This window comes from Galleria mellonella, unplaced genomic scaffold, assembly GCF_026898425.1.
Source record: "Galleria mellonella isolate WM207_F2 unplaced genomic scaffold, CSIRO_AGI_GalMel_v1 utg213, whole genome shotgun sequence".
NCBI classification, from domain to species: domain Eukaryota; kingdom Metazoa; phylum Arthropoda; class Insecta; order Lepidoptera; family Pyralidae; genus Galleria; species Galleria mellonella.
In genome coordinates, this window is record NW_026442039.1 from 2,535,893 (window position 1) to 2,654,955 (window position 119,063).

At 33.6% G+C, this 119,063-nt stretch overlaps 4 protein-coding genes across 9 annotated transcripts; 2 read left to right on the forward strand and 2 right to left on the reverse strand.

Moving 5' to 3' along the window:
- Positions 1 to 1,007: 1,007 nt before the first annotated feature.
- LOC113511978 (ubiquitin carboxyl-terminal hydrolase-like) lies at positions 1,008 to 1,799 on the reverse strand. Its single transcript, XM_026895728.3, has one exon. It carries the CDS (start codon positions 1,699 to 1,701, stop codon positions 1,021 to 1,023), a length of 681 nt encoding a protein of 226 aa, XP_026751529.1. The 5' UTR covers positions 1,702 to 1,799; the 3' UTR covers positions 1,008 to 1,020.
- Positions 1,800 to 10,313: 8,514 nt separating this feature from the next.
- On the reverse strand, positions 10,314 to 96,162 carry LOC113511893 (dedicator of cytokinesis protein 3). Of its 6 annotated transcripts, none has more exons than XM_052894567.1 (37): positions 95,954 to 96,161; positions 92,522 to 92,605; positions 91,496 to 91,689; positions 86,599 to 86,747; positions 49,079 to 49,193; positions 43,865 to 44,149; positions 42,660 to 42,872; positions 41,305 to 41,404; positions 39,151 to 39,386; positions 38,047 to 38,206; positions 37,245 to 37,368; positions 36,593 to 36,744; positions 35,845 to 36,013; positions 35,010 to 35,144; positions 34,080 to 34,326; positions 31,642 to 31,828; positions 30,537 to 30,826; positions 29,347 to 29,508; positions 28,800 to 28,928; positions 27,619 to 27,763; positions 26,520 to 26,748; positions 25,858 to 25,875; positions 25,244 to 25,400; positions 24,195 to 24,308; positions 23,867 to 23,995; positions 22,935 to 23,129; positions 21,883 to 22,024; positions 21,020 to 21,180; positions 20,524 to 20,631; positions 18,903 to 19,035; positions 17,789 to 17,969; positions 17,458 to 17,547; positions 17,142 to 17,241; positions 16,354 to 16,628; positions 15,227 to 15,324; positions 12,439 to 12,621; positions 10,314 to 11,105 (listed from the first exon to the last, which is right to left on the reverse strand). In XM_052894567.1, exons 1-37 carry the CDS (start codon positions 95,988 to 95,990, stop codon positions 10,936 to 10,938), a joined length of 5,796 nt encoding a protein of 1,931 aa, XP_052750527.1. In that variant the 5' UTR covers positions 95,991 to 96,161; the 3' UTR covers positions 10,314 to 10,935. The 6 variants fall into 6 exon arrangements, 5 of the variants coding, with proteins under 5 accessions (XP_052750527.1, XP_052750526.1, XP_052750529.1 ...); XM_052894566.1 differs by having other exon boundaries at positions 12,439 to 12,624; XM_052894569.1 differs by lacking the exon at positions 12,439 to 12,621 and having other exon boundaries at positions 95,954 to 96,162.
- On the forward strand, positions 61,738 to 84,280 carry LOC113511698 (innexin inx3). Its single transcript, XM_026895396.3, has 9 exons — positions 61,738 to 62,054; positions 66,828 to 67,012; positions 76,548 to 76,744; positions 78,581 to 78,703; positions 79,464 to 79,559; positions 79,949 to 80,059; positions 80,534 to 80,670; positions 81,653 to 81,800; positions 82,324 to 84,280. The coding sequence occupies exons 2-9, from the start codon at positions 66,850 to 66,852 to the stop codon at positions 82,507 to 82,509; spliced, it is 1,161 nt and encodes a 386-aa protein (XP_026751197.1). The 5' UTR covers positions 61,738 to 62,054; positions 66,828 to 66,849; the 3' UTR covers positions 82,510 to 84,280.
- A 2,069-nt stretch (positions 96,163 to 98,231) lies between the features above and the next one.
- On the forward strand, positions 98,232 to 101,923 carry LOC128200606 (uncharacterized). Its single transcript, XM_052894557.1, has 2 exons — positions 98,232 to 98,730; positions 101,681 to 101,923. Exons 1-2 carry the CDS (start codon positions 98,563 to 98,565, stop codon positions 101,789 to 101,791), a joined length of 279 nt encoding a protein of 92 aa, XP_052750517.1. The 5' UTR covers positions 98,232 to 98,562; the 3' UTR covers positions 101,792 to 101,923.
- Positions 101,924 to 119,063: the final 17,140 nt, after the last annotated feature.

Sequence of the window (119,063 nt, forward strand, 5' to 3'; positions counted from 1 at the left end):
ATCCCAATGTAAAATGTCAACAAAACGTCCGAACTCAACAGCATCACACTTATCAAAACAATACAAAACGCGGGATGTTATCGATAATGATCGCGGGCACGACAACCCTCTAACTCCATTTTTTGTGGGTTGACATCGCGCTAATAATACTCATGAGAAAAATGTGCGCCGGACCCCCGTCATCCTCCTTTTGTTTTTAATTTCAACCTCAGTGGCACCGATTTAATTGGGCTCAACTCGAGCGAGCGCACCTTCGTATTTCACCTCGGCTCGCTTCATTTGAATATTTAAAGCATTTCGGGTCCCCGTCGCATTATTTTCTTTATTTACACAATATTTATATATTTATTTCAGGTCCAATGTCATTTATTTGGTGACGTGACTTACCGATGTCGCGTCCTTCCCAGTATCGACATAGTTAACGCGGTGAATTCTCTCGCGTTCCATTTAAAAGTTTAGAGTTCTTTCTTTGGTTTGTCTTTTTTGTATGACCGCGTCGCTGCCGCGTGTGGCGAGCTCTGCTCTTCGTTGTTTTCTGGCCAGCTCTTATCTTGGACAAGATTCTCTCGTTTTTAAATGAAGTTATATCGCCCCGATTGAACACCCGGCTACGGAGGCGAGGCGAATTTTTAATTAGTTTCCGAAGATAGAGAATTTTAAAGGAGGAATGCAGGAGCCATGTCTCGAGTGCGCGCGGATTTCTTAATTGAGACGTAAAGGCGTGCACCGTTGCAAACAGCGCAAGGCGATTTGTTAAATGCAACGAGATTAATTATGAATTAAAGAGTTGCAGCCGTCCAGTACCTACCTACTCACACGCTAACTGAATTTTCTGATATTCGCTAACGAAGAGAGAATTAATGAACATCATTTTTCGTAGTGCTGAGGCTTGCGTGTTTTATATACTCGTACGTTCACTTTCTTCGAACCGTTGCTGATTTGTGCAGAAAATAAAACGTAATAATAAATTAATGCAAAATATTATTTTATTAAATATCCAACATAGAATGACAAATAAATTTACTGAGAAGACACGAGAGCAACAACGTTAAAGCCAAGATTATTTGGTTCTCTAGCAATGAATTCGCGACAAACTTTTGCAGCATCCTCTAGAAGAGTCTCGGAGGTCGTCGGACCATGATTTATAGGAAAAGATTTACATCCATCTAATTCGAAGAGCGTACCGTCCTTGTGGATGAAGGTCACGAAATGATTGCTCGGCATCTCATTGGAATCTTCAGTTACAGCTGATTCTGTATGAACAATTTCTTTATAAGCGTTAAGAATTGCAGTAGAATTCTCAAGCAATGCTCCTTTAGCTGCTGCATCTAGACCTTCGGCTTCACTTAGATACTTCTTCAGTAATCCATCCTTCAAATCAATACGATGTATATTGTTTGCTACGCTATGGACCAATGCAATGGTACCACATACGTTGCTTAGAACTTGTCGCAAATGGAATACATCTTTAGGGATTTCTTTGTTCACCAGGTTGCTTTCTTCTTGACGCCTTAGCTGTTCATAGGTTTCCGACAGAGGAAAAAGTAAAATAACAGCAAGCACAGGACGCGGTACCCAACCCAGTGCATCGCCTTCCAAACCAATTACATCAACCATACGCCATTGATCAGAAACACCCAACTTCAGCAAATATTTATTCATCGTGTCTGGATTGGACTCCATTGGCAATGCGAGGGCCATTATGGCGGATAAAAAGAATTTTATTAATTACAATTAATTGATATAATGCTACGGCGGCTACTGTGACAACTAATTATGTCATACACTTCTTTTTTTAACTGAATATTTACCATAGATTAAGAATAATAGGTACCTTTTACATAAAACATGGCTGGTGTTATTTTTAAATTATAAGTTATTCCTACCAACAATCCTTCTTTGTCGATACGTATTTAAAATAAATAGGTTTTTACAAGTTTATTTTCTTTTTGTTATAATCAAGTATGTATATATGTAAGTGTATTCACTGATAGAGGAGTTAAGAATTCCCGCCTAAAAAATGAACGCACAGCGAAACTTATTTGTCCTGGGGGGAGGGGGAGAAGGCTGTCATACACGTTTTAAACTATTATTAGAATTTTGAAATTAATTTATTTTAAATTTATAACTTTATTTATGCGGACTTTACCCACTAAATAAATAAAATAAACCTACTAAAGTTATAAAGCAAAACACATAGTTTAAAGTAAATATTAAAATAGTAACGTCTCAATAGTTAAACGACTAGTAGATTGCAATCATCGCACCTATTTTCGCTTTAATTATTGACACTGCGAAGTTAATTGTTATTAATTAACGGGTAGATAAGAGAGGCAGGTGACCGCAGTGCATTTTATATACTAGTAGATATGTTTCCAACGATCGTAACTTCACACGTTACGCTCCACTTAATGTTGTCCATTCATTTTTACAATTAATAAGAGGTTATTAACGCCGGATAAGTGTCCAACATGAACACAGTTGGTTTTAATGGGGTAAATGTCTTATTGATGTATGAACTCTCTTCGCATGTAGATATCTGCTTATCTGTATGTCTAAAGAATAGGCTAGATATATAACCTAGGGCAAAAATCGTTGTAATTACTAACTGGTTTATACTTTATTATATAATGAAGTATAAAGTGGTTTTAAGGTTCCATCCTATAATGGCATACCTATAAAACGACTTCTTGTAATGATGTACGGATGAAGAAATAAGAAATATACACTATGATGGACCATTGCAACGTTATTTAGGCGTTTCATTTCATCGTTATATCTCAGTCGCTATTAATGCTAAAGAAATAATTTTTTTTTGGGTGTTCGAAATTTAAAAAATTACTTACTAATGCAAGTGGCATATTTAGTATGAATATTACAGATTCTATATTTGATTTTTATTTCTTTTTACGTAATGTTATTTTTTATTTATAATAGAGAAGAGAGAGAATTTGTTTTGTTATTTTTTTTTTCAGATAAGATTTAATGCAAAAGATATTGAAATTAATTAAAAGGTCACAGTGATTCGTAAGTCCCAGAGACCTTTAACATCAGATTTCAATGTGGTCGCGGTTAACACTTACGATGATTTTCAATGAGTTTGTTGCGACACCGCTCTCGTTGCCTCAGCACGCGCTTCCCCCTCATTATGGTGTCAATTTTTGTCAAACACTCTCCGTCCATTAAGAGTACCATTGAGGCGGAGCTATTGAGAAGTTATAGGTTGTGATACACATGACATTGCGATTACAAGATATATCTCATGATTAACTGTAATATTTTTTTTCATAACAAACAGTTCAACTTTGTTATAAGTAAAGGACTAAACTAGGAGTTTACCGTTACCATTTTTATTAAGTGGGCCGTCAGCTTGTTTGCTATTCTAAATTGCATGAAAAGTTTTTTTTTAAAAAAAATGTTTGAATAATAAATGATTGAGAAAAAGTAAAGACAAACACCCACAAAACATCAATATAAATATACACAGAAAGACTTTATTTTATTTATTTTATTATCATTACATGGTATCGTATTGTATTGTCATTCTTTTTTCATACAATTGTATACATTTTGTTCTCTTACGTGATGGAAAATACGCTATAGCGCCGTGTCATGGTTATAAATTGTAAATATGGATTATAGCACTCCAAAAATACAGTCTTAGTAAATTCGCTATGATAGGCCGATTTCATCCTCCATTGGTGCACCATCAATGTACACTATTGGCATAATGAAACATTGCACTCACTTGCACAGTTCCATCTTCATGCATAAAGAAAAAAAAACATTAAAAAAAAAATTATGAGTTCTCTTAATTATTGTTAAGAAAAATCTTCGGATTCCGATATCTGCACATAGTCTGCCATGTGTAGCGTGCGTAGCTCTGGAGGCGTGGCAGTGTCCGCGCTCTCTACCTTCAATTATAGGCTAAGAGTGCTTATTATTTAGAAATTCAATCGGTAAATACAATAATCCTTCATGACGACGCGCCTCTGGTAACCGCAAGAGGCGAAGTGAACTTTCAGTTTCTCTTTTAAACGATATTAATGACTAAAGTATTGCGTACTTACAATTTTACAATATTGCTAGGCAGTGTGATTGGCCGTGTCGTTGAGTTTTCTAAAATATGGTTGACCGCAGTGGTGGCTGGCACTGTCATACTCGTGAACGGTTACAGTACCCGTTCACAAGTATGACGATGCTGTCGTGGGGACTGGTCTGTTTATTTTCCAATTATATATATATATAGAATATAATGTCAATTATAGACACAGTATCCATACAAATTGAAAATTTACTTGTACCTACATAATAATTTGAAAAGAGTAACTGTTGAGCTTCTAACGGCTGAATTTCAGCAGTTCTCCTCATCAGATAACAATATTCCGAACTCAGCAGTAGAAATATAAAAAATTTACGATTTTAAATAGGTTATAAAGAAGTTAATGAAGATTATTTCCATTCTATTTATGTGTTGCGGATTAGTATGTGTATCATATATAGCTAGTATTATGATCATCTAATATTATGCCCAACATCGTTTGGGGTGCGATTTGTAAAGCTATTTTGTATGTCAATTTTCCTACAAATTGATCGGCGATATAGAACACAGGGTAACAGCCCAGTTACAATGGATTGTTAAAATCTTTGGCAAAACGTGGGCATGCGTTCACTACAAGATAAACATGAAAAGAAATTTGTATAGGACGTCTGTCGAATAAGAAATCAAACCCCTGAAATTCTAATTAAACTGTATTCAAAATTTAGTATATAAATAATAAATAAAGTTTTAAAAAATAGTTACAAACATTTTTTAAAACTTTAATGTCTTTATTTGCTGGTGACTTTAATTTTTCTAAATTTCTAAATTAAGTAATTTATTTACTTTATTACTAGAATAAATTATCAAACCAATTGCTAAACGAACGAACGGCTGAACAAATTTAAACGGAAATTTATATATAGGTAAACTTCTAGATTACACATATGATATCTGACATATATGTATATATGACAAAGACTGAGACAAGGCTTCATTTCCTGTAACGCTGACATAACCTATTTTGATGCAACTAAAGAGCTTTTGAACAAATAAGAGAGATTGCAAAATGTGTGCATAGACTGTATCTATGGTCTACGTAATACGACCATGTCTCCGCCTATAGAACAAAATTGAAATGGCTACCAATTCGAAGGGGTCGCGATTTTTATATTATGCCATTTTTATGTAAACCGCCCTATTCGCTGACATTGATACTCCTTTCCACTTTGGGTTTGCTGGAAGAGAACTCTTTTAGAGTTATGCTCGTATTTGTACATTTGATTGGCTTTGTCATATTTTAAACAAACAAGCTGACGAAAAAAGCTGCGGAAGCCTCCTGATGGAAAGTGGAAACGCCACCTATAGACATAAACAGTACCATAGGCATAACAGAATATACTGTTTCACCCATAATGTCCCTCATGCATTGCCATTCCTGAGGACTCAAGTGTTATTCCTCTGTACCCTGTAAATTCACTGCCATATCCCACCCTTCAAACCAAATGCAAACACAACTGCTTCACGGTAGAAACACGAATGGGATAGAGGTGCCCAAGCAAATAACTTTTGTACTAAGTCTCCCTCTGGTTATTTAATACAATAAAGTATTAAATAAATAAATAACCTTCATCTAATTCATGCGGGTCAAGTTATTAATTACTACATTAAAACAACTTGCATATCCATCTAAATATTTATTTCGCCCATTTACATACAGTTAGATAAATGGCTTCACATCTCCTCTAGTTAGATTTTAGTTACATTTTACTATATCCACTACGCGTTTGTACTGAACAATTTCATTTGGCGACAGCTATCGTTCGTGTAAGGGTCATATTACATTATCAAATATATATGATCATAAATGAGTCCATTTATTTTTAACGAGTTAAGATATTGATATAATAAACCGAAAATATAAAAAAAAATCGTGTCTATATATACAATATTACTGGCTACTACAAAACAATATATATCTGTATCCTATAAATTTGGTAATGTAAAATACCCTTATACCCAGCTCAGGGGAAACAAGGTTCAGACCAATCACAAAGAGTAAAATACAAGTTGAGCCTTAATTTAATAACACTACAAACATGGACTAATTAAATGATAATAAAATTTCTATAATATTTTTTTTTATATAAAAATAGTTTACGAAATTTTTGGTACGATTAATAATGTGCCTCCTTTCCGATATTCATACAAAAATGTGGACAATACTTTTTGAAGTTTCAACATATACTTATGTATAGGTATACTCTTCAATTGAGAACTATATTTGGACATTTATGAAAAAGAGATCAACGAAAAGAGATAGAGATCATTCATATAATGAAACGTCATTATTTATATGTATTTATAATCAAAATACTTTATAAATATATAAATATTATTCTAAATACAATAATCACTGACCTATTATTAAAAAAATCGTATAACTCCAAATGTGTTATTTATTTATGTATATGTATATATAAGTACATAACAAGTAAATATTTGTGCAATATCGTAAAGGAAGCCAATTAAATATATTACATAGAGTGAAATAATCTAAAAGAAACGATATACAAAGTTAACACAAAGGATTCAGTATTATCAGACACATCAATTAACTTCGTACAATATTAACTATTACAATAACATCAGTCAAATCCATTCAAACTAGGTAACTTAATACTTGTATGGCTAGATACTCCTAAAACTAAGTCGACTGAGAACTACCATCTGCCATTTTGTATAAAAAAAAAAAAAATCATATAATAATTTTATTTAAGCATGTTTACTAAAAAAAAGTGTAAACTAATAATTCACATTTATATTAAAATTAAAATAAATAAATCACAATAAAATCCTCATTTTACTATAAATAAAAAAATAAATAAGTCATTATAATTATTTCTCTATATAATATTATGATTTTATGAATAATAAAATCCATATTCAGTGTAAAATTTATTTCATTTCTTTTGTAATAATGATAATTATAAATTATAAATATAATCTAGTAGTTCTCCGTCAACATAAATAAATATATTCCATGTTATTAATTCAACTCGAAACTATATTGTGACGTTAGATAATAATACATAGAATATAATTTTATAACATATTCCAAAAATAAATGAGCAAATAAAAAAAAAACAAAAAAAAAAAACAATTCCCTGCGTCATGACATATTCCCCTATACTCTTGTACAACTTCTATAATCAAACCTAATTTTATTTAGTTAAATATGAAAGTATAAGAATGTATAACTATTAGGGCCCGTTTCACTGGTTATTGATAAGCAGTCTGCTATTTCTACATAGCGTAGGTATAATTTTTTATTCACAAACGCCTGAAAACTAAAATCACATAATTTATTTATTAAATAGGACAGTTGTGAACAAAAAAGTAAAAAAAATCGACCCACCAGTTGACTAGCCCTATAATATTGTATATAAAATAGTGGCCAAGCTTAACCTAATAATATCAACATAACTATATGTAGTAAAATACGAACTTTAAACCGACTACATAGTAAGTATATTTCATTATATATGAGTATAGAGATAAAACAGCTGTAAAATTTCAAGACAGTGTTCGTTGGAAACCGGTCTTAGATTATTACTTAAAGCTATAGTTAAAAAAACTACTGTTTGTTTATAATAAAAAAATATCACTTGGTTATTGGTATTTGCTTGTAAAGGCTTATATAATGGACAAATGTCATTTCTATTATTGTTCCACAGTTATTTATTCCTTTTGTTATCGAGTTTATATTGTATAATATATATATTTCATTACTTATTATTGGAAATTACATAATGACGGTTAACTGTCAATATCTCCTAATCTAGCCCCTAACTAACATGGACACAATTTTACAGAAGACAAAACTTCTTAATGTTAAAGCTATTTGAAATACGATGAAATGAATAAGTAAAATATTAAATTTTAAGATAAACATTTAATAAAATGCATAAGATAAAATCATATTTACAACTACATATTTTAAAAATGTTAGGAGGTATTGCTCGTTAAACGCCAATTTTTTTTTTAAATATAATAAAAATTTAATCGAGAAGGGAATTATTATTTCATATTTTATTAATAGTAAATAGGCAATAAAAGTCTAATAATAGAAATAGCAAATTACAATTGACGACACAAGTTATATAAAATCTAAGACATTTAATATTGTAATAAGAGTATGTAAAAAAGACAAAAACACTAAAGTTAAATTAGACTAAAAAAATTGCACCTTTTAGGAAGTCCGTAAAAATATAAATAACATATCTATTATATATATATATATATATATATATATATATATATATATATATATATATATATATATATATATATATATATATATATATATATATATATATATATATATATAAAGGTAATTTCAAAAGAAAGCGAAACGTAAAACTGTGATAAAAATCAAACATGTCGTTTGAAGATAGTTTTAAAAGATATAATAAAGTTTTTAAATATATATTAATAGATACATTTAGAGTACTGTACCTTCATCAATGCACAATCGCATTGAACATAGACCATGCATTTTGTTGTAATACCTAATAATGTACATAAAAAAGTAATTTCAGCCTTAACAACATTATAAGGGGATTTAAAAATGAGCAATATAAAAATTGCTCAGTAAGTAATAAATATTTATATCAGACTTTCATTCATTTTAAAATAAAAATTCAGTGGATCTCGAATGGAAAAATTCACAATAGCTTTGTGGTACCATAATTATAATATTAAATAAATGTAATAAAGCTGTAATTGATAGGTAAAACAGAGATCTACTTGTAATAACTGCCTGAGAAGCTTGTGCTAAAAAAAGGACATTTATTATAAAAAAAAACCCTTACGTTAATTGAGCTGTATTAATGTAGATACTGATTTGTTTGCAAAAAATCGATTTTATAATATAGCTACTGATTTTTAATAGAATAGAATTATTTTTTAAATTTTAATTTTTTCTAAAATAATATTTTAAAACAAATCTCATTAAAATACCGAATGATCATAATAAACAAATTTGATAGTCTGACACCGACACACTAAGAGTAATGAGGATCATATTTTAAATTTTAATACTTTTGTTTAGGAATAATTTATTATTTAAAATGAAAACTATCACAAATCATTGTAAAGCGTACTAAATCTTCAAATAGAAACTATCTAATCACATTATGTAACTTTATTCAATTCCACCATCAAATCTTCAAATTTAAATATAATTTGGTATATATAAATCGCACTGGAAATAATTTAAAAATGCATTAATTGTACTTACAAATAAACAAAACAATCTAAATAGTCTTAGCCATTTCATATCTATTAAATGTTTAGAATTCGATTAAAAATAAATTAATACATAAACTATGGGTGTATTAGATGATTGAAAAAATAAAATAATTCCCAAAATCTATGTCTAAAACTAAAATTTTTTTAAATAATTTTGTAGGGCATGTTTTATTTTTAGCACATTGTGCTCCATTAAATTGGTTTAGTAAATATAAAAAAATACTATGTAAATGCTTATGTAGCCTAGTTTTTTTTTTTATGGAATAATTAGGAAGAACCTAGTGATAAAGCCCTCTCTCTATACATATGTATAGAGGGCTTTATATGTATGTATATATACACATACATATAAATTTCATGCTTCATCCATATTCATAAATCGGTAAGCTATGATTCAAATTTGTGTTTTCATTTTATTCATTATTAATTAGAGGAAAAAATTATAAAATAAAGACAAGCTAGGAGCAATGCTTACGGTAGTTTAATATATCAATAAATATATCGACTAGGCTAGAATGTATATGCATGCATTTACTTTTTAATACAAAATTATGATCAATTATGATGTATAATTACCACATCATGTGAGCACGTCATGTGAATTAAATATAGAATTTAGAAAAGTTGTAAATTATTATTTTATGTGGTTTTGAGATATAAATGCTTATTTTGTCCTATGTATCACTTGATTTATGGCCCCGACAATTCAAAATAAAATGTGTAAATAAAAGCCCATGGAATATAACAGAAAAAAAAGGAATACAAAACATTGATGACGATCACACAATACACGCTTAAAGTTAGTTCCATTCGCGGAATGATATGCATGCACACAAATAAATATTTTACAAATTATACATTTTGATTAATTGATTTTATAAATCACTTTAAACTGACATTTAATTAAATAAGGAAATACAAATTCTTTGGATGTTAACCTCAGCGCCTAGAAAAAAATAACAGGCAAACAATCTGAGCGAATTCAATTTAAATTTTATAGGCGCTCGTCGAAAACCGCGTATACTTCATGACTATCTCGATAATTATTTTTATTTTCCCTTTAAATCAATGAATTATATAAGAAACACATTATTTGTATAAAAAAAGCATATGTGACTACAGTCCCAAAGTTAATACAATAATTATTATTTAGAGATAAGTTTGGCATGTAATCATTATTATAACTTATATCTAACGAAGACTGCTCAATAGATACTCACAATGATGTACAAGTATGAAACGGAATAAAATGTAATTTAAATGACCACTTATTACTAACGCCATAAATTGATAGTTGACCATATTGAGACATATATAGCTGCATGTCATTGCATTATAGGCATACTCCAATACTAGTTACATCACTAGCAGATCCAAAGGCCATTTCCGCGTTGGTGGTAGCACTGCTACTCAAGTTTCAGCTTTTATATAATGTTACATGGACACAGTATAAATAGGGAAGAGATATCTAATTCAACAGCTGTAAAAATATAATTAAAAAGACACAACATATTGTAATCTGTATACAGTTATAACAATATGTCGAATGTCAAACTTCTAGATTCAAATTGTACCTTATAGTATTAACAATGCGATTCGCCGTTCTCGTGGTGTCCAGAATCGAAGCTGCTGAGGTGTCCGAGACCTTTGGGTGGGATTGGCGGTGGAGTTTCGTCTTCGTCCACTCTCAGCGGCTCCGATATCATTGAGATCATCTCCTCATAGCGTAAAGACTCTACTGCTAGATCGAGATCTGTAAGAGAAATATTTTTATATTAAGATTAATGATAATGATGAGAGATGATTATTTCTGACTATAACATAAAAGAATAGAAGGTAAGATAGGAGAGGAAGGGTGAGACCAGGGCTCACAGTTACTCCAGATAGACCAAGGAAAAAGTTGGTGTCGTATCGTATCAAGATGTAAAGAGACTTGCTGCTTCTAGTCGTGTTGTCCCGGCATAGAATAGGCCACCTTTTCTTTTCTCGTGGCTGTCATAAGAGCCGACTAAGGAAGGGCGAGGGTTGGGCAGCAGCATCACTCTTAAAACATCTCTAAAGCCTGACTGCGGTTGCTAATGCACCTGTCAAACTTGACAACTACTGGCAAGAGGGTTGTATTCAGCAGTGGAGATTTAAAGGCTGAAAAGGATGATGATAATGATGAAAGAGACTCGCTGAAAATGGCAGTGATTGGCAAAAGCTCCATCGACAAGAATGTATCTCTTAAATAGGAATGACAACAGTATAAAAATATTTTAGGGTAATACATCTAGTTATATCAATTACTATTCTATTTTTAGCACCACATTTAGTGGATCTTCCCTGCAAATCGTTCAGATCTATTTTTAGTGGACTACTGATCCTAACAATATTATAAAAGTAATTATTATTTAAAAAGTTTCAAATAAATTCAAAAAAATAAGATTAAAGTGTTGAAATTGGCTATGTAGAAAACGTACCCTAAATACATATAAAATCCTTACTAATATTGTAAATGTGAAAATGAATTTGTTAATTTGTTTATTACTTTATAACGTATTAATCGTTTAACTAATTATTTTGACATTTTGTATACACGTACTATATGTAGTGGAGATAAAAAGGTAAGCAAATATATCCTGGTCACGTAAACGAAGTCGTGAGTAAAAGCTAGTATAATATAATTATAAAATGTTTGCAATGGACTGTGTGCAAAATGATATGGTCAGAATGGGCATAAATGCGAAAATGTTTGCAAATAAAGACACATGGAATATGAAGACGTATTATGCTGATCCCAAATAAATATGTGGTATAAGGGCAGGAAGACGATGACTTTTTAATGGAGCAAATTTGTTTGTTGTTATAAAAAATGCATAATGCATTTATTTCAACAATAAGGCCTCTTTGTTGCATTTATATAGGTATTAATGTAAAATGTGTGGTGTAAATAAAGCATACACACACTTTCTCCCTCTAAATAGTAATAGAAACGAGTAATTGTGTATTTACCTAAAAAAATTGTTGCACGAACGCCTTTATTAAACCATATACTATTAAAAGTATACACAATAGAATGAACGATAAACGATAGGAGCTCTCACCGTTGTGGTGGTGTCGATGTTCGTCCGCGTTGGTGTAAGCGTGCGTGTCGACGCACACGCCCGAGTCGCGAGCGTCGTCGCTGCGGCGGTCTTCGGGCTCCGCACGTGCCGTCCGCCGCGGCACCATCGGAGGACCCGAGCCCACGCCTGCACCCGGCGACTCCATCCACGAACGCTTGTCGCCTACTGACCACCGACATATTCGATTTATTCATTACATTCATCTTTATCTAGTCATTTGGTTCGGTAGAACTACTCTTTGATATTAACACAATTTAAATATCTATTCAACATTATGATAGTTTTAAAAAGTTTCTATATCTTTCAGCCCGAGTTCACTCGGATTGGGTATAAGCTTTTTCATGATTCTGCCAATGACATGATCCTTCAACATCCGCATCCAGATCCTGCCCACCGTTCTACTTATATCATCGGCTCAGCGCATTGATTGTCTCTCCACTTTCCCTGGCTAATTCTTGGTCTCCACTCTGCAATCTTACGGCTCCAAAGTCCATCTTCACGTCTGCTCATGTGGCCTGCCCATCTTCAGTTGAAACTGGAAACTACTAGTATTTTAGGGAGTTTGTTAAAAGCTGGCTATCCGAGCTGAATCCTTCTCTCAATCACCCTCATATGTCCGTCTCCTTCGAGTGTCACATTTTGGCATAAATACATATAATCTGTAATAATTTCTATATTACAGTCGTGTTGAATATCTTTGATAATAATATTTCGACGCATAAACTTTGTCTTACTGGTGTTAATTTTTAGGCCGATGGTAAGTGATGCAGAGTTTAATTCTTCAAACATAGCAGTAATTTCTTCAGGTAATTTAAAAAGAAGATTATGTTATCAGCAAAGCGGAGGTGTTACAGCAGTTCTCCATTTATATTTGCACCAGTATTAAGTCTATAAGTTTGGGGACATTCTCCAGGGTCGCAGTGAATAATTTTGACGATATTGTATTATCTTGCCGGACACAGGTATCTGGAGAGTAACACTCCTGTAGATTTCTTAAGGGGTTTCTACATATCTGGTATCTAATGAACATCTTTGTAGTGCGTTAAATACTGCCCAGTGTTCGACTGTGTCAAATGCCTTTTCGTAATGTACTAAGGCTAAACAGAACTCCTGGCTGTATTTAATGCTTTTCTCGATTAACTGTCTCATGCAAAATATATGATCAATTGTAGAGAATCCTTTTCTAAAGCCCGCCTGTTTCACTGGTTGGATATCATCCCATCTTATAGCGACTCCGTTTGTTAATACTTTTGTAAATAGTATATAGGTGCATAAGCCTACTTTTAGCTGGTTTTGTTTTGTCACCCCTCAATATGAACTTAATTATCATATTTTTCCACATATTAGGTATCACTCCTTGTACCAGTACTTCATTAAATAGCTGTTGAAGTTCTTTTAGAGCAACTTGACCTCCATTTTTAATAAGTTCAATAGATTAATGATTTCCTTACGTTTATTTGTAGGATCGTCATAGTTTCTTTCGTCAGGATAGACTTTTTCGACTTTACTACTTTTCCCAATTCATCAGCAGCTGCCGTAATCGCTTTAGTCAAGTTATTTATATCGTTTACAGTTTCAACTGGTTATGTATTAATGAATTCATAAATGCGCTTTTGTGTCTATTTTTTTGCGATATAATAAAATTATAGTTTAATTTAAGTAGATGTTTTTGAACAAAGTTTTTATGCTCTGTCTTTTTGGACTTCTGCTCTTACGATTTTTGGTACTGCTATTTGGACTTTTCCAGGTCCATAATTTACTGTCTTTCTTATAGAAAAAGGTGTTACATGCGTATATTTTGTGTTTAGTTAAAAAATGTATAAGCAGTTATCCTTTGCCATTTCCTGAACCAAGTCCATGAGTAAGATTTAAAAGATTTGAGCCACAAAACAAATTTGATTCATTATAATAATATAATCATGAATCAAATCGTAACATATATAAATTTCACCAAAATTTATCAAATTAAAATTAGTTGTAGAGAATAACTTTTTAAATTCAACCCCAATAATAAATGATCAATGAACATAAACATCTAAATAGGTCAAAACTTTGAAATTGTATTAATTAGCATGTTGCTGCATTCTATATGTTCTGTTCTTTTAATTACCTATTGACTTTTAACAGATTTTGTAAGAAAACATATTAAATTTTATTCATTCATTAGAGATATGCATTTTGACATTGTAATAAGCAGTAACAGCATTTGTTACGTACTGTGAAAATAAGTAAAATACTTATATCCGTCCATACGTAATAAAGTAAATTGAAATGAATGAAATGACGGAATGAATGAAATGAGCGCAATAAACGAAATGAATGAAATTAACGAAATGAAATATTTGCTTTAAACAGACATTTAATATAATAAAGGCCATGTGACAGAACTTTTTGGCGTCTGTTAAATCGCCTAAAAATTGTAGCCATGCAAATTTTACGTATTAATTAAATAAGGATACAGCACTAATGTTGATGATTATTAATATACATATTATACAAAATTAATGTAAAAAAATAGATGTAATTTAACCGATAAATTTCAATAGGTAAATATAGTTAAATAACATTAATAATTACATTTTACATACCAATAATGTAAAAGAGAAAGTGTCATATCAACTCATTAATAATAAACATGATTTACAATTCATCTAGTATATGAATTTTTAGTATATGCATTCCATGAATTATTTTATATAGTTTGTACGCTATATTCCAGTAACTAATTAATATTTATCGTAATAGAGAATACAGTGACTAAACGAACCTGAAACACGAGGCGGTAAAGGCGGGGCGTCGCCTGGCTCACTCCACGACGCGCGGCTATGTCGACGTGTCTCGATTATTTCACCATCAATGGTTTCCCTGTTACAATATAAGCTAATGTTATACAAACATACATCCTTTTGTTTGACAACATATTTGTCATTTAAAATTTTATAAAAAATTAAACTTAGTTATGCAATTTAGATAGATAGATACTCTTTATTGTTTCATCCAAAAGATTACAATAGTAAACTTATTATAAATATAAACAATTACAAGAAATAATCACAATAAAAAAACTATGGGCGACCTTATCGCTAAGAGCTCTCTTCCAGGCAACCTTTGGATGGAGTAGTCTTTCACTTAGGTGGTTGAACAAAGGGTCTTGCCATGTTTCCATATGAAATCTGCACGTGTGTCCTTGATGACATCAGTGCCTTTAATATATTACTAGTTGTTGGATATAATTTTTGATGACTTATCAAACCTTTAACCTCATTCATTATTAGAAAATGGGAATTATAATCCCAAATTTTAAAATTATTTTTCTATGAAACTATGATAGATATTTAAATAAAACCAAAGCGACATGAAAGCTCCCAACTAGCATTATATTACTATATATATATATATATATATATTTTTTTTTTTAATAATTATCTAAACAATTATAAGGTCGCAAAAAATTTCGAAAATAAGGGGTGGTTTTTTCTTGAGGTACATAGATCAAAAAAATACATATATTCAGTACATATCTAACTATAATACGTAACAATTTTATAGATGCGTAATGGGTGGAACATATTTGAAAAAAAAAAATGTATGTAAGTATATTTTTAGTTATGTACTAGTACTATTCGTGAGGATGACGGCATCTGGTGTCAAGTTTTAAGATCATTTGCGTCATAATGGAAGTGTCTCAGGTTCAATAGATGACGTCTTTAGTTATTCTTCAAATCATGAAGAAAGTGACAATTATTTTTGTATGAGCCAAACATTAATGTAAGGTTTAAGTTGAGATATACGGGTAGATTATATTTTAACCTTATATACTGATTCACTTAAGCAAAGCCGCGGGAAACAACAAGTATATTATAAATAAAGATGTATAAACAGAGCATTACTGACCGATACTTGTCGAGCGAGTGCGAGTGCGAGTGCGGGTGCGGGTGCGGGTGCGGGTGCGGGTGCGGGTGCGGGTGCGGCGGCTTGGTGGGGCTGCGGGGGTCCTGCGAGGCCGACTTGGGCCGAGTGGGCAGCGGCGGCGCCGACCGCGCCATGCCGCCCTCCTCGCCGCACCAGCGCTCGCCCGCGCCTGCACCCACGCCAGCACCCGCGCCCGCGCCGCCCGACGGCGCACTGCTCGACATTATACTCTGCTGCTCGCTCTCCTCCAGCGAATACTGCCATAGAATTTTTTTCAATGGATGAAAATTGTATGGTCATATCGCCTATGCTATTAATATACACTCCTAGCGAGGGATAGGTGAGGACGAGGTCAGGCCAGTTGGCTGATCATAACGAAATTAACCAAAATAGTTTCCAGGGAACCCGTACGGAGGTGAGCTGCACTCATCCCTTAGGGTTGAAGTTAGATCAATAGATCTACGATAGGGTAATAATATTATTAGCAATGGTACACTAAATCCAGTTGTAACAATCCTCCTCCTGCCATAGTTTTATTTGTTGAATAAATGGTACTAGATTTTTATATTAAATCTGTTTGGAAAATGGATAATTTCATCTAATAGAGCAAAAAGTCATATAGTTAAGTTTAAAGCAGCAATAATTAACTATATGAAAATTCATCATTAAATTATATTTTTAATTTTGAAAATCTAAAAAACACAGTGTATAAAGAAAAAAAAAAAAACAAGAAAATAAGAATTAATTTTTAATTAATTAAAAATACTTACAATAGGCTTATTGTAGAAATGTCCATCTTCATAGTAGTTCTCACTCTGCTGTGTACTATGAGATCGCTTGTCGAGAGACGGCACTGGCGGTAGAGGTGTACTGTAAAAAATATAATTTAACAATTATATTGAATTATAATTATATTGAAAATCAAATTCATGTTGCAAAATACTAAGAACACGCGAAATTTATATTATTATAGTAAAATTCAAAGAAATAACGTCGATGGAAGGAGTAAATATGTTATATATATAATATATTATTATTAGAAAAAACTTGTTCTTTTTCAGAAAAAATAATTACATATTTACTTACTTTACTATACTTTCCGATAGTTGTCGTCGACCGCGAGCAAGACCAGGCCCCAAGTTTTGTCGCAGTTGGTTAAATCTTTCTACCAGCCGTCTGAGAAGAATATAGATCTATTAAAATTAACTGTTTTCTACTTAGACTCAATAGTACAAAAAGTAGGTAGTTATTTTTGTATATATATTTTTTTTATAATTATAATATATTTATAGACAATCATAAAATAATATTAAGAAATATTATACTAATTTTTAAACACTCAATGAGTAACAGACATTATTTCAGAAAAATAATTTGATTGGTCTGTTTTCAATCTCAGAACAGAAAAAAGACTCGCCTATGCAAGGGTTTGACTTCTTCTGGCGCCAGCCTCTCGTGCAAGGCGAGGCCTGCGTCTACAACCATCAGCTGTGAGGAGACGAGCCGCCGTAACTTGGCAGCGGCCGCCGCCTCGCGCGGACTTGCCGTCCTCGAGAATTCGGGGGTCAGGAACGCTTGCTCGTACTTCGTAATGCCACCTAAGACAAAGATTACTTAATAATTACCGCCTAATAGATAACAGTAATAAGACCAAACGGCTATATTGCTTGCAATATATTCTGTCAGATAGATCTCTATATGATCCGTCCTGTATGTGTGTTTGTGATGTGAGACGTGGACATTAACTCAGAAGGAAATGGATAAATTTGGAGCCTTTGAAATGTGGTGCTGGAGAAGGATGGAGAAAATTAGCTGGAGGAATCGAATTAGCAATGAGGAGGTCCTGCTTAGGGTTAAGGAAAAAAGACAAATTATTAGAACTATTGAGGACAGAAGGGGAAAAATGTTGGGACGCTTGATACGACACGACGAACTTATGAACATTATAATAGAAGGTAAGATAGAAGGAGGGGGAGAGGGAGACCGAGACATAGTTACATCAGGCAGTTCAAGGAAGGAGTTGGTGTCGTGTCGTATCAAGAGGTGAAGAGACTCGCTGAAAATCGTAGTGAGTGGCAAGAGCTTCACCGACAAGAGCGCAGCTCTTAAATAGGATAGATACATAGATATATACCACTATATATGTATATTAGGGGTAATACGATTAAAAAAAACTCTAGACAGAGTAATAAGATCAACTGAAACATAACATGAAATTATTAATTTAATGTAGACATTATTTAATGTGTCCAAAAGTATAAATAAATAAATAAAATTAATCTTTTTAAATGTATCAAGATTATATGTGCAGTTTTGTTTCTGTCGAAGCATTAGGCGTTTCTTTGCTTCCGCCTACCATAAAGGAAAACAAGCGTGACAAATATATATGTATGTACCGTTGTCATATAGTAACTTGGTTAAAGTCCTTTTAAATTTTATTACTGTCGAGATTTTAATAAAGTCAGGCAACAATAGTTAATTAACTATTAGCGTAAACAATTAAAAGATGAATACGAGTAACAGAGGCCTACCTTGGACGTTGGCGTCAATCGTGCCCTGCAATCGCATGGAGAACGGATTGATGTTGCGTGAGGGGTCCGCGGTGTATTGGGATATTAGGCTACGAAGCTCGCGTTCCGTTGCCTCCATCGTCTCACAGGCGAACTGAAATATTGTCGTACTTTATTATTTATTTATTCATTAGTACAAATATGTGTACATGGCGGACTTAATGCTAAAAACATTCTCTCCCAGTTAACCATAGGAAAGTTTCAGAATACTATAATATAATTTCAGAATATATAATGCGGTACTAGTAATTATTGATAAATATACATACTAAAATCACATATATAAATGAATAAATACATATAAATAACAAATATACTTACACATAGACAACATATACTATAATATACACGAAATTGATAGGTTTGTGATTTTAGTATTGCTCACTCTTTTTCTCTCCACTACACCTCATCCTTACTAATGTTATTAATTTAAAAATAAGGTTGTTTCTTATCTCTTGGTGTTTTAATGGCTCATAAGCAATCATCACGAAAATTAGTGTATGCTTACTAATTAAAATGGAGAAGGATATACTTATCCCGGGTAAGCGGACAAGTCATGAGTAAAGATTATTAGAGAGATAATTACATTACAATAGACAATTGCATATGGTATACAAAGTTACAATATTAAATGATATATAGCTAGATTATTTATGCAACTTAGAATAGCAAACAAGCAGAAGGCGAAGAACTTCGTCCGCGTAACCGGGACATGTTGGTTGACCGGGATAAATAGCAGCTTATACCCTTCTACATCCAATATAGCAAGTCTACACCTAATTCCATAGTGATTGGTTAAGCCGTTAAGGCATCAAAATGTAGCATAAAAAAAAAACTTTTATATTTAAAGGGTCACAATATTGCCACGCTGACCCACTATGCGTTTTTATTTTGGGTTTTCCCTCTCTGAACTATAGATGAATTGTTCCCTTACCTAAATCGCTTTTAAGACATCACCAGAGGGAGACTTTGTACAAAAGTGGTTTAGCACTTTTAGGAAGGTTGGTTGGGCACTTCTGTTCCATTCCTGTTTATACCGTGAAGCAGTTATGTTTACATGTCTGTGTTTCGCTTTGAAGGGTGGGATATGGTGTGAATTTACAGGGTACAGAGGAATAACTCCTGAGTCCTCAGTAACGTATGGGGAGCATCATGATCGGAACAGTACACTCTGTTATGTCCTGTTATGTCCATGGTGCTGCTCATGTCTATAGGCGACGGTTACCACTTTCCATCAGGTGGGCTGTTAGCTTGTTTGCCATTCTAAGTTGAATAAAAAAAACTCTGCTATATCCATGGTACTGCTCGTGTCTATAGGCGACGGTTACCACTTTCCATCAGGTGGGCCGTCAGCTTGTTTGCCATTCTAATTCGTATAAAAAAAAAATGGTAACGCATCACGTAAATCATAACGGGGTATCATGGGCGAAACAGTATACTATGTTATGCCCATGTTACTGCTCGTGTCTATAGGCGACGGTTACCACTTTCCATCAGGTAGGCCATCAGCGTCAGCATTCTATGTTGTAGATAAAAAAAGAAATATCATACTTTGTAGTTTAAAATAGTGCTTCGAACTAACCTCTACTGGCGGGATTTCTTCAACAGATCTTGATATGACCTCCGACCAACGTAATATACCAGGTAGAGTATTTTCAGTGACTAGTGTAGTGCGTTCAATCCACAAACTCTGAAAATGATTTTCGTAGTAGTAGTAAATCATCACAATCAAATGTTAAGAGTTAAAGATGTATATTACTGTTGAAGATTGCAACCTTTTTTATTTTAATAGCCCTATATTTTTTTTTTATTTTATCAGTCACTGTTCTTCTTTTATTTTGCTTTTGTTTTTTTCATTGCATAATTTTCTAACAAATAACGAATAATAAATTGTATTTTTCCAAGACAATTATTTATTTATTTTTCACCATAAAACTGAGAAATGTCATACTCCCCAACAATTACAGTGAAATAATTTTGTAAAAAAGAGAAAAAAAAAATACATTTAAAAAATATAACTGTATGTACATTCAAAAAATTGGGCAAATATAAACTTTTGAAATAGTTAAGATGTATACCTTGAACTCGTTATCTTTGTCGATGGGTGGTTTATGTAGTGGCCGGTCACAAAGGAACGTATCCACGTCGTTACACGCGTAGAACCTTTTTACCTGTTCTGGTGCCGACGAAGGCCACACGCGCGGTGCGGGAACAGGCTTTACATTGCAGATTTGGATATCTGAAGTTGAGAAAGAAATAGTATGATGTAAGACATATTTTCACAATTCACCACTTAAAAATAATATCAGTATTTGGAGGTACTTGTCTTTTCTAATATAGAATCATAAGATTAAGTTAACTGTAAACGTAATAAACATAGATATAATTGTACGCTTGTACGCTGACTTATAGGAGCATTTGAGATGACAAATTGTACAATATGCAGTTAATATTCTTATGCCCTTTGCAACAACGACATTAACAAGGCGATAGGAATAATGACAAATAATATAATAGTGAGTCACCTACGCTTTGTCTTTGTCTCAATATCCTCTACACAAAGGTTGTCTGGAAGAGATTGCTTAACGATAAGACCGCCTTTTGCGTCACTTCTCATACTGTACTTATTATTTTTTTTTTTACTTGGTGCAATAAAGTGTGAAATACATAAATGACGAAACGACATTCCAAAAGTCGTTTGCCTGGGTACCTCTGTCCCATTCGTGTTTCAACCGTAAAGCAGTTGTGTTTGCATGGTTGTGTTTCGGTTTGAAGGGTGGGATATGGCGTGAATTTACAGGGTACATAGGAATAAGACCTGAGTCCTCAGGAATGGCAAAGCATAGGGGGTATCATGGGCGAAACAGTATACTCTGTTATGTCCATGGTACTGCTTATGTCTATAGGTTTAATATTTAGAATAATTAAAAAAATAACATACACTGTCCATCTGCAGCAATAATGGAGTCATCAGGTGGAGTGTTGCGCATGAGTATGTGTGCGGAAACATACTCCGACTGCAATCGTTGCGTGAAGGCACCGATACGCTCGTAGTCATGTCCCCGATATACAAACTGCTTGTTCTATACAAATACAATTTTTATATTATAAAATATTAGGTATTAGCTTTTACCCGCGACTTTGTTTGCAAGACATATGTTTATTGACCGGGTTAAAAAATAGCCTATATCCTTCTCCATCCCATACAATACGCGAATACTAAATTTCATAGGGCTTGATTAAGCTGTTAAGGCGCTATAAGACGCTATAAGGTTACAAACAAACACACTTTCACATTTACAATATTAGTAAGAATTGACAACATTATTTTACTATTGAAATATCTGGAGATAAATATAAGAAAAAACAGTCAGTAGTATGATTCCTGAAGTTATCTCTTTTAACATATATCCGGCCATGTCGGCGTGGCCGGATTGTATTACAAATATGTTATCGGTTTCAAAATTGATAAAAATATCCATAAGGCATAATGGAGTAGTCCCAATGACATTAGAAGGAATGGTTATTTTGTTAATGATGAAATTTAGCAATCCCAAAATTGCTAGAAATAAAGAAATTCTGTAAATTCATCACGATGAATCAACTGACGTAAATACATCCTCCATCTATCAACCCTTACTGGTGCCTTGCCAGCGGAAAATAATAGCACAGTCGGGGTTACTATTACATTACTATCTATTAAAAATCTCAATGGCACCGCTAAAATTAACCCCTCAAGCACTTATGCATCATACGTTGTACCGAACAAAAAAGTGGTACCGCGCGCTAATACAACAGCGTCTGTTGCATAACTCCAATTTGCAGCAACGTTTTCATTAAATTTATGTAGGTCATAAATTTATGTAGGTAATAAACCCATTTATCCATAACCTCTAATAGAAATTTGGTAATTTCAAAAATCGGTTACGCAGTGGGTGTAGCGAGCTAGCCTAGAGCCGATCACTCCACGGGTTAGATCGTACAGCGACTAACCCTGACGAAGAGCGGACAGCCGTTGCCGTAGAAGCCGACGCGGAAGTACTCGGGCTCGGGTCGCAGGTCTGCGAGCACGGCGTCCAGGAAGGCGGCGTGCGTGCGCAGCGTGTGCGCCAGGCGCGTGTACTCGCACAGCCGCGTCTCGTACAGCCGCGCTAGCTCGCGCAGCAGCGGCAAGCCCTTCTCCCAGCACTGCACAATAAACAGAGCTCTTATTTACACATTATTCAATTTAAAATTTAGATACTCCATCACAAGACTGAAGGTGAATGAGGAATTGCTGGTAATGAAAGGGTTAGTCCCTATTTCTAACAATATGACCTGTCAATTTGAACTACACTAATTTCCCCCTAAAAACCGTGGTGGTTTATATTTAATTAATTAACTACGATGAGACAACTACATCCTCATCTTTTCATCCTTCATTTGAAACCAGCCTTACAATTAATATTATATATCTATCCATCAAAAAGGCACCTTTGTCCCACTCGTATTTCAGCCATAAAGTCACTCTGCATAAACGGCTGTTTGTTTCTTTTATCATCCGTTAACAGTCCACTGCTGAACTTAGCCGCCCCTATAAGGGGGGTTTTACCAGTAGTTTCCACGCTTGGCAGGCGGGTTGACAACCGCAGTTTGGCCTTTGGTGATGTTTTAAGAGGGACACTGCTACCCATCCCTCCACCATAAGCTCCTGCTTATTATGATATCCACGGGAAAGGAAGGGATGGTCATTATATGCTGGCACCTACACTGCTAAGTCACTAATACAGTTAAGTGTTTCGGCTTAAAGGGTAAAATTACAGGGTACTGAAGAATTATATCATAGCCATCAGGAATAGCAGATCATGACCAGTAGTGGGCTTCACTGTAACTGCCTGTCAGTTAATTAAATATGAACAAAATAAATATTATGGAAAACTGTTTACCTTTCCACGATCGAAGTATTGTAATACTTGGTTATAGAGAGCCTCTTTCCTTTTCCATTCTGGAGTGTCTGGATATTCGTGATCTACGCCGATTTGATCACTATCCCAGCTTAAAGTTTCTGCATACAGCTGTTAAAAAGTACAATTTTAAATTTAATTGCCTGTTATGGATACGAATTGAGTGTTATAGAATCATACTTTATGCATATTTTATGCTTCATCCATTTTCATAATTTATTTTATAATATTGAAGACTCACTTAGATATGAAATATATAACAATGAGTAAATAAATAAAAAAATAATAGGATATTACATGGTGTACTTACCAGAAGCGTGCAGCCAGCTTCTACGAAATTCTCAGATCCTATATGTAAGTCGTGTAGTTTGTATACGTAACGTAGATACATCTCTTTACGATCAATTTCGTTTTTGTAGAAATTCTGCAAAAAATTATAAAGTGATATATTGTATATTCACTCTAATGTGTATTCACTTAAATATAAGAAGGGTATTATAATAGTATTATATGAAATTGTTTTAATTCTACCAATATTATAAATGCAATATTTCTTACAGATTATTACAAGAAGGATTTATTCAAAAGGATCGTTGATGCTATATTCAATGATTTGCTACGCTAACGCACTACTCACTATCTACTTTCTTTTATATTTAGTAGCTAATCCAACAGTGTTGTTTTGACTTATATGATCATCCACAGGGTCCATTTTTTATCAATTCAGTTCTATTTTATTCAAAAAGACTTGTTTACAAACACTTTAAAATCGTTAATTGTTTTAATCTACTGCAGGTTTCGGAAGGTTGTTATCTGTTGAGAAGATGTCGCAAAAAACTCAACAGCGACTCTATAAATCTCTGTTAACATTATGTGTATTTATTTAAATGTACTATAGGTATATGTCTAAAATTACATGGTCGTTAAAAGCTCGTGCATGATCGATTAACACCATGCACATTTGTCATTCAAGTAATCGTTTAGTGTGTAAAAATATAATAACTATCCTCTATACAGTTGGAGGAAACAATACACATATACAAAATGTCATTAAAATCGATTGCACATTTTCAGAAGTAGATGGAGACATATTGCGAGGACTTCAATCGCGAAAGAGAGCCTCATCGACGATCTACTGTCATTGTGAAAACCACGACTACTTTGTCTAGAGTACGACTGAAGAAAGATATATATTCATATATTTACGTTAGTGAACGAACACTGTAACACGAGATATTTTAGCTCCAGTTCCATGTACTGTCCAGATTCGAAATAAGCAGCATACATCAGCCGTGACTAACGGACGCATCCGATAGTATGTTTCCACTTTTACACTGTATACCAGGCAGATATACGTACAAGCAGGTTGACGGTGGCTGCCATGCGCTTGTCGCGGTGCTCGGCGCCCTGCATGACGGCGCGGTAGTCGAGCAGCCGCTCCAGCAGCCGCGTCACGCAGCCCACGAACGCGGCACCCGCCTCGCGCCACCCCTCCGTCGACACGCGCTCCATCAGTCTGCCATACATAGTTATATCACGGTAACATTTAATTCTGGTGTACATGACAACAGGCCAAAGTGCAATGCATTGAATTTCCAAGCTTATCAAATACGTAAGGCATTTGAGACAACTTTTCCTAATATAGTATGTACCATATTACTAGTACAGCATTACACAGAACTTTTAAAATGTTAAATCGTTTATCCTGTAGACAAAACAATGTAACGTTTCTATAAACTTATACTAAAATTAAAATCAATATGATTTTCCATGGTCCTTCGAGCCGGATTCGAAATTAGAATTTTAAAAATACTTTGATTCTGTTCGAATGCCAATAACAGATTTCGGATAGTTCTTTTCTCTAAATATAATATATAATTTGGTAAATTATTTAACAATCATTGCTTTAAAAACATTTGAACTGATAATGTTGAAAATTGTAAACATGTACATGTATATTGTTAAATACTTACACTGAACTTAAATGCTCCCTGAAGTAATGTAGCGTGTACAATTAAATTACGGTTATTTTTTTTCTATTAATATACAAATACATTACAAATACATCATTGCTATTCAAATACCAATGCGGCTAGAAAAAAAAACAGCTGCTTCAATCATCATAAAATTAATACGGGACCAACGTAAATGTAATTAATTGTAAAAATTATTTATAAATCATAATGGTGAAAATATCACGTAATATGCACAAAGAGAAACGGGCTTCTCGTTTTGGAAATCGTTTGAAAAAATCGATGATTATTTACCCGGTAATTGTAAAACTCTTAAGTGTTAACTTAATAAGAATATTATTGCATGGTTAACACTTTCGTTCACTGGCAGAGCCCTTTTTAAGTAATCAATCAGAATCATTGAGAAACGAACACTTCTTTTTACAAAGTGGAAGATAATTACGATGTTATGGTGGCCGAGCAAGAATAAAAAGTATTACCACTCCTTATCCCCGGAAACTCATAAAGTCCCCTTTTACGATATTATGAAAACAAAACAAATTACACTAGTAAATACACAGAATACAATCCTATAACAGGTCGTTTGACAAATGTACAATAAGTTATATTGTATTTTATAGGGATACCCATGGCAAATATGAAATAGTTGTTAAGGTACTCACACAGTGTCGAAAAGCCGTCGATAGTGGTCGTCGGCCTTGTTGTCGGCGACCAGTGAGTCCAGTTTGTCAACTAGCGCGGCTTCTGTGCGGCGAGCATGCCCGGCGGAGGCACGTTCAGCCGCCATCAGCGCTACTAGTGCACCTAGCGCCTGACGCCGCAGTGAACCGATCAGGGTCACCTCTAGCAACGCACCTACTCCTACGCCTATCAAATGTAGTTGTGCTGGACCTGTATATACCAATCTCGTATTAGTTTCTCAATTGATGTTAGTAATATATATTGGTCAAAAATCTTAAATTATATAAGACACATACTTTAAAAAAAAGTTTTGTATAGGGTAAGCAGACTTTTTCAAGGGATTCTTTTCTCTAATCAGCCTTCATTACTTTGATGTTTTTATTGAAAGATATGTCATTAACATTTAAATCATAAATTATCCACTGTTGATTATAAACGTTGTTGTATATGTACTACCACACAGACTATCAAAAAGCTCCTTCCACATAATTGTATATATGATACATATTTATCTTTTGATCCAAAATTTTGTAAGTACATCAGTAAGTTACTACTCAAGATCTTTTCGAATTAAGGAAACCTTTTTTGTTCTCTTCAAAGTATGATACAGATTACAAAGATTAGCAATATGTACCAATATATATATATATATATATTTAAAGAAGTTTTTGTAAGCTATTTGTTTGTTTGTTCACTCTGCAATCTATATCAAGTCATGTCAATACTTATTTTAGTATTCTACGCGATAACCTTTTAGAAATAATATACTTCAAGACTTTTTGCAAGATTATAATGAGCAATAGGGATCCAGTATGTTTATTATAAGTTACCTTTTGCCCTCTATTGAAAGGGACGTAAATAGGAGAATGGGTGAAATAGGGAATATGAGCGTGAAATAAGCGTAAGTGGAATAGCGAGTGTCAGTGTAGAGTAAGTGTGTACATTAGTAGATGCGTGTGTATGTGTATATGTGTGTGTGTGTGTGTGTGTGTGCGTGTGTGCGTGTGTACGTGTGCGTGTGTGCGTGTGCGTGTGTGTGTGCATGTGTGCGTGCACGTGCGCGTGTGCGTGCGTGCGCACCGAGGCGGCTCCAGACGGCGAGCAGGCGGTGTCCGGCGAGGGCCCGCAGGCGCGGCCGGTCGGGCCCGCGGCCCGCCCAGCGCTCGGGCTGCAGCGCGCCCGCCGTCACCAGCGCCACGCCCAGCTCCAGGTAGCCCGACCACAGCTGCCGCCGCCGACCGAGTCATCAGTACGTTAGTTAACACTCCACACCGCCCACATATTCACCATACTGGTAAATGAATCCGCACAACTATTTACAGGTATCAACTACTAGTACTTAGATTATATAGATAGCCTTGAGCCTCAAAAACGGGTCAACTTCTTATCAGCTAATTATTAAATTAGCTGACTCGTTTTTTTATCAGTGTTCCATATACTTCCACATACAATGTATCTTAACATATTATTTAATAAATGAATTACGCATTAAACAGACGTAGTATTTACGCATTAAAAAATACAGAAATTATAAGACAAAATAAGAATAGAAATTACAAAGGAAACCACTCATAACTATTTATCACGCAATGCGTGACACGCAAAATTGTATGAAAAAGATGACTTTTTTTCAAGGTATTATGAGGACACTCTATAATCTAAGCTGTAGTATTAATGAATCTAGTATAAGATCGTTACTACGGTATATTATAACAACGCGCATATTATGTGAAATGCTTCCAAATTTCCATATAAAACCATAACATCGTGATATCATACAACTTCACGATAACAACGAAAAAATTAAAAACTTCTCATACAATTGTACATATTTCGCTATCCTATGATATTATAACGATAAAATCGTACAGTATCATACCGTCCAACAATAAACTATGTAACTAGTTCTTCAATTGCCTTTCACCTATCATGGAACATTGGTGACAGAACACAACAGCTAAATTAAATATTCCATCGATAAATTTTAGACGACTATTTTGAGAATTACTACTTTTACTTTGCAATTTATCACGTTAACCAAGCGTTCCGTATAAAAATTTAAGAGAGATACAATATATCGCCACTCATTTTCATCCCAGAATGTTATTAATGCCGACTAAGGGCCTCCTGATTTAAAAATAAGTGTCGACATATTGTTTTTACTCACCCCACAAACCCCTCGTTGGGATCACATCACTAATATATTTGATGATCAAATATTGTATTAGGAATATACCGTATTTATATAAAAAATATTGTACCTGAGTATCAAATTGTGGTGGTTCATCTCCTAAAAACCTCTCGAGTAATGGTTTCGCCAAGTCTTGTAGAGCGGACAATAGTACTTTACAGCTTTGCACTCTAAGTACCATCCAGTCTGATGGAAAGACCTGCAAATAATTATGCAAAGAATTTCACATAATGCACGTTACTTATACTGTTAATGACAAGTATGTAACTTTTGCTAATCTTATTCAAGCAGGCGCTATTAAATTTAATCGAAACTGTACAAGTATCCATATGTATACCGGTTTTCTTATTTCAAGTAGCCTGTCCTTATGGCAACGCATGGGGGGTATTATAGGCGAAATAGTATACTCTGTTATGTCCATGGTATTGCTTATGTCTATAGGCGACGGTTACCACTTTCCATCAGGTGGGCCGTCAGCTTGTTTGCCATTCTAAGTTGTATAAAAAAAAACATGACTATTGCGATTTGAAGAGCGAAGAAGTGAAATATAACTAAGCATATAATAAGATAGCAATTATATTCATACAGTTATATAATAGGTATGCATATATACTCACATCTTGCTCGATAAGATGCCTGAAGACGAGGAAGGCTCGCATCAAGAAGTCTTTCAAGGGTTTCCGATCGTGCGGATGTGGTGCTAAGTGACTCCATAATCTTTGGTAATGAGCGGGCCTGAGTAGTTCCATGGCACCCAACAAGCCGGCGACCATTGATCCCTGTAAAGAAAAAAAAAATATAAACAAGTTACACAATCACGACATTGACCGGCCTTCAAGTTGGGATATTCAGTAAAATTATTATCATATGAACTGTTATCTGTTCACTGCTGAACATAGACCTCCGTAGACTGCCATAAGAAACGCCTATGGTACCCAATGTTAAACTGCTATTCCTAATGGCAGTTCACCATTTGGGGGATTATACCAATAGTTATCACGCTTGGCAAGTGGATTGGCAAACACAGTTTGGCTTTTGGTGTCGATTTTAGAGGAATGCTGCTGCCTGTACCTTAATCATTAAGTTCTTTAAATTACCTCTTACGACACCCAAGGGAAAGGAAGGGATGACCCATTCTATGCCGGGACGATAAAGTAAACTTATGTTACATTTTTTAACGTAACATACTATAGTTCCTAAAAACACGCGATAACGAGTCCAAACTCTCAAACAATAATACTCAAATGTGTTTGCGAAGATTTATGACAAACAACCTAATGGTTTTTATTACACCAAGAAATGAAAATATTGACAATTGTTAATTTCAGTTGAATGTCCATGCAGGCCAGACTAAATTGTAGCTTCCAGAATATCCTATCTGAAAACATTTTTAAATAAAATATTACAAAAACATTTTTGTATTGTATTGCAAAATTTTTATTGTACATAATTTATATTGAACACTGATAAATGATTTAATATACAATGGCGGACTTATCCCATAACTCTCTTACAGTCAACCTTTGAGAAGCTGAAAGAAAACTGTAGAATGTACGAGTACAAGGGTAATAACCGTACAATTAAAGATAAACTAAATAATACCCAGTAAAAAATGGAATATACATGTAATACAATAAAAACAGCTCTATATACCTACATATGTAAATAATAAAAGTACATGAATAATAATATAACACTAATACATAAATAAATAAAAACATACACACATAGATACATACAAATACATAGATATATATTTGCTCTTAGTCTATTTAGGTGATGTTATGTTGATAAGACAAATACTTACCAACACAGGCGAGTTCCCTCCAATAAGATGCAATACAGTTTCGACGAGCACATCGAGCGTGTTAAGGCAGAGGACGTCTACATCGGGGTCGAGGTGGTCATGATCGTGCTCGTGGTCGTGGTGGTCGAGGTGGTCATGGTGGTCGAGTAGGTCGCGGTCGTTGTCCGATCGTTTCCACAGTAGCGTGACGAGGTCGGCGAGCATGTCGGCGCACTGCGGCAGCTCATCGCGCCGAGCAAGCTGCACGCGTAGATGTTGGCACGCTGTCATCAGCACTATGTTGCGTGCCTCTGGACCATACAAACGTTACATTAGACCAATCGCCACAGTGTAAGAAATAATCAGAACATTATGATACCTTTAGTATGTACAAATACCGAACAACTACAATAAATGCATGAGTCTGGTAGGGCAGAGTTGTTTAAATTGTTCTTTAACTTTCCTTCTTATTGCCCTTAAATATTATATATAAAGAGAACATACCCTACTATTACTAAACTTAGAAGGCGACTTTGTACAGAATTTGTGTTTGTTCTAATTTTGAAATTCCTCCTGGTATATTCACCTACATTGTCCTAATCTACTCTTGCGATATTCTGAGTATCTTCCAAAATGATGAAAAGGAGTTACAATGACATACTATTCCACAGATTAAAGTTGTGTGAACAGCAGGTTAAATTAGACATAGAATAACTCCTTATCTTCGCTGTAATAATTTTACAATTAAAAAGCATCTATTACGTAGAATTCATGTATTTTAAATATGCAGGATTTTATAAAAATTGTCGCGAACTATATTACAGGAGTTGGTTAAATTTTGATCAGTAGGACGTCTGCGTACCGTAGTAGACTAACTTATGACTTTGAATGAGTAACAGCCTGACTATGTTGAACTACCTGACTTGAACAAATTTGTCTATAAACTATACTATCTATAAATAGGTACAATTATAATTTTAATTGTTTTATTTATTATGGCCGTTAATATGGGCTTGTAGTTAATGAGAAAGAACGGTAATGATGTTCTGTGGTTTTTGTAGATTTCAAGGGGGGAAAAAGCATGGATTTCTGATGGTACAATAGCAAAAATAATATTTTTATTAACCAGGATCTTGTCCTAAAGGCCCCTTCAGTATCTCCTGTGCCGCTGCGAGGCGAGCCTTGGCTAGTGCTGCCGGTGCATTAGCAGCAGGTGCGTCTAACATAGAGGCCGTTATGCGCGCCGCCTCCACCGGTCCTAGAGCTGATGCTACTTCCTTGGCGACGCTGGCCCATGATGTCATTAGCGCCACCTGCATTGATATTATGCTGCTTAGTCAGTTCGCTCTTACATCTGTAAATTTTACTTACGTAAGTCTGTAACATAATCCATACTAATATTATAAATGCAAAATTAAGTTTTTGTAACCTCCAAGGAGTTACAAAAACTTAATTTAATGTGCTTGTGAAATTCGAGATAAAGACGTATATATATAAGATATTAAAAATATATGTATGCTGTTTCATTTCTGTAAATATTGAATATAACCATTTCTCAAACATGCTTGGAAATGTGAGCATTATTTTGACAATCTTCTTCGAGATAAATCAAAATTGCCGTACTGGTCAGATACATGCGGACAGCGGCCGGCAAAAGTTGTATAAAAATCCATATCTGTCGTGTTTTGCGGCCAGATAAATTACTATGTAAACTTATATTTGTCCTGTAATTTAAAAATGGCATGACCTTTTACTTCGAAACATGGTTACCAAGGAGGTAACTAATACAAGATTTTATTTAAATTTCGAACCGGCTTGCAAATAGAAAGCTGTTTATTGAAAACAAACAAAGGAACATTATGGCGCGTGGAAAATTATTATTATTCGTTATTCGTCAATTAACTTAAAAAGTAAAATTGTATTTTTGAATGCTGTATTCTATTGGTAAAAGTTTTGTTTGCAATCTGTTAATGTACCACGGAAATAAATAACTAAATAAGATACCTATTAGTCAAAGTGTGAGTGTATGTGCGCGTGCGTGCGTGCGTGGCGGCGGAACTGCGCGGGCGCGAGGTAATCGTGGTGTGGGTGGTGCGCGAGCGTGGCGGGAGTACCTGCGCGGGCGCGAGGTGGTCGCGGTGCGGGTGGTGCGGGTGGTGCGCGAGCGTGGCGGGAGTACCTGCGCGGGCGCGAGGTGGTCGCGGTGCGGGTGGTGCGCGAGCGTGGCGGGCGTACCTGCGCGGGCGCGAGGTGGTCGCGGTGCGGGTGGTGCGGGTGGTGCGCGAGCGTGGCGGGCGTACCTGCGCGGGCGCGAGGTGGTCGCGGTGCGGGTGGTGCGGGTGGTGCGCGAGCGTGGCGGGCGTACCTGCGCGGGCGCGAGGTGGTCGCGGTGCGGGTGGTGCGGGTGGTGCGCGAGCGTGGCGGGCGTACCTGCGCGGGCGCGAGGTGGTCGCGGTGCGGGTGGTGCGGGTGGTGCGCGAGCGTGGCGGGAGTACCTGCGCGGGCGCGAGGTGGTCGCGGTGCGGGTGGTGCGGGTGGTGCGCGAGCGTGGCGGGCGTACCTGCGCGGGCGCGAGGTGGTCGCGGTGCGGGTGGTGCGGGTGGTGTGCGAGCGTGGCGGGCGTACCTGCGCGGGCGCGAGGTGGTCGCGGTGCGGGTGGTGCGGGTGGTGCGCGAGCGTGGCGGGCGTACCTGCGCGGGCGCGAGGTGGTCGCGGTGCGGGTGGTGCGGGTGGTGTGCGAGCGTGGCGGGCGTACCTGCGCGGGCGCGAGGTGGTCGCGGTGCGGGTGGTGCGGGTGGTGCGCGAGCGTGGCGGGCGTACCTGCGCGGGCGCGAGGTGGTCGCGGTGCGGGTGGTGCGGGTGGTGCGCGAGCGTGGCGGGAGTACCTGCGCGGGCGCGAGGTGGTCGCGGTGCGGGTGGTGCGCGAGCGTGGCGGGCGTACCTGCGCGGGCGCGAGGTGGTCGCGGTGCGGGTGGTGCGGGTGGTGCGCGAGCGTGGCGGGCGTACCTGCGCGGGCGCGAGGTGGTCGCGGTGCGGGTGGTGCGGGTGGTGTGCGAGCGTGGCGGGCGTACCTGCGCGGGCGCGAGGTGGTCGCGGTGCGGGTGGTGCGGGTGGTGCGCGAGCGTGGCGGGCGTACCTGCGCGGGCGCGAGGTGGTCGCGGTGCGGGTGGTGCGGGTGGTGCGCGAGCGTGGCGGGAGTACCTGCGCGGGCGCGAGGTGGTCGCGGTGCGGGTGGTGCGCGAGCGTGGCGGGCGTACCTGCGCGGGCGCGAGGTGGTCGCGGTGCGGGTGGTGCGGGTGGTGCGCGAGCGTGGCGGGCGTACCTGCGCGGGCGCGAGGTGGTCGCGGTGCGGGTGGTGCGCGAGCGTGGCGGGCGTACCTGCGCGGGCGCGAGGTGGTCGCGGTGCGGGTGGTGCGGGTGGTGCGCGAGCGTGGCGGGAGTACCTGCGCGGGCGCGAGGTGGTCGCGGTGCGGGTGGTGCGCGAGCGTGGCGGGCGTACCTGCGCGGGCGCGAGGTGGTCGCGGTGCGGGTGGTGCGGGTGGTGCGCGAGCGTGGCGGGAGTACCTGCGCGGGCGCGAGGTGGTCGCGGTGCGGGTGGTGCGCGAGCTGGCGCAGCGCGTGCAGCGCGGCGCGCACGTCGCGGCGGAAGCTGTCCTCGTACTGGCCGCCCGTGGCGCGCGCGAACAGCCGCCGCGAGCGCACCGCCAGCCGGAACACGGCGCCCAGCGACCGCAGGCACTTGCGGATCGGCTCCTGGCCCTCCGCGCCCGCCGCCCACTCCGCGCAGTGCTGCACCGACGACAGCAGGCCCCTGCGGGGGGGGGGGGGGGATCGTCACTAAACTTACACGTCGACTACGTGCAAGTTGAAACCATCGTGTTGAATTCTAGGTGTATTAATCACGATGAACTAACTGACCTGCTTTTTCATTTACACCTATCATCCCTCACTGGTGCCCCGCCAGCGTATGCCGTTAGCGCAGGCGGAGTTACAATTACATTATCAAAAAAGCAGTAAACCTCCATGCAATCTTTCTGGAAGCCACAGTTGCTAATCCATGGTAAAATCGTCACAATAAACTAACTAACCTGATTTCATTTTTATCATTATTATTATTATCCATCACTTGTATCCCGCGCGCGTAAACTAATAATAACGCATACGGGATCAAAATTCAATTTTCATACATTAAAAAACATTCCCCTGCAAGCAATCAATTGCGCTTTTTTGTGTTTATATGTGATATAACAATTATCGACGTACATGTGTGCATGTCTATATATATATATGTTTTACATGCATGGGTGTTCATGATTAAATTTTTTTAAAAACAATATGTACTCATTAAATTATTTCTTTGTTTAATGTCTTCACGTGATCGTTTTTTACATTTTTAAGAAAAAAGATTATCAATATATATTTTCATTATACTTTGTCACCTTCACTTAAATGGTTTTTATTTTAATGAAATTAAAATTATTCTACATTACTTACTTGTATACAAGAGCGGCTGAGAAGTGTTCCTCGATGTACACATCAAGCACCGGTCGGAAATGTTGGAAACGACTCTCGTCCAATAAACTGCATATTGATACTAATACCAAGAAAACGGTACCAGAGTGTGGGGTACTGAAAAATGGAATAAAACATTATATTGTATACGAAATTATAAATATTAGTTGTACCTCGTGGCTTTGCAGCATGATTTGATGATGAAGAAAGAATCTCATAATATGTAAATTATAATATGGTCCAGATTATATAAATAAAAAAAGGTACCACACTAATAACTCAGTGCTGAAACTAGAACATACTATGTTATGAGAAGCCATCAAATAAACACCCAGGAGCACCATGCAGAATACCCAGGTCTGGGTATTCTGCATGGTGCTCCTGGGTGTTTATTTTAGCAGCCATTTTAGCAGGGAGGGAAGGGACTGTTAGATCACTAACAATCTCTTCACCCTCTCTGCTAAATTGGACCTGGACCATCAAGTCCAGATGTATTTATTACGATGAGCTAACCAAACTGGCTTTTCATTCTCACCTGTCATCCCTCACTGATGCCCCGCCAGCGTATACCGTTAGCCGAAGCTGGTAAGCATATGCCATTAGCGCGGCCAGGGTTGCCATTTTATTATCAGCCATTAAAAAAAAGTCCATTTAGCAAAGCTCGTTTCTTAATTGGACCCATACGAGAATCAAATTCGAGTTCTTAATTAAAAGATGTATATAATAAAAGTGACACTTATTGATGTAAACAAAAAGGAAGAAGTTAGTAGTAGTAAACATTTGGATGGTACACGTAACGCCATCTAGCGAGACTGACCTGTTTCCATCCTCAGTGGAAAAGAGAGCGAAGAGTGCATCGAGCACGTCACGAAGGAACTTGATGAGTTCCTCGCAGCTGAGTCCGTCACCGAGCCGCAGAACACGTAGCAATGTCTCCTGGACCTTTTCTGGGTGCGCGCGCCATTGTAGCAACGCCAAGAGGTCCTCTGCAACACAAACATGCTAAATTGAACTTTATATTTATTGGTGGTTAAGGTTTTTGTTAATCGTCAGGGCAGGCACCACTGTATTATATATATTTGCCGGTTTACAATTCCTGCTGTCATCAGATTTACCGAAAACGAATACTAGTCAATCAAATTGACCACAAATAATACGTATTTGCATTTAGATTGCGTGCTGTTAAATGAGCGAAAAAAGAAGATATAATCTCCCAGTCGCAGTCCCAATTCTTACACTACTGGAACTCTTTGAACTCAACAATCTGCCTCTGAGGTGATTATAGATTAGGAAGGTGACAACAACAGTAATAGTGTAAGTGTTTAATATATACAATTATTAATGTAATCCTATAAATACTTGTATGGAGATTGGAAGTGCTATACGCGCTAAATATGTCTAGAATTTAGGTCTAAGGAATTAAAACTTCAAAATTACGCATTAGGGATGTTATCATTATCGTAAAATATGCTATGATATCCATTTCGATTATACCATATTCATACTTGACATGAACCAACAATTTGTTAATTTTTAGTACAATTGTAATAAAAACAAAATATTACCATTTTGTGTCAACTTAGTAGAACACAACAGAGTGCTGATTGTGCAGCTCTCTTTGGCACTCCTCTGGAAAGTTGCTACAACACCGTTAGCGGTCGCCCTACCCGAGTCCGTCGCACATGACGGGAGGGACAGGTAGCTGGCTGTAGTGAGTCTAAAGAAATTAATTACTCACTTACTTCATAGAATTATAGTTTACACTCGTATCATATATGACATTAATTTGTATACTTTAAGATCTATTTATTAAATCAAATATTATGCATATGATAACGAAGCTGAAGAATTGACGTCAGCCAGGCAGCCGGTCGTAAAACTATAAGCCAATTCCTTTAGTAATATGTATAAAACCATATTACACCGACCTCAAATAATAATTGGGACAAGAGTGATGATGATGATAACGAAGCTGAAGACTTGATTCTCTTTTTAATGAATTTTTATTTCAATTTCAAATTAATCAATTTTGATAAAATATGACAGCTTTTTAATACATTAGACAGTGTAGACTTTACATTATTTACAAGATATATAACGATTGCTTCACTTCAAATTTAATCACGAAAAATAAATACTAAAGAAAATGGAATCTTGTTATTAACAATTAGAATCACTTTTCGAACAAAGTTTAAATATTTAATAAAAATTAGTTACTTGGATGGATCGTCGCATTTGTAAACATATAAGTCATGCGCGCCGTCCCCAAGCGTGGCGCCGCTGGGTTCCATTAGGCGGGCGAATGCGAACCCAAACAGTTTCCTTTCATTTTTATCTCGAGCTGAAAAGATAATATCACATAAAATATCATATTTTGAATTAAAAAAAAAAAAAGGTTAAATTGCAAGTATAAAAGTATGTACAAAAGTCTATGACACAAGGATACTTTAGTCTTCAAGTGTAAAAGGAACGCGAATATGAATTAACAGATATCATATTATATTTCGTTAGTTCATATTATAAGAGATGGACACCGTTTATTATCAAGTTAACTGTTAGCTGTGGTAAGAGTCACTTGTTGCTAGCAACAAAATGTAATTTTACAAATATATTTATTTACAACTAGTAGTGCCACCTGGTGTCATATTATAGAACTGTCATTGAGACGGTGTCCGTACACTAAACTGGCCAGTCGCTCTGTGTTCATAATTGTTGGCTAAGAGATATGTGCAAATATACCAATTTTGTATAATCTGTGTTTTAACTCTACAAATACCGTCCACGTTCTCAATACTCCTTAATTATTTACATTAGGTGTAATAATTAACATTCCCTGGTCTCAGCCTACCCTAATGGAAAACAGACGTCACAGATATGTATGTATGTAACTAAAATTATTACACTTGATATAAATATTTAACGAGCTCGTACGACGATTATTCATTTAAAAATATTTCACATCCCACAATGGATTATACAAAACAAATCGTGTTGTGATTCGTGTAAGGTGTATACTAACTAGAGCAGTGTCGGAACTCGATGCGCACGTGCGCGTGCGTAAACGTGTCTAGCGGCACGCCCAGCCGCAGGTGCTCGCCCCACGCGGGGCTGTTGTTGTGGTACAGTACCAGCGACTCGTACGAGCTGGCCGCCGCGCCGCTTGCACCGTACACGCACTCCTGACCATTACATACATTTTATTGTTGAAACTTTCAGAAATACAAATTATATTAACACTTTGCTAACCGGTGATGAGTAAACTCGTCATTGCACTAGCGTGTACATACGTCCTCCTACCACGACGGGCAACACCGTTTGAATTACAAAGAGTTCTACTATTTGTATTTAGGTTTTTATCACAATTTTAATTTAATTTCGAAGATTTCAACCATGACGGATTTCCTGGTCAGCAAAGTTTTAATAATCTAAGCGATCTCGACAAAAATTGTCACATATATTTATTACGATACATTTATTTTTATTTAGTAATTATTTTCAAAACATGATATATAATTAGAATGCTAACATGCGGAATCCGTGTCTTCTAATTGTCGTATGGCGAGTCTGCGATAGTAGCTGTAGCTGAACATTATAAGTTAGTTGCCAATAGTAGCCACGCTTTGCTGGCGGGTTGGCAACCAATGTTGTATTTTGGTGATGTTATAAGAAGGATGCTGCTTCTCATCCTTCGATTTTTGAGGTCCTTTAGTCACCTGTTCCGACATCCACGGTAAAGGAAGGGATGGCCGATTTATTACAATAAAATTAAAATGTTCAATTTTATAAGTAAGGAGAGGGAGACTTTGTACAAAAGTCGATTGCTTGGGTACCTCTGTCCCATTCGTATTTCAATAGTAAAGCAGTTGTGTTTGTATGGCTGTGTTTCGGTTTGAAGGGTGGGATATGACGTGAATTTACTGGGTACGGAGGAATAATTCCTGAGTCCTCAGGAATGGCAACACATGGGGGGTATCATGGGCGAAACAGTATATTCTGTTATGTCCATGGTACTGCTCATGTCTATAGGCGACGGTTACCACTTTCCATAAGGAGGGTCGTCAGCAGGTTTGCCATTCTAAGTTGTATAAAAAAAATTAACAAAAATATTTTACTTGTTACTCACATTTATAACTTGTCCCGTATTGTCATGAACGCTGACTGTTGCTAGAACATTCTTTGCTGTACTTTTGCCCCCGCGTTCGAACTCTGCCTTTTCTAATGTCAGATATAAGTCATTCCGCACATCGCCGGGCATGATGACGTCAGGAAAACCGCGCTTGGCGGTTACTGTGGCCCCAGAGGTTACCGCTTCATTTATGTTCCCCGAGTGGGTCAAAAGTCTAAGAGCTACCACTATACCTGAAATAAAAGTTTTCATACTAATAATAAAAGGTGTAAGCGATGTAAGTATCCGAGTGGAGATGGAGAAAATACGATGTGTTATCACTCTTCTTCTTTTTTCTTCAAATACCTCAAGAAATTTTAACTAAAATCAAACTCGATTACGCAAAAACTCCTGTACATAAATATACAAATATCATCCCTCATTGGTGCATTAAATATATTTATGAGATAAAATGACATCTATTGCATTTCACATACGTAATAGACACCTAATAGTTATTATTATTATTCGGAATTTATTGTTTTAAACCTATTATAAATTGGACCGTATAACTAAGTTTGTAATTTCTCAAAAACGGTGCTAGTTAGAATCTTTGTTTTATTTTTCCTGTAATATGCACATAAAAACTGTAATCATTTCAGATTTTTCATTTCATAACCTTTAGAGACGAGGGGAGGGGAAATATTTTCTATCTCATATTTTCAATAATAAGTAAAAAATTACGCAGCATGAAAACAAATACCCCATTTGGATTAGTAGGTCAATTTTAAAATTTTGAATACCCCTTCCCCTAGCAAAGATTTTTTTTTCAATTATTTTCATTTCAATATGTGCGGGGCCAACAATATGTAAAACTAATACGAATTTCGAATCAATAGCATTAGTTGTTGAGATATAGCACTGTGAAAGATGGACAGACGAACGGACAAAGTTACACTATTAGGGTTCCTTTGTATCTTTTGTGCGGAAGCCTAAAAAAGCGCATAAAATAGAATAGGTAAATACGCAGACTGAGATTTAAAAACATTTATTCTTAATTAATCATGTGTGTTTAAAACAAACATTAATTAATTCATGTCATCACTTGCACCAATCTGAGATTTTCCTTATGTGTAATTACTTGGTTACAGTATTAGTAACATAATTGTCCGTTTACAGATTTTCATAGTCACAATTATGAATAATGTGAAAAGAATTATTGAATCACTCGAATGAATTATTATGCATTTATCTACAACTTACAATGTAATTATGTGAAATGTAATTACCTTTTTGTTTTAAATTGTGATCTAATATTAATTACATTTTGTAATTGAAACGACTATTGTTCCTTGAAGAAAGTTGTTTAGTTTCATGAATACTGTAAATGTGAAATGTGAATAGGACTCTATTTTCCGCGCTAAGCCTCTCATTTGGGCCGTTGTGCGTATGAGTCGTGGCTAGTACAGCCAACCTAGCTCCGCCCAGAAGCGCATGAATACTGTATTTTATATTTGAATTTAAAAACAAAAGAACTTAGAACTCCGTCATTTGTTAACCGATTTGCAAAATTCTTTTTTTATCTAAAAGAATATTCTTTCAGTTTGGTTTCTCGGAAATTTTGTTAAAATTATATCAAAAGTTCAGTTTTTTAATCAAAATAATTGACCGTGACACGATTGAAATCGGTGTATTTATGTGGAACAAAATTTCCTTGTTTCGTTATATCGTGCATACGATCTACTTGTGGTAACTATTTCTGTACGCACTATGGTTTATCCTACTACCATTAAATGCGAGTGTTTATGTGGATATGTGTATGAATAGATGTTTGTTGCTCGATTATTACTCACAAAAATTACTGAGCTCATTTGAATGTTTGGTAAACGGATAGGTTATAAATCCTAACTTAGAACATAGGATACTTTATAAAATGACTCACGCACGCAAAGCCGCGGGATACAGCTAGTCCTACCCCTATTACAAATGCAACAGTTTGTAAGAATAGATATATTTTCATGCAAAAAATTAATTATTTGGTACATGTTTACGTTATAACTTAACGTAGAACAGTCCAAAGCTTATATATTGATTCAGGCAGGCAAAGTCATGGGATACAGTTAAACTTTTATTAACCATTACATCAAATTTTCGACTATATAAATGTATTACCATAATTTGGTTGTCCAGGAAGTATATTGCATTTGTTCGTTTGTTTTCGTATTAACATATCATGTAACTGATGAAAATCCTTCTCTTCAGACTGGTATACCTGAAAATTATAAAATGAATTAGCCTATAATAACAATTCAAATAATATCAAGTAACATCTACGTTTCAGAAATATTATCAAGCAAAATTTTCTAAAAATACTCTTTCATCATCATCATCATCATCATCATCTCAGCCATTATCCGTCCACTGCTAAACATAGGCCTCCCCTATAGACTGTCATAAGGAACGGTCCTGAGCCACCTGCGTCTTCTTTGATACTCTCAGAACTCTCCAAATACTCTTTAAACCCTATTAATACTATAAATATGGATGTTGTATGTTTATTACTCATTAACGTCTAAACGGCTAAACAAATTTCAATGTAAATTACACAGATGGAATATGTCCTAACTTAATATAGGATAATTTAAATACCCCCAGGTGAAGTAGCGGATAACGACTAGTAATTTAAAAAATAAGAAATGATTTCTAAGTTTCTCACTACATGTAGGCTAATAATACACGCTAAAAAAATATTCGGTCGTGCCGTCCTGTTCCTAGTTATGCATGAGATAAGGTCATTTACCCTATTTATAAATTCAGTCATTTGCCACCCGACTAGACATACTGGTTAGATAAAAACCTTGAGAAATTTATATTTGGCACATGGTGATGTACATGGAAGGACTGTAACCTTTAGCTTCTCTGAATATGTCTACTTCATTTACGACCACGATGCCAATATCTCGTAATTAACATGGACAATATTAAAAAAAAAATACTAATTCTGAATTTATTCTAAGTACGATGAAACCATAAACTAAAGTAGGTTCACTTTAACTAAAATTCTCAATGTAATGAACTTAGATTATATAGATACAGTGTCCCCATAAAAATGCTTTAAAAAAGCGGGTCTACTTTTTTATACAATTTTGCGTGATAAATCATTATAAGCGCTTCCTTAATAACTTCTATATTTACTTTGTCTTAAAATTTCTGCATCTTTTTAATGTGTAAATACTCATTTTATTTATTGAATAATACGTACAATACATTGTATGCGTAAGTATACAGAACATTTAAAAAAAAGAGTCAGCTAATTTGACAATTAGCAGACAAAAAAGAGCCGTTTTTGAGGCTCGAAGTTCTATCAATATAATCTAAGGTATAAAAGTAAGAATTATTTCTTTAACAGAAAAGGAAGATATTATGTATATTACGCAAAATTACTATAATTATTTTATAAATGTAAATTAGAAGGAATAGAAGAATCAATGTCGATTAGTAAAATTATCTATCATTACGTCAATTACCTTAAATGTATATTCTTTTTCAGTAGGTTGCTGTCCAGGTTGCCTTAGAAATTCTGATAAGGGTAATACACCAGCACCCAGGGGCCTTCTGGCTATGGGCCCCCTCCTCTCGCCCGTGCCACCGCTGATGCTGCCAGCGCCGGACCACCGGCCCACACGTATCACCCACGCTACCAACCAGAGCTCGCGAGAGAGATCTGTAGTTGAGAGGTCCTAAAAACAGCAAAGGTATCCGTTACTTGACATTTAAATGTGAAAATATTGGGTGATGATAATTCTAAAAGGAAATATATAAAGGCCGGTCCTCTAATTCACATATTAAACTCTACTAGTTACATGATATATATAAAAATATCACATAACATCTACACAATCAAAAAATCAAAGTGATTATTACGTTGAAATGAATACCCATTCCCCACCATTCTTTAAAAACAATTTAATAGCATATATCATACTGTATATATGCTATTAAAATAATATAAATATCAAAACATATTTACTTAATATAATATTACAACACACAAAAGATGTTTTAGCCAACTACCTGCTGTTGCTTTACTCTTTCGTCTAAATTTCTAACTATGTTAATTTAGTTATAATGCGTCAAGTCATTAAATAATTACCACTTTGAATGTTTACTTAATAATATCCATATATAGTCATTCAAACCGGCCTGTACGCATGAGACAAGTTATGAAAGTGGATGAAGGGACAGAGGTATGATAGGCTTGGTACTCGGTTCTCTCTACCTACTAGAATTACATTCTTGTGAACAGTATCTGGTTTTCAAACCCACCAATTTAGGCTGTGTTCTCTATCATTTGAACCAAAAGTCGTTTGTGCCTTTAAATCCGTATCCTAATAGTGCTTTTGCCGCCAAGAAGCTGTTTATGTATGGCCATTTCGATTAAAAGAGAAAATATTATACCTAACTACACTGTCATATCTCAATATGGCATGTAGCTGGATGTAACTTTTTAGTCCTAAGGAATGGCAAACCACAAAGGGTACTACGAGTGGAACAGTGCGTTTTGTCATGTCCACGGTGTTGTACAAGTCCATAGGCAATTGTTACCACTTTCCACCAGATGGACCGTCAGAAGTTACTTATGTGCCACGAAGATTCTTTGGAAAGAGTTTTTAGACATACAAACACGGGAACTTACCTTAAATAGATTAAAAACTATATAGGTTATACTTACTGCAAATAAGGTACTATTGGCGTGAAGTCTGTCCACGTAATTTGAGAAGCCATCTCTTGCTATCCTGATTCGAAACCTTTCAGATAAAGGCTGGGCTTTTCTAGCGTCATGCAGCCATAGAAGTAGCTCGGCTTCATCTCCACCCGCGGTGTGTCCAAAATCTCGCATGCTACATAGTAGATTATAAGACTGGACAGCGGTACTAGAGTTTGTGGTGCCATTTGTGAGTGTGCCTGAGTTGAAGCTGCTTCCTGAACCACCCGCGCGACGTAGTGTGCCACGCCACTGAAAACAAAATGAGTACTTTTATGAGAAAAATCTTATAGTTTTTTATCATTATTTTTTAAAAGTAGCAAGTTCGGAGATCCTAAATAAAGAACTCGTATAGTATAAGAACGTGGCTTTGAGTAACACAAGTGGTGTCCATTATTAATCCCAAAATACACAATATATCTGAATCTCTAATTATCAACAAATATCTATCATTAATAAAATAACGCAGGTTGTTTTTAAGTCCTACATTATTTTACTATGTGTTTACAACGCGACGGTACACTAACTAGTAAACTACAAATATAAACTATAGTCACTACATAAACATAACAATTCAAACAATATGGTAACTTAGATAATAGCTATATTCCTTTAACAAAGTTCAGAGATTTTTTATTTGAGAAGAAACCTGCAGCTTACAATAAATATAACGCTAACTTTAGAGTATTATAATCTTGGAGTGAGCAAGTTAACAGAGCTCGTCATATAGAAGGGTTCAAGTTTGGGAATAGATATTGAAAACCTTATAAAGATGTTTATTCTTACCCCACTTTATATTGAGAGATTACAGAATATAAAATTTTCAAGGATCGTATCACATTTAAATATGTATTTTGGTATTACGCACTTTCAAAAAAGTACATATATAAGAAAATAAACATGCCCAAGACTGTAATTTGTAATCCCTGATGCAGTAATCATCTATGAAGGAATCTGTCGACTATTACCATCGTAGTGAACGTAACAATCATGGCATGGCTACATTTCACTCAGCACATATAATTCTAACGTGGTACGTTTACCAGCAACTCATTGGTACATCATCATCATATTTAGAGGCCTTTATTCACCGCTGAACATAGGCTTCCCCCATAGACTGTCATAAGGAATGGTCCTGTTCCTTTACAGTTTACCATCGGGGGGATTATGCCAGCAGTTACCATGCTTGGCAGGCGAGTTGGCAACCGTAGTTTGGCTTTTGATGATATGTTAAAAAGGATACTGATGCCCATCTCTCGACCGTAAAGTACTCACTGTTACGATTATACCTAATTAACAAATATTCAAGTCTTATAAAGACAAGTCATACAGTAGTAGGTATATTGAATCGTTGATAAGAAATAAAATATGGACAGTGAGGACATATAAGGCAACTATGTCATACGAGCCCGAGAGAAACTTGTCACGAAGTAAGGATACGAGATGTAATGTGCGCTCACTTTGTTCACTGTAGACAATTTTATGTAGTGACTACGATGTATTTTCATTATATAATAGAATGACGTTATACGGACTATGGGATCTGATTAAAAGTATCATATTTTATATGTCACAAAAATTAATTTGAATATGCAATATAAAAAATCACCTTAACGAAAATTGATTGTTTTTTAAAGACTTTCTTTATGATTTTTAAGGTGTATTTATTAATTTCAACATTTAAAAATATTACTAACAACAACCTTATTCAACCTATAAATTAGATTACAACCTATAATTTTATATAATTAAAGAATTAGCTAATTCTGCTTTGAGATTTAGATTTTAGATTTGAGATACTGATTAACACTAAAAATACAAACAAACTGAAAACTCCTGTTTTGAAAATGGCTAAAATTGTCAAAATGTTTTTTACAGACAAAAATGATATTTACAACTATCTAAATACATATATACATATGTTTTATTATGTACTTTAATTAAATGAAGATGATATTTGTAAAGTTGATTATAAAAACGTATTATGCTATGCTAACATGAACATATTTTATTTTTTTAATTAAATGAAAGAACAAGTTCCGTAACAAGTCAGACTTGCAGGTCAAGTCCACATAAGAAAAATGGCAAAGTATTATGCAATATTATATGAATATTAAATAAAAAAAACAGTACAGCATCAAATTGACTGAGCTATGATGGAAATTTTATATTTTTATAAGTATGTGGAAAACAATCAAACGAAACGATATATAACAAAATAGAGCTGAAAAGAAGGAATATGTGAGAATCATTAGCTACAAATGAAGCTATTAACAGATAATTAAAAAAAAAAAACTTACTTATAATAGCATAAACCCTTTTTGGCCTCTTTAGCAATTCTAAAGCGATATCAAAAGGCTCTAATATTTTTTTTTTGTGTATATTATTACGAGATATATTTGCCATTTCTGAACAAATTTTATTCAACTCTTTTTGTAACCGATATGAGTACCGAGTACGCCTACTCTAATAGGAGACAGGTGTGACAGATATATATGTAAGCAACTGATACTTCAAAAAGGCCTCTAATTAAAAAAAAAAAAAACTATTATTTTTCAATTCAGTAGAAGTCTTTCCGTTTTATTTATAAAAATTATCACTTCCTTCATAAGGCCTTTACAACTAGGAAATAAGGTTATTATAAAATTTATTTATTCATAAATGCACTGTAACTCTGCAATAACTATTCAATAGCGACGTCAGATATAGATGATCTATAAATCGATCGTAAAACTGTAATACAAAAAAGATAGATATAGATAGATAGATAGATACTCTTTGTTGTTTCCTCTAAAAGATTACAATATTAAACTTATTATAGATACAAACAATTACAAGAAATTATCGCCATGAGAAAATGATGGACAACCTTATCGCTAAAAGCAATCTCTTCCAGGCAACCTTTGGATGGAGAGAAGTAGTATAAACTGTTTGATCGAAGGCATAATGAAAATTGTGTCATTTTTAAATGCATATAGAGATGTTATCGATGCAATATAAATATATACCCCTACTCATTGTTATACATACAGCCTTGGCCAAAAGTAAAAATCCTTAGAAATTTCTTATCTATTGATCTGTACTGGGTCTGTTGTCACATAGAAAGCTTAAAATGAGCCAATCAAAACAACGCACCATGTCATAAAATTATAAACACAATAGAGGTGACCAATTTCCAGGTAAGTCGAATTTCAGGAAAATTTTTAGTTTATTTGTCGAGAGTTCTTCATTATAGTATAAAGAACTCTCGACAAATTATTGTAAATTGTTTGTTGTTTTACGTATAGCAGTTTATAAATAACTAGAAAAATGCCTAAGCGCCGTAAATTAAGTAACCAGGAACAATTAAAAATCAAGTTATTGTTTGAAAAAGATAAAATTAAAGTGAAATTGCTAAGATTATGAAATGTCCTTGTAGTACCGTAAGGTATACCTTAAATCGGTACAAGATGACCACAAGACACGAAAACTTAAAACCAAGTAGAAGGAAAAGAATTACATCTGAAAGTGAAAACAGACAGTTAATGCGAACTTCCTTGAAAAATTGTAAGAAAACATCTTCTGAATTGGCTGCTGAATTAAGCGAAACGCTGGAAAAAAAGATTTCTGCTAGAAGGAGTTGGATGAATCGAATTTTGAGGTATGTCATTTAAACGATTAAATATTAATTAACGTTCAAGATATATTGAAGTTAATGGTTCAATAACAGTCATATTTTCAAAAATCTTATTGTTTTATTAAATTACAGGTATTTGGTACTGCAGGTACCACCTACGAGAGACGCTGATTTGGCGAAGAATTCATACCGGAATATGTGATAGTGACTGTAAAACACGGCGGAAGCAGTGTTATGGTCTGGGACTGCATGTCTGCCTCAAACCGAATGGACTCAAAAAATATATCGATGCGCTGAAACACTCATTGGATATGATATTCGGTGATATGAACCTAGATGACGTCTGTTTCCAACAGGACAATGCCCTGTGCCGTGAGCCTAGAACCAGTATGAGTTGGTTTGAGAAAAATAGTATAGAGCTTCTAAGTTGGCCCTCTCAGTCGCTGAATTTTAACCCTATCCTAAAGACGTGTTCAATCAACATTCTATTTGCTTAATTTGGCTCATGTCCGTTAATATTTTGATGTTTTTTTATTAATATTTTTATTCAACTTAGAATGGCAAACAAGTTGACGGCCCACCTGATGTAAAGTGGTAACCATCACCTATAAACATGGGCATAACAGAGTAAACTGTTTCGTCCATGATACCCCCATGCGTTGCCATTCCTGGGGACTCAGGTGTTATTCCTCCGTACCTTGTAAATTCTGTAATATATATATATAGCAATTATTATATTTATTTTATTATTACATATTACAAAAATATAATAGATTTTTATTAAAATCACATATAATTTTTGATAGTGACTATGGTATGTAGAACTCAACAAGTTTACAACATAAAAACATAAATCTTTCAATAAACCTATTTTATTTATTGAGCATTTATGAATAACGTTTAATAGTGTTACTGGAAATTTTATCTAAACAGTTTAAACCTATAATACGATTTTTTTGAATAATACGGTTTATCTATAAAGGGAGCTGTCAACAGACAACAAAAAAAAAAAAGAGATACTGATAGTGAGTATTATGATCTTTATGGCCACCATGGCAAATTTAAACGATTTCTAAAGAGCCAAGAAAGTTCTTCAGTTCAATAGTTATTTTTTGTTTATATTGTTAATACTTTTTGCAATTGATAGAATTTACCGTGACGATGAAACCATAGGCCTCATACTATTTTTGTCACGATTAAAGTTTCTGCTTCACCAATTTGTCTATGTTAAATTAGTTTTTAAATAAATGTCCAGTCTCCAGAATTTATAAATCATTTATAAAGTGATAAATCAACAGAAGCATATAAAGACAGATTCGTTTACAATTTAGTTCTTTCTGTCTACCATGCAAGAAACATATCATGATTGATATTTTCATATTGTTACAGTATGAATCTATATGAGTAGGTACTTTTTAAATAAAAAAAATACCATTAGAAATTACACAGCGTGATCTAGTGCTGAAATGAGTAGTTTCTACTATGGGCATTAGACAACTGAAAGAAGTACTTAAATATTTTTTTCGTAAATACATAAATATTATAGATATAAATTAATTACTAACCGCTGCTGCTCTCTCAGCACTTTCTAAATGTACACTATATAGTTGAACGAGGCTCATTTCTTCAGGGTCCACTGCGGTGGCTCCCATTCGAGGGACCAACTCTAACCCTAGTTTCCTGTAACAAAAGAAAAATAGTTAAATAATAATTTATATATTTTATACTCACTGTTTTTTGTATTTTTTTTTTATACTATCATTAAATGGCAAACAAATTGGCGGTCCGTTTGATGAAAAGTGGTAAATATCACTGATAGCATATTTCACTAGAAGCTCGATTCAATTCTCGTAAATTAAAATAGATCATATATCATTAAAGTAGCCGTTTGATCCAAGTCTTACATAAAATATGTATTCACGTGCATATAGTTCTCATCAATTAACTAGTTAACGAAAAAAAAAACCAATTTCTTTCCCATATTTTTTTATGTTTTATTTTAATCTTCTTCTTCCTGCCTTTTTCCCATACCTATTTGGGGTTGGCGTAATATGTTTTTTACTTCCATTCGTACATAAAAATATTTTATAAAACCCTTGTAATAAGTACACATTATTTTTATAATTTTTTTATATAATATTTTTTTTATATTTATCGATAAGATTCCACGATATTTCGATAAGACAACTTTTTTTAATATCAGCACCATTCGAGTACGAGCCATTTACGAATGATTTCAACGGCTGAATACATACAATACCGTTATAAGAATTGGGTTACAGGACCGGTATTTTTTTATCACTTTTGAAATATATTCAGCCTAGATACAGAGAAAATAGTGGTAAAATGAGTGACCAGACTGTTCTATTTTCACAGGAAACAAAAAGACAAACAGTTATAAAAGTCGTCTATAAAATAAGCTTTTGCAGTTTTTATTTTATTTTAATGAGCATTATTGTAAATAGTCAATACCAATCCCACATCCAGGAAGCAGTTTACCCTTTATCCAGATAAAGGGCGTAGCTGCTTTATTTCTTTTATGTTGTTGAGAAATACATTGAAGTAAAGTATATTACCATCAATATTAATCAAAAGTTATAGATTTACGGCTAAGAATCATAATCAACCTGGACATAAAAAATACTGTGATGAAATCGTGTATCAAAAGTCAGTAAAGCATTCGAATTTTTTTTTTTTTTTTTGCTCTACTAAGAGTTATCGTAGCTAAATAAATATTTTTTTCAATTGATGTCTCCATATTTATCACTACATCATCAGAAATTATATAATGGAGTACGTACGAATATTAGCCCAACTTAAAAACTGTTAATTGTCACGGTATTATATGAACAAATTCTTTCTTTGTTTCACAAGTTTCCGACTAGGCAAGGTATATTTTATCAATGTGAATAATGAGAAATAATGTTTATTTTATAAAGTTGTGTAAACATAAAGTCAATTTAACATATTAAGGTAATAAGCAAATGGACAGGATGATAGTCTAGGTTTTCAGTGGATGTCTTAGCTAAGAAAGTTTTCCATGGGAATCTGTATAGCGTGAGCATTGCCGCGGGTAACGTCTAGTAGTTAACAGAATTACTAGACTAAAGTGGCAATGAATAGGTTGGCTACATTTGACACATAAGCAATTGCTTTTAGCAGTTAACTAAATTATACAAATGTGTTCAACAATGCTTGAGACCGTGTCCGGGCAAGTGGTTTACAATGGTCTGACGATGACTATGTTTGCAATAAAATAATAATATTTATTGATCTCAACTACACAAAAATAGAGAAATGTTTCAACTTCTCAGTTCTTAATAATTAAAAAAAAAAAAAACAAAAAATAGCGACTACATTTACGACTAAATTAATATGGGACCAACACGAAAATGAAGTTTTATCCTATCAACATATCAGCCTTTAACTGTCCACTGATCAACATAAGTCTCCCCCTTGGAGGGTTTTGCCAGTAGTTACCACGTTAGGCAGACGGATTGGTAACCGCAGTTAGACTTTTGAGATGTTTTAAAAGAGACGTTACTGTCCATCCCTCGCCCTCCCTTAGTCACATCTTACGACACCCAGAGGAAAAGAAGGGATGGCCTATTCGGGACCACATAGCGAGTGAAGCTTATTGATTGTAAATTGGCAATATTGGTTTTGAATTAACGAAATAATATCTCCTACTTTTTGAAGTTTCATAAAAATAAATAAGTAAAATGACCTATGCAGAGTTTTATGCAGTTATTCAAAGTCAATATAATAAATGCGAAAGTTAGTAACGATGGATAGATATTTGTTATTTTTTCACGCAAAAACTACTAAACAGATTTGAACGAAATTTGGTATACGAGTAGGTTATATCCTAACTTAGCTGATACCACGGGATACAGCTAGTATAACTATAATAGAATGCATCTTCCATGAAGGCGAGGTCATTTGGCAGTAAAGCAAAAATTTTATGCATACAAAATGAGTGTGCGTTATGGTAATTGCTAATAATTATAATACGCCTAGATAACAATTAGTGGAGATCACCTTATTAACTATCTTACTAAAGAACCGATTACTAAACTAATTAGTTTAGTAATAGGCTCCTTACCTTCTTTGAACTTACAGTACTTACACGGACAAAAAATATCCATGTGATGACTAATCTGATAAATATCCTAAGAAACCCGTGAACCAAAAAGATATTTTAGTGTCTTGTTAAGAAATTTTACAAAATCAATCGTCTCTTAAATAGGTTCATAACGGGAGAAGGGATTGTTAGTAATGGGGATTAGTAGCCTCATTGTTAGCAATAGAGTATATCAAGTCGACCTCCTCGTGGTTCTCCCTGGAAACCATCGTGATTGATTTATTGTTAGATTCGTCACGGTAGGCTAACTGACCTGCTTCATCCTCACCAATCATCCCTCACGGGTGACTCGCTAGTGTATACCGATAGCGCAGGCGGGGTTACCATTCCATTATCATACATTACAGGTAGATATGTAGTAATCAACTTACTAATCAGGTAATCTAAGTAGGTAAATATAATATATTTATAAACAAATCAAAATAATTATCGAGGAAGCCAGTGGTTAGTGCACATCCCAGAACCGCTATCACATTATAAAATACAAAAATACTCCACGCCGCATACCGGTAGAAATCAAACCAGTCAAAATCCTGTTTAAAGCATTAACCCAGCGTTAAAACCGCAAATCAAACAAGCTGCGCCTGCGCCGATGTCGAAGCGCGCTTAACATGCAAAGGCGTCAGTGGCATAATTCCTCGTAAAAAACTGTACCTAAAGAACAACGCTCGACTCGCGACTATTTTACGTGTGAATATTGTGAATCATATGAAAGTACCACCGAAGCCTTCGAGGAATTCCCGGCCGGAGCTATAGTCAGCGCTGTGATGCATTTTTAGTTTTTTCGTAATATAATATTACACAAATACTTAGTACAGTAAAATTGTGTTCAATTCAACCGTCATTCGTTTTTTTTATCGCACTTCATTTTGATTGTCATACTGTCTAGGTTTTTAATTCACAATTTATAAAAAAGCCATTTACAATTTTTATTTTCAGTAAACATTTATTGACCGTTATAAAAACAACTTACATCTTTATCCATCCCATATAATACGTGTATACCAAATTTTATAGTAAATGGTTAAGCCAGTGAGAGGTAACAAACAAAAAACTCACATTCAAATTTATAATGTTAGTAAGTAATGACCATCATGATCTATGTACCATCTGATTTCTTTCCATTTCTTATTTTTAAACAATACAAGTATTAAGTGTTGAAAGGAAATATTCTTCAAGTAATTATGTCAATAATAAAGACTTTACCAAATGCAGCTTGACAGTAATTACTTCTCAGAAACATTTACAATAGATATATAAGTGAAAATTAACACAAAAGAATAGTATCTTTCCTATGACCAGTATTCTTACACACTCCTTATTTGTAAAAGTATAACTCACACGCACACAAGTAGACCTCTCCACATAATAGCTCTAAAGGTATATTTCAATTAGGTTTTTAGATCTAAATATTTAGTCCATGCAAGTGAAACTAATTTTAAAATTATACCAATTACCTGTATTGAGATCTTCCTTTTTACAAACGTGGGGATAATTCAAATAGCACGACGAGCTTAAAAACATCACTATAAAAGATAGAAGAATTAAAAAAAGTGTTGTGTCATATCAAGATTAAGAGAGTTACCAAAAATAGTGGGAGTAGCAAGAGCACCATCAACCAGATCTCAATTAAATTAATGAATGAGATGTTCCTTCAAGTTATATTTTATTTCAATAAACTGCGACAAACAATGGTATTACATAGTTACTAGGTACCTCTATCAAAGTACTAACGTTAGTAACTATTAAGAATTTTATCGCCATTGTTGAGGTAGGTAATTTAATTATTTAAAATCAGTTGCTATGATCATACATCCATCCCTACAGTTACAGATCAATGTATTTGAAGTAACATAGACAACATGTCGAAACAATTATTAAATGTAAAACAAAGGAGGAAAATTTGCGAATATATTTAATACCATGTGTACTAAAGATGTAAAACTTGAAAGTCAAATATGCCAATATCAGGTCACACTGCGACCGCATACTCAGCTTTTAGTCATCTCACGTCGACATTCTCTACAGTAAGTTCATTTAAATATAAACTCTGTCTAGACAGAATATAGCTCAATTTCACTTATATCACATAGCTGCTATGTCTTCAGATTATAGAAAACTTGCATAATAGTAGTAATGGTTGCATTTTATGAGAAAACTTAATTTTATAAAATTTACATAGTACATACTAAGATTTCCAGTAATTTTTACATAACTTACAATGTGATTAATTTTAAGTATCTATGTCGAAATGATTTTTATTTTAAAAATGTATACGTTTTTGTATTTCATAAAGGTGCCAATACAAAACATCGCCTTTAGTCTTCTGAAATAGTAATTCATGCGATATCTCATGAGCGACGTAGTACATTTTGTGATGTCTATGTCTTTGTTAAATTCCACTAGACCATCTCAGCCAATCCTAGTTGTAATAAAAACATGAGTTAGAAATATAACTACTTAATAAAGACAGATTTTTTAGATTTTTAATATCAGAGTATTGAATAAACAAATCTATTAAACACATCAATTTTAGGATTAGAGTAGGGGTACAATTAAATTCATTTTTAACTAGCACAGAAATGTGATCCTTTGTAGTTCAAAACATTTCGCTCTTTCTTTCTCTCTCTCACTCACACATATACCCTGACAATATATGGTGACCACAATAGCTCAGTGCAATTGTCTAAATCTCTCTTGATTCGTGTGTCTTGACATTATTTCCATATTTTGTCAAGATATTAATAGTAGAAGCTAAGACGGCGCAGATTACCTGTCCAGATAACCTGTCGTTACATCTATATGAGGAGCTGCACGTATATAAACCATTCACAGTAATGGATGCCATTTAATAAAATGACAAACTGTGAAATCCATGTAACCACATAAACAGGAAAAAAAGAAAATGACTAAAGTTCAACGAATTCATTTTCCAAAGAGTGACCACAATTGTCACGTAATTATGTCAATTTTAAATATTTGAAATAAAATGGAGCTGTTTTTTTTTTCTATTCAAAAATAAATATGTTTATCACGTTATATTTCACTCTTTCTAAATTATGAATTTATTAGACAAGGAATGAATGAGACTAGAAAATTATGTATCGGTTATAATTTTTATTATCCAAACCAAAAGAAGATAAAAGTAAATATGCGGTCATTTCATCAGTGCCCTTAAAAGATATACTTCTAGTTTGAAGCATTTAAAAATTATGGTTTTAGTGGGATTATTAGGGGAAAGGTACGAAAACATATCGCAATTATTAGCATTAATAATTTTTTATTTCTTATTTAAGAAGAGCTGCGCTCTTGCCACACATTACTTTTTTCAGCGATTCTCTTCACCTCTTGATACGACACGACACCAACTTTTTTCTTGATCTGCCTGATGTAATTATGTCTTGGTCTCCCCCTACCCCTCCTTTCTTCTAACTTACCTTCTACATATTATAATGTCCATAAGTTTGTCGTATCTGGAAATTGAACCGACACAAAGATTTCGATGTTGACCGATTTAAATCTTTGAGGTCTTTTACAATTTTTTATTTACAAGTCCGAATAGTATTATAGATCATTATAAGCTACTCTCATGACCAAAATTACCATGTAAAAACTAACTGTAGTTTAATGTAATTTACTCTTATGGCACATTAGAGTCGGTGCTATTAAACTATTAAAGATAACTATATGTATCGAATTATAAGCAAAATAAGTGACCGATGTGCGAGTACGAGTTCGTTTGGTGTGCAACAGAAAGGTCACCAAACCAGTTATCCGAGCGACACAGGCTAGCTGACGTCTGGCGGTGCTCATAACACGTTGCCACCCAATGGTCATCGGTCTCTTAATTTTGTAATAATGTAGGTGGACGTAGCAATTTTTAAATTAGTCTTTTGTCCTCATTCTCGATGAGTAATGAAGTTAATAAAAATTAAATGCGAACAGAGTTAATTATTTTTTAAATATCAAAATGAAATAATTACCGGCCTGTTCTATTGGTGCCTACACACTGACGGGTAAGGACCAGTAAGGAATCATAGGTAAGGATGAAGCCAGATTTGTTGACTTATCGTGTCAAGTTCGACAACAATCATGTCTATAGGCGACGGTTACCACTTTCCATCAGGTGGGCCGTCAGCTAAGTTGCATCAATAAAATTCACTACAACGATTTTCAGGGTGGAGTGCTCGAAAGTCGACTTGACTGAACATATTACTAACAATGGAGCAGCTCAACCCCATTGTTAACAATACTGTTCATTGGTCCTTCCTCAATACTGTTTGTGGGTAAGGGCAGAACTTGAGAATGGTTGAACCGATTTTTTAAATATTTTCAGATAATAAATAAATCTGAGTTTTAGATAAGAAAAAATTGGAATTTTGACAGAAAGTGTCGAATTATTACTTGAAAAACTAAATTTTTAGAGAAGAAAATTGCACTAGATATTAGATTAACATAAAATAATATATACCATTTTACATACATACACTTTCTAAGTGTATTAAAATTTAATAAATAAATAAAGATAATTTTGATTAAAGTACAAAAAAGACCCGAGACTAGGATTGCGCCTCGTATGTACTTATACTATTTAGCAGTAGTAGTCTTGAAAAAAAAATAACTTTTATCCATTGGGTCAAATTATGTTCTTAGAAAGATAAAGTCCTTACCTTCATATTAAAGTCTCGTAAAAAACAACGAACTGACACATCTACGACGGTCGTTGGTCATGATCCACCTGCTCAGACCGGGTGGGACCAAGGCCACTTTACAGGATAGTATTTAAAATCCTACTAATAAGGTCAGATAAAATAATCAAGCAAGGGTATGATTAAATTTAAATATTCATAGTCGTTGAATACTGATGACAATTAATTGCACATAGTCGCCAAATAATCACAGCAGTACTTATCAATAAATGGCTAAGTCCCTTGGAATTGATGTGACTGAAGGTTGAGACGAGCAACAGGAATATATCGATTGCAAACAAATTATCAAAACAATTTTGAATTGGCGAACATATCGCGTAACATAAGTACAGACAAATTAAAACCCTTAAAAAAATATTTTATTTTTTAATTGGACATTATTGTTTTTAGTCACACTTAGTATTTATAATTAAATTCTAAGTGTGACCGGCATAGTACGAACATTATGCTGGATTCAGTTAACAATTGAGGCAAATAAGGAAACGACAGTTTCTAAATTGGCTTAACTTTGGTTGCATCGGAATTTACTCACTAAAATTAAAACGATAGCTTCAATCGTCACTAAAATAAAGTAAAACCAACACGACATTACATTGACTACTTTAAAATTTGCGAAAAACTGTTTAAAATTGGTGATATAATCGTGTAACATAATAGCAAAATAATTATCCAATTGTGAACCTTTTCTTTTGAAAATCTATATAAGTACTCCTTATAAATAAAAACCAAAACATACTACAAATTTATTTTAGCTATTAAACCGTTTTGCCATTTTTTTTATTTGGGAATGTAGCATAAAAGAAAGAGACAAAATAGTCCCATAGCTAAAATAGGTTTATGATAGGTTCTACTTTTTCATGAATAAAAAGCGTCAATGTACATACAAAAACATTTCTAAATTTTGTTCAAAATACATAAATAATGCATATTGAAAGGATCGTCCAAACAAAACAAATACGATTAGGTTGGATCCACGACGACAGCCGAACTGGAAAATCCAGTTTTGCAAAAACTTTTGGGGTATAAAACTTTAGTCTACACGCTATATCTAAAGGCATTTTGCAATCACACGAATTTTATGCGAGGACTAATATATTATCCTTGGTCGCCTTTTACTGGTTAAACCAGTTAATGTATTAAATATAATCAGATAGCCTAGTCAAATACATTATGATTATTGTTTATTTGTTGAATCTTCAAGAAGAATGACATAATTATACAAACATACAAAAAATTAGTGTGGAACCAACACAAGTAAACGCCATCGATTACAAATATTTGATTGAGAACGTTCTTTTTTAAGTCACTTAATTGGAAAAATATTTTTATTATGCAAGTATAATATATACGTCAATCCTAACTTAATGTACTGGAATGACACGCACGTGCACTTACAAATAGCACGTACACTTATTTATGCAAACGTATGCCAAATATTAGCTCAGTCTGATATCTACCAACAAGTTCTTCAAAATAGAATTTCAAATTTTCAATTTGCAAAGTAAATAGAAGTTTGAAAACAAAATCAAATACAAGCGCAATTCACTATGTTGATTGGAAGAATCTCCATCTAGGCCGCCTTAGACTTTTAAAAATACCACGTTTTGGTCATGCGATGTGATAATAATTCTATATTTTGTATATGCTGGTCGTTGGAAAGCAAATTACTTGTGAAAGACTGGTTGTTTATATGGAATGCAAAGTTTTTAAGGAAAAAAAACTAAAATTAGAATTTAGAACAGACCTGAATAATTGGCCTGATTTATCATTTTTTCCGAATTAGAGAAAGAATTGTCTCATCTGATCTTTAAAGTCGGTTGCATTAGCTCACAAGCAGATTTGCTATTGAATAGAAATAATTCATGTTCTGCCCCGACATAGTACATTGATAACATGTATTAAATTCTAATCATCTATCTTCCATATATGCAAAGAAATTCTAAAATTATGCAGACAAGTGTATTCTGTGTTGAAATATTTGTAGTGCAGATAAAGGACAAGGTAAACAAGTTGCGTGTATTATAAACAGAACAATAGGTCTACACATAACCGTATTAACAAGAAAATCAAGTAGATACAGGCATAATTACACTTAAATTGAGTAGTTAATTTAACTACGTTAATTACTACAGATACTTAAGTACTTCAAAAAAAAAATTAATCATTGTTATTTAGGATCACCACATGCTTGTTTGTCGCTCTTTCACATAAGAAAAAAAAAACTACATCTGAATTTATCCCATTTGTCTCTAAATTAAATTTTGGGTGGTAGTGGTGATAATTTATAGAAAGTCTGCATGAATGAGATCTATCTTCACGCCAGGACCTTTACGGGATGGAAAAGGAAAAATTTTGAATCTGGATTATAATTTTCCTTTATGCTTATACTTTAATACTCACTATGCCTGTAACTCCAAATTAGGGTATTTCTTCATCCCTAAGACTACAAAGAACACGTAAAATTTCAAAACCTGTTGAATTATTAAAGCACTAAGAGATAACAAAGATAGTAAAATGACCCTTATTCATAACAGTATCACACCTCTAATTGAACTCTTTAGTCTCTTTCTTTTACAAAAAATTTCCAATTAGAAAGAAAGTGACAAAACAGTGTAATAGTTAAAATAAGTTTGCAGAATGTTTCAGTTTTTATGGAGGGTTTAGTAAATCACAAACGTAAAATTCCGTCGTTTTAAACTTTAAACGCCATTGTCATTTTAACTGTGGCGTCGTAGGACCGAAAAGGCCAGCAGCAAATTGCAAAAAAATCTTGTTTATTTCATCATTCTATTCATATGTGACAAGTAGGTAGTGATACCATAGTTTTTTTTTTTGAGAAGGCATCAAATATTATATAATACATATTATTAATAAAACAACAAAAATGTTTATTTGTTATATATTAGCGACTTAATTATCGTGACATTAATTTGGTATAAGGTTACTTTTTATCTCGATTAATTATATCCGTATAATTTTTGTAATATTACCTACTATAACTAGGGTAATAAATCTATAATTATATTTGAAATATTTGAAATATTATCCAAATATTAACGACAAACGTGAATCATCATACCTATAATAACTACATCAATCTATAATGACACTAGGAGACCACCGTAATTTCCCCTGCGCAGAACATGTTATCAATGTTCCCGTGGGAATTATCATAAACATATTCTAATATTCCTTAATAGTCAACTTTCTATTTTTAAAAGATTTTTTAAAGCTAGTTCCAAACATTATCTCTATATGCAAACATATTATAGTCTATCAATGAACCAAATTTTATTGAAATCTATTGAACCATTTAAGTTTGATTGAGAAACAAACGTCCAAAATAGTGACTTTAAATAAATAATAATAATAATAAAGATTTACTGCACATAAAAATATACAGTCATGAGCTTACAGAAATTTCAAAGTGAATTATATGTCTATAAAATGGAGCATTATGCCCAGCATATTAGTGTCTAAACTAGGCCTAGCCTGTATCTTAGACACTAATGCCTTCTATTAGATACATATTTTCGTGCAGTTTCGATATATTAAAATAGTACAAATATAAATGAAATAATATAAATGCATAAGTAGCATATAGATACACGTTATCGATGGCTGTATCATTGCGAAGGTATGCGGACTCTTGTACCTGTTGAGATTGGAAACACTAAAAAAAAGATGCAATGGACTAAACATTCTTTCGCACGCACATACCTGCTGCCATCTCTCCTAAAGTATTCTAGCTTTTAGTATTCTCGTAAGTACCTATTTTTGTCTGCGACTTTGTTTCGTTTGGGGAATGCCAATATTTGTAAATATATGTTATTTATATGTATAGAAATACAGATAACAGTACTTAAAGAGTATGAATTCTGTACGTACCTAATCACTATAATACTTACGTTGTAATTGTAAACTACTATTCATTTGGCCATTCATTTCATTTTTTGTATGGTTAAATAAATGTTTAGTAATACTTTTACGAGTACAATAAACCCATTTTTGTTTTGGGCAGGTAGAGACAACAGACAGGATTTGGCGTCATAAACTCCCTAGTACCATTTATTCCAAGGACTTCGTCAATTTTATTTCTCAACGGATTTTATTTCATTTTGTTGAATTTAACTTTCATATAAAATATCTCTAAATCGATCACCGATCAACAAGTGTGCCCTAAACCGACCTGCACAGTTACTTCTCCCCTATAGATTCAATTTAATCAATTAATAGCGAAATAATAATATATTTCTGTTAAAAAAAATATACTCGTAACATCCGTTTTAAGAGACTAAAAGAGGAAGAGGTTTGCAATTAGACTGATTTTTTTGTAGTTATGTTTCTCGACAACATCGCACATAATGGACCGATTTTGATTTTTTTTTTTTTTTTTGTAATTAATTGCATAATTATTCCAGTGTTAGCCTAGTATTACCTTTGTGAGGTTCAAAACTGTCATTTTTATTTGCGATACAAAAATTTGCCCGTTGCAAAGCAATATTTACTCGTAACACACGCGATTCTACTTTTATTTCTGTGTATAAAGTGTAATATGAATTCTGTTCTAAATTCGCATATTTTCAAAGTAATGCGTCTACGAAACATCTTGTCGTTTAATTGTATATGTTTTTATAATCAAAATTACTTTTTAGCGGAGCAAAATGTATTCGATACTAATACCACAGTGTTAATATAGTGTCTATCCTAAAACAGGATACATTTCATCATCCTTCCATTTATACAATAAAAGATAAACCGCGGGATATAACTAGTATAAAACTAAGTTATTTAGATACTAATAAGATACCTAGTTATATCAATAAAAATTATCATCATCAATCATCCCTATATGAATATAATTTACTTAGGTAGTTTCTACTTTTAACGAAGCATATCATCCTCATACATTATTATTGTTATTATACATTAATAATACTTCAATAAATACATATAAGTTAAATAGGTTACTCTAAAAATAAATATAAATAATTTTATTCTGGGATTTAGGCCAATATAGCAACGGCAATAATTTAAAGAAGAATTAGCTAATAATATTTAAACAAATTACAGCCTCCGACACTGTGTTAATTAACACCCGCAAGCGATTCCCACTCGTTAAAACCAGTAAACATAATACGTATCATCTAAAAAATGGCATACGTAACTTCCAAATTATTACCCATAGAGGTAAGGCGAAACGAAAAGTCAAAAACTCGTTCGTCGGTGAATTCTCTCGGACCCAGCTACTGACTACTGTGCACTCACTTGGGTAGTTGGGTTAAAAGAAGGGTCAGGTAAAGCGGAGCAGCAACGCGGGGGAAAGAGATAACAATACAACCTGCGCGCACGCAGCCGCAGCTGAGTTCAGTAGTGAAGTGAAATACTGGCGCGAGTCACCGAGTAAGCAAGAGGGCGACCGATTAAGCTTTCCAGTTTGTGTTCCGACCCAACAGCAGCTGGTGTGTTTTGTGCTGCCGGGTCGCCGTTGCCACTCGTTTACTGCAATCGTTTGATCACATATTATGACATCGACAATAATATCATGACGTTAATCGTCGACCGTTTAAATTAAATATAGAATTTTACGCAAGGCTGTGTTTGTAGTGTTGTGTTTAAAGACAAAGTGCGTTACAAACAATTTTAAGAAACCGAAGGCGCTGTTAACTAACTGTTAAGTTTAAAAAGGTAAGTTGTGTCACAAAATCTCAGTGGGATGAATCGAGACGCGCTTAACTCATATCGACGAAGCGAGGAATGCTGTTTGACAGCATACATGTGCGGGAACAAAAGCCTATACTATAAAGCAACTCATTTCTTTTACATTTCATCCACTTTCTTGGGAATGAAACATATTTAGTATAATGTTTAAAGTACATGAATGTACAGTGACCGGCACCACAATATTTTTATCCATTATCACAATGTGCCAGAGCAAACTTTCTCACAGGTAGCGACTTTGTTCCCGTTTTACCTGGTTTACGATCGCATTCAATGGAGAAGGGACGCTAGTCTCCCGGACAAACAATATTTGAATAGAATGAACAAAGCAATACGATGTTCAACTGTGATTTAACACGACTTTGAATAAATAAATACCACGTTATTTAATATGCATAAGCAAGCAGGTAGTACGAAATATATACAAAGTGCTGTATCAATGAATTAACTCTAAATTGTACTGCTTATTCAATGTTTTAGTAAATAGTACGTAATATGATTTCACGGTCCACAGTCCTCTATTGAAGATGATTCCGCCAAGGACACGTTAAATAATGGAGAAAAAATAATTTGCCGACTAAGAGTCAAGCCGGATATGACCAAGCATTCAATTTTAATAATTTAGATTGTCTATAAGTAATAATTTCCTCATTCATTCAATTGTATCGATTTGACTGGTGTTATTTACTGCAATCACCACCGGACATGATCAGTACATTAACTAACTAGTCTACTCACTTACATAATAGTCGCAAGTCATTATTTTTACCTAAAGGTTAATGTAATTGCTGTGAACAATAGCCGGGTAATTAAAATAACATAAATGATCAAAATTAGAAAATGAATTAATAAAATGATATAAAATATATGATATTTTACATAAACGTGAGTAATAAACAAGTAAAATAACGTTAAAAGCAATACTGTATGCGTAATGGGTACACATTTGAATTTAAAATAGGGACATGTAAAGCATATACAGAATATTATTGGTTTCCTAGTAAGCAAAGTGTGAGAGCATTCTTGGCCAAACAAAAATTGTATGTATTAACTGGTCATAGTCAATGAATTCTGGTCACGGAGCGTGCTTCACGCCACCTGCATCTATGATCTCGGGGCGCCTGGCGATAACCTATATGAGAGTTCATCATTATATTAACATTTGAAATGTAATTTGTCGATAATACATATACTATATTCCAAATATCATAACAACTTGAAATATTGTATGTTAGAAGAGTCAAATTATGTGATGATAAGAAAAATAGACTCTAAAATTTATGATAAACAATCAATTTTATATACTTTAAAAAAATCTTAAAAACTGTAATTTTCATTCGAAGCTTTCCAAAGACTGATAAAAATGCACTATGGTATGTACTGTAGGTATGCTAACATAAAAATTATTATTTTACATATAATAGTTTCAATTTAACTGTTGTTAACACATTCTGAAAGATCCTAATTTATAATTAACACTGATTACCATGCTAGATTATAGTATTACGTACACATACAAGATCAATTAGCCCGCATGACTGTTTGTATACAAAGGCGTGTTTGTTTTTAATACACATCTAATATAACAAATTTTTAAAGCTAATTAGTGTTGACAAACAGCATGATTATAAAAAAATTGATAGAGAATATATAAACCTTATAATCATTTGAAACACAATCTAAACCGCGTCGTAACTGCACAGTTCAGAGCGCATTTCCGTACCACACATATTGGCTTACTGGTAACGAAAACTTGTCATAGGTACTCGTGTACGGATATGACAAATACTAATTCTTATCTATCAGTGACGCACCCACAATTTCCAATAGTTATGAATAGCTAATTCGAAAATAATCACAGTTATTAAGATATTTAGTTTAGCAGAAAACAATAGTCCAGTAAAAAATACAAATTTGAATATAGCAACTCGTAATAATACTAGATGAGGAACTCGCAACAAACAGTTCGTGAGCTCGACGTCCTAATTATAAAATAGGTTTAGAAATACAAATTTATAAATGTAATTCAAAAGAAGAATAATACTCGTAAACTAATAATTCTAATTACGTATATTGTAACTAATAAATAAATTATGAAACATGTAACATTTAAATTGCAACAATAAAAAAGAAAACAAATTAATGAATTAAACATCTCACGAGGAAAAACTTCGGGTTTTTTTTTATTTACAATTAATTGAATTAAACATCATTACGCACGAGGTGTTAAATGATTAATGATTTAACCATTGAAGCGAAAAGATTTCTTGCAAGTCGGACAAACGTGATCCGAAACACGTAAATTACGACAGAGGCATCTAGACGGTTACTTGCAATGCGCAAATCTCAAGACAGTTCAACTGGACCGAAACATTTCATGTTATTAGACACGCTTTTACGTCGATGAAAGCCAATAGAGTCATGAGTAGGATCGATATCGGGAGAAAATTCCATTCCCACGAGCAGGTTGCTGTGCTGGTATCGTCTCAGACGCACCAAGCCGATGACTCGCTATCATCTGCTGTAATTAGTGTCCATTCAACGTCGAGTCGTCGACGCGTGCCGACCGACATAAATAATTGACACTGGCTGGTAACTTGTTAATATTCATTCCTTAGAGATAAACATATTGAGTTGTTTGATATTATTATCTTATATAGAAAAACTGATGGTAATAATGTTCCATACAAAAGGTTCATGAACGGAGTCTGACGTTAGCGTCTGTGGTTGCGCCTGTCATAAACGATAGAATGCACACCGCGCTGCGTTCCTTCCACTACTCCATTATCGGTCAAAGCGTTGACAAACAATGTTCACCTCAACATGCCCTCATTTTGGGGGTCCTCGGTAGACAGTAAGAAATAATTACAAAACACTGATACAATACAGACAGGTGCTATTAAGAGGCCAGGTGTACCAATTAAAGCAACCGTGTTACGTGTAATTAGAGTTGTAGATTTATGTATAGTATTCCTTCCTTTGTTATAAACAAGTCTAACGAGTCCCTCTCCAAGACTAATCGATCATCAAGATTGCGATGCCTGAAGCCGGCAGTGTCGTTGTCGCCGTAGAAACTGGTTTCCGCATAAAATTCGCGTTGCCATGCGATGCACCAGCACAGGGTCGGGGGAAGTAAAGCAGCGAAGGGGACAGTGGGGGGATGGGGGGAGTTCAAAACGCAGGAGGCGCACGAGCAACGATCGGTCGACGACCCGCTACATGCCCTGCGCCAGCGCAACATTCGTCTTTACGACTAATTCTAACATGATTACGAGATTACGTTAGCAAATTTTAAAATCTTTTAATACCAAAGCATATTATGAATAAAAATGAAGTGTCCATCACTAGCTTCAATAGTAAATCTTACTAGTACCCATAATAATCAAAGTAAGCGTAGACTAGGTTTATTACAATATTAAAATAAATTGGAACTTTTATAAGGCGATAACGTTAAAAGGTTTAGCGCCATCTTCGTCATCGTTCTGTAATATTTCAACATAATCTACGTGTTTTATATCCATCACTTATAAAAGATTCACTTCAAATTCCTATCGTTGAAAAAGAGTCCTTCCTTCGTGACGAAATACACAGATAATAAATTTCAATTACATATTAATTTCTCACGTCTATAGGTCGGCCTAATAACGCACGGGAGTCACGGGACACGTGACATAGCGTAGGAACGGGATCAAGAAGTTGCCAAGGCTGGATCTATTTGTCGTATATACTCTACTTGCCTATTTGTAGATACGTAACGTAAACCGCACAAGTAATGTAAGACCACATGCGGGCATGTAGGGTCTGAATTATGTACCAATGTCATATTATTCCATACTTAAAAATAATATCTTATTTATTGTTTTTAAAATTAGTTATAGATAAAAATCTTAAATGTGGAATTTAAAACATTTACGACAAAAGTAGTTAATGATACTCACTACCTCATCGAGAATTTTAGTCATAAGTATATATTTACTAGTAGTGCCTCTTATTTATGGTGGCCGCAAATTTGAGCCTTTAAATACATAAAAAGCCCATTGCCATTAGGATTCTTTACACGTGAGTGATTAGTCACTCTAAAGTTAGCTATTAAGAGAAAATGTTAGTTTATAAAAAGAGACGGACCCAAATGCCTAATGCGGGGCGTGGGCGAGGTAGCCGCATCGTTAAATTATGTGTGAGGTCATTGATTGAGACCCTGGCAATGAGTACCTGCGTCTATTCTGGTTTGGTTCTCGACTAACGGTTCAATCACGATGTATTACGAAAAGTCAAAAAACTTCCGATACATACAAAGTGAAGTTATCGGTGACACTGTCGTGTCACTAATCAGCATTCACATGAAAATGAAGCCATCAAACCAAACGAGGAATCGACACAGCTGTTAAACACATTGCTCAGATCGAAACAGTAATAAAGTTTACCGTTTACGTTCTAATTTAGTTTTGGTTGCGTATGGCACTCGTCATGGCGGTGCTTTCATTTATTTATAGTAAACCCATGCAGTCTATTGTTATCACTCGAATCACATGGTTATTATGGTTGGTGGTGTTAAAAGATTTGTTGTATTATTTTAGCGCTGAAATAATTTAAATAATGTTCTAAATAATTATTATCTAGATAATCACGACTCAAAGAAAAAAATCCTCATTGTTTGTGATATAAACCGTGATTTATTTTCTTATTTCATTTGAAAAATAAATGAAATTTATAGTGCTTAATAATTCTTTTTTGTTACAGACAAAACAGTTACTAATCCAGGATGGCGGTGTTTGGCATGGCCTCCGCGGTAGCGGGCTTCATCAAAGTCCGCTACCTTATCGACAAAGCTGTGATTGACAACATGGTGTTTAGGATGCATTATCGCATCACATCTGCCATATTATTCTTGTGCTGCATACTTGTGACGGCCAATAACCTTATAGGTGAGTACATAGTACTGTTTAATATTCTTTATGGTAATAAGGAATTACTGCTACATAAACGCTTCAAATTAGACTTACAAGACGAGACTTTAGTGATAACTTTAGTTGTTCAAAGTGGTCACATGAACAATCATTTCAGTTTAAGCAAGTTTAGGTACGCCTGATAGCAAGTAATTATGACAGTCTATAAGAGCTTGAAATACCAAGAGAACGCCTTTTTTTTTAAATTACTGTATTGTGTATTAGATATGTTCATGTTTATAGGAACTTATATGTACCTACTTTCTAGATAAATAATCAATGTATTTTGTTTGTATAAAGTTATTTAAAATTTTAACTCATTATTCAGTTTCTGTTTAATATTGCTCGACAGATAACATTGTTCCATATCCGGGGGTAAAAACAAAGAATAATTACAATTTTAGTTCTTGTAAACAAGTCTATTTAAATCAAGAATATGTACTTTTATAAGTATCATATATACATTCTATGACACAAATCACTTCAGAGATTTTCAACAAGTAAAAAAAAAACAAAGTTTAAATATCCATAAGTATTTTGTCCGTCAATATTACAGTTACTTTGCCGTTCAATAGTCATAATGTTTTGCATAACATTAACCTTTAAAGTTTACTGCCAGTACTTGTTCTTTAATAGACCACAATATTTTAAAATGTTAAGTAAGAGCAAATACCCCATAAACCGGTATTTTATTTAAATATAATTATTGTGAAAGTATCTACAGTTGAATCTTAGTGAAAGTCCATAAAAACGTATCTCTAATTACACAACAGAAGCTCCATTCATCTCATATTCTAATAACATGACCTACTAAACCTATGGACCACATAGTACGAGCCGTGTCAAGAGAACAGTTTGTCCAGACAGCGCCGTAAACTGCGTAAAGTGAGTCATTTTCAGGTCATCGTTCAGGAAACCCCGTGTAGACAACTGTTACATTGCCAAATTCAGACGTGATAAATATTTTCGCAAATAAACATTGTAATGTACGTGATGTGACTGGAAGTAACAAAAAGTAAATGTGGTACAAATAACTGTAAAAGGTATTTAAAAAAACTTAAATGTGTATACAGTAGATAGATAAATTATTTGTGTCTCAAGCGATGTAACAAGTAGAAAAAAAAAAACAATTATGTCAATTTTTAAGTCTAAAGGGCTTTAACTTCCCTATTGTTAACACACTAATTTTGTCAAGAATGACGCAGATATTTATTTAACGAAAAAAAAAATCAGATCATTAATATCAAATTAGAAATTGCACTTAGATTACGTATATAAGTGTGTGCATACGGGCATAAGCTTTATTAAAGTAATAACTATACTACTCATTGTGATTAGTGCTCGTTACCACTTAAGAGCGAGTTATATTGCCTACAATCATAAATGAAAGACGTACCTACATCACAAATTGAATACTTCAAGTGGCAGTGGAATAAAATAAATCTTCATAATATCGTTTTTGTCCGTTATCACTCAGCCCTTATTTACGACAATAAACATGCTGATTGAGAGCCACTTATATACGGTATAGTCAAAGGTTAAAGTATTTTTTTCTAGCTCTATTTAATTCTCAATTCAAGAGGCTGGCCTTAAGGTCTAACTAATATTAAACATATAAAAGTATTTGTAAAAATATTTTAATGTTGTTACTTAACCACGCTTAAATGGCTAAACGGATTAGAGCATTTGGTACTAGTAGGTCATGTACACATAGCCTTATACCTATACTGACGTACGCGAACAAAGCCGCTGGAAACAACTAGTAATAAATAATGAATTTTGTATAAAATTGTAAAAAATATGAAATTTTAAACTGACAATATTTTCAATAAAAAAAAACAATTCAATATATTTATTAATAAGTTAAAATATATTATTTGAATCGATTTAAATTGATTACATTTTATTATACAATAACCAATTAACCTAATTATGGTAGGTATATTACAATGAGAGACCTCTCCTTTGAGAGAATAGATACGTATGTATTGTATGTTAAGATACATTCCCACGCCATTTCTAAATGAGTAAACGTATTATTATGATAAGCAAGAATAATATTACAAGAACACCTACACTTTTGCTTTTTTTTTTTTTGACTGGTGTCTTCGTTATTAAAATAAAACGGAGATTTTCAGTTAGTATGTATATTTTTTTTACAATATGTTACGAAATATATACTTAGTTAAAAACAGAACTGATTTTAACAATTTGTATTTTATCGCTTTTTTTTTTGCGCAGCAATATCTATCAGTCTATTTTATTTATTAATTAGATGTTATTTTACGGAAGTCCATATCACTGGTTAGATGATTAGAATTACTTTGTATTAAATGTTTATAGTCGCATGCACGCTATTGATAACTGAATCAAACAAAGTACATCATTTTAAACATTCAGCCAGTTTTAATCTATCATTCAAATTTATGGAAATAAAAAAAATAGGGTTGCCTAATTTTAACGAATCTCTGCTATTTTATATGTGTATACATACATAATTAAAGATTGCGTCCCAAAAAAAAAAATAGACTTCAATTGTGAAAAAACCAATTATGTATTTTGATTTAAAAACTGGTGGAAACCCGTTTTTGATAAAATTTCTATGGGACTAAACTAAGTATATTCTTTCAGATAAAAAAAAGAAATTTCCAAATCGCTTTAAATAATCATAAAAAAAAATACAACAGAATTGAGAACCCCCTTCTTTTTGAAATCGGTTCAAAAACATTAATCTTTACTAATATCATAAACATGAAAGCGAGTTTGCTTATTTTTTTTATACCTTTTAACGGCTTAATAAATCAATATAAAATAAGATACACACATACTATATAGGACGGTGAAAGATATGGGCTATTTTTTATCCTAGTTTGTTAATATATCCAGAGGGGCTACCATGAAATATTTTCCGAAATTTCGGGGACGAACGAAACAGAAATTTGATGTTAAAATTATATAATACATGCCATTTAAAATTATTAAAAATGTTAAAATATCGTTCCTCTGAACTATTAGGATAGGATTTAGGATAAACGAAATGTTAAGCTCCATTTACTGGGTCGATATCGGTACGAACAAAAACATGAAATCGAGCCCAAAAAAATCGGAATTTTATTTCATGGTAGACCACCTGGTCACACAAACAAAGTCGTGGGTAAAAACTTGAATTGTGTAACTAGTGTCGTTTTAATCACGTTCCAATCAGCATCTTGTGAGTGGGCTTGGAAAGCTAAGTCAGCAACAGCGATAACAAACACCGTTCGTGCCATATGCGACAATTACATACACCTCAGGTGCAAGTAATCATAACAACTGGAAATGCATACGATAAGCGAGACGCTATATGTACCGATCATGTGAACTGTGAAAGCTAATACAACAGATACGTGATTAGTTAACGAGAGCAAATAAAAGAATAATCTTTCTTCTAAATTAAAAGGAAAATAAGTAAATAGAAAAGAATTGATTTTTTTGTAATGGACAAAGTCACAAAATTGAAACTGATTTCAAAAATCTTTTAGCTATAGAAAGTTACATTATCAACAAATAATATAGGCTGCATTTTATCTAAAACAAAACCGTGCAAATCCGGGGCGGGTTACCAGTAATACATATATTATACTAGTATATATAGATGTTCGTTTACGGTTAATCTATGAAACTACTTAACCGAAGATTTAATGAAATTTTATAAATATATGTATTGTTTGCCCCAACTTAAGACATGGGAAAAAAATTTTACCTGATAAGAAAAAATGGACCAGGTGTGTGGTAAAACGGGGCAAGCAATTTTTGTTGGATTAACTAGTTCAATATAAATCTCCAAGCCTTACAACATTTTGTAATTTATATGTAATATGATATATTCAGATGTAATATACCCAATGTAATATCTCCCATATTGAGTAATCGGGTTTCGAATGAAGAAAACCGCAGAATCACATTCTTATCGTGCATATATAGATGCTTGCGCCGTCCATTTTCATAACTAGCCTTACAAATGCATAATTGCCCACCAATCCTGAAGGCTCTTGGCTTTCCCCTCAGGTGAAATACGAGTTTATTTTGATTTCAAATTATCTAATCACTTATTATTTTGATTTAATTTCGAAAAGAAAGATATCTTCAATTGTCGTGTACATATGTTTTTGTGCGTTACATATTACCTTACTCTAGTTTGAATAGATTTGGATACAACTTTATATTCAATTTATTTCCATATGGTTTACTCCCGTATTGCTCCTATATAAATGGTAATAGTTGCTTTTTATAGAAAATTTAATTATTTATAATAATGATTCTTAAATTACGATTATCACAGCTTACTTATACATAATTATTACATAGGTACAGCAATACTGTGATATCTAATATGATTGTTATTTTTTCTACGGTAGAATACGCTTTACGCAAATATGTTAAAGTGTTTTGGGAATTTAGCAAATTTACAATTTATTTAATATAGGTATATTTTATGTATGAAATCATATTTAAATTCACTATCCACCATAAAGAAACAACTTTTTTATGGAGCATTGTATAGGTAATATATATTATTGAAAGTAGAAATTATTATCATCTCTTAATGTAGTTTCCTACTTGGAAAAGTCAACATTATATATAGAATAATGGATACGATGAATATGACAAAAAATTTGAGCCTTTCATACTGTTAATGTACATTTTAGCTATCAATTTAATAGGTTCTACATATTTGTAATTTTTCGAACTATGTCTCTGTATAAAATGTTCAATTTCCCTGATTAGATTCTCTCTTAAAAGAAACTTTGATTTTATCCTATGTACATTTGCATCCATGAATAAAATGTGGCCATATAGAAGCGGTTATAGGTACATTACAAAAGAGCATGTTGCAATTCGGATGAGCAATAATAAAAATAGAAACAATATAACACAATATATGATATTGTGTGTATAATAAACACAATATGTATACCATAAAGATGACAATATGATAGAATTTATATACGTCAGTTTACCCTGACCCACAAAAGAGTTGTAACAAGTATTTTGTACTGGTATTACCTACATCGATTGGCTAGTTCTTATCGTATATTGTTACCAGTTATTAACTTCTACGTAACTACAATTACTACAAATAGAACAACCAACATCTCAGCATTTAGATAAATAAATATGCTCACGATTGTAACACTTATTATTTTTTTAATTGGTTTTTTTGTTGTCTCCACCAATTCTCAATTTCTATCAGACATTCAAAGGTTGATTGAAAATCCTTTTTGTGGAATAAGATGCAAAAGTATCTTCTTCCGCCTGTACAACGGATTATGTTTTAAAGCACTTTTTGCTTTGATGCCTACAGCCAACTTTCATCATCGGTAGGGAATCCATACTCAATCTTTAGAACCAGAATGGTCACTCAAAGTGCGGTTTCAGAGGAGCTTCCTCCCGTGAACACTCAGGTTGTGGAATGATCTTCTTGCCGAAGCTTTCCCTAAAGATTACTGCATGCATTTATTAGAGAAATTAAGGGGCATAGATACTTTCCAATAGTTTAGGAATATCCAACTAAATGAATGTCTTATTGTCTACAGCCGTATCCTTTACCATAATAAATTATCAAATTCCAATTAGATACTAGTATAATATCAATAGTTTCCTAACGTGTACAACGGAAATATTATGAACTTAGATTCCTAGATTAGAAGTGAAAAAATATCTTTTCTATTTTATGGTTCCTAGTAACACTCAAAACTACTCTCAAAAAGATCCTTTGTACAACAAGTTATGAGTGTCTATGTACAAGTACATATACTTGGATAGCAGAGCTCTCAAGAATTGAATTGTGATTTGGAATATCAAAACGTAAGACACGTACTACAGCTATCTTAAGACAATTCCCACCAACAATCATATCTAAGACCTTATATACACTCATTTAATAAGCACTGCACGATAAGAGGTTATTAAACGTTATATTGTGCTTTAAGTATGATAAATAAAGGTGTTAACTATCTTAAGTACCCATTATTGAGCAATTAGAGTACACGCGACAACAACCAAAAACACACCTGAACTATTTTGTATGATTCATAACATAACGGTGTACGCGAATGTCAATTTTCTAAGTATTCTTTGTTTCACACATTATATACCTTTGTTCCATACATTTAAATAGTGTTGCTTTAAGAAAAACAAATGTTTTAATCTTATCATGTTGTGGAAATTGGTGAATGGTGTCTACCATTCAGGCATCAGACTCAGCATATAATAAAACGTCTTTTTGCAACCATTTTACTTTAATCGCAAACTATAGAATAGTGACGTGCATAGACAAAATGACAATATAATAATATTGTCTTTGGATACTCTTTGTAATTAAAGACCATTTTGCTTTGTAAAAAATATAACTTCAATTATAAACATCCAAAGCGTGACGAGACTATTTATAGATGCATGGAACTGATAATATTGGAATTTAAAAAAGCATCATCATATGTCTATAAATTACTTAATATAATTTTATGAAGCAAAATAGTAGCTGTAGTAATATAAAGATTCTGTAAAAAAAATTTTGTAACGTAATCGTGTAACATAGTCATAAAAAATTCAGAGTAATTGAGACCTCCTTCTTTTGTTTCTTAAAACAGATGTTAACAATTGCTTAAGTATTACTGAATGTGCTTAAGTATTACTTTTGTTTTAAAATATAGTCTTTAATAAATAAACATTGTTATCGGATCTGTTCGGATGTATTCTAGGACGAGTGCCAGTACCCTTCTTATCTTTTGACATAGTCGGTCACTCCTCACATTGTGGCGCAGAATGACCACTTTGTATGTGGTTCAGGGTTGGTCAGCCTAACAATGGATACTGTTAACGTTATGTACCCACGTGAATGAAATCTATATAAGCGCTTTTAATGATAAAAGTGTAAAGAAATTTTGTCAACTATTGAATAATTCAGAATTTGCAATTTGACGCAATGTTATATCAAGTACAGGTTATAAATATTTCTGCTGATGCTGGTGATTATTGGCATTTAGTAAAATTTGGAATTCATCTTCATAAGAAATCTTTTGTACCAATTTCTCAGATTTGTGTGTGTTTAAAACTCGTGGAAGATAATACAAATGTTTTCTAACTTATTAGGAGATATTTAATAAAAGAGTAGATATGACACTAATGTTTATTATGTCATTAGTATTATATTTACTTTTATTTATCACACAACATCATTTAGTGTCAAACTAGCATATACTAATTCAGTTAAATATATAATATGGTAGGACATTACACATTTATGGTCGATTAAAATTGTATTAGTCATGATTGTCTAATATATTGCTAAGTAATAAAAAATATTTGTTATTATTTCATTATTATTTGGGATTCAATTTTCCCATATTCCTTATAGTGCATAATTATACTATAGTTAAATTCAATGTCAATATAAGTATTAAAAATAAGTCTCAGATATATTTTTAATGACCCATAAGAAACGTATATTTATACACACAAACATTGACAAATGTGGTTTTATATAATAACAGTCTGATTTATCAGAACTAAGTCGAAATAAACAGGAAAAGGAAAATTTATTCATACATATCACAAAAAATCAACTTTTAATTAATAATTAAACAATTTCAAAGAGATGGAGGTTTTCAATTCGTTTGATTTTTTTTTTACACGATTACGTGGCTAATTCTGAGCCGATTATCACAATTCTTTTTACAATCATAACTCATAACTCTATCAGTTCTAAACCGATTTGGAGGGGGGAAAGAGATTGTTAGTAATGGAGACTGAGAATCCTATTGCTAGCAATATACCCAACCAGGTCGACCTCCTCGCGGTTCTGGAAACTATCATGGTTAATTTCTGATGAATTCATCATGATGGGCTAACTGGCCTGTTTTCATTCTCATCTGTCACCCTTCACTGGTGCTCCGCCAGCGTATCCCGTTAGCACAGGCGGGGTTACCATACCATTTTCATCCATCAAAAAAAAAAACGAATTGGATAATTATTTTTTATCTGAACCAAACTGTAAGTATACCCTATACTTACAGTTTGGTCCCATAGAAATTTATCAAAATCCGTTCAGTAGTTTAGTAGTTATTTGTAAAAATATCCAAATAGGTTACTTCAGTGTCCGTTTACCATCAAATAGGCTGTATGCTTATTTGCCACTTTTGTGATATAAGAAAAATATTACAATTATGAGAATCTAGATGGCAAGAAAGAGAAATCTTTTAAATAGTATAGTATATTATAATAATATTCGTCAAATAAGAAAAAAATGCTTAGTATGAACAAAGGTTAGATGTGTATACACATGCTGTGTTTATTAAAGCAAATTAAGCCCTCCCAACGTCAAGGCGATTACTATCACGGCCACCGATTGTCAGGTGGGGGCCAGTGCAGCATCACGACATATTAGCGCATCCGCCGACAGTTGCAATGTCGAGGCCGGGAATAGCGTGTATAAAAATAATGTTGGTAAACATAAAAATAGTCTCCTTTACAGTAGTAACGGTTTGATTTCGTAACAACTCCAGTGAACAGTTCATTAACGAAGTGTGTTGTGTAATATTTTTTTCACGTGGCGTAGTACTTTAGATTCTCACTACCTATTTCCTGATGCTTAGCTGCTACTTTTTAGGATTGAGATTATTTCACTTTTAGCTCAAATTACTACCATTAAGTGTAAGTGATACCCACTAATTCAATTTGTATGGTCCCTTTGTTATCCTCTATGACCTCGAATGTATTTTACAGTATGGCGACATGAAGCAAGTAGAAAAGGAGGAACAAAGTCTCACCAGAGGGAGACTTTGTACAAAAGACGATTACTTGGGTACCTCTGTCCCACTCGTGTTTCAACCGTAAAGCAGTTGTGTTTGCATGGCTGTGTTTCGGTTTGAAGGGTGGAATATGGCGTGAATTTACAGGGTACAGATGAATAACACCTAAGTCCTCAGGAATGGCAACGCATGGGGGGGGGGGGGTATCACGGGCGAAACAGTATACTCTGTTATGTCCACGGTACTGCTCATGTCTATAGTCGACGGTTACCACTTTCCATCAGGTGGGCTGTTAGCTTGTTTGCCATTCTGAGTTGTATAAAAAAAAAGTAGAAAATCATTTTAAAATTAACTAAATCTGTATTTAAAAAGTGTTGTAGTTCAGGATTCTATCTTGAAATACAAGTATAATGAATTGTCTGACTAGATTGTCACTTGTACTGAATTTCAGGAAATCCTTTTTAACGGATCCCTCCTAAATACAATAATACTTACGTAATTAAGGTCTATGCATACCTAAGTATAATTTTAAACTTCCAGTTTTAACAGTTTTATATAATGCGTTATTAGATTATTGAGACAGTAGACCAGTTAATATGCTTACGAGTATTATGATTTTTCAATCATTCTTATAAAACACTTCAAGTTTCTAAAACCACCCGTTCAAGATATGCATTCTGTCAGTATTCGAGTTTTATTAACAGAGGATTTCTTTTTTCCAGGCGATCCAATAAGCTGCATCAACGACAGCGCCATACCCGGCCACGTGCTCAATACCTATTGCTGGGTGACGTACACCTTCACGCTACCCAATTCCGACTCAAAGACTGTAGCCCACCCGGGTCTAGGCAACGATTACGAGCAAGACAAGCGCATACACTCATACTATCAATGGGTTCCGTTCATGTTATTCTTCCAGGTCAGTACACTATTTAATATTAAAATTTTTTCCTTGGTCTTCTAAACATTTGTATGATATCTTCACGTCAGTTCTTTGTAACATAGGTAAAGAGAATGTCATGCGCCTTTATCGTAAAGTCACCGCACCAGATTTATATATTATCTCCCTTATCTATAAAAAACTAAAAGCTACAACAAACCTATTTTATTAACTATTAAATTAAAAATTTAGTACAAAAAGACAAAACCCTATGATAAGTAAAATAGGTTTATTAGAGATTCGACATTTTTATGAATAAAGGGGCATATATTACTATTATTTATACTGGTTATTATTTTTGTATAAACAAATTCTGTAGTCTTTACTGATACTAAAAGAAACAAATACATATTTCATTTATATTTTATATCAGTATAAGCGAAACATTTCATGTCACTCAACATTTATTTATGGACAAAAGTAAGACACAGTAAAAGGTTTACTTAAGATATTAATAGTTGTAGTGAAGGTTACACAAAAAGAACTTAAATTACAATATAAAACCTTGGCCTACAAAGTAATGAGATCAAGAAAAGACAATAACATTTTTTAAGCTCTAATGACATTTAACTCTTCTATCAACACCTTAACATTTTTGATAAAAAGTAATGTGTAGTACGAGATAACATATAAATATGTAAAAACGTGTGACGATATTTGAATTTCAATTATTTTTTCAATCATCTTTACGCCAGACACTCTACAGGATAGGCAGGAAGAATCGATTGCAATGACCTATAGACTAAAATATTTGCTGTTTACTAAAACAGATAATTGGATTTGTAGCAAATTATGCAACATATAGAACACTTTATATCCCAAGAATATAAAGTTGTGGGACATTTTACAACAAAGTTAGAATGTTTATTTAATATATGCATTGTTCAACACATCATGCTTACTATTAGAAATCAATAATCTTTTGGACTTTCTGTTGAATACGCTGCCGAGATGTGAAGTCAGCCATGAAACGTAATTCCAAACTCAAATTTTGTTCGTGCGATCATAATTATCGATATTAAATATGAACACAATGAAAAACTACCATTCTGAAATCAAGCCTGTTCGTAGACGGGGTTGTATCTCATTTGTGAAATATCTTTACAAAAGTGTTCAACAAAAACGTAAACCATGAACAGAAAATTATATTAAAAAATTAGAAACAAATTAGAATCTTTTCAATAGGATTTATTTTATGATTTCAACATCAAATTCGCATTTTATTTATTCGGCTCCTAAATTTCAAGTAGATAGAGAGTTTAGATAGTTTTCGAAATTATTTCGTCCCGAGAAAAGAAACTAAGACCAAATTTAGGAGAAGCCTCTGAACGACTCCATTGCAGCTACAGAGAGGAATATGATGTACCTATTTGCATACATGATGTAATGTTCAATTAGCGGAGTTGACAATTTCTTCAAACCTTGCATCTAGATAATATGCAGACAGTATCGTCTGTCTAGAAATTTGCATTCGCTCACGCACGCAAATCCCACGCTTAATATTCAGAAGATTATTACATTTATATATGTATAGACAAAAGAAACTGAACTCAAAGTAACTGACAATAACACATTGTCAAATAGCAGGCACAAATCTGAATATTTGCATTTCAAATTCGTTTCTTAGGTAATGTGCTTGTGAAGAAAAATATCCAAAGATTCCCATAACAACGAGAGATAATAAATTAGGTAGACGAACTACGTGGCATAGCATAGTTCATTACATATTTTATTTTATAACTCAAATAAGTTAATCTATCAAACTGTCTATTAAACTTAATAAATTACAATACTTAATTTACTAATTTGTTACAGGGTGTATTGTTCTATACTCCCCATTGGATATGGAAGAATTGGGAGGAGGGCAAGGTTCGCATGATCTCTGATGGTATGCGAGGAACAGCCGCCAACATCGCCGATGACAGAAACAGTCGTCAGGTAAACATTCGTAGAACATGACTAAGTCCCAAAGACCCGACTATAACTTAGTGACAGTTAAAATTTGGTACCAAACTATAAAATGTAAATAGAATACTTTTCATCAGAATTTACATGTAAGGAATCGCAGGTTACCGCTACTATAATATTTAACAATATAAATCTTGTCAAATAATCAAAATATTTGAATACAATTATGGTTATTTCATCCATTTTAGCTCACTTCTTGAATAAGGTCCCTATCTAATTTCAAACAATTGAGATATGAGACGATTAATTAAACAAGGCGAGCGTCCCTAATAAGATGAATTAAACGGAGCATGCGACACTTGATAACAGTACATTCAAAGGTCATAATTATAGAATATTCATCGAACGACTTCCATGCTTGTTTGTTTACAAAATAAAATTGCATATTGATGAGAAACTCGCTCACGTAATGAACGTGTCGCCGCACTGTAATTTCATGTCTTTATTGACGTAATGTTCGTTTCTGAGCTATTTAATTATTTTTATGGTATAGGTAAACAAGTAACACAGATAAAACTCGAACTAAAACATAGAACCACGTAGTTTTATAATAAAATAACAACAATTGTTCGCGAATACAGTCAAGCCACAAAAGAATGCTCTTAAAAGGCAATAAACAAAAATTGATGGAGCAGATGTAGAACGAGCATTTGCCGCCTCGATTTAATTACATCTTAATATTACATGCAAATGTTCCTGGCGAATATACCCTGATTTTTTTTTGTTTCAGAATCGTCTAGTGCAGTATTTAATGGATACCCTGCATATGCATAACGCTTACTCGTTTGGATATTTCTTTTGTGAAGTACTGAATTTCATCAATGTGGTACGTATAAGCTTTTAAGCAATCGCTAATTTGTTGCCAGATAAATAGACAGAGAAATAATTTAATTGAATGACTAAACTACACGTAACAAAAATAAATCAATCAATCGTGCATAAAAGCAAAGACAAGCAATAAAAGTGAAATCGTGAGTGTCGAAGTAACACAAAGATGTTGTTACTAAAAGGAATCAAAACCACTATAAATCTGTCACTCGATTTTCTCGTCCTTGTTCTCGTTGTTTTATTTGCAGTAGAAGATTGTAAATATCTTAAAATACTTTAATGATGTTTGGTGGAAAGTTATATACTTTATAATGTTACTTCCATTCCTAGTAAAATCCTACATAATTATAGATTTATTGTTTAAATCTTATATCTTATAATTTTCAGGTTGGCAATATATTTTTCCTGGATACTTTCCTCGGTGGCGCCTTTCTGACTTATGGTACAGACGTCGTCAGGTTTTCCAACAAAAATCAAGAAGACCGTACTGACCCTATGGTATGTTTAATCGTCAACAAAAATTTGATAAATTGCTACTTATTACTATTAAAGGAAATACATGGATAGTGCATTTTAAAAATTATTTCGAATAGGACGCTTACTTCCTGGAGTTTAATCCCTCTAACATTTATGGATATTTATATTATACATATGAAAGTAGACATTCTGCTTGGCTTTCATGGCTAAAGAACTGAATTTATATTAGTAGTTTTTTTATATCGATATATTAAATCCAGAAAAAGAACATAGTCTAAGTAGTCATAGTCTAGTATACGTTTTTTTTTATCAAATCAATTCATTGTTTATCGACCTAAAAATATTATTATCGACCTATCGATAAAAAAGAAAGAGTTCTTTATACTTAGCGCAAGATGTGACATCTTGCGCAGTTAAACAGTTTATGCAAAATTAATTCTTGTATGTGTAAACCAGATGAAAACATTGTTATATTTTGTATATTGCATTTTTCAGATCGAAGTATTTCCAAGAGTAACCAAATGCACGTTCCACAAATATGGTGCGTCGGGAACAATTCAAAAACACGACGCTCTCTGCGTTCTAGCATTAAACATTCTTAACGAGAAGATCTTCATCTTCCTGTGGTTTTGGTAAGTAAATTTTGTACTATATTTTATATTTATTTTTATATTCTATTAATAAATTATACATATTGACATTTATCTAGAGAAACAATTCCATAATATTCACATCCTGCAGTATTACAAATATGACTGATTATTTGATTGCAATTATTTTATTTAATTCCGCTAACGTTAGTATGTGTATGACTGCTAACACATGAAGGTTAACAGTGGTGGACTACCTTTTATATTAGTCAATAAACTTCGACTGCCATTTTTCCCGTATCGTTCAGCGCCCAAAATGCGAATTTTGTATTTTAGATGTCGTTCGGTTAACACTAGGCTTCAAGCAAATTAATAATTTGCCTTAGGATGTTCGTTTAAAGGTGCAACAACGTGTCCCAAAACACGCGTGAACAAAATGGTAGTCGAAGATTGATGGCAAATATGAAAGGTTGTGGAACTTCTGGTAGTAAAAGTGGTGATCAATCTTTGAGTGTTGGTAGTCACACAAATACTAATGTTAGCAGAATTAAACAAAATATTTCTAATCTAATAACCGCTAAAATGTATTTTTGCAATATAACACTTGTTTTAATAAAATATTTACAAATATGAATTACAGTATAAAATAAAAACAATGTTAGTCCGGATATGGTCATGTTCCGCCGATTATGGGTTGATTGACAAAGAATTAAACTTTTTCATATTTATAATTCATATTATTATAAAGAGAAACGATTTAACTGTTTTTTTTTGTTTGTAATAAACAAACTCAAAAACTACTCAACCAATTTTAAAAACTCTTCTAACCTAAAGAAAGCTACATTATTAGCTAATAACATAGGCTATATACTATTTTCGAAAGTTCTATCTACCCATACCAAGCCGGGCCGGTTCTCTAATTTATAATAGATAGGATAATTATAGTATTATTATAATTGACAAAATAATATATTTTAAATTGTTAACACTAAGTTAGTGCAATGAAATGCATTGAACATTTCAGGTTCATAATCTTAGCTGTGGTGTCCGGCCTAGTTCTTGTATATTCGGCAGCCATGATATTCATGCCAAGGACTCGTGAGACAATTCTGAAGCGGCGGTTCCGTTTCGGCACACCAAAAGGCGTCGAGGCTCTAGTTAGAAAGACCCAGGTTAGTCAATTTCAATTTCAAAAGTCATTAGCATTAAGAGGCGATCCGATAAAATAGTGGCATCTTATTCACTCTGCTGTACATGATTTCAGAATATTATTGCCTATATTATATACAGGTAAAATAGGTTTTAATAGTCGTCGCAAAGAACAAACATAAAAATAGGCAGACAACGGCAACGTTGCAATTGTCACCTCTCATTCCAATGAACACACAATTTTTTCATATACAAAAGTCGAAAAAAGTAGTTATAAAAAGTTTAAATGTAATCGTCCTCATTTTAATAAACCATTAACGCCCCAATTTTGGATACTTATTAAAAAAAAGATATTAGCCAAAACTTATAGATTTTTTCTTTTACTTCTACATTGGCGTGTTGTCCCTTACAACATTCAGAATATGTAAAAGAAGTATGGACACACACGCAGAATATTACCTGTCTATAACGAATAAATTATAGTTTATAATGAATAAGTTATAGTAGTTACTATGATCTAACTCATTTCCTGTTTTATCTTTCTAGATCGGAGACTTCTTACTCCTGCATCTACTCGGTCAGAATATGTCTCTACGAGTATTCGGGGAAGTGTTAGATGAATTGTCGAGACGGCTCCACCTCGGCTCCAACGCCCCTTCAGCACCATCCACCCTCGAAATGGCGCCAATATACCCGGACATCGGCAAATTCCCCAAGGAGACCGAAACGTAAACAGTATAAATCTAATGGGAGTGCAGGTGAGCACAATAGGGATGGCCGATTATGGGGAATATTTCACTATCAAGTACATAGGATCTAATCTAAAATCCATATTTCTTTTATCCTACACTTCATTAAATATGAACACCCAGTTTAAATTTTTTACCCAAGACTTTATCTTGAGTAAAAAAAATGTAAACTGGGTAAACTTTTATTAGTGTATAGGATCTAATCTAATACCTATATTTCTTTTATCCTAATCTTCATTAAATATGAACATCCAGTTTAAATTTTTTACCCAAGACTATCTTGAGTAAAAAAAAATGTAAACTGGGTAAACCTTTGTTTTAGATGTTTGTCTGCAAATAAATATGAAATCTTTTTAAAAGTTATCTGGCAACATTGTTTCTATGATCCTATATTGCAAACAATTAATGATAATGTTCAAATTATATGATCATAATATGTGATATATAATTTGGACATATAAATTACATCGTGTAATAATCCCCTATGACTGTATTTTTTAACAAATGATTATGTCAAGTGTTGACGAAACGTGGCTATACTGAATATGCGGAAAAAGCGAATAGACAGACAAGTTTTAATTTTGATAGAACGGAATAGGTTGATGTGCTCATACCTTAGTAAGGATAACAACAAACAAACACAATGAACACTGGTGCATTTTTAAATGGATTTTTTGTATACAATGAAATCTCAAATGGACTGAAACGTGTAACAAAAAAATTACAAATCTCAATGTATGTAGGTATTCTTCTATTAAATACGCTAAGATTTAAGATCAAACGAAGATTACTCCTACATGAATCATTTATGACATTCCTTATTAATGTTAATTAACCAAAAGTGTTATTAGTATAATGATATACTAGCCAATTTGCCTTTTATTACGCTTCAGTTTTGTATTAAGTTTTTTTGGTGTAATGTGGATGAAAGTAAAAATGAGGTTATTCCGTGGTAAATTGTACGTACGTAAATGAAAGTTAACAAAAGAAATCACGATAGAATTTAAATTGTATTCTAAATTATTTTTAAAATCGGTTAAGACTGTTGTTTCAGGTTTAATATTTGTTACTAAAATAAGGAGCGATCGGTTGCCAGGTTGCATAAATTGTGTACAATTAGATATAAGTATAAATATTTAGTTTAGCATGAAGTATCGTATGCTGTGAAATCATGTCTTATATATAATATTATTTTACTCGAATTATGAAGTGAATAGTTAAATAGTTCTTTACACTAAGTATTCATAATTTTTTTAACTCAATTTACAATAATTATTTAGTATATACAATACAAAATACAGTAATCAATATATTAAGATTTATCCGTTTATAAAAGACATTTTATGACTTCATAGTGTTTAGAAGAGTTCAGCATGTTGTATATTACTTTACAATTAAGTTTATTAAAGCGGTTTACATGACAATAATCGTAACAGTGAATGTGTTAGTGTAATTTAATTATATCTTCTATGATCACTGTACTGGACACTTTTGGACAGCAAAAAAAAAAAACTAATGAAATGGCGTTCAAGTACAAACTGATACATCATAATAAAATAGCATTATATCACTGTTGCTTTCGCTTTATTTTATATCGCATTGCTTATAACTGAACATTACTATATAGTATGTTAGATTACGTTGCAAAAAGCTTTTCTCGCATTGTATAATTATTAAATTAAATTAACTCAAGGTATTGTGCCATTATAATTATCTCAATGCATTTCGATTGCATAATTTTATGTTTTTTTTTTTTTTCTATCATATGCCGTATTTAAGCAGAATTGGAGAGAAACATTTTTTAGATTTAAGTTTTATTCAGTCACATTAGCCATATTCTTTATGTTAGGACGTGGCAATTAGCAGGACTTCCTAAAATCGACACAAAATGATTTCCTATTAGAATAATAAAGAGATTTCATATATTTTAACATGCAGTATGCCTGTGACTATATGTGTTAAGTAAGAATATTATTGTTGTATTAAAGTGCAACTGACTAAGCCCATATATAATATAAAAAAAAAGATCAAGACGATATTTTGTAATGAAACATCGTGTGATGTGAAATAAGACATAATGGATGGACTTGATTATGTGGTTTTGATCCAAGTCTTCCATTGAATATTTTTTTATCATTCCATATATTGTAAAATTAGGAAGACTGTAGACTATTGAAGAGTGTACATGTATAACTCTTATTGAATTATTTAGTTTAGTTTTTTAATAAAAAAAAGACAAAAAAATATTACTCGTTTTATTTATATAATTAAAATATATAAGTTGGAATATCAACTAGCACGTAGGAAATAACAATACCCATTTATTCGTTAAGGAATGGAGATTAAGACTTATCAAAAATAAACATTAGTTTACTACTGTGATATTTCTTATTAGTATCGTTTTTTTTGTTAAACTATCGGCCGATATATCTAAATTTAGAAGACAATTACTAGTTCACTATTTATCTATTTATTTAGTTCACTATGTAACGCAATCATATATCTTCGACAATTACAGTACAATAAATACGAATAGCTTTATTGAAAGGAATTTTTTGGTCCTTACTGCTAATGCTTCAATAAAATCTTTCAACAGGGATAAATAGAACAGTTTTATAAGTTTATATTGTATTAACACACATAGCGAAACCATGGACAAGCCATCATTGTAAGTCAGGATCAATGGCAACCACACCGTCATAATGAGCAGTGAGGCCTATAAAAGTTCTGCATGAAAAGTAAGATTATCTCAACAATGTCTTAAAAAATTTAAACAGTAAGCAAATAAAATCTAAAAAATCTTCAATTCCTATATGAAGATACATACACTCAAGTAAGCAGAGAGGACGGAGTGCCATAAAATTATTTAGACATTGATATAACTATAGGCTTATTCAAATGGAACTCAACTGGACGGTATCACAGAAAAACTTTGGCGAGGACCAATAAAATATGTATATTATACAAGTGATATAACTATATTCTTAAATAATACTAGTAAATCGTATAGAGAACCATTTGTAATTTATTTGAGTTAGGAGTAATGGTGCTTTCTACTTACCTGATTGTAAATCACAGCAGGTCTTGAAAATTAGCAATACCAGAGAAGTTACCGACGAGTTGCAGTTCTTTTAAGAAAATTAGGCACGTTTGCCAGAGTAAGACTTTGTACAAAAGTCGTAGTGCTTGGGTACCTCTATCCCATTCGTTTTCAATCGTGAAGTAGTTATGTTTGCATGGCTGTGTTTCGGTTTGAAGGGTGGGATATAACAGTAAATTAACAAGATACAGAGGAATAACACCCAAGTCCTCAGGAATGGCAACGCATGGGGGTATCATGGGCGAAACAGTATACTGTTATGTCCATGGTACTGCACCTGTCTATAGGCGATGGTTACCACTTTCCATCAGGTGGGCCGTCAGTTTATTTGCTATTCTATGTTGTGTAAAAAAAAAAGTTTTTTAAAGGTTCCTATGTCCAATTTATTCGGAAACGCTGCTGTATGTAGATGCTGTCCTTGTTCCATATGCGTCAGGAAATGTCACGTGAAATATGGATACAATAATAACATATTGCAACCCAGAATTATTACAAGTTTTTATGCAACTTGAAATGGCAAACAAATTATGACTCACCTGATATGACCATAGTCTATAAACATGAACTCCATAGAGTTACAGAATGCACTGTAACCTCCATTGTACCCCTTATGCATTGCTTCTCCTGTGGACTAAGATGATACGCCTCTATATCCCGTAATTTTGGGCGGAGAAGAGAACTAATTACCACTTATTTTCTATATTTTATAATAGCATATGTGTCCACACCATTCTGAGCGAAAAAGAGAGGAACACAGCGAACTGAGCAAAACATAAACAGGATCAACCGCAAACATTCTTCTTTCAATTTTAAGATGTTTTCAAGTTTTTCTTTTAAGTTTCAAAGTTGGCCACTATATGGCGGCGGTCTGATTGAAATGAAACGATTTGAACTTATTTTGCTAGAATGTAGGTATTGCCTTATCATGCTGTTTGAAGGATCCGAGTTTATAGGAAAATAACTATCACTTACCTATTTCCCCAATCCAGTTTCGCGACGAGCTTTAACCGCAGCGCTCTTGTTTGATCCTGGGTGAGTGTCCCAGCGAGGAGTGACCGCCGCCCGCTCAGCAACTCCCGCATCACTTTAGCAACGGCACTGAACCGATACGTCTCCCGTTCCTGTGATACAATAATTATATAATTACCACCTAAACGGATTGTTATGCATGAAAGGATAGTCCATAAAATGTGATAGCAGTATTTATCAACTAACTACTAGACTCGCAGAGATACTCAAATGCATTTTATCAACAATAAAATGTAATTTCGATAAGTGAATCTGTAAGTATACATAGATTCACATTCGAAAAATTAAATTAGAATAAAAAAAATAAATGAATGTCTATCAAGGGACGAGTTCTTTTATACCCTTAAAGTGGCAAAAAAGCATATAGTCCGTCTGATAATACCTAAACGGTCACTATAGTCTACGGATGCCTGTAACACTAGGGCAGTCACGTTCGCGTTGCTTCTCTAGTATTGCAGGCGTCCACAGACTATAAGCTTGTCGACGTTAAAGAAACTTCAATATTTATGCTCATTACACATCTACAATAATTACAAGTTACTTACTCGTATTTAAATATACATATATATATTTGTAGCATTAACTGATAAATAAGTGTAAATAAATTTAAAATTACAGAAAATAGATGGCTCCTGGAATTTTACCAAAATCGTCAAATGCCGACAAGCGTAAATTACAACACCATTTTTTTTTTGTGTGGCGAGTCTGCGATAGTAATAAAACATGTTACTCTAGTACATAATTATAATAATAACAAATTTTAACTCCGTTTACTTATTTACGCAACCTTTGGCGGGCAGGAGGGAAAGGGATTATTAGTAATGCGGACTACCAGTCCCATTGCTTGCAATACACCCTGTCAGGTCAGCCTCCACGTGGTCCCCCTTGGAAATCATCGTGCTGAATTCGAGGTGTATTCATCACAATAGGCTAAGTGACCTGCCTTTTCATTCTCACTTATCATTTCTTACTGAAGCCCCGTCAGTGTATACTGTTAACGCAGATTGAGTTACTATTCCACTATCATCCATTAAAAAAAACCCTTGGCGGGCTCTGAAACTCGAATGATATCTCGTGGGCCTGACAATTTGGATTTATTTACTCTTTATTGGACCACATAATTGTTTAACAGCGATTGAATAACAATCAATGTACAAGTTTAAATATAAAATTAATATATAGGTAGCACTTAACCCTTTGTTGTGTTAAGTGTTTTAAAACTTTAAATCGAATTACGCTGCTACGACGCTATGGTCTTTAGTAACTGGATCTCCTTATTAACAATATGCGATAAAATAGTTTTCTCGGAAGTACTTTCGTGGACTAGGCTCTGCTTACATTGCAAGCGAAAAAGGCCTCGAATGCAAAGGGTTAATTCGTGCGATTAAAACCACTAAATACAGTCCTTAAGAAATTAATACTAAAACTTGCTTACTGCCAAATTTTTTTTCTCCATTTCTATTTACACAATTGATATTTTTTTATCAATAAACATGAATATTTTTAACACTAAATACGCTACACCACACTAACAAACCTTACGACTTTCACTAGAGTATTGAGTTATTAAAATTATACTTAATTTATTATTAATTTAAATAATATTGTTTATGAAATACAGAATAAATATATTTTTTTCACATTTAATGCCTTGACACCTTGACTAACTAAAATCATACAACACAAATACTCAACACACACATTTGTCAAAGTATTTAAATACAGATAAATTTTATTTGATACCTAATACCCTTATCATTATCTGAGACAACAGTAGTATTAGGTATATACCAACACTAATTAATCATATTATAATGTTATTGTGAAAATATATGAAAATGATTGTTTGTTAGTCATAAGTATTTGATAAGCACATACCTACACACATTGTAGCTTACATGCTTATATTACTATCAATTTATATTTATACTCCGAGCTACGAGAATTGTCGAAGATCCCAGGCTTACAAGCAGTATCTTAGCTTAGGAAAGATTTTGACTCACTCTGTGGGTTCTACCGCTTGTACCAATTGTTCAATATGATGCCCACAACCACTTTGTACCATCGAAAGGCTCGCCATCGACGTGGAGTTGACCCTCATATCCTACAGCCTAAATGGTCGCGTACAACACGGTTTTTGGGATGTTCACCCACGAACACTCAGATTATGGAATGAGTTCCCTGCCGAAGTTTTTTCAAGAGACTACAGCATAGAGTTTTTCAAAAAGGGAGTAAAGAGGTTTCTGCAGGATCAGCAACGCACGCGCAATACCCTGGCAAATTCGTCTCTAGTTTCCTGTAAGCTCAACTTTTCCACAGACATTTTTGTTGTTGTAGTAGAAGTAAAAGTGTGATTTATTCCGGCAAATGAATGATTATAGTTTAGATAATTTCATTAAATTATAATTTTTAAGAAAGTCTATTTAATTATAATTAATTATAATTTTATATTAGTTTAAAACGAAAATTAAATTGGAGCTGTTTTTTAACAATGTTTGCACAACTACCTCCAACCGATATATATATATATATATATATATATATATATATATATATATATATATATATATATATATATATATATATATATATATATAAAATTCTATAGGTATTTATATTATTATTATATACTTATGACTATATATGTGTGAAATGAAAATATGTTTGTCTTAGCACCAACAGTTCAAACAATTATCATTAACTTTGGTGTGTGCGTATTATAGGATAGAGAACAACATAGGCTACTTTTTATCGCAGCCTCGCGGTACGAAATCTCGAATAAAAATTTGTAATTCATGATCTATTAATATAGGATCAAAATCCAGAAACTGTTATTACATTTTCCAAAGTAACACTTAACAAATTTTATCTAATTTAAATTCCAAATTGATAAAATTTTGGTAAAAAAGAAGCTGCGGACTACATCTAGTTTAGATAATACATTATCTGAAGCCCATAAAGATTCAGACATTTTTGTCTACCATTGTTCAAACACTGTTATCTTAACAGTTTATTTAAATAGGACTCGTAAAAATTTCTATAATATACTAAAAAAAGTGAGCCTCTATTAATAGTAATGACTCCTCACTCTCCGCGTACACCAGGGTGACCGACAACTTTTTGAGTCTGAAGAGTCAAAAGAAATTTACAAAATTTAAAAGTTTTTAAAGAGCCAATTATTTAGCGTTATTTATGCAAATACTATTTATTGTTGGTAAACAAAAATTGTGGCTCTTTAAAAACTTTGAAATTGTGTTATTCGTTGTTTCGTTAATCGTTTCAGAATGATTTTAATTTTTTTTTGTTTTTTTTTTTAAACTAAAGTGCTGCAACTTCACATCCAAAGAGCTGCATATGGTTCGCGAGCCGCAGTTTGCCGACCCCTGGCCTAAACTATCGGTTTACGCTGAAGGGGCATCAATGAGAGATGATAATTGAGTATAAAAGCAGGTCAGTTAGACTACTGTAGTTGACTGAGAATTAGCCACGATGATTTCCAAGGGGAACTGCGTGAGGGTTGACCGGATGGGATACATTGCTAGGCAATAGGGTTGTTAAAACTCATTACTAACAACCTCTTTGTCTCTAATGATTAATAGTTATATTGTCTATATTGGTATGAGGAAGATTCAAGTTATTCAGCAAGAGCCAGAATTCGAAATGAGGCACTACCACCAATCGATCAATAGAACGATATGTTCTCGAGTTACGACCTCGTACACACAAATGGAGTAAAAAAAGGTCCCAGCTAGATGGAGAGACAACCTCAAATGTGTTGTAGAGAACTAGTACATGCAGGTAACTTAAAACCATTCCTTATATTCCTCTGAAGGTGTCTGTTTAGTAATTTAGTAGGTAAAATGATTATGATAATAAAAAAAAATTTTAAACAGCTCCCAACAAGAGAAAACTTATAAAGTGCAAACGTAAATTAATATTTCGATATCAATTTGTGGTTAATAAAGTGGTATTAAAAATTGTTGTTAAAGTCAAGAGAAATTACTGCAATACTGACGAAATTTGTACCTATTAACAATTACAGAAAACAGATACAGAATCAGTTCAGTTCTGAGAATATATCGTGTAACATATAATAAAACACAGTTGATACCTACTGAAATATGATTCATATTTATTTGAAATGCAAATAGAAAGAACTATGTAAAACGTCGAAAACTAATATTAGGTACTTCTAGTCGTCAACAGAGTTCAATTATCTAATTTGTATTTTCAAACATTAAAAAAAAAATCGCTTCAAAATAGTCTTTTGTGTATAATCTGCTACACAGTGTAATGATCGTAAACAATGGAATACGTCTCTAGAACACATACATTGTATAGACATAATAGACCTATCATTTGAACCTATTCGGCCACTTACCGGACATTTTGAGGGGCCATATATAAAGTATAATCTTTAATTGTAGTCCGTTCGAGAAGAAATCTTTTGACGAAATCAGGAGTATTTCAAAGGAAATCGAGACAATTAGTTAATATCTATTATTTCCATTCATTTTATACTTATATTTAAAACATTCTCAAGAAAATGTAGTAATTCAAGACCGTTTGTAAGTTCTGCTTGTACCATTTTTGTACTGCAACATTTCTTTTGTAGTTACAAATTCGGTTTCACAAAAAAAAGCACAAATGAATCAAGAAATGAGACGTGATAGCCACATTGAATTTTAAACATTCGAATTTAGAACGCAAAATTGTGTGTTTACAAATAGATACTCTGTCGATTGCAAAAAGAAACGTCAAAATCTGATTACAATTAACATCGCGATAACGTAAAATACTTAGGACTTATTTAAAAATCACAAGTCAAGTTTATACCCACCACATAGAGCTTTTTCCACAGACGTGCCCATTCCCGCAAGACACATGCTATTTCCTGAACAAGAGGATCCTCTTTGAGCTCGCAAATAGCTGCGGTTCCGAAGCCTTTAATGGTACATGGCCGGATAGAGACCACACAAGCAGGGAAGATACCCCAAGCTGATCTGTTCTTTGTACTAAACCCTCGGTACCAGGCTGGAAAGTTTTAGACATTTATATTCATTGATGGATTATTTATCAGGACCTTAAAAATAATTTTTAATTTCTTTTTTAACAATTTTTAAAAATACTTTATTAATATATTAAAGATGTATTATAAAATCTTTATTATACATACTACATTAGATATTAAGAAGATGTAACATACAATTGCAGATTTATCCCACAGAGAGGTCTCTTACAGTCAACCTTTGAGAAGTACAAAGAAAACTATAGATGTCATAGTGGATGGGCTAATCAGAGTCATCTCTCGACCACTACCGTTGTGGTAAAAATAACACTTGACATGCTCGTAATTTATAAATATTTTTTAAGCACTTAATCTTATATATTATTAAAAATGGTTCATTCAAACTAGACGTCCATCACTTTGAATCAGTTGGTAACTTTTCCTGGATTCATATGAGATTCAATGTAATTAGGCCTTGTATTTTGATAGACAAAAAGCACGCTGAGAATTGTTCCTCATCTTACAGATTAACAGGGCAGACTCGCTGTATGTGCTAAAGCAAATTAAACTAAAGTGTCAATATGAAAGGGATAAGAACGTCATAATATATATGTATTTTCAATGCGAAATTCAAGGATGCAGTTACAGGAGGAGACAGAATAATCGATCAGTGATTAAATAGATCATATTCTATCTATAAGTGCCTTCTGATTCAACATACATTTTCGCAACCGTGACAATGTATCATACATTAATATGTCTAAAACACACATATCAATTTATTACACGTCTTATTTTTTATATTAATTAATACTTTAGGTATATTTATATTTAGTAAAGAAGTTCATATAAAATTACCTCCATTTTCTTCAAATATCTGCACTGTTTCTCCTATTTCAATGGGTAATCCAGACCGAACATCTCCTTTCCAATTGTAAACACCTGTAATTACAAATTGTTTAATTTAAATCAATTGTTATGACCCTATATGTAATGGCGGGTAAGGAAATGTAGTAAAGCGGTTTAATAGCCCTATTGCTAGCTATTGGAAACCATCATGGTTAATTCTTGTCGAAGTCATCATGGTGGGCCAACTGACCTGCATTCATTTTCACCTATAATTATCTACAGGTGCCTCGTCGGTGTATACCAATAGCGTGGGCGGGGTTACCATTCCATTTTTCACCCATTAATTAATTAATTTTTCACCCACCCTTTATGTAGTGATAAAATAAAAATTAAATATATCACCACTCATAAAATGCTTTTAATATGGATGATAATGAAATGGCATCCCCGCCTGCGCTATCGGTCTGCATTAGTTAGGTACAAGTGAGGAATGATAGGTAAGGATGACAGCAGTTCAACTCTGATGGTTGCAACTAACAGGGTTTCCAACAAGGTGTACTGTTAGCAATGGAGCCATTAGTCCGCGTTCTTAAGAATCCTACTGCCGCAGTCTGCTACCATATTAACCAGAAGATGGTAATAGTTAATTTAAAATTAGTTAATTGGGATATTATACATGTTTTTATACAATTTAGAAAGGCAAACAAGCTGACGACCCACCTGGATTATGTGAGAATAAATAAGAACACTTCTGATTTAAATATTCATATTTATTTGTATTAATTTTTTACATTACAAAGATTAGCAAATAAGTAACTTGATTGAAAATATTGTTTAGTGATGAAAAAATTTTTGTATGTCCAACAATTTAAAAATCTGTTACCAAAAATAGAATTAAATATGTCCCACAAAAAAAATGCACTTCAATTGTGAAAAAAGTTCAGTACTTTTTAAATCAAAATAAGTGATATTATGATTTAAAAATTACTGAATCGGTTATGATAAAATATCTATGGGACCAATCTGTGAGTATATCCTTTCAGAAAAAAAAAAGAATCCATATCGGTTTAGAACTGAAAGAGTTATGAAGTAACATAAGAAAAAAATACAACTCAATTAAGAACCTCCTTCTTTTTGAAGTTGGTTGACATATTTAGGAACTGCATAATGAAAAGAATTAGATATACAGAATGTTTCTCTTTTTACCACTTCTGTTATGAAATGTATTACGCTTATTGTATTAAATATTGCATTACTTAAATAATTTACAACAATACATATAATGCAACCACACCATATCACACACTGGATGCTCAGTCCAAAACATCCAAATAAGACAATTTAGAAGAGATTGTTTCCTAAATTGGCCCAACCTAGAATCAATCCTGAAATCTGATTTATACAAAGCAATGTATCTACCAACAGACCATAGTGATTGTCAATAATATATTTAAATATAACGTTACGAAATAACAACAAAGCAGGTATATAAATTAGCATATTATAAGATGCAAAAATTAATAAGTGAAAGTTGTTTGAAAAGATATTTGGATATTTTGTAAGAGTTTGTTTACATAATCTATTATAACATTATAATATCTCATTATAAATCTTTAAAGATATTTAGCCAATTTAAAAAAAAATATATCAAAACAATTTTAACAAAATTTTTTAAATGTATCTTTTTTGCTTCAACTTGTGAAATATGACTTATTCCAATTAAAGGCTTAAATTTATAATAGATTATCCTCATAAAAAATAGACCCAGTTGACAGTGGTAGAAGGCATAATATGTATGCGGGGTAAGCTGGTATGAAATAAGTTATTCCATGAATTTGCAAAGTGGCCATTACAGCTCCTAGTAATAACAATTTATTATGTATTAAGAAGCTTAACCAGAATTATTGTAATAGTTATTAAACTAGTTAGTTAGAATATTTGATGGTGGATTGGCAAACAATGGTATCATGTCAAACAACAATTAATAGTTATCAGACTAAATATCATAACAAATATTATGTTTACTTCTATAGAAATCATTACTTCTATAGGTCAAGAATATTGCTTAAACCAATGATGTGCAAAGTTTGATTTAAAATCATGCAAATTTATTAACAAAACTTTTTTTATACAACTTAGAATGGCAAACAAGCTGACGGCCCACCTGATGGAAAGTGGTAAGTGTCGCCTATAGACATGAGAAGTACCATGGATTACCTTGGTTCTATTTTCCTAAATTCTTATATAAGTTTTAATAATAATAAACAGAAAAATAAAACACATAGTAATAGTGGCATAAATTTCAATGTCACATTTAAAAATAATGATTTTGAGAACTGTAATCATAGAGTAGACAGAGGTATTAATAGATACAAGCTATAAAAATTTATGGTTTCTGTAAAATATATTTTTTATACAACTTAGAATGGTGAATAAGCTGACTTGATGTAGAAAGGTAACTATTAACTATAGAAATAAAGCACTATAGATGTAACAAAATAGATAGTGCATTTAGTTGCTCCTGTATTGTCAAGATCAAAATATTATGTTTTAGTAAACATACCCATAAAAACAAAGAAATTAATTACTTTTATGTTTTTATACTATTTTAGCAATTTATATATATCTTAATTTTTTTTTTTAATATAAGGCATGTATACTTTTTTTTTACTTGTTAGGCAAATGAAACATTAGGCAAGGACAAGAGCCCTAAATTTCAAGTGGTAGATTATGTAATAATTAATAAGTGATCTTCTTTTACTCTAATTTATTCTAAATATATTTGAAATTACTTATTATTTTTTTTTAATTTGATTATGATTTATAATTATAAAAATGACTCAATATGTAATATAAAATATAATAGGTATGTCAGGAAAATGATTATTGTTAATAATAATAATCTTTTATGTTATAAAGAAATTAATAGCAGGTAAGTGCTAACACAAATTTTAAAAATCTAGATTGTCACATATATGTTATCTACTATGTTAATCTAATTTTCTTTGTTACATTAACTACTTGAATAGGTGGTATAGATTTATTTTTAAATGAAACAAATTTAAATATGTTAAAGTATTTGCATTACTACCACTAGACCAGATTAATATAATAAATTTCATTATTTATGTATCAATGTTTACAAACTATGACATTCCAACAGAAAAATTAGTCATGTTTAATAAAACAGATAATACTTTGAAGTATATAATTTTTAAACGCCTGTAAATACGCAAATAGCTACATGTTTATATTATGCGAAAAGAAAGAAATTATAGAGTAGATATAACTTATTATTAGAATCTGCGATTTTGTCAATACTAACTACATTTACTATAAGTAAAGAAATCATTATTCGCTTAATATTCTTGACATGTTCTACAATTTCCGCTAAAATACTCAGGCAGGATGTCGCGTTATTAATTAAACTATGTTACTTACCGACAGCGAGTTTCGGAGATTTTAATGCAATCCACATGATTGAGTTGTGGAATTTTCGGCTTCCACTTATTTATTTATATAATTTTATGGAACCATTGCAATTCAAGATGTTTTATATGAAAAAATTAAGAACAAAAAGTGTAGATAATTATATCGGCTACACCAGATTGTTGACAGTCAGACAGATACAGTGTGACCATATTTAAATCGGTGCTGCAGTTGTTAGGCTAAAAACTACTAAATTATACTTTATGTCAAAAATATATTAATTAATTCTATATTTTGGATGAAATTATCGTAAATTAAAAATAATAAGTAAGATTAAAAATTGCTAAATCGATATACAGTGTCACTAAAAGAAGTAATTTATCTATTAAAATATTAAAGTTCACTCGAAACAATCATAGTATATTTTATTTCCAATCTGACAAATATATAATATTCACAAAAATTATTCTAGCAATGATACGTAATTACACTGTACTGCAAACAATGTTTTTTTTGCATCTTTATACAACTTTATACATTTCAATTATAGTAATTTTCGTCATATTAAATGTTATAAAACGCCGTTAATTTGCTATATCTGGAATATATAGTACGGAAGAAAATATATTTTTCTGCAGCTTATAATACAGGAAAGAAAAGTTGTCGAAGACCGGGAAAACGACGGATATCTTGAAAAATTTTGAAAAAATTTTAAAGTGGTTAGGAATGTGCATTATATCCTTTTTCACAGCCTCTAGACAAGGAACAAGCGAATTCGTAGATTGACTCGACATTACTAGCAAGTCTGTGAGTTGAAACGAGACATTCGGCGTTTCTATCTCATTCTATCTCACAAACTCACTAGGAGGGCCAGGATAGCAATGGATAAAGATTGCCAACATCTGTTTAAAGGTAATAGACAAAGAAGAAAATTTTTAAACCGACATTTTATTGAAACTCTATTCCAACATATTTAATCTTAATCTCTCTAATCTGTGATATTTAATTAAAACCCAATATATTTAAAGATAAATATAATGGATAAAAATAGAAACTTAGATTACTAATAATGAAGTTATATAAAATATGGCACTACGAACATATTGATAAAATTGGAATATTAGTCTATGCAACCATTTAAAAATTGTAACGTCATACAACAATATTTATATTATGCCTTTTCTTAAAAAATATTGATATATGTATATAAAAATGGGTATTATAATAGCACAAGTAATATATAATAGAGTTCAGTCTATTTAAATATTGGTTAATATGAGCACAGTAATAAAAATCAAATGTTATGGAGAAATAAATATATTCCTACTAAAATTTTATTCTAGTCTGTTTGGTTCCATAATTTCCTAGTACGTACTGGGATCGACTCATCTGTGATTAGAATTACAAGTTTAAGACTAATAACTTTAATCTATAAATCAACTATTCTATAAAGATAAAAATATGAAGTAGTCTCAATAGTGATTCTATGTTACTTTTTTTTAATCATAAATCCAAAATCCCAGATTAAACTCATTTCTAATGATTTATGATGTACGTCATTTCTATTATGGCAATTTATGAGAAATGGACGTGGCAGTTACAAACAAGTTGGAAATAATTTCGAAACTAAAATAAATAAATTATTGTAAAAGTATAATCGTATGTTAACATTTCAAGACGGTTGTATAGATTTATTTTCTAGTTTTAGTTCAGTGTCGCTCCTTAACACAAATAACACAGTGACATGACAGTGACAGCGACAATTACTTTATCTGTTTTTTTTTTTTTTACAACACAGGGGGCAAACGAGCATGCGGCTCACCTGATGGTAAGTGACTACCGCCGCCCGTAGTGGCGGATGACAATAATAATACTCAATGTTGCCAAATTAAATATTTTTTCGCCAATTTAGGGTACAAATTTCTGTTAAAGATATTTTAGAGATGAAATTCTTGGCGAAACAGATATGAGTTTGAAGAATTTTGGGTAAGTTTTTTCGGCAATTTTAGTAGTTGTAAAAAGTATACGGTACATGAAATATATTAATAAAGGTAACAAAACTAAATATGGCATAATGGCATAAGACAAGGAACCTAAAAGTAGAAACATACAGAAGTGCGGTGTGATTTTTATATGCTATGTTATTCATAGTAAAACATATGAATTTAAGGTTGGGCAAATCTAAAAGAAATTGTTTCGATTAGGAGAAAAGTTATCTGAGATATTGTTAAAAAAAAGTTGCATCTGGCAACCCAAACTACTGATGAAAATGAATGACAGCCAGTTCACAGAGAAAGTAATTCAAAGTAATTGCTACATAGTTTCTCTAATCTGTGAATACTTTACAAGTTACTTCATTTCTTGCTAATATTTGAGTTTTGTTTACTTGGTATTTGTTTATATTTATTGATAAACAATTTAAATTAATGTAAGAATTGATAGTGTTTGACTAAAAATTTGTTGGTTTTTGGTTTTATTTGGCTTTTAATAATTGAAGCTAAAGCATTAGTGTTTTTTAATATTTTTGTTCATTGTGGTGTTGGACGTTCATTAAAAAACTTGGTGCATTTTACTGCATATGCAGCAAAATTTGTGGGAAACACAAAAAAACTTTGTTAGAAATGTCGGACAATTTTATTCCACTGTCTCAAAGTACTCCCGTCCATGGAAAGTGGTCAGCCCAAAATCACAATCAAAGATATCAAAACAATCGACATCACAATGGTCAAAGACGCGGTGGTTACAATAACAGATGGAGCAATGGTTCTCAAAGGAATAACAGTTATGAGGTATGTATCGTGGTATTTTATCAATCAATGTACTTAGTTTTTTTTTAATGGATGATAATGGAATGACTGATTTTCTGTGTATTCACATATTGGTGACAGTTGTCACTTTTCATTAGGTCACTAGTTTGTTTGTAATTCTAAATTGTATAAAAAATAACATAAATGTATACAGAATCATATCATAGATTCATATTGGGACTTTTATTATACTGCAATGGGTGCTTGATTCCCCCATCATTATTGTACTGGATCTAGACACAAATGGTGAATGTTATCCTTATTAATATTATAAATGTGAAAGAGAACTTGTTTGTTTGTGGTGGTGTTTCACCTCATGGTGCCTTAACAGCTTAACCAGTCATTATGAAATTTGGTATACACATACTATATGGGACGAAGAAGGATGTAGGCTATTTTTGTCCTGGTCAATGAAGATGTCCTGGTCACATGGATGGAGTTGTGGGTAAAAGCTAGTATTTTTAATTGCCTATTGTCTATTTACCATTGAATTTTGTCTAAAGATATTCTTGTATACTATTATATATTTATATATAAATTATATATTTTATATATATTCCCAAAGAGGGTTGACATCAGGCTGGGGGCTGGTCGTAAAACTATAAGCCAAATCCTTTAGTAATATAGATAAAACCATATTATGCCGACCACAAATAATAATTGGGATTAGGGCAGGAAGATGATGATGATGATGATATGATGTCGTAATTTTCCTGCTCTTATCCCAATAATGAGGTCGATGGGGGGAAAGGGATTGTTAGTAATGGAGACTAAAAATCCCATTGCTAGCAATATGCCTAACCAGGTCGACCTTCATGCAGTTCCCCCTGGAAACTATCATGATTAATTTCTGATGAATTCATCATGATAGGCTAACTGGCTTGTTTTAATTCTCATCAATTACCCTTCACTGGTGCTCCGTCAGCATATCCCTTTAGCGCAGGCAGAATTACCAATCCGTTTTCATGCAACAAAAAAAAATTAATAATAATGGGGTTGGTGTAAAATGGTCTTATTCATATTACACAAGGTTCTGGATTTTGTTCTTATGACTAGTTGCCTGCCTGATATCAACCCCCCTTGGGTAGAGAGATTTCATTCTTAGTTATTATTTCTCACTGGTACCCTGCCAGAGTATACCGTTAGCATAGGCGGGGCATAATATTCCATTATCATCTATTAAATAAACCCTTGGATATATATGTATATATAAAATATTATATTATTTGTGCTACCATTGAGATGGCTGACCTGCCAGCTTATACTGTTAGCGCAACTAGGGTTACCATTATTATTATTATACTCACTAAAATATGCATTCTTGTAGCACTCAATCACTCTGGCCAGGATGACATCTACAGATTAACTTTTTTATGATCTGCTCACTTTGGTACACAACATACCTTCCTTCCAAGTCTTTCTAATAATAATCACACTATTTAACTACAATAGCACTTTTACTAATATTAACTTGCTTAATAAAGTTCATTTCACTACTTTTTGTCTGTGTGTGATTGTACAACTATTTATTACTTATATTGTAAATGACTTATGATGATTGATCTGAATCATCTGTATCAGACTTTTCATCGTTCATCTCATATTCTATTACTCTAGATTTTATTTTATTAGATGATTCTGTTTGTGGTGATATGTACAAGGATTGTTTTGTCCTCATCATTTCTCCTGAGTTCTTTTTTTATCATGGTATCTAGTGGCCCTGATACTCCAATGATGTCAGCCCATTATTGTAGAGATGGTATAACCACGTGACTCTCATCATCACTATCATATGTTGTGGTATCTAATTCTATTGTATGTTTTGGTATATGATCTCTACTGTTCACCATCCCCCTGCTATGCATCTGGTTGGTGTGTCTCAATAACAATCTTCCATTCCACCGCACTAAGTATCTGCATACCCCTATTTTCTTCTCCACTGTTCCTTGTAACCAATGACGTCCTTCATCATACCTACATATACTGATTGACCCAATTCCAATGAGCATATTTAATTTTTTTCACTTTTGTCATTTGCACTCAATTCCTTGATAGTTTTGTAAGATTTGTAAGACAGAAGACATTTATTATTATTACTGCTTTCTTCTCTGAGTGACTTACCACAGCGGAAACACTTTGATTTTTTGTCATAAGTACTCTGAGTAGATTCCTTCTAATTACCTAGTTGTACCATATTAATATTCATTGGTACAATTGTATCCTATATTGGAGTATTTGGACTACATGGTATAATAATATTTGCAGTTTCCTGTGATAATATGATGTCACAAATCTCTTAAAATGATAATTGTCTTTGTTTTAATAATTTCTTTCTAATATCTTTATCTAGTATACCACACATTGATCTGTCTCTTAAAGTACGATCTAAATTTATTTTTGATTTACCATTTTCTTCAAATCTTCTTAAATTTCACTAGCTTCTTGGCAAAAAGAAAACCTTTCAATGTAATTGCCAATACTCATGTGAAATGTCCAACTCATTAAATTTTATGTCTATTGTTTTTATTTATATGTTTAATTTAGTCAATAATCAGTTTATATCACATTTCCGCTATTTTTCTCGTTGCCTCTATTATATATTCACTAAAATATGTATTCTTGTAACAGTCAATCACTCTGGCCAGGATGACATCTACAGACTAACTTTTCTACCCACCTTAGTATACATCTAAGATCTACCCACATTAGTATACAACAATTACATTATCATCCATTAAAAAAATACCATTGAAATGGTGAACAAGCATACTGTTTGTTTGATAATAAGCAGTTATAATAGCCTATGAAGACTTGGAATAACTAAAAAAGCAAGAGAATGATGGCCTGCCAATGTTTGAGATATACTGCGCATACTAAGTGCTGCTCTATTATTTTCTAAATGTGTAGTTTAATGACAGTATTATTTTTCCAGAGTGGGAGTAACAGCAGTTATGGACAAGATAGCCGATCCAATATTGATGCTTACCTCCACCCTTCCATGTTACAAGATCCATGGAGCCAACTACGACAGAAAATGAAATGAGTGTGTGATATAAGCTATAAGTTATTACCAAATATGGCAGTGATATGTACATATACTACATTTTAGCGCTGCTTAGAAATGTTTTGATAATGGTTGTGCTAATTTTAATAAATATTGTCTAGGTTAAGCAAATATTTGTAGTTTTATTATATCACCATCATGAAATCCTCTTACTTAGACATTGTTTTAAGCTTAGGTATTAATAGAGTTTAGAAAACCCTTTACTCCTGCTTTCACTCATATTTTTTGTCAACGGAATACTATACAAAAGTAGTATTCTTGAGTACCTCTGTCCAGTTCGCGTTTATGTCGCATAGTAGTTTTTTCGGTTTGCAGGTAAGATATATAGTGTAATTACAAAGGATTTTTACAATAATTACAGATTCATAATACAGAGATAAAAATGGCTAAACATAAAACTACTAGGAATATCACAGTATTTTATGTGATTATCATTATCACTATCTGCTAAATATACGCCTTCCCCATAAGGGGAGGGTTGTCTGTAGTTGCTACGCTTAGGAGGCCGGTTGACTACTGCAGTTAGGCTTTTGGTGATTTTTTATGTAATTTAGAATGGCAAATAAGCTGACAGCCTACCTGATGGAAAGTGGTAACCGTCGCCTATAGATATGAGCAGAATCATAGATATAACAGAATATACTGTTTTTCCCATGCGCCATTCCTGAGGAGTCAGGTGTTATTACCCTGTACCCTGTGATGTTTTAAGAGGGACGCTGCTGCCTATCTCGCGATCATTAAGTTCCCTTAGTCGCCCCTGACGACACTCACGGGAAAGGAAGGGGTGGCCCATTCTATGCCGAGACCACACGGCAAATTTTTTGTGATATCCATGATCGATTATTACTGTTTATTAGGTGAGTCACTAGTAAAATATCACTATTTCGAGTTATATAATAAAATGTCATTTCTATAAAAAAAAAATAGTTTTCCAATAAGCTATGATAATTTTTAACAATTCCAAATTCAAAACTGGTATTGGACCCTTACATCAGACTGTCTCCCTTTGTGTGTTCTGTCATTCGTAACAACAAATTGACATGACGGTCACGTTTTATCTTAGCTCTCCATGGAACTCGTCCTTTCAATTCAGGACCTAGATTATTATATGCAGTGCAATATTAGAGGAGCGTCCAATCTTAAATATTGATGTAAAATAAGCTTCCTGTAACGATTTAGCCATGGGATCCAGAAAAAGATGATAAAATTTTTTACTACATATACCAAGCAAAACAATAAATCGTTTTCTCTATTCATTCGAACACTATCAAACTCGAACTTCTCAAGTAGCTACTTGTTCCTAAGGGCTGTTTGCGTTTCAAAAACTATGGAAGGAGTGCTAATTTAAAGGTTGCTACTGAAGCTATTTAATGTAACAATGGCGGAGCACCGGCAGGGTCGGTGACAACAACAACAACAGGAGGGGGGGGGGGGGTGAGAAGAGATTGTTAGTGATTGAGCTTAATAACCCCATTGCTAGTAATATACCCTATCAGGTCGAACTGCACGCGGTTCCCCCTGAAAACCATCGTGATTATTTCGTGATAATTTATTGTTAAATTTGTCACAATGGGTTAACTGACCTGTTTCATCCCCACCTATCATCCCTCACTGATGCCCCGCCAGTGTATATTGATAGCGCAGGCGGGGTTACTATTCCATTACCATTCATTAAAAAAAATACGGGATGGGAAGTTTATAATCACGCGTTACGTATACATAACGCGTGTTTCAAAACTTACCCCCTGATGTTTATTTATTTGTACTGTATTCCACCAGCTACAAAAATGAGGATAAATGAAGTAAACAATTTCGGAGACGTGGTATAAAAGGTGATTTATTGCTATGTAATCTTTTCCAGACAATTTAGTTAGAGGACGTTAGGAAGAAAACAGTTATTGTTTTCTTCAAAGTTTGGAACGTGACTTGAGACATTCCTGGTGTAGCAGCTGTTCATAGTTACAGTAATTATGTTGTATACTTATCTATTTGATTGTAGTTTGGCAAGGAAATTTAAATATATTATTTTTACGCGAAGTTCCATGTGGGAGAAGTAGAGGAAACAAAAAGTCACACTTTTATCCTTACGAACAACTTAAAAGTTGCTTAAGGTACAATGCGCAAGTTTCAGAGATTCTTCCCTCCTTCCTCAGATAGGACACAGTCTTTATGACCATAATAGATGAGTCTAGGTCTTCTCCGGTATCTATATCTACATTTATTGTTACGCCTGCTCCAAAAAAAAGTAATAATAATTCTCGCTAATCTTTATTAATAGTTCGCGTAAATTTTGAAAATTATTTAAAATTATAAGCGCAAGTAAGTATTCATTCTTCGATTCTCTCGCCAAATTCAAGCAGTCTAATGCGATCGTCATATACGCATACGGGAAAAGTGATGGGACAATTGATAGCAATATATTTTACTTGGTCGACCTCCGCGTGGTCTTCCTTCTAAATTATCGTAGTTAATTTCTAACGAATGTTTATGTACGGATGTCTATGAGTACATTATCAATTGTGAAATAAAAGTAACGAAATAAATATTGGTAATTAAATAAACTCAAATCCGGCTCTCTTGACTGAAATCATCAAACGATGATTAAATTTTTAAATAATGTAAAACAATAAAATTCTTATTATAAATGGTTTAAAAAGTAATTAAGATGCGTGTGTTATCAATTTAGTAATTTCTAATATCAATACTAAATACGTACGGAGTATTGTATCATGCCGTAATTTACTGAGGTATCTACATACGTAGACTTATTACACTTGTCCTTAGGAATGGTAATATAAATGTAGCCTTTTGATCAATTAAAAAATTCTAAGAAAAAATAACTCATAGATATAAATGGACTGTCTTGGAAATTATACTAATCCCACATATAAATACAAAACTCACTACCTATTCCAGTAATGTTGCATGTAGATATAAAGATAATAAATAAGGACAAAAATACAGTCCGTGCAAGCAGCATCTGGGTCATAAACTAGCCAGCGATAAATGAGCGAGGTGAAGGTTACCATATAAACGGCATCGCGTTGATGATAACACTGTAACAAGTTGTAGAGCGATCAAGGAAGATGAACGTCTGGATTCTTGTTTTGCTTATTGTTAATGTGACGCACTGTATGGGTGAGTACCACGAAATAAATAAAAACTAGTCATTATTTAGAAAAGTTTTTGTGTATTTACATTTAATTGTAATCTTAATGTACTTGAAATTGAGTTTTCTGTATCTTGTTTTAAGTATCATTATATGTTTGTTTATAATAATGGTGTGAAAATTAAATGGTAAATCCATTTGTGCTGTCGGTTTTAATAACAGGGTAGTGGTGAGGATGATATGTGGGAATGAATTCAGGTCAGTTGATTCATCATGATTAATTTACTAGGAATTAACTACGATAGTTTCCAAGGAGGACCACGTAAAGATCGACCTGGCAGGGTATATTACTAGTAATAAAGTCACACTCCATTACCTACTGACAATTCTTTCTCCCGGATAGAATTTTGTATTCTATTACTCTCTTATAATAATATGACATGAATTGTATGCCATGTGATTCCTAGTGAATTTGTTACGATTGACTAAATGACTTAATTTCATTCACTCCTATCACTTGGTAGTATCATCCGATCAAGCAAGGCGTTTATATTCCCCTTTCATTCATATAACAAAAAATAAAGGTCGACATTTGACACAGTATACTTAAGTATGACTCTCGTTCATTAAAAATAAAGATAGACATTTGATACAGTAAACTCAAGTATGGAAAATTATTCACATGCTATTTTCTTTTTTAGGAGAATGCCCATCCGGAGAATACAATCCCGGACCAAACTGTACCTTCGAAGAGATTTGCGGTTTACCAAGTTCACATACGTACCGAAGACACTATTGCGATTGCTGGTGCAATCCAGGCACCAGAAGAGACACTATAACTAATGCTTGTGTAGAAAAATGTCCTATTTACTCTCCTTATCATTTATGGAATAAAGTGTAACATTTTAGCGGAAACAAATGATTATTATCACATTTCTATATTACTATTGAATCTAGGTAACAAAATGAGGATATGTACGACATAAATTCTATAACTGTATCCACCGGATATCAACAAGTGCAACTCCATGAAGGATTGTGTTACGGTAAATATTATATATGTATTATTTTTAATGAATTAATGAAAAAGCAACGCCATTTTCGCTAATGATATACGCTGGCAGTGTATCAGTAAGGGATGATAATGATATATATAGTTTCAAGGATCCTGTGGAGGTCGATCTGTTGGACTTTGTTGCTAGCGATGGGACCTATAACCCCTATTGAAAATACCTTAAACGAAACATCACGTTTGTTTCTACTTATTAATATCATGATAATTCATGCCACGAGTAATAATGATCATATGTTATCAAATTAAGTTAGACTAATAATTTAAACAGTACTTACGTTAGTTACTAGTGTAATTAATTTAATAATTACCTACAAACTATGAATTATTATTTTTTTCTAAGCATTTTGGTTAATATGCTTGAAATAGAAAAATTATTACAGTATGTTTTTAAAGTATTTTTACGGTTACCACTTTTCATTAGAGGCGTCATCAGACTGTTTGTGATATCAAGTTGTAAAAAGCATTGTTATGAACTTTTGCTTAAGATTTTAATCTTAGATACTTACCCCTTTATTCATAAAAACTAAAACAAGCTAAAAAAATTAACTATTAGAACAGTGTTTGTAATTGAGAAATTAGTGCAAAGGAAAAAAAAAAAACATTTCAATAGCTAAAATAGATTTCTTCATAACGTTTGACGTTTTTATATATGAAGAGGATTAGTTGCATGTGAACAATTTTTGCCAGTGTATTTTGTCTTTTTTATTGTATTAATTTTCATTATTTTTATTTGATCTGTCTTACTATTAGATATTATAAAGGTTAATGTATAAATGAGGCAATAATCGTGACAGTGGTCGGCTAATAAAAATGTTACTGGTAATACCATAAAGTTTAAAATTATGAGTAATATTATTATTATGTAAAGTATTTTAGCTTGGAATAATCATTTACCAAGAATTCCGCGCCGTCCATAATTGATTTCTAAGTGAAATAAGTGAACAAATAATGTTATTACTCAAGTATATATCATGTATAGAAACAATAAGCATTCTTAATGTGTCTCATAGCACATAGTGATGTGGAAATAACAAAAATACCTAATAGGATGCGCATAAAATATGTTCTCACGACGTTATTGTTTTTCTTAGATGTACTTACGATTAAAAGATGACTAATTTGTTTTGTATTATTGTTTTATACCTACATGATTGATATCGTTATGTTACAGTAAAATCCTGATAAAATTACAATTTAATGGAGTTTTTGCATAAGTTTACTTAAATAAAATCTATTTCGATAGATTGATTAACTTTAAATTATAAGTTTTCCGTATTCACTATGGTTTTTTTTTTATTTATAATTCACTTATATACCATATCATATCATTGTCTACTGCTGAACATAGGCCTTCTCCTATTGGAGGGGTTTTGTCAGTAGTTGTCACGCTTGGCAGGTGGATTGGTAACCGCAGTAAGGCTTTGGTGATGTTTTAAGAGGGTCGCTGCTGCTGATCCCTCGGCCATTAGAACCTAAACCTTAGTCGCCTCTTACGACACCCACGGGGAAGCGGTGGCCCATTTTATTTCTGAACTGGGCGGAGCTGGGTTGGCTGTACTAGCCACGACTCATACGCACAACGGCCCAAATGAGAGGCTAAACCCGGAAAAGAGAGTCCAATTTACATTACATTACATCTATGCCTGAACTATACGACAAATTCAGGTAGGAAAGGATTATTAGTAATGCAGGCTACTAATCTCATTGCCAGCAGTATACTCTGTCAGGTCAACCTCCATGTGGTCTCTCTTGGTAACCATTGTGCTGAATTCCAAGTGTATTCATTACGATGGGCTAACTGACCTGCTCTTTCAGTTTCATCTATCATCCCTCACTGGTGCCCCGCCAGTGTATGCCGATAGCGCGAGCGGAGTAACCATTCTATTATCATCCATTAAAAAAATACACAACAAACTTACTTATCAACATTTATTTATAACCAGCAATCAGACCTGACTTTGCATGGGTGGATAGATAAAAGGATGAATTAGTATTTAATATTTAGCTGTGGTGGGGAAATTTTTGATAATTTGTATTTCACTATTGTAAATTTTGTAGTGAATGCAGGGATACTTACGACTGTTCCTTATGGTAGTTTTTGGGGGAGGTCTATGTCCAGCAGTGCACGGCTATTATGGCAGTGATTATGGTTGTAATTATGGTAATAATGACAATATTATCATACATATAATAATCCCTATTTCAATTTTATTATTAAAGTTATTATAAAAATAAATTTAACTGGAAATAAACTCTCATCAAATTTGACGTTTTAATGTAAAAATACTTCCTACACATTATGAACGAAAGCAGCGGCATCCAAAACTTTTCCAGTTCACGACGATCTTACACCTTCAGAAGCTTGTCATGACGCCCTAGTTTAAATATACCTAATTATACACAGTACAATGATAAAAAAATTCTAAATAATTATAATGACAGTTAAGGAATAGTCATTAAAACAACCATATTCTAAGGCTGAATATAGGTAAGTACCTGTGCCTATTATACATTAGAATCGATAAATCATTACTCAATAATTATATTACTTACAGCATACAAGTAACAATAAACATAGACATACACAAAAAAGAGATAAAAGAATACATATATAAAAATAAAAGCAAAATACATAAAAGAAATAACACATTTTTTTCCTTTCGTGCGTGTGCCATAGTAACACAAAATGGTCACAACTCAATTTGTTGCTTTTAAAGAGCAAAACATTAATATTCTGTTGTGGTCAAAAACGCCTTTATGTAAACCTAATTGGTATTGTTTATTGCAATTATGAGTAAGTTTAGTTTCTAGAATAGAGAAATCATGAGTGTGTCGCATCTTTCTCGCTACTCTTCACGGCGCGTTTCGCCATTTCACGGCGCTGCGGAGCACACTTTAGGAACCTCTAGGTTAATATTAGTTTTAGTTTATCTGACTGCACGTGCACTGTAAATTAACATTTTATGAAAACGGACCTCTTTATTTGCAAAATATCTTATATCGTTATCTTATTTCATCTTATAGAGATGTGGCTGCAAGATACTTACCTGGGTATGATAGTCAAGGTTTTTTAATGGGTGATAATGGAATGGTAACCCCGCCTGCGCTATCGGTATACGCTAGCGGGGCACCAGTGATAGATGATAAGTGACGATGAAAGCAGGTCAGTTAGCCCACCATGATGAATTCGATAAGAATTAACCATGATGGGTTTCAGGAGGAACCGAGTGGAGGTCAACCCGAGAGGGTATATTGCTAGCAATGGTGCTATTAGACCTCATAACTAACAATCTTTTTCCCCCCTGATAGTCAAGGTTAGGTAAATATTGAATTTTTCTTACTTCTTTTTTTGGAAATATCATATTTTGTTATGTATTATACACATAAACGATAAGTAAGCTGAAGTGGCAATGGATCGGTAACATAGCTCGAAGAACCGACGACCAACGGGGAAGAAAGGTTCTTCACTGGCGATCTCGTACGGCTAACCGCAGCGAGGAACGATCTTCCACTAGATGGAGTGACGATCTCAAATGCGTTCTAAGGAGTCAGTGGATGCAGGTTGCTCAAGACAATTCCTTATGGCAGTTTTCTTGAACACTGTACCATTTAAAGTAAAGAAATCCATTACCACAGTAGAGGAGACTGTTCAAAAATTGTCTGCATATATACATACATATATTTCATTCTTGGTTGTAGCTTAAAGTGTGGGACATACAAGAGAAAGTAGAGAGAGAGAGAGAGAGAGAGAGAGAGAGAGAGAGAGAGAGAGAGAGAAAGAGAGAGAGAGAGAGAGTTGCAGGATGAGAGAGAGAACAAAATGTGTGTATGTATGAGTGCCAAATATTAGGTCTATAATTTTTATGGTGCTTTTAATGCCTATTGACGGTACTAAATCGGCCGCCATAGCTTGTTTGCAATTGTACATTAGTGGAGTCGAGAAGTAAGCAATTTTACAAAGTTCTATAAAAACAGTGATATAAAGAAATATTATATTTACATTTTCATTCTAAAGATAAAATTTAAAAATGTTCCAAATTTAAATAAAGAAGCAGTTATTGTATTCTAGGAAAGACATGATTCACACATTATCATTTCTCGACTCCAGTCAAATGATGTGAATTAAAAAAACATCCTGGTTTAGACTTTATATTTATTTTATATAGTATATATTTGGTTGAATTGTTCTAATTTAATTACAGCTTTTATCCTATGTGTATTTTCGATATTTTATAATATGGCTATGACTTACATTTCCTCTAATTCTTTAAAATAGGAGATCAGAATGCACCAACTGTTCTGACATACTTACTTCTTATTATTCACTGGTTCCTCTTTAGTTTACACCGATAGCGCAGGCGACATTATCATTCAATTATCATTTCATTAAAAAAAATGGGCTCACTCGTGCGGCGTCACGGGTATTGTATAGTTCTACAATATTCTTTCTTTCATCATTTTGTATACAGTATACGCAGATATGATAACTAGATAATTGTTATGCATTCGGGTGAAATATCATCAATGGGATTTCCATACAGATCTATGCGGTCAACTATTTACCTTCACGCTGCATTTACATTGCATTTTTAATATTTATCATATGTAATAAATTATGTAAGTAATTATAATTTATGTTAATGAATCGATATGTATACAGGTGAGTGGGTTTTCCAAAGATTTATATTATAAAGACTTTTGTTATTATTCTTACTAATATTGTAGATAGATAGCATGGACTGTGTAAAAGGTGATATGGCTAGAATGGGAGTGAATACGGAAATGACTGCGAATAGAGAAGGTTGGAAGAGAAAAACATATTACCACGACCCCAAATAATAAGTGGGATAAGGGTAGGAAGATGATGATGATTGTAAATGTGAATAATTATATTATAGCAGCTCACGTCACAGCTGCTCACGATTGAGGGGTTCAAATTGATTCTGAAACTAGTCGAGGTTTCTCGATCCAATTACACGTAAGTTAAACCGGTAGTTATTACATTAACATTATAAATCCGTTTTTGTTTGTTTGTTACCTTATAGCGCCTTAACGCCTTAACTAATCACTATGTATTTTGGTACATATGTAATGTACAAGATAGAGAAGGCCATATGCTTATGTTTATTGGTCTGTGAACATATCCCAGTCACGCAGATGAAGTTGAGAATAATAACTAATAATTAATATTTTAAGATTATATTTCACGAAAATAAAAAGAAATTAATGATGAGAAAAATTTTAAATTACAAATAAATTTTACTCACTTGTGTATTTTTCCTTTGACTCTTACAATTGAATTGAAAATTTGAATTGTAAAAACAACTTTACTAGGTGCATATATACTTACCGACTAACGTTGAGGATAAATAGTGAGGAATCATAATTTTTATTATTATTTAAATCATTAACTAACTGCTATGCACTGCTCTGAGCTTTCCCCATAAGGGGAGTTTTGCCAGTAGTTGCCACACTTGGCAGGCAGGTTGGCAACCGCAGTTTGGATTTTGGTTATGTTTTAAGAGGAACGTTACTGGCAATCTCTCGGTCATAAGTTCCCTTTGTCACCTCGTCCGATATTCACGAGAAAGGAAGGGGTGGCCTATTCTATGCTAGGACACACTGTATGTTAATTTAGGACTTAGCATTCAGGGTACTCTATATGTTGATGTTTTACTGAACTAGGTGTTAATTTGCGGAAGTAAAAAAAATTCTAATTAAATAACCATTTATATGTTGATTCGTACGGGCAAATTCACGGAATACAGATAGTATAATAATAAATTAACATCAAATAATGCGCTTATCAAAATGTCTACATAGCGCAACAGGAGGAATGGCTAACAAAAATGGAGCGTAGTAACAGCTGCATTTGTATTTAATTGCTTTTCAATATTAATTCAATATTGATTATCCATGCAAGGCAATCAATACGTAATGTTATTTTAATTGTCCAATCACTAGAGTATGTACTATGGCTTTAGTGTCGTGTTACTCGTTAGTATTAGATAATAGTTATGTCATCGACCTATTGTTGCTAGCGAGCACTTCTGGCGGGAAATTACTATTTAAACCAATCATAAATATAAATAATCCAAATAAAATATCTTTCTACATAATACGAGTAGATAGTTATCTGGTTTAATCATAATAATTAAGAAAATATGTGGACCATACATATAAGTTATATACAATATATATACATATATATAACTCACGATAGTTATTATCTACTATTATAAGTCATACTGTATTGTAATAATTTAAAATTATAGCAGCGCTAAAATTTATATTGTAATAATATAAATTTTAGCGCTGCTCGAGTAGTTTCAAACTTAATAGAAGCTATTGTGTACCGCTGTCGTGACAGCAGGCGCGCAGCGAACAGCGCGCTGGTCGCGCGATGCTGTTCGCGATACAGCCGTGAATCGCGCTCATGAATAAAGACTCCTATTGAGTTCGGAACTAGTCGGGAATTCCTGAATTTAAAACGCAAGTAAAGCCAATATAAATAATAACAATATTTAAATCGCTTGGAAACATTTTTTAGAAAGATATAGATCTTATATTGTCAGAATGATGAAAAAAGTTCTAAACAACGCATTGGATATGCATTATTAGAGTAATACTTATTCCATAGTCTCTGTAGAGGCCTTCGAGTATAGCAAAGTGTGTAAAAAATAATGCCTTGACACTTGAAGGCGCCACCTTGTCATCAGTAGTAATATTATTACAGCTATATATTTTACGAGTGGTCAAAGGTCAAATTCAGTGTGTTACCATTTCTTTGTATCGCAATTATTTTGGAAGAAGCATCAGAAAGAACAAAGAACAATACACCAGGAATTGTTCAATATTATAACTTTCTACCATTGTACGGCTTGCCATCGACAGAGAGTTCATCCTCATATCCTAGAGCCTAAATGGTCATGTACAACATGGTTTCAGAGATTTTTGTCCCCGAACACTCACGTTATGGAATGAGCCTGCCGAGGTTTTTCTAAGAGACTACAGCATGGGGTTATTCAAAAGGGAGGCAAAGAGGTTTCTTCAGGGTCGAAAACGCGCGTAATACCCCTAGTATTACAGACGTTCATAGGTTGCGGTAACCGCCTACCATCTAGTGGGCCGTATGCTTGTTTGCCACCTCAATAGTATAAAAAACCTGTACAACAGAAAACTTAATGAAAGTGTAAACAGGTTTGTTAATATTATTACAAAAACACTTTAAATTAAATTAGTAATAAATCAAATAATAAGTAAATTAACGGAATATTTATTTATGCTACTATTGGACATAAGCAGATTCTTGGTTGGGTCAGTTATTCGTTTGTTTATATTTTCATTAAGTTCTATTGAAACTGACTGTATCAATAAATTTTTACGACTAGCGTGGAATTAGTAGGCCTTATCTTACTATTATAGGGGTAACCAATGCCCCATAGTAGAACGTTAAAGGATTGTTAAGGTTTAAGGTTATAGTAAAAGGACCTGTTCGAAGGGATTTAGAAATAAAAATTACGGGACGGTAAATCCTTACTAATGTTATTAAAGTGGAAGTGAATTTGTTTGTTCAATTGTTATCAAATTTAACGACAATTATTGGGTCCGTTAAGGTGTCAAGAGAAAATAAACGAAACTACTTTTATTATTTATAACTAACGACGCGCTTTGGCTTTACGCGGGTGCAAGATCTAGATAACAGCATTAAATGTAAGGATAAAAACTGGATTATTTCATATTATTTCATATTTTATATTTCCTTTATTAATCATGTAAAAAACTTCATTATTTTTGACACGTCATAAATTACAATATTAATTTAATATGAATAAAAGGTAATACTATCTCTAAGTTACCGCATTTTTGAAGGTGATAGTAAATTTTCCAACTAGATATGGGTAAATTCAATAATTATAAATTGATAGAATAATATAAAGTAATACAAGACGAAACAAATATCCATAAAACTGTTTTCTAGATTAACTTGTAAGAATATCGTGACACGGGATTTTTATGCATTGAGATATTTTTTTTTTTTGGATAAAAATGGATTGGTAACTCCGCCTGCGCTAACGGAATACGCGGAGCACCAGTGAAGGGTGATAAATGAGAATGAAAACAGGCCAGTTAGCCCATCATGATGAATAATTAATCATGATAGTTTCCAGGGGAAACCGCGTGGAGGTCGACCTGGTTGGGTATATTCCTAGCAATGGGATTTTTAGTCTCCATTACTAACAATCCCTTTCCCCCCCGCATTGAGATATTAGTAAGAACAACCGATATTGTCTTACTGCTAATGATTTGATTAGGTATAATGACCATATCAGCAGGTTACGAGCAGAGAAGAACAGAAGAATTTGAAGGGAGTATTGTGACCTAAGAATTGTAATTTAGCTGTGAAGTCTATACTCTTTTATTACTCAATTAGCGAATAATGTACATAATAACAAGTTAGTGTTTCAGCATGTAATATATTCGCCCTCACGTCGTGTTGAGACGTAGAAACGAAAATAAAAATAATTTACTAAATTGCCCTAATCAATTCCAGTGTTGGGACACCACGCAATCTGTGAATTAAGAGCTGGGTGCGCGCTAGCCTACCGTATTATACAAAGTTGCTGAAATTTCATAAAATGCTTGTTATATTCACTTATGGTTTGAGGGATTGGCAAACAGGTCTTTCGTATTTGATAGTGGGTTGAGGTATTTAATTGAAAATAACTGAAAGATACGAGTTTGATGGAAGGCTATTTCAATTTATTTACTGAAACCAATTATTTCAATATTTTGTTTTATTATTATAAATGTAAAAGTAAATAAATGTGTCTTTGGATGTTTGCTATTTAATCAAACTTCTGGTTCAAGCAATTTGAATAAACTAACACAAACTGTATTATAGATTAATATAGGATTTTTATATTATAACACAAGGACAAATCGCGGGTTTTTTTTTTTAATTTTCATTTCAATCGACTGCCTTTGTTTGTTTGTATAAGATTAAATTATGCTTATGTCGTTTTATCTATATATTCACTGAGAATAATTTTAAATGGAAAAGAACTCTCCGCTTTAGAGTTGCCACTGCAATATCTTCCACAGCAATGTTAATATCACTTATTTCGTATTAGCCTTCAGACTTCAGACTAATCTATTAGTCTGTGTCGTCTAATATATGGACCACGACTAAAGTAAGAAACTACTTATATTGCTAGAGGGAGACTGTGCATAGTTGACAGTATGGGTACTTCTGTCTCCCTAGTATTTTTGCCACTAAGTAGTTGTATTTAGGTACATAATTTTTATTTTTAAGGGTGAGACCATCATCATTATCAAATAGGCAGTTATCTGTCCACTGCTGAACATAGGTCTCACCCATAGACTGTCATATGGGACGGAAGTCACCCGAAGGGCCCACGTCACATTAAGGGTGAGATATTGCAGCGAAGTTAGTAGATCATCATATCATATCAGCTGTTCATTGTTCATTGCTGAACATAGCCCTCCCTCTTGGGAGGTTTAGCCAGTAGTTGACATGCTTGGCAGGTGGATCGCCAGTCGCAGTTAGGCTTTGGTGACGTTTTAAGACAGAGACTGCTGTCTATCCCTCGACCATTAAATTTATTTAGTCGCCTCTTACGATATTTTTTTTTTATACAACTTAGAATGGCAAACGTGCTGATGGAAAGTGGTAACCGTTGCTTAAAGACATGAGCAGTACTATGGACAGAACAGAGTATACTGTGTCGCCCATGATACCCCCCATGCGTTGCCATTCCTGAGGACTCAGGTGTTATTCCTCTGTACCCAGTAAATTCACGCCATATCCCACCCTTCAAACCGAAACACAGCCATGCAAACACAACTGCTTCACGGTTGAAACACGAATGGGATAGAGGTACCCAAGCAATCGACTTTTGTACAAAGTCTCCCTCTGGTATCCATTAGAAAGAAAGGGGTAGCCCATTCTGGGTCGGGACCACACGGTTATTATGGCTACGAAAGTTATTAGATACGGAGACATAATACTGAAGTCCCCAGTAATGGTAACGCATATCAGGTCTATTGGTACCAGGCATCCATTATCGTCACAGAGTATTCTACGTTGTCAACGGTAGTGTAATCTTTATAGTGTAACCATAGTATATAAATGTAACTTATCTGTAAAAAAATTGTAACAATTTTCTTGGACTTTTTATATTTTTCAAGGGTATTTGGACCACTTTAAGGTGCATAACCTCGAAATAGTCCACATGAACCGATTTTAATAATTATTTTATAATATTGATGGAGTTTACCACTTCCATATCCATGTTGATTTTGTAACAAGTTTACAAGTGCTTTTTTGTAGAGAGAAATATTTACTGGATATCACAGTCGGTATAAGTTATTACTTAGACTAATTAATATTAATAAAAAGTATTTAATTAGTTTATTTATTTATTAAATTAGTATATAAGTGTTATAGTACTATTTCATAGATTATTCTAGATTACTTGCAGTCATTTACTATTGGTAAGACGTGAAGTAATTGAGGTATTTAATTCGCTAAAACTCATAAAACAGTCATAAAGTAGCTAATTTTCATAATGCGGTAAGATCCTTAATCAAGTAAATCTTAAAAAAAAAATATTAGAGGGTAGAATATTATTCCACAATTACCCAACGTCCGATGTCTCGTCCCCTTATTGTCCTTTCGTGTTCCCCCTTAATATCAATTTGCCTCTTGTCACGTGTAGGTACCAAAAAGGTTGTGAAATTCCATTAATTTAACCGTAAGCAGAAACTGCGCGGCGATCTCAAAGTGTACCCAGTGTTCCGACCCACATGTGGTTTGGACCGGCTTTGTGTGGTCCCCGGATGTCCCCGCAGCGACATGTAGTAGCTTATTATCTCTCCCCAAATGTATTTGACTCTTGGCTTTTGTAATTATTGTGTATCTCGTAATTACCGGTGTACTAAAATGTTTTACGACAAATTGCGATTTAAATGGACAACACTGAATATTGTTATAATCTATTTGTGAGGAATATGAAAGTGACAAAGTGAAATTATAAGTTTTTCGATAAGACAGAAAAAGATAAAAGCGACTGTCTGATAATACACAGCTGAAATTGATGTGTTTTTGGATTTTTTTTCTTATTTTCTAAAAGTTTGTTTTCCTTTAGGAAACTAAAATTAAGCTTTTGTTACGGGAACGGTGGGTAAGTATACATCTGTAGTATTTATGAGACTCTCTTTGTGTAGTTTATTTTTTTATTTCTTTAAGATTTTAATATCATATCTAAGAATTAAATCAATCAAATCCCAAAAAAGTATTATAATTTACAATTTTGATTCTTTGGGCTACGGCTGCGGTTTTATGTCTCATGTGATAGAGATTCTTCTAACAAACTAATTGTAACAAAATATTCTTTAGACCGAAATAATAATCCATACTTTTCAGAAATAATTAGATAAATTATGTATTATATGTATACCTATTTATATGTAAGCACCCGTACTTGTAATTAACATCAACCAAATATTTAACTTTCCAAACGATATGGAGTTGAAAGGACGTCGCGGATATCTTTAAATTAAATATAAATTCCAAGTTGCTAAATTGATATGACCTATTTACCGTAGTTAATGGGGTTCCAGCTTCAATTCTCGGTTGGACCAATTTAGATATCAATTTACTTAATTATAGCATCAGTGTGGTCGTGAAGTACTTATTGAACATAGAGATATTATGAAATATAAAAATCATATACCAACAGTTAATTAGCGATTGCAAATTTTCTAAGAGAGCGGGAATTGAACCTATGCTATGCCAGGGCTATTGCTCTTACTTACTAGTTTTTTTAGTTGACGATAATGTAATGATTACTCCGCCTACGCTAAAGGTTTACGCTGGCGGGGCACCATTGAGGGATGTTAGGTGAGAATGAAAAGGCAGGTCAGTTAGCTCATTACAATGAAAGCACCTAGAATTCAATACGATGGTTTCCAGGGGGAGGGGGGCATGTGGAGGTCGACCTGACAGGGTATATTACTAGCAATAGGACTGGTAATCTACATTACTAACAATCCTTCTCACCAATTATTTCCCAGTTAAGCTACCGTTTCACAGAATATCTATCTGAACTCAACAATACACTATTAGAAAGTAATACTTATAAAGGGATTTGGAGCTTATAATTATTTTTTTCCTCAAAAAACTTAAATCTTATCCCGGCGTCCTAACACGGCTTTAAGGGACTGCATATATATTATCTTTGAAGTAAATGTACAGCATCTTTACTTTTTATTAATAATACGAGTAGCTGATTGCCGTGTGGTCTCGGCATAGAATAGGCCACCCCTTCCTTTCCCGTAAGTGTCGTAAGAGGTGACTAAGGGAGGGCGAGAGATGGGCAGCAGCGTCCCTCTTAAAACATCTCCAAAGGTGAACTGCGGTTGCCAATTCGCCTGCCAAGCGTGGCAACTATCGGCAAAATCCCCAAGGGGGAAGTTTATGTTCAGCAGTGAACAGTTAAAGGCTATTATGATATGGTAATTAATAGCTGAGAGTGCGAGTACCCTTTGATTGCTGATAGCTCTGTACATAAAACATGTCTTCAGATAGGTCACACGTGGTGGCAAATTGCACAGATTAATTAACCAGAAGGAGACTTTGCACAAAGGTCTGCACGGGTGCTTAGCGTGTCTGTTGCTACGAAGCTGTGCATAGTTCTGTTTTGGTTTGAAGAGCAGTATAAATACTGGGTACGGTATGATACCATCTGAATTCCAATCCTCAAGAATTTAAAAATATGAGGTACACAGTGGGTACTATAGTGTATTCTATAGTATCTATGGTGCTGTATAGTTTACCATGACGACGGCAGCTACTTTTTCATTCTTAGTTTTTTTTTATTTAAAAATGTTTGCTTTTTCAACAACAGTTGCCATACATTGTATATATAAAGTGACTCCTGGTCTGCTATTCGAAAATTCTTAAAGTGGAAGTTGAGACGCTGCTCTACTACTTTGTCTCAAAAAAGCCTACATCTACGACACGACACGCGTTATTTAGCCGT

Bases quoted from the DNA above. Each gene is read 5' to 3' on its own strand.
- LOC113511978 (XM_026895728.3), bottom strand. From the start codon at position 1,701: ATGGCCCTCGCATTGCCAATGGAGTCCAATCCAGACACGATGAATAAA.
- LOC113511698 (XM_026895396.3), top strand. From the start codon at position 66,850: ATGGCGGTGTTTGGCATGGCCTCCGCGGTAGCGGGCTTCATCAAAGTC. The intron at 76,745-78,580 runs GTCAGTACACTA...AATTTGTTACAG, and splicing joins CGTTCATGTTATTCTTCCAG to GGTGTATTGTTCTATACTCC. The intron at 78,704-79,463 runs GTAAACATTCGT...TTTTTGTTTCAG, and splicing joins ATGACAGAAACAGTCGTCAG to AATCGTCTAGTGCAGTATTT.
- LOC113511893 (XM_052894566.1), bottom strand. From the start codon at position 95,990: ATGTGGATTGCATTAAAATCTCCGAAACTCGCTGTCG. The intron at 28,929-29,346 runs GTGAGTATATAT...AATTATTTGCAG, and splicing joins GGCATCTTATCGAGCAAGAT to GTCTTTCCATCAGACTGGAT. The intron at 22,025-22,934 runs GTTAGTCGCTGT...GTATTTGTATAG, and splicing joins GCTGTCCGCTCTTCGTCAGG to AACAAGCAGTTTGTATATCG.
- LOC128200606 (XM_052894557.1), top strand. From the start codon at position 98,563: ATGTCGGACAATTTTATTCCACTGTCTCAAAGTACTCCCGTCCATGGA. The intron at 98,731-101,680 runs GTATGTATCGTG...TTATTTTTCCAG, and splicing joins AAAGGAATAACAGTTATGAG to AGTGGGAGTAACAGCAGTTA.